This window comes from Miniopterus schreibersii (assembly GCF_964146895.1).
Source record: "Miniopterus schreibersii genome assembly, chromosome: 15".
Classification (NCBI taxonomy): Eukaryota; Metazoa; Chordata; class Mammalia; order Chiroptera; family Miniopteridae; genus Miniopterus; species Miniopterus schreibersii.
Window position 1 is genome coordinate 12,837,411 of NC_138115.1, and position 103,931 is coordinate 12,941,341.

General features: G+C 51.8%; 2 protein-coding genes across 9 annotated transcripts; both read left to right on the forward strand.

Annotated features, from left to right (window-relative positions):
• The first annotated feature begins 5,172 nt into the window (after positions 1-5,172).
• On the forward strand, positions 5,173-35,806 carry FAM3D (FAM3 metabolism regulating signaling molecule D). Of its 2 annotated transcripts, XM_081159608.1 has the most exons (10): positions 5,173-5,468; positions 14,793-14,843; positions 16,645-16,752; positions 19,897-19,917; positions 23,533-23,650; positions 24,896-24,954; positions 27,869-27,919; positions 32,086-32,170; positions 32,949-33,075; positions 35,369-35,806. In XM_081159608.1, exons 2-10 carry the CDS (start codon positions 14,831-14,833, stop codon positions 35,456-35,458), a joined length of 672 nt encoding a protein of 223 aa, XP_081015734.1. In that variant the 5' UTR covers positions 5,173-5,468; positions 14,793-14,830; the 3' UTR covers positions 35,459-35,806. The 2 variants fall into 2 exon arrangements, with proteins under 2 accessions (XP_081015734.1, XP_081015735.1); XM_081159609.1 differs by lacking the exons at positions 5,173-5,468; positions 14,793-14,843; positions 16,645-16,752; positions 19,897-19,917 and adding an exon at positions 23,131-23,183 and having other exon boundaries at positions 35,369-35,783.
• Positions 35,807-42,228: 6,422 nt separating this feature from the next.
• Positions 42,229-93,100, forward strand: FAM107A (family with sequence similarity 107 member A). 7 transcript variants are annotated; one of them, XM_081159889.1, is made up of 5 exons: positions 42,229-42,843; positions 72,064-72,127; positions 88,172-88,346; positions 89,910-90,066; positions 90,572-93,100. In XM_081159889.1, the coding sequence occupies exons 1-5, from the start codon at positions 42,820-42,822 to the stop codon at positions 90,677-90,679; spliced, it is 528 nt and encodes a 175-aa protein (XP_081016015.1). In that variant the 5' UTR covers positions 42,229-42,819; the 3' UTR covers positions 90,680-93,100. The 7 variants fall into 7 exon arrangements, with proteins under 7 accessions (XP_081016015.1, XP_081016016.1, XP_081016017.1 ...); XM_081159894.1 differs by lacking the exons at positions 42,229-42,843; positions 72,064-72,127 and adding exons at positions 85,407-85,604; positions 86,161-86,246; XM_081159890.1 differs by lacking the exons at positions 42,229-42,843; positions 72,064-72,127 and adding an exon at positions 73,913-74,125.
• The last annotated feature ends 10,831 nt before the right edge of the window (positions 93,101-103,931 follow it).

The window sequence follows — 103,931 nt, forward strand, 5'->3', positions numbered from 1 at the left end:
CACAGGATCAGCAGGGGCACTGCGAGGAATGAATGGAGGAATGAATTATTAATGCCCGCGAAAGAAATTCCTAACTCTATTTGTATTCTACCGCCGGCCGCGTCTCTCATGCCAAGGCACTGATTTTATCACATAGCAGACCGAGGCACCAGGCACACGGCCACGTCGGGTTTGATCCGTGAACACAGGCGAGAAGCACCGTAAACTGCGGGTAGTTTATTGATGGGGGTACTCGGCCTAGTGACCTGTGTGCCTTTCTCCCCCACCTTCGGCGCACCCGCACTTCTTTTGTGACCAAGGCCCAGGACTGCTGTGGAAAATGCTGCTGATTTGAAGCCGAGGGTTATACAGAAGAAATCCCTGCGCAGGTCCTGGTCCACTTTCTTCTCGAAGATCAGACCTAGAAAGAGCGATGTGGCGGACATTTATTTCATGAGTAAGCCAGCTCTTCTGTCTTTGGACACCTAGAAGATCAGATCCAGCCTATACACACACACACACACATCTGTGAGCCCCTGTGCGCACACGCGCGCACACCCGGGACCCACACTCGGATGCACGCACGTGCGCGCACACTGCCGCGGCCCTGCCATTCTGTCTCAGACACCTGGGGCGGGTCTGCTCCTCTCGGCTTTTCCCTCTGGGTGAGGACTTCTGCTCCAGAACCTACCCCAGCTCTGGGGCAATAATCGCTAGATTCGTTTGCCTGCCTGCCAGGAAAGTGCTCAGTTTTTAAAAAGCACCTTATTTCAAGAAATGTTGGGGACCTCTGGGTATCCTAAAGTCCCAGGAAAGGTGCTAGGCAGGATTCCGGAGTCCTCCTTGCTGACTGCAGCTCTCAGAGGTGTGTGGGCGTGTAATTTGCAGAAAAATGGCCCTCAAAGATGCCTAAGTCCTAAAACCCAGAGCCTGTGAATATGTAATATTAATCACACTGCTAAAGGGAATTAAGGCTGTAGGTAGAATTAAGGTTGCTAATCTGCTGACTTTAAGACAAGGAGAGTATCTTGGAGCATTTAGAGGACCCACTGCATTCACAGGATTCTCATGACCTGTGAAGAGAGAGGTAGATGTGAAGATAGAAGAAGGCCATAGGCATGCAACATGGCTGGCTGTGGGGGGGGTGTCCCCCCTCAACTTCCTGCTTGCTAGCTGTGTCACCATAGACAAATTACTTAACCTCTCTGTGCCTCAGTTCCCACCTGTAGGAAATAACAGTACTTGCCTTGGAGGCTGTGGGGATGAATTCAGGTGATGCATGTGCCTTGTTTACCAGAGCACCAGGCACATAGTAAATGCTCCATAAATGCCGCCCCTGCTACTGTTCCTCGTCTCGCACTCATCTAATCTCCCACCTGTTTACAAATACACACACACGTGTGCTTGCACACACACACACACACACACACACACACACACACACACACACGGAAACCCCGGCCCAGGAGGGCGAATGAAGTTGGTGTTTGTCGCACGATCCTGTGCGGTCATTAAAACCTCCCACCTCACAGTCTTCCAGGATGCGGCGTGAGCCTCGGCTACGACACTAAGGGAACAAAGGGCACAAGCTGGATACACAGGAAGACTTCCTTACACAAAGGGGGGTGGCAACAGGCCAAAATATTCCCCTCCTTCCCAACGGGAGGCTATACTTGCCTGATTTCTTTTCCTCTATACTGTTCCATGTTTTCCAGAATTTCCACGATGGGACCGTATTGTTTTTATAATTAAATAAGAGAAATAAGCTATCAAGTTAGTTACTCTCCTGAGTGCACGCAGCTGCCTGGCACAGAGCCATGCCCTACGTCTGTCAGCAACGGAAGGGAAGGTGACCATTCCTGAAACCAGACAACAATGGGTCCGGGCTGCCTGTCACCACGGCAGAGACAGGGTTAAATCACATATGAACTTTTATTCTAATATTGCCAGCAAATTGGGAGAGCAGTAATGATCATCCACAAAAATCTACTCTGCCACCCCTCGTAAACCAGCTGCTTATATTGGGTAGAAGGACAAAGATTACAGGGGAAAGTAGGAATTACAGGCATGGGGAGTAGGCAAGGTGGTCTGGGGGTCGCAAAGGGCAGGCGTCTCAGGGACTCCAGGGTGGGTGCCTCGGGGCCAGATTACAAGCAATGTGGGCTGGGGGTTGCAAAGGGCAGGTTCCTCCGGGATTCCATTGTTTCAGGAACAAGGTTGGTAATCTTTCCATGATGATAGGCAGCTCTCAGAAAAGGAGCATTCCAAAGGTAATTCCCATGTCCCGGGTGTACAATTCCCAGGCAGATTAGAAAGTACTTTTTCTAATTAGAACAGAGCAATCACAGTTAATAGAACATGATTAATATTTCTTATAACTATAGCTAACAATCACGGTCAACAGAGCATGATCAACATCTCCCCCCCTCACATTCCCACCACCTACTGGGTGCTGGGCCATCCTTTGGCACCAACACTCCCCAAGGAAATAAATTTACTGTCAGACACCAATAACTGCACTTTCAAGACCTCCTGCCGAACTGGACTTGACACTGATCCCCACTCTTTCAGTGTTACCATCTGAGAGAGAAGAGAAGGCATCCTGGCCCCTTTCACAGGGAGAGTCAAAATCACAGTCATTGAGCATCTACTATGGGTCCCATGTTCTCCACCTGCATAGCAGGCTGGGTGGTAGGGAGCCCCTGGTGCACATAGGAGCCAGCGCCCATGCCAAGACCCATGGGTTCCCGTCTGAGTGAATACTGGGGAGAATGTCCCCTGGGAGGCCTGCTCAGGTTGTGCTTCTGTGAGGGCTTAACCTTATCAAGGAAAACCAAGGGATGATTTCACAATGGTAATTAGCTTCTCCGAGACTGAAGCCTTCAGAGAGACTGCCCTGGGCCTTCCTTTCCCCCCAGGGCTGTTGTGAGGATGCCTGAGACGCAGGTCACACAGCTGCTCAGGGTAGAGTGGGGGTCACAGCTCCTGGCTCTCAGACTAGTGCTGTCTGTATTGACCAATGCAGAAATGAGCCAGCACGCTTTCATTCATTCATTCAGCAAACCATAATTGATTACCTGCTGAGTTAAGTCCCAGGCACTGTTCTAGTGAGCAGCACCATCAAGGCCTCTGCCCTCATGGGATTCACTTTCCAGTAGAGCGAGACAGGTAGCAAATGAACCAATATTCAGGAAATGTCAATTCAGAAAATAAAACAGACACTTCTGAAATGACATTTCAGAAAATAAAACAGAATTGCATTTGTAATTTGCAGAATAATGGCCCTCAAAGATGCCTAAGTCCTAAAACCCAGACCCTGTGAATGTGTAATATTAATTACACTGCTAAAGGGAATTAAGGCTGTAGGTGAAATTAAGGTTGCTAATCTGCTGACTTTAAGACAAGGAGAGTGTCTTGGAGCATTTAGGGGGTTCTCATGACCTGTGAAGAGAGAGGTAGATGTGAAGATAGAAGAAGGCCATAGGCATGCAACATGGCTGGCTTTGAATATGGAGGAGGGGCCATGAGCCAGGGAATGTGGGAGGCCTCCTGAAGCTGAAAAGGCCAGGAAACATCCTCCCCTGGAGCCTCCAGAATGAATGCAGACCTGCCAATACCTGGATTTTAGTCCCCTGAGACCTGTGTCAGACCTTTGACCTACAGAACTGTGAGATAATACACTTGCGTTGTTTAAAGTCACTATTTGTTACCACACAGACAGGAAACCAGCAGAGCCACAGAGCCCCAAAGCTCCCTCCTCTGAATAGGCTTCCCTAGCCCTCTGCTGAAAGGAGGAAGTTCTCCAGCTATTCGCTGTCATGTGTTCCTTCACAGAACTTATCTGGATTTTAATTCAATGATTCAATTGCTTGTTTACTTTAAACAGCAGGGGTGGAGGCCTCCCTGAGGAGGTGACGGTGGAGGTCAGATCTGAACAAGAAGCACCGGCCCAGAGCAGAAAGTCCAGGCTGGGGAGGGGAGGGGAGGGGAGGGGAGGGGAGGGGAGGGGAGGGGAGGGGAGGGGAGGGGAGGGGAGGGGAGGGGAGGGGAGGGGAACATACACAAAACCAGGCCCCAAACCAGTCATGACGCAGGAAAGCATGGCCTGTCCTGGACGTTCCCCCAGGGTGCCCACTTCCCCTCCCCAGGGACCAGCTGGGCAGCCAGAACACAGGCCTGGGGGCCACCTTAGTCCCCAGGACCCTCATCCCCCCTCCAGCTCCCAGGTACTGGTCTTTATTTCCTGAGCAGCTCTTTGACCTCCTGTCCCTGGATGGTCATTTCAAGCAGGCTGCACAGCCTTTCTGGAAGCAGTCAGGGTAGAAATCGCCAAGTACAGAAGCATCCCCTGTCGGCAAACATGCGAGAAAGGCCGCACGAGCCCCTGGGGTACATGGTGCCTCCTGGGAAAGCACTCCTCCTAAGGGGCATAGACCTCAGGAACAAGAATCATGAGTAGGGACAAGCCCTGGGTGGGGGGTTGAATGGGGAGTGGGGGACACTGAGCCCCTCTAAATGCACCTGGAGCCCTAGGGAGAGGGGCATTAAACACTGCACCCACCGGTGCACTGAACTTCCACCCGGCGCTGGTCCTTCTCTGCTTGTCCTCCAGCTGTAACTCCTAACTCCACATGCCCCAAACTGGATGCAGAATCTCCCCCAGACCACTTTCTCTATTTTTCTCACTTCTGATGGGGGGGGTGGGCGGGGGGGCTTTTATCACCCAAGCTCACTCTCACTCTCTCCAGTGGCCCTTGAACCCCCCTCCTTTGCTGCCCCACCCCAACCCACAGTCTGTCCGCAGCCCTGCCCCAGGCTCACCTCCTCCCTGCTTTCTCCAGCAGCCTCCACCCTGACCCAGGGCCTCAGACCAAGTGACAGCACCTTCACGAACCCTAACTCCACCCCCACCCCCACTGTGTCCCCAGGGCCAGGGGAGGTTGTCAGCACGGGTTTGGTTTGGAGGGGGGCGGTGCTTTGTGTGTTTTGTTTCGTGTTTTCAGGCAGCGATAGTGGTAGATGGTTCCTTATTAAGTTGCTCCGATTCCCAGCCTCACCTCCTCCGCCAAGGCCTAGAGAACTCTGGGGAAGGGACGCTCACAGCCTGGACCCCGGCCAGGGCTCCCAGGGGCTCCTCACAGGGCAGGACTTTACACCCATTTCCTGCCTTTGAGCCCTTACACTAACTTCCTCCTTCCTGGTGAGGCTTTTTCACAGGGCAGGGAGAGTTTATGGCAGGCCTCTGGGAAGGAGGGCAGAGTCTGGGCAGGGCCAGGAGCAGTTGGCCAGCCCAGGTGATCCATGAGCCGCTCCGCCTGCTCCGGGCCTGCGGCACCCACAGGGCCCGCCTGGGAGGCCCCAGCCCCTCTGAGACCAGGAGGCCAGACCCTCTTACCAGGGCGGTGGTTGGTTGGCTCGGACCTGAGGCCCCAGCCGGACCCTCTCGCCTTCTCCACCGCAGCGGGGAAGTGGGATCCTTGAGCCCTCAGGTATGTTCCTACCAGGATGCAAAGGGCAGTACCGCTGGGTGCACATTTTTGAGAGAAAAGAAAAGGAAGGTGGGGTGGAGAGAAAATAAGAAGTGAAAGCGCCCGAGAAAGATGGAAGGAAACGGCATGTGAAACAGATTTCTGAGATCAGGCCGAGGAAGGCAGGCAGATTCTATCTGAGGGGCCAATTCTGATCAGTTAAAGGGGGACCATGATAAGGATTCGAGGCCGGCTCTGACTTAGAGCAAAGGTATGCCGTGAGTAATTAGCTGTGCCTGCCAAGGGCACCAGAAAGAGGCGGGGTGTGAAAGCCTGGGGTTTGATAACTCACAGGGCAGGCATTTTTCCTTAACCATAGAGGCCTCTTGATATTTCTTCATTCATTCACTCATCTGGTCATTCATAAAACACGTTTGACAGTCAACTACGAGCCACACAAAAATCTGAAGAATGAATGAAGAGGGAAAGAATGTTGTTCTTTGGCCCCAACTCTCATTTTTCTCAAAAAATAATGGTCTGAAAGGTTACAACATAGGTGCATGGTCTTGAGAGGTTTTCTAGCCATGTAATGTCAGACTGACCGTTCCTTTGATTAAGACTGGATTTTCTCATCCTTAAAATGGGAGTGATCACCTGGATGTCCCCTATTATTCGCTGTAGTTCTCACTGTCTGGCATCTAGATTAATAACCACCAAGACACACGCAACAGCACCGACTGTGTGCCAGGCTCTGTGCTAAGTACTCTCTATATAACAACACATTTAATCTTCACATCACCTCCATGAGGAAGGCACTGTTACTACTCCCATCTTGCAGGTGGGAAACCGAGGCACTGAGAGATTAAACAGCCTGCCCGGGCAGTGTGCTCCCACCACCACGCAGCACTGCCTCCATGATGTAGCTGATTCTACATCCACGGCTGGAAGAGAGCGGCGCAGGAGTATCTTTCCAGATGATTCCTTCAATGAGCAATTTAGCCTGCATGTCAGATAAACAAGGATTCAATGATTAACAAGACAGGATAGCAAAGCAGACATGGTCCTAGCCAGAAAGTAAAAAAGCAACTTGTACAGATATTCGTTTCCAAACAGTTTTGCCATGCGCTGTAAAGGAAGTAGCCCGGGAATCGGGAGAGACTTCTCTGAGATTAAAGTTGCAAAGGAATGCTAGCAGGGGTAGGAGGGCAGGGTGGGTAAGCATTTGGGCACAGCAGAATCTAAGAGAAGCGGGGGGGGGGGGCGCAGGAGGGGCAGTTCTGCACAGAGAAGGCAGGAACTGGTGGTGGGAGGTGAGGTAGCAGGGTGGTCGCCCCCAGGCCGAGTACAGCTGTGGGGAAGAGTTGGGCTTTGCCCAGGGTTTGCTCCAGTCTGTCCATCTGTTAGAAAGACAAGATTCTGAAGCCAGGCTGGTCTCATCCGAGGAGGAGCAGCTGCTACTTGGGTTCTGTCCTATGCTCATCCTTCACAAGCCTCTTTCCGAGCCCAACTCCATGTTTACATACAGAGCCAGCAACTCTGTTCCAATAAAAATTTGGGAGCCTACAGAGTGAAGGGGCCCTTCCTTGGGCCAAGGGGTGGGGGGATGCTTGAAGCCATGGTTTGCCAACATGTTGGGCTGGGCAGGCCTAGCAAGGCTTCCAGTGGGCAGCGGCCAGCCTGTGTAAGGGTCAGTAGGCCCAGGCCAGGCGGAGTCCCACAGGGCAGGCCCCCTGTGACCAAGAGATGGAACCCACTCATCAGGCAGGCCTGGGCCATGTGGCCACCCCTGGAGCCAGAATGGGGCCAGCCCTGCCCAACTGCACAATGGTATGAGGTCAATCATTGGAAGAAGGGAGAGTGGATGCTGGACAGACAACCGAAGTAATCGATACCCACCAGAGCTACTTCATCGCCACTGCACACACCATCCTACTAGTGTGAGTCACTTTCTACTTGGGCAGGTCACCTCTCTAAGCCCCAATTTCCTCATGGATAAAGTGCAGTTAAGAAAATAACCTGCCTCCCAAGACTGCTGGGAAGATTGAATGAAACGACACAGGCTTCAAAATGGGCAGACTAACTACCATAGCACTTGTTAGAATCATTATTATGATTATTAGTAAGATTCTTTCTCCTTCCGAGATCTCTGGATCCCACACCTCCCCGGGGAAGATTTATCTCCCAGCGCCTTCCCAAGGCCCCGCCTGGGTTAGTCAACGCAGCCTCGACCCAGCTGCCTCCGTGGGAAGGCGCAAAATTACCCACTGGGTCCGAGGTGAATGCCTCATGCTCGCCCAGCTGAGGTGCCTCAGGCGGGCCAACAGCGGGCCTGCGGCGGTCAGGGGCGACCCAGATGCTCCAGGCAGCCCTTCCCTGACCCAGTCGGTCCTCTGTGGGGCCCACAGTCAGTCAGGCGCTCAGCAAAGGGGCACAAACCCGAAGATGCCCAGCAGCCCGGGATCATCCCACCCTCGTTCCCCCTCCCCCCCAGTGCTGGAGGGGAACAGGCTGCACGTTTGGCCAGACAACCTGCTGCCCCGTCAGAGCCTGGAGAAGCCCCTCCCCATCCGAGCGCAGCTTCTCTCACCCTGGACAGACAGACCTCTGCCTCCTTGAGAGGGAGAATGGAGGGCACGGGGGACATCCCCAGGGAGAGAGCAAGGGGCTGCTCGCTTAACTGTCAGGAGCACTTCCTCCACGCCGTATTCCTTGGGTACATTCTCTCACTTAATCTTCGCTAAATTCAAGATTGTGATGGCCGTGTACAGACGAGGAAACTGAGGCTGAGAGAGGATTATGTCCGCAGACAGATGGCAGCACCCAGATGGTGCTCTGAAGCTCCCACTCTTAAGAGTCTTAATATTATACGGACTTGCAGTTCCCAAGCCAGAGGAACCTCTGCAAACCCAAAGGTGCAAATATGGCTCGAGCTGCCACTCACTGGGGGCCTCCCGGGGGCTGGGCACTGCAGCACCTGCAGGCGATAATCTAGTCAGGTGCACTGGGAGCAAAGTCGGCCCTGAAAACCCACGTGGACACCGAGAGCAGGACGCTGGGCCCTGCAGAGCGAGCAGGGGCCTGGTGGAGCCTCCCTGCGAGGAGGCAGGGGTGCAGGGAGGGCCGAGGGGCAGAATACTAGGAGCTCTAATCCCTTGGGAGCCTTCCCGCCCGCCCAACCCAGGCAGGCTCAGGCTGAAGCCCGGCAAAGGGAGCAGGGCTCATGTCCACCTTAGGCTAAGAGGGGCCGCACCTGGAGTTGGGGTCCGCAAACTACGGGCCACAACCAAATCCAGCCCTCCACCTGTTTTGATAAAGTTTTATTAGAACACAGCCACATTCTTTCATTTCCATACTGTCCACAGCTGCTTTCCTGTGACAATGGCAGAGCTGAGTAGTCGTGACTGAGAACATACTGCTCACAAAACCCAAAGTATCTCCTCTCTGGTCCTTTCTAGAAAACTTTTGAGCCCTGGTCCAGAGAAGTAGAACAGAGCGTGGTTGAGAACGTGGGCTCCTGGGTTCATCTCTGCCTAGGTTGGTCTCTGAGACCGTTTCTTCCTCTGACTCTGTGCCTCAGTTTCCCCAAACTCCTCACTGAGCTGCTGTAGGATTAAGTTAGTTAAAAGAAGGCAGGGTCTCACCCCAGTGCCTGTTGTCTTAGTCTGGAGAACATTTCAGGAACTTGGTGGGCAGGAGCCCTGAGAATCCTGTCTCTTCACATTTTCCTGCGTCTCCTGCTGTGGGGCCCTGTGTGGCCAAAAATTCTGCTGCTGGCCAGAGCTGGAGAAAACCATGAAAACCAATAAATAAAATTAAAACAGGGCATAATGGAAATAATGGGCTTATTTCCTTCTGAAATAAATGTCACTGGGACAAACTGTTGGAGCCACTAGCCTATTGTTTATAGGTTTATTCAGTTTATCTCCCTCTGTATTGGGGACATGATTAATCACTGCCTATAAATACTGGGAGTTTACATAAAGGACCGGACACAGGCCTGGGCTCCGATGGCTGTAAACTCAGGACAGAAAAAACTCTGCAGTTTCCACCCCCACTCTCCTGTGCAATGACTCCCTGCCATGCACGGAGGAACAGAAAGAAGCCAGTGGGAAACCAGATAGTGCCCCCTGCCTTTGGTGACATTTTAATCCACAGAATTTCCAGGGATGGTGAGAAAAATGGCCTGAGCTGGAATTTCCAGAGGAAGGAGTTGGAGCCTAATGTCTAAACAGATCCTCTGGACAGAGTTCAGCTTTGGAGACAAATGTTAGGCCTGAGGTAAAAAGGAAGTACTATAGCTATTTAGATACCAGAGCAGCTCCTGTTTTGTCAGTTTTTCTTCACTTATTTTCTTTTCCAAGCAGAAAGCCACTCCGTCCTTCTGACAACACTTACTGCACATCTGCTGTGTGCCTTGGTGTCGGCACCAGGGATGTGGGTGAGGAGGGCACTTGAGAGCCGCTGCCTGGAAGGGAGGCCAGCCCCCAAGTCAGGGCTGACCAGGGACCAATGGGGTTCCTTAATGGGAGGATCACTGGAGTGCCAGGGAAGGGCCAGGAGCCAGGGTTCAGAGAAGGCTTCTTGGGGGAAGAGCTGCCTCCACGCTGACCCTGTTTAATTCTTCCTGCGCCCCCTCATCGCCCTCAGAACAAAGCCCAAGGCCATTCCCCCAGTCCTTAAGACCCTAATAATTCACTCTGTACTCTACCATCACAGTACCACATTCTCTCTCTCCTCTGAGCCTCCACACATACTGTTTCCTCTTCCTGGAACACCTTCCAGGAGAACTTCATCTCCCTAGATGTCACTTCCTCCAGGAAGTCTTCTCTGATAGCCCCCAGGCCAGGAGGTCCCCTGAAGGAACCCCTCCTAGAGCACCTATCCTGCTGCACCATGGCCATTTACACTGTGTTTCTAGTAGGGGTGAACCTTGGTTCCCTGCCCCAGCCCTCACCCCAGCATAGTGATTGCTCAGAGGAGATTCTCAGGAAATATTGTAGGATGAATAATTAAGTAGGATTTTTTTTTAAGATGTCACAGAGATCCCCAAATAACTCCTGTCCAAGCAGACTCGAACGGCTCAGTGCTGCTCAGGGTGTGACCCCTGTGACATCTCAGGCTTGTCTGTGGGGAGAGGGAGGCCTCAGCCACATCTACTGTGTTTCCTCTGGTTCATGGAGGCTGCTGCTATGGGGAGGACCCATTTCCAACCCACTGGCCTTGTGCTCCACACAGAGAAGGCCCCACTCCTTGGATCACAAATATCCTGGGAAAGAACCTGCACCCTCTTCTGTTCTCGGCCAAAAAAGTGCTCTGCTTGCTTCGTGGGGTCTGGCATGGCTGGGGCCGCAGAGTGGCCGCACAGATGCCATATTTGCCATCCTGCCCCGAATGTTCAAGTTCTAAATGAAGCAGAACTCAAGCTCTCAGTGGTATTTAATCAGCATCCTTGAGGTCAGGACAGTTTCTCAGTGCAGGCTCATCCTTTGAGCTCCAATTGAAAGACTTTTTTCTAGAGTCAATCAAGCTTTTTCCCGGGCACGCAGAACTCCCTCGTGCCCATCCCCTTCCTTGTTGGGATGTGATGGGCGAGGGCGAGCCTGGGACCTGCTGCCTGCGGTGGATGGTGTGTGCCCCAGCTCTGTCTGCACAGCTGTGAGACCCTGGGCATGTGACTCCCCCTCTTCAGGCCTCAGCCTCCTCCATGGGCGCATGGGGACCAAGACACAGCACGCATGCCATGTGTTTGCCATTTCTTCTCCCAGGTGTATCTAAATGGGCTCTTTCTGCTTTCTGGAATTTGGGCAGTAATTTGAGGTGTGCCTGGGTCAGAGAGGAGGAAAGCTGGCTGCCAGCAGGTGCTGGAAAAACTGAAGGACTAAAGCTAGTGAATGCCCAGCCATAAAGCTGCAGCTGTTGCCACTTGCAACCCTTTCTCTGAACTCTCTGGCCCCTTAGAAATGACCTGGTAACATCAGGTGGAACCTGTGGCTAATGCCCATGTTGGGAAAAGTGCAGAGCTTGTTCACAGAGCTCAGTTTCCATTTTACCTGGGACTTAGGGCTAGTGCTGACCCTGGATCCTCAGGATGAGCTAGGAAACAGCTTTGGAGTGTTGTCTTTCCAACAGCAAAGGCATGCTGGGTAAGGACCAGCAGACAAGGGAGAAATGCCCAAGGGAAGGAGGCAGGGAAGGGCAGTCCAAGTGGAGAGAAGAGCATGTGCCAAGCTGGAGAGGGGGAGAGCCTCCCTCAGGGCAGTTCTGGGTGCTAGAGCAAGTGTGGAGTAGGGGTAGCAGGTAATGAGGTTGGCAAGGTCACCCTCATTCGGGGTCAGATCTTGCAGGGCCTCATAAGCCACGTGAAGTACTTGGGCCTTTATCCTGAGAGCAATGGGATGCACAGACCAGATTTAAGCAGGGAAATACCCACTTATTTCTCCACCAAGGTGGTCCCCTCAACCCTCCCAGCCTAGAGAGAGAGTAACCCTCTCCCCACCCAGCTTGATTCTGGGGCAGGTCATGGTTGACCTGGAAGGCCCCTTTGTACAGGGGGCTCCAGGAAACAGAAGGAAGCTGGTGTCCCAGCTCCTATGGGGTCATTAAGAAATGTCACAAGCAACCAGGTAGCAAGCTACAGTGATGGCATTTTGGTTCTGCAGAGAACAAACATCCGTGTGGGAACCTGCCATGGAGGTGCACTAGCAGAAAGCAGCAGGTGGCGGGGCTGCCAGCAGGGAGGAGCCAGGCGGATGTCAGCAGGCCAGCAAGCCCCATCTAGACAGGTGCCTCCCTGCCGCACGCCCCTTTCAGAACAGGTGAATAGCATCACCCTCATTTTACAAAAGAGGGAGCCAAGGCCCAAAACACACAACTAGTAAGTGGCAAGCTCAGGCCTGTCTGATCACGAAGCCCGTCCTCTTTCCCAGCATCACGGACCTTGTGCTGCCCGATTCTTTTGGAACCAAAGCCACACCCACAGGCCCCACTGCTCAAGCCCTTGCATTTGCATCTTCTGGTGGGACTTGTCTGCAACAGGAGGCGATGTGCTGTAATGGCTGGGAAAGAGGCTTCAGCAGCCCCGGACTTACTGACGTCTAGCTTAGCATCATCAGGGGAAAACAGCCTCTCCCCCAGTTTCCATAAACCCATCCAAGGAAAAACTCTGATTGGCCCATCAAGCAACCACACAGGGAGGGCAGGAGGACGTCTCTCCCTGTGCCCTTGCCCCAGACCTTCCTAACCTGAATAACAGGTTGGGACATCTCAGCAGAAACAAGGAGGAAAGAAACTGTTTGGAGTTTGGGTGGCTGCAGAGATAATTCTTGTCCCACCCGGCCTGCATGCCTGTCCCAGGGGCCATCCTCCCTCCCTCCCCACCCCCAGCAGACCAGTCCTGGGCTTCAACTCCAGAGCTCCTACGGGCTGGCAAGGTGAGCCATTCGGGGGCTCGGGGGAGCAGAGAGCTCTGCAAGTGCTGAGTGGATGGTCGGGGACTCACCAGGAGGGACACTGGGCTGGGAGAGCCCTCACTGCCCCTGTCCCTCCCCTGCCCCTGCTCTGAAGCCAGAGTCCCTGCTTGGCAGGGGCATGGCAGCGAGACACCAGCTCCCTGCCCCGGTATGCGCCCCACCCTCTGTCTCTTCTCTTTCTCTGTCCACAGGTTACATTTCGTTTTCCCTTTGTCCTCCTTGTCCCTGTCTCTTCTGCCTTGTGCTTTCTCTCTTTCTGCCCCTCTCTCACCACCTCCCCCTCCCCCCTCTCCTCATCTGTGTCTCTAGTCTCTGTCCCTGTGCATACCCCCTGGGGATACCCACGTCTGTCCATTCGTCTGTCTACCCCCCTCTCCCTTCTCTCTGAACCTGTCCATGTCCTTCCATCCTGCCCGCCCCCAGCTATCCTAAATAGTCCCCGCACAGGGGACCCCACACAATGTCCTTCAGGCCTCATCCAGTCGCCTGGGCTCCTCAACTTTAGAGGTCACCCCAAGGACATTCAAGAGCATAATATATTTTTATGGAAATAAAAAAGTTGGTCTCTTGAATTTCAGGAAGTTAACTTTTACAAAATCTCCGTGGGTGGGGCCAGGTCACAGCTCAGCTTTCTCACCTAGAAGGCCCTAGACCGGTAGGGCCAGGACAGTGGAGGATTTTCTATAATTCTCAAGAGGGGACATGGATTTGCCTTTGCTACTGCTGTTGTTTAATATCAAGGACAGACCCAGCCCAGCCACCTCAATCCCAAGGCCCCTGGCTCATATCTGGATCCTTGGCGGTTGGGCTTTGGACACTATGTCTGTTGAGATAGATTCTTGGGGTAAAGAAGATTCCAGGATGGGTGGGGGGTGGGAAGAGTAGTGGGAGCAAGTCACTGCCCTCAGAGGCCATCAGAAGCCCTCATCTGGCTGTGGGATCTGAGACCTGGGACAGTTATCTCCAGCCCCCATCTGCTCCCCAGCATCTCCAGAGCCCTGCTGGGGTTTTCAAAGCTGCCCGATCACTGGTAACTGCCTAGCCTCTGGGGCTTGGCACAGGGGAGAGGTGGGCCCAAGGATGATCATCCCCTGCCAGGCATTTCAACTATCCTCTGACACAAAGCAGGGGCAGTGGGACCCTTTGGGGACTGGGCAGCCAGAGACTGGCATCCAGATTCTGACTCTGACACTTGCGAGCTGAGTAACCTTGAGTTTAATGATGGTGAGTGTTAGTTACTCACCCCAAAAATGCGGGGGTGGGGTAAGGAGTAAAGCAGATAATGCATATACGGCACCCAGCACAAACTCACCTGTAACTCGGGTCCTGATTGCTCTTCATTTTGCTACATCAGCAAAGATCTCTTAAGTTCTGGTCCCCGATGGTTTCCATGGGGCTAGCTAGTTCAGTGTCTCTCAGTGACTGGATGGATAGTCGGATGGATGGATGGATGGATGGATGGATGGATGGATGGATGGATGGATGGATGGATGGACAAGTGGGTGGGTGGGTGGATGGATGGATGGATGGATGGATGGATGGATGGATGGATGGATGGATAAGTGGTGAGTGGATGGATGGATGGAGATGGATGCGGAAATCAATTCTCCAAGAGACTGTGGCTGACACACTGCACCTTACTCTACTTTCTAATCTCTACATGTGAAAAAGACATGTTCAATATAAAATTCCAGTGAAGGAGAGGTGGAGGCAGAGAGGGGAAAAAAGAAAACTGCTCCTCTGTTCATATGGCAGATGGTGAGGAACCTCTGAAAGGACGGTGACCTCAGTTAGAGACACCCGTCCCTAATCTTCAGTCTTGTTCACGCTCAGACCCCAGACACCAGTTTCCAATTTGATTTTCTTCTCTCCACAGGCTACTGCTGAGCCCAAGCCACTCCTCACCTGGACAGGATGAGAGTATCAGGTAGGGCTCTAGGATTCTAGGGCTCAAGGTTGAGGTCCGAGATTGGTTTGGGAACCATTTTCTGTCAGCAGTGTCTGCTGTTCTGGACTCGGAGGTCATTTAGCTGTATCTTTCTCAAGTGGTCAGGCCAGAATCACAGGAGGAAGCCAACCCAGGGTGAGCCTGGAGGAGTGGGAGAGGTGACTTTGCCTCTAGGCTGAAGGGCTAGGAAAACTTTGGTGCAGGGACCCCAACCTGGCTGGGAACATGGGGAGTCCTAATCTCAGAAACACCTAACCCTGGTTGGAAATTAGGGGCAAAATATTTGCTTCAAGGAAGGCTCTACTAGGATCCTCATGCCATAGGGCTGAGCATGAGGAAGAAGCCTTTGCCTTCCAGTCTACACCTTCAGGCTGTACCTCCTTTGTACAGATAGAGAAACTGAGGCACCGAATAGGAAATGAGCACAAGTCACTGACATTCCAAAACAGCTGTGAGGGAGTTAAGAGCACAAGTCACAAAGTCAGCTTACAGGCCTGAGTTCAAATACCACGTCTATCATTTATGAGCCAAGTGACCGCCTCTCTGAGCCTCAGTTTTCTAGTCTGTAAAATAGGAATAATCAGTAGGATCCAATACAGGGTTTCTGTGAGGATGAACTGAGATAACGCATGTAAAAGCTGTTGGCACGGTGCCTGGCACGAAACGAGAATGTGTAATATGATCCCCAAGAGAAATCCTGGGTGCCTACCCCACACTGTGTCCTCAAAGATGAGGGCCCCCGCACACCCGCGCTCCACCCCACAGGATCCAGGGGGCCTTCTCGCCCACCCCACGTAGCCTGAGACCAGCACAAGGCCACAGAGCTGAATTCAGGGCTGAGGAGAAGGGAGATGCCGAGAGGGAGGTCAGGCGAGGAGTGAAGGAACTTGCCTGATGGTGAGAGTAGACTCGGAAGGCAGCAGAGCCACCAGAGTCCTTGAGCAGGAAGGTGTGTTGGAGCCCGCTTCTCACCCTCATGGAGAGCAAAGAGCAGGACCAGGAGCTTGGGGTGGTCCATCCCATGTGCGGGGTTTTCCCCACTGATGGGAGGGGGTCCAGCAGCAATCTTTCCGTGAGGCAGGGGAGGCCACCTCAGCAAGTCCAGTGTGTGTCCTGTACAGAGCTATGTATGGCTATTTGATTGGCTATCAAGGGGAGTTGATGGCAAATGTAAGGGGACAAACCCCACTCCCCAAGTCACCCTGGAGGCTGCCTACTGGTGACAACTATCACATTTCTGCCTGTAAGCCATGGGCTCAGTGGCAAGGGTGTTACCACGTCCACTCTGTGGCTGAGGGACTCCAAGTCAGAGAGGACAAGTTCCCATCCAAGGTCACACAGCGGTGGATGGCTGCCCCAAGCACTGGCCGTGGCCTCCCCGACCCCTGTGGCAGGGCTCAGCTCCAGGGCTGTCTGCAGCAGAGCCCACCTCCTGCCCTCCTGCCGCGTGTTCCCAGGCCTCACCCCTAGAGCTTCTCTCTGGAGGGCTCCAGGAAGGTGTGGTCTAACTTTCTCTCCCTGTGGTCCCACTTGGGGGAATGCAGCCCACCATTTTGCTGCGTGATCTCACCATTCTCATGATCATGTGGTTCACACTGCTCTCTCCTCGTGGGCCCATTGGACTGGTCCACAGTATGGACGTGGTGTGGATCTACAACGTGGGGTCTCACGACGTGGTCTCCCTTGGGGATCTGGCAAGGACTCACACGGAGTCTCGCTACATGACCTTGCGATGTGGCCTGGTGCTGTGGGCTCATGTCAGTGTCTCCTTGCTCTGCAGGATTGTTTCGTTTCCTGTCCTTCATCTTTGTCCTGATTATCTCATTGATCTTAATCCACAACTACAGCTACATCAGCAGGAAAGCCATCCGTCTGCCCCGCTGGCTAGGTGAGTGCAGCTCACTGCAAGGGGCAGGGCCTGTGGACCAGGGCTAAGGAAGGGGCTGAGCATCTATCCCTCCCTCCAACCTTGTTCCCTCCTCCTGGGGCCCTCTTCATGCAGATCTCCCTTTGGCCAGCTCCGCTTAGCCTTCAGGCCTCTGTTCAAATGTTACCTCTTCATATGCCATCCCCTACCACCCAGCTATAGCTCCTCCCTCCTCCTCCCACTTTAGCCTCTTTCATGTCAGCCCATTTCCTTTAGAGCATTATCATCAATGTCATTTATTTATTTGTTTACTTGGTTGTTGTCTATCTCCACCCTCTGGAATGTAAACTTCCTGAAGACAGGAAGTTTACCTTGTGTACATCCATCTCTCTAACCCCTGGTGCAGAGCAGATGCTCAGTAAACATTCAATAAATAAAAGAAAAATGGGTGGATCGGTGAGTGATACATGGATGAATGAATGATGGTTGGATGGGTGAATAGATGGATGGATGGAGGGGTAGATGATGGATGGGTGATGGATGGGTAATGGATGAATGATGGATGGGTGATGGATGGGGGTTGGATGAGTGATGGATGCTAGCTGCTTTACACCCATGGTCTCATTTAATCTACACAAATGCCCCGTAGGGTGCTCCATGTTGTGGCTGTGGAGTGGACTCATGCATGACCTCATGTGGTCTGAGAAAAGAGAAGCTTCCAAATTCCCCCTTGTAGATGTCAGAATAGGAATGGGAACCCAAGTCTCCCAGATCCAAATCCTGTCAAAGGAAGGAGATAAAGGGGAGGGATTTATGCCTCTGAACTTGTCCTCTTCAAAGACCAAGAACCACCTCCAGTGACACAGTCAAACATAGTAACATATAGTGGCCCAGGTCAGCTCATAGCTTCACAGCAGTGAGAAGCCAGTCATGCTGTCTTTAACACAAACTCCCCACAGTGGAGTCTCAGATGTCCCTTACCTCATCCACTTGTCAACCAGGGCTCATACCCAGGTCAGGATGGTTTATACAGATGCATGGTGGCCACCATGTCCCCAGGCCCGGGGCACTGCTTTTACAGACGAGAGATTGACTGGGCTGTGCTGATGGCCTTGGAGGAGATGGGCCCAGGTCAGTGATGGAGGCTAAGGGCAAGAGTGAAGACCAGGAGTGTCCTCTAGAGGAGAGAGCCCCAGCCTGAGGTGGGAGAGGAGACAGTGTTTGAAAGGAGACGCCAGAAGTTGTTTGATAAATCAACACCTCCAGCCAAAATCATCAAGCGACTTCTCTGTGTTAGGTCCCAGACCCTGAAGTGAGGAACACATGGCCCCAGCTCATGGTCTGAGCTGGGGAGACAGACTTAATTACAAAATATACAAAAATGAGAGTGCATTAACATGATCCAGAGTCTCTAGAAATGCTTACAACGGCAGGAAATGTACCAATGGGAAAAGTGACCATCAAAACCCACTAGAATTTGGGCCCCGGAAGAGGTAACACTCACTTACTTCAGAGGTTCCTAACCTAGTTGCACAGACCCCACCTTGTAGTTAATGCATAATATAGAAGCAATATTACTAGAGTACACATTTATTTTCTAATATTTTTATTATATATTAATATACAGTTGGTTTCCTTTCTAATCCAATCTATTTTATTTCATGATTTAATAACTTGCAGTCTGTTACAATAGGAGGTACTAAGTGTGTCAAGAGAATTGGGAATTAATTTATTCATAGACTTTCCCAAGCCACCATAGGGGCCTATAGCATAGAAATCAGGAAATTAAGAACTCCTGATTTACCTGGCAAACTGGGCAGAGTTCTTTCAGGTGGGAGGGACCAACCCAATTCTAGTTTAAATATAATGGAATGTCTTGTGTCATAAAATTGGGGAGTCCATAGATATTGGGCTTCAAGTGTGGCTAGATCTAGGGGCCCCCACAAAGCCTCCAGAGTCTCTATGTCCTTGGGCTCTGCTTGCTGCCACTTAACCTCATTCCATGGGTAGCTTTATAAGGTAGGAGTGATGGCTACATCTCTCCAGATGCTCATCTTCTCGCTGAGCTGAAAGAAGCATTTCTCTCTCCCTCAAGGCATAAATCAGCCCAGGGAAGGACTGTCCCAGGGGAATACAATATTATGACTGGTCCAGCAGGGGTCCCATCCTACTCCTGGAGTCCTGGAGGCAGGGGGAAGGGGCACTCCAGGATGAACAGCCCCCTGATGACCAAATAGAAAGTGTTTCAGTGTGAGGGTCCCCCAAAAAAGGAAAGTTCCCACCCCAAGAATTTCTGTGGCCACTGGGGGCCCTGCCCTCTAGGACTCACTGCCAGTATGGTGGGAGACCTAACATGGAACCCCAGAAACAACCAGGATACAGTGCACACGAGACGTCAGGAAGTGACCACGGGCCCTAAGGCCCAGCGCGGACAGTCGGTGCTGGGGGAAGTCAGAAAGGGACACTCCCACATGCTGACCAGCATGAGCCACGCCCTCCGGCCCTTCACTGAAGCTAGGTGCCAGGTGCTGGGCTGGACCCTCACAGCTTGACCCCACTGGATCTTCACAGACTGTGAGAGCGGGCGTGATGGCTCCCCTGTGAAGTCAAAGGGAGCTCACACCCGGTCACACAGCCAGGAGCAGGGCTCAAACTCCGGTGGGTCTCACAACAGAGCCCTGCTTCTCTTTAATCATGAGAGAGTCATCTACGTGTGTTTCTGTGTGTCTGCACGTTCATGTGTACATGAGTGGACACGTGTGCCTTTGTATGTGTTAGTGCATCTGCATGTGTCTATGTACATGTACATGCTTGTGTTTGTGCATGTGTGTGCAGGTATGTGTGTGCATGCATGTTGTGTGTGTGTGTACATGTGTGTTCATATTTATATATGCTTGTATGTGCGTATATTTGTGTATGTGTTTGCGTGTGTGTTTGAAAGGGTATCAGCAGCAAGTGAGGAGGACTCCCAGATGAGATGGGACTTTTAGCTCATTTCAGCACCCGCCATGGGAGGGGGACTCTGCTCGGCCAGGCTGACACCACTCTTCACAGTTCCCACAGTTCCCTTCTTCCCACTCTCTAGCCCCCAGCCCCCAACCTCCATCCTGAAGGGAGGGCCCAAAGCCCCTTCTCTCTAACCAGATTCGGTCTTCTCTCCAACAGGTCAAAGGCCCAAGGAGATCCGTAAGTACCTCCCCTGCACCACTTTGCCTTAGGATGAGATGACCCAGGGTCTCTAGTCCCAGCCCTGCAGGTCCCAGAAAAATCTCCTTTTCCAGAACCTATCTGGCTCTCTCCTCCCATAGCTCAATGTGTCTTCTGAAGCCCCTGAGCCCCGTGGCGATGACCCTTCTCAGGCTGATAAGAACAGCTCAGTTGTCCCCCTCCCTCAGTCCTCCCTCTGCAGTCTGGACTGTGCCTGTCCCTGCCTCACCTGTCTCAACACTTGGCCCAGCACCACTGCCTCCCCCTCTCTAACTCCCCCCACCCACTGGGAGCTATGAAGGTGGGGGGGGGGTGCTTGTTATCACCATGGCAATGACCCTACGATTGGCTCATGGTTCCCACTTCAAAGAACCATACCAGTACCACGCAGGGCACTACAGGGGCCCCAGAGGCAGACAGAAGGGGGTGCTGACTATTTATTGGGGTAGAAGTGCCAACTGTGCCAAGAGTGGTGGGGCAAAGTGTTCTGGGCTCCAGGAGGGCCACCCTTGCCAATGGGATGGGGTCAGGGAAGGCATCAGGGAGGAGGTGACTCTTCAGCTATTCCTTGTGGAAGCAGGAACAGCCTATGCAAAGGCCCAGAGGCAGGAATGCTGGGGCTCCAGTGGAGACCTTGACTGCAGAGTCAGGGATGTAAGGAGTGGAGAGTGGAGAGAGCACTGGGAGGGCAGGAATGCTGACACCTCCAAAGCTGGGCACTGCAGGTGTCTGAACAGCACAGACCCAGCTCCCCAGGTGCGGAGGAGGTGGAAAGGAGAGATAGTAATGATGATGATAATAGTTACAATAACGGAGTGCCTAATGTGTGCCGGACAATGTATTCAGAACTTCACAGGCATCTCATGCAATCCTCACCAATCCTATGTAGGTGCTGTAATTATCCCCATTTCATAGATGAGGAAACTGAGGCTCAGAGAGGTGAACTCTCTTGGCCAAGGTGGAATGGGTCAACCTCCCCATCTAGTCCAAAGCCTTCCAAGAGGCAACACCACCATGCCTCCCCCTCCCCCTGACACACGGTGACCAAGCAGGAATGCAGCTCCAGGAAAGGGATTTCACTTGACCCAAAGGCCTGGGAGGCCCAGTGCACTGTGGAATTACTGTAAAAATGAACACAAACCATTCACCCTACACCCGAACCCCAGCTACCTGAAGCCTCCTGAGTCATCCTCTGAATTGGAAACAGAGTCACAGCATCTTGGTGCTGAACAGACACTCAGATGTCCTCTGCTGGGAAGGTGGCACATGCAGGCACACCTGCTGCCTGCCTCCTTGCCCACTCCCATGGTAGGCATCACCCACCAACCCCAGCACTGCTCCCCTCCAAGCCCACAGGCGGCCTCTAATAGCAGATCATTGACATTAAGAGGCAACCTATTTGACACCCCTGATCTGAACCAACTGCCTCCTTTTACAGTTGCCGAAGGCAGAGAGGGAAATTCCTAGAGAGTTGCACAGCAGATTTCTGAGGAGCAGCCCAAGCTTTCTGGCCACATATCCCCAGCACTCAGTTTCATGCCCTGAACAACAGCACCTGGGCTCCCACAAGGGTTGGGCACTGGTGGGGTGGCACTGAAGCCCAAACTCAGAGAGCAAATCCCCTGCCTCCCAGTGGCTGAGACTCCTGGGCGTCATCTCCTTCATCCCTCAGCTTGACTGTGAAGGCTGTATGGTCAGAAAATCAATTCTGGAAAAGCCTGTTTAAGCCGACCTGTTGACATGGGGTTTATCAGCCTTAGCTGCAGTTGATTAGGCTCCGGGCAAACTCTCGGGTGGTTCCCAAGGCCTGGAACACACCTCCAGCATAGATGAGCCCCTCTGGCCTTGAGAGTAAACAGGCGTCTCCATGATGGGGCACGTGGTCAGAGGTGGGGCTCCGAGGTTCATAAGAGAAGTGGACCCCTCCCCAGCCTCATCTCAGCCAGCCCTGCTGCCAGGGGCTGGGACCCTTGTGGAGGGTCCTGTCCCATCTCCAGCCCTCTCTCTGAGCCATGGGCCTGGACACCCACGCTCTCTGGAACAGCTCCTCAGGGTATCTCTCCTCCCAGCCCTCACTCTCTGGTGACCGTGTCCCTATTGAGCCGTGGATACACTCATTGGTTGGGTGTGCTGGAACTCAGGGTGAAGGGACAGAGAGCCTGGGACAGCCATCCACTCAGATCACCAGGGCTGCCCACTTAGCCAAGGGGACCAAAACCCAACAGAGTGTCCTGGCATGGGCTGCATTCACTCCTAAAAAGGGGCACCTTTTCCCACTTGGAAGTGCCACAGACATGCCAAGCCTTGCACCTGTGGGCACTTTTTCCTGATTCTTATAGGGGCTCCCTATAGACTGGCAAGGGCCCTGGAGACGCCACTCATCCCTAACACATCCTCCCTCCCGCCTCCCGGCCCCGGCCCAACGCTCTGAGTGGTCATCAAATGAATGACTATGTCCTGCGTGCCTACTCTGTGCCAGGCACAGGAGCTATTGAAATGACTTCACAAGATAATAAATATAAAGCACTTGTCCCACGCACAGCACACAGCAGACCCTCTGCCTGTGCCACGTCTCTGAGGCCTGGGGGTTTGCCCCAAGCCCGCGTGGCCCGGCTCAGCTCAGCCGCACGCGCCCAGGGGCTGGAAGGGAGGCTCTGCCCAACTACCACTTTCCCTCTGCAGGTAGATTTTCTCTAATTCATGTTTATCAGTCCTCCCTAATGCTACCTTCTCAACTGTCAGGGGGTGTTGAAAACATCCATTAGTATAAATTAGAACCTGCCAGGCTGAGGGCACAGCTGATGTCCCAGCTTGCAAAGAGCCCACCAAGACCGAATGGTTCAGCAGCTGTGTTTGGGGGTTCATCTTACGTGTCTCCTCTTTCGTGGACCTCCTGGGTCGGCCCTGTGAGGGCCGTGTGGAGAGGACACAGGTCTTAACAGCAGCTGCAATAATCAGAGCTGCCACATACTGTGTCCTCAGTGGGTCCCAAGGACCGTGCTAAGCACTGAGTGGGAGGCCCGACACTGCCTACCTGTTCCCTGTTGTATCCCAGGGTCCAGCCCACAGTAGGTGCTCAACAAATGAGTGATGACTGGGTGATAATAAGAAGAGTAGTCATTAGTAACCTGTGCGCATTTATTCCTCACAAGAGCCCAGTGGGGAAGCTGCCATAGTTATCCCATTTTACAGATAAGGAAGTTGAGGTATGAGGAGGTTGAAGACTTGCCCAAGGGAGCCCACTGGTGAGAGACACTCTTACCCACCATGCTAGGGCCCCAGGAGATTGTCAACAGAGACCTCTCTGGAGGACAGGGAGTTCAAAAAGCTGCTGTAGCCCCAGAGAAAGGTTCTCAAGGGAATCTTTGCATCACGATGACTGACATTACTAACACTCATCACTCCCCATGCACTTACAGGGGCCTGCATTGAGTCGGGCACTGTGCTGGAGCTGGGGCTGGGGCTGGGGCTGGGGCTGGGGCTGGGGCTGGGGCTGGGGCTGGGGCTGGGGCTGGGACTGGAAGCCCAAAAATGAATTCTGGGGTGGCCCAACACACAGCTTCTGCCACCAAGTCTGGCCTGTTCCCTCCCCAGGGGTCATGAAGACCAAGTGTAACCTCAGTAAGTCCTGCCCTGCCAACTTCTTTGCATTTAAAATCGTCAGTGGGGCTGCCAACGTCGTGGGCCCCTCCATATGCTTCGAAGACCACATGTAAGTACCGGAGGAGCTCCTGTGTATTGTTTCATTCATTCATTCATTCATTAACTAATTGAGAGACCTCGAGACCAACCCACACCTTCCACATGCTTCCTTTTGCTCAGGGTGGGTGAGCCACAAATAACAAAAATTCTAACAGCTTCTGTGCCTGCCAGCACCTGGCTAAGTGCTTACAGCACCTTCTCATTCAACCCCCCAGCACTCCCAGAGGTGAGGCTATGCTTATCCCCTCCATAAAGATGAGGAATCGAGGGTCAGGCAGGGTCACTCAGCTCACTGGTGGCAGAAGCAGGATTTGAACTCAGGTCTGTCTGACAGTCAAGCTGCCGGGCTTCCTAGGAAGAGAGATGTCTATGGGGAGGTTTCAAGATCAAGATCCAGGCATCAAAGTCTGAATCCAGGAGGTACCAGGACATCCAGGTGCAAGAGAAAGACCTGGGTAGTTAAGGCCGTGGGACAGCAAGTTTCTCCTACAAAAGCCAGAGACAGGGGCTTTCGTCAGGATCCTGAACCTAACGCCTCCTTTCTTAGGCAGAGCAGGGACCTTAGTGGTTCACGTACCTAAAAGGCCAGAGACAGCGGCTTCAGGACCAGTTGCATCCGCGGGTTCCAGCCATGTCATCAGGGCTCCCTCTCACATGGTCTCAGCTCTACTCTCCTCTACCAAAGACAGGCCTCATGGTGTGGAAAGGAGGGGACCACAGTGGGGTCTGCACATTGGCCTCAGCCAGCACCCCACAGGGGAGAGAGCTTTCCCATCCGAATTGCCCTGTGAAAGTCCTTAGGTGGCCTCTTTGGCTGCCTGGGTCGCATGGCTGTGCCTGGCCTGGCCTGGCACTGTGGCCAGAACAGAAACCCCTGGATTAAGATGGGGAAAGACAGTTTTCCCAAGGACACCAGAAGACAGGAGTGAGGATACTGGGTGGGCAGGCATAGTTGGGCTCCACGCGGGGATCCCAGACCCCACAGGACAGCAGCAGCATCCTGGGTTCTGCCTCCCGGCCTGGGGAGGGGGGCCGTCCTCGCCTCCACACCTCAGAGCCGACTGTTCTGGTCCAAACGAGCCATGAGGCCTCGGAGAATCCAGCCCACGGCCGGTGCCAGGGGGAAACAGATGGCCCAGTCCTGCCGCGGGCTTCCTGGCACCATGTGGGCCTCTCCAAGACCCAGAGTCTCGGAAGCCGAGTGCTCACTCCACGCTCAGGACTGACTGTCGTATTTTGTTTCTCTGTTCTGCAGGATCATGAGTCCTGTGAAGGACAACGTGGGCAGAGGCCTGAACATCGCCCTGGTGAACGGTGAGCTGCTGACCCACCCCTCAGACAGCCCCACTGGGGGGAGAGGAGGAGAGGTGTGCATTCACTCAGCCCGCATCAGTCACCCCCTGCCACGTCCCCTGGGCCACCCATAGCTTCAGGGGGAGGCCTGGCCGGCCTGTGGGAACAGAAGGTAAGAAGGACCCGGTCCTGCCACGGTCCTGGCCAGGCCCCTGCCTTGCGTGCCTGTCCCAGGAGGACACGCTTCTCCGTGAGGTTTAAACCAACACCCATGAGACCACAAGGGACAATCAAGGACAACATGTGACCAGGAGCTGAGTGCACATTTTCACCCATTTATTCAGCCACATTTGACAGCAGCTACAGCGGGCCAGGCCCTGCCCAGAGTGCTGGGGGGTCAGCCGCGAGCTCAGAGAACAGGCCGGGCCTCAGAGCCCCCTTTGGGTAACCATGAAGTCCACAAACAGTTGCAGTGTGGTGAGCGTCTGTGGAGAAAGAAGCACAGCTCTGAGGGCTGGGGCACAGAGCTGGGGCAGGGGCAGTTGGGGGGGCGAGGTGATGGTCAGCTAAGGCCTGAAGGGTGGTGGGAGGGGCCAGGAGAAAAGCGGGGAGGCTGCTTCGGGCAGGGGCAGCACTGGGCAGGGAGCAGGGAAGCGGGAGGGAGGAGAGGGCTGGGGGCCACGCCGGGCCTTTCTGGCTGCCACACGGAAGCAGGCAGGGCGAGAGGCGAGGCTGGAGAGGCCAGCAGGGCCAGAGGACGAGGGGCTATGGGTCCTACCGGAAAGGGTGGGCTTGAGCAGAGGGCAGTGAGGAGCCTCAGAAAGGCTTTGAGCAGGGCATGAGGCCCAGCCCTGCATTCCAGAAACTTCTTTCCTGCTTAAAGCAAGGAGGCTGGAGGCAGGAAGACCCAGGGGAGGCCTCAGCCTCACTGACCCTGCATCTCCAGCAAGCAGTGAATGGGAGGCCAACTGCAGGCCAAGCCTGAAACAGGGATGCATTTCAGGAGGGGCGGGCTTACAGGGTTCGAGTAAAGACCATGTGATCTGGCCCCAGCCAAGACCCTCCGCTCTGCCCTCAGCTCTTAGATGGGGAAGAAAGGCCATTTCCCTGGACCTAAGGGCCACTTCCTGGGACAAAGGTCAGGGCAGATGGGAAAAGGGCACAGTGGATACTCAGGAGAGAAAGGTCAAGCTTGTGTGTGGCACGTGACCACACTCCCGCACTTAGGGAGTGACAGGGTAGGGTTGGAACCTCCGAGAGGAGCATTTCCCAGGAGCCGTGCCAGAGCAGGGTCAGAGGGCAGCCCTGGGCGACTTCCTGGGAGCTCGGGAAGGTGGGGCTGGGAGGGTAGGAGGCAAGAAGGGTGGGCCTTCTCCAAAGCCTTGAGGAGAGGAAGGCCTGATTCGCTCCACTGGTGGCCCCCTCCTGCAGGGAGGGCGTACAGCAGCTCGGGCTGGTCTCAGCACCCCTCGGGCTGCAGAACTCTCTCGGGCCACAGCCGGCCTGGCTGCAACCTGCTGGGGTTCCCTTCCCAAGTGGGCCACTGCCCGAGAAGACCTCTCAAAGAGTCTCTGATGACACGGGCTCAAACCGGGGTCTCCTTCCTCATCCCTCACAAAGCCCAAAAATAAAAACAACCATCAACAATACTAAAAGCAAACATTTATTGAGCATTTACTATGTGCTAGCTGTTTCACTGAACCCCACCACCATGCTAGAATGGCACCATGCTCATTTGGCCAAGGTTACACAGCCAATAGAGTCATCTAGATTTTAACCAGGGTCTGGCTGGCTCCAGGTCTTAATCACTCACCTGAACTACCTCCCTAGGCTAGAAAGGTCTCGGAGCATGAATGCAGCACCTACTGTATGCCAGCTCTGGGGAAGTCCAAGGAATCTCTCCTCGGGGTCAGGGCCCTCATCTGTACAATGAGCCAGAACGACAAAAAGATCGTTGAAGATTGGTGGTTTTTAACCTTCTAGGGAGCAGAGATGACTTTGAGAAACGGTTCAAACTGCATCTCCTCCCTCTAATTCCAGAAAAATCCGCGAGTGCTCATAATCTCAGTTTAACAGGTTCATACTCCCCCTTCCAAGAGGCCCAGGTGAAGTGCCCCGGGGGCTTGGACATTAGTGGCTGGAAGAATCCAGCAGGAGCTGCGATGTGAGCTCCCTGCCCCCCCCCCCACCCAGCGGGAAAGCTTCCACCACCCAGGCCCCAGGGTCTACCCTCTTCAGGAACCCAGACCGACTGGGGGCCGGGTTGTTGGGGGAGAGGGGACCGGTGGTGAGTGTGGGAACTGCCATCCCCTCTGCAACACCCCCATCTAGTGGCAGACAGTGAGAACTGCAATTTTCAATTCTCCTCCAGGACACCTGGTTCTCCGTCGGTCTTGGATGCTTTGCAAAACCCACAAAACACAATTGAAATTACTGAACTCAGGACACCGAGTGCGGTTCACCCCACCGAAAATCCCCTTCCCTTCAAGAGTCAGAGGACTCAAACTGCAGATTTCCGATCTGGGTGGGAATAACGACAGTTGTTATTTTCATCTGTATTTCGCAGCTAAATTGTGCCTTATATTCTATCTACCTTAAAATCTTCTTACTTAGTTCCCACAGCCCATTGATCAGATGCAAAAAATTGAGATCAAAATGCTAAGTCGTGCATTAGGAAGTGGTAAGGCAGAACATAGACCCAGATTGGTGGAATTCTGTTCGATTCCAGAGCCCCTCCTCCATTATGTTGTGCCTCTCAGATCAGGCCAGCAGTTACTGGGCACCTGCTTAGTCCTGCATGCTTTCTACAGGACCTGATCTTATTCCGTCATCATTCTACATTTAGACCTTAGACTAAAAAGTACTCGTTTTCCACAAAATCACAGGCAGAATGACACATTACAGCAAATAACAATTCTGCTCTCTCACTCCTTAGGAACCACGGGGACGGTGCTGAGACAGGACTTTTTCGACATGTACTCTGGAGGTAGGCGCCTCGGCTGGCAATGAGGTCACCAGTGGGCTGAGCTCCTTCCTGTGGCAAAGGAGCTATCGGGGTGCCTGGGGCTTGGCTCTCATTTCCAGACAACCAGAAAGAGGCATGGTGGGGTTCACATCGTCCTGCGGCCTTTGAAACACTTTTCTGCTGTCTGCTGGGCTCTCCCAGATACAGATCCTGAGACAGGATTCAAGTGCCATGTTTTATTTGGAAGAAAGAAGAAGTGAGAGAAGTGAGACAGGGGAGGGAAAGCAGCCAGTGCAGTGTTATCAGGTGTTTGAACACTGCGAGTGACTGGAACTCAGGAGCCAATGTCAAGCACATGCCTCAGAGATATCCCTGAGGGGCAAGGAGCTGGGGGATCCCACCCCTAATTCCGTGGTACTTGCACTCTGGCCTGCCCCAGGGTACAAAGAAGGGTGCGGAGGCCAAAGAAGAGGTTCAGGCAAAGAAATGCTGGTGCCGGCAGTTAGAGGCCAGACGTGTGGAACTGACATGCTAGGGATGAGGTACATGGCCCAGTTTGCTCTGCTAGAAAAGGGTATTTTATTTTAAGGCCACAGGGGTCTTCAGTGGGCCTGAGGCCAGGACAAGCCTCCCCCTGGGCCCAGAAAGGACCATTGTGAGACTCCAAGCTCTGTCTTTCTGCAGTGTCTTTTTCCCTTCTCCCTGCACAGACATGCTTTCTGAGCTTCTCTGGGCACAGGCCACCCCTTAGGAAGTCACAGTCCTTGCCCAGGGCACTGACCCACCTGGGCTAGAGGCCAGGACAACTAAGTTCCCACCAGCAGCTTCCTCACCCACCTGGCAAAGCTGAGGTGGGCAGGACTCTGACCAAGCACTCCCTATATCTTCCAAAATATGGTAGAATTAGTCCCGGGCCCAGGAATGGCTCGGCAAGGAATGAAAAGTGGCAGGGTGGCCCTTTGCAGCCAGGCTGAGGTCTGGGCCCTACAAGGACTGATTTCCATGCGGACAGATGAATTCAGCTCATCCCACTTCTTGGAGCCCAGCTTGACTCAGTTTCTCTCCCATGTCCCTGCCATCACATGTCCAGCTGTGGGTCGGGCATCCCAGTGTGCCGAGCATGTGCCCACTCCACTTGCCCCAGCTCCTCCCACGGTGAAAGGGGCTCTGCTGCTGCCAATCAGCTGGCTTCCTTCTCCCCATCTTTGCCTCCACCTTCAGGGAAAACCTACCTTACTGCACCCACCCAAATACGTGAGCCCAAAAGGGGAGAAAACCACCAGGGAGCAGAGAGCAAGAAGCCTCAGAGGGGCTGAATGGGAACCTGCTGCCCAGAAGCCACAGCTGGGCCTGTTTGGAAGGTGATCTACAGCAGCACTCTTACAGATGGCAGCTGGGACCCTCCTGGGCCCAGGGCTTCATGATGGCCATCCTCCAGCCGCATCCCACCTCACAGGTGGGGCCTTCAGGCCAGGGATATGCCAACCTGCAGCCTGCCTTAGGGCCCACACAGGAGTCTTCAGGTGCGCCCCCCAAGCTTCAGACACATCCCCAGGACCACGGGGTGGCCAGGGGGAAGCTGATGCTGAAGGGGAGGGTGGCATGGATGGAGATCACATGGGAAGACTGGTGTGTCTGCACGACTGCTTCTGGTTCAGGATGGAGCTGAAGACAGGCATGAGAAGAGATGGGGCAGGCCATGGGCTGAGGGCCAGAGGTCTTCATTTGTCCTCTGTGTAGGACCCTGAAGATGTTCCGAGTGGCCTGGGACCAGGCTTATGGAAAAGGTCCAGTCTCTGGAGTCAGAGACTTGAGGCCGCATGACCTGAGGCAGGCGGCCCCTCTTGAACCTCAGTTTCATCATCTATGAATTAGAGGTGGCCACAGTGTCCACTTAATAAGATTGATGTGAGACTGAAATAACTTGCAATGATGGGTGAAAAGGGCCAGCCTGGCTGGTGGAGGGGCCAGGGAAGCTCAGTCTCGTCCCTTGTTTCCCCCCCTCCCTCACTCTATCCACGTGACTCAGAAGCAAAGAAGTCATCTGTCACAATGAGAAGGGAAAAGATAATTTAAAAGATGAAATTAAGTTTTATAATGTCTTATTATGAACTTGGATGTAGCCATGGCTGATGGGGAACCAGAAACAGAATCATGCTGAGAACAAGTGACACCTTCCCACATGAGACAGAGAGGACAGACAGTGACTTCTTAAAGTGGGGGGATAGTGAATAGAAGTCACCCTTCATTTTTTCCAAACATCTACTGTCCACCCCAGACAAGAGCCAGATCTTGATACTAGCTAATGAATGAAGCTACTTTCAGAACTCATTTTCTTATCTCAGGAGCTCAGGGGCCATTTCACTAACAGAGGCACTGTGGCTGTTGACTGGAGGCCTCTGTGTGACTGAACTGTCTGGTGGCACCCCTGCTTGGGGGACGTGATTCTTCCCCTCCATCCAAGACATCCCCACAGAATACTAAGAATCAGGGCAGGTGAGTGGGCGAGTGGCCTCTGGGCAGGCAGTCACCTAGGCCCAGAACTTAGAGGAAACTCATGCTTGATTTGATGTCCTGCCATCACAGTCTTGAAATTCGTAATAATTTTTTAACAAAAGGCCCCATATTCTCATTTTGCACCGGCCAAAAATTGTGTAACCTATCCTGCTAACAATTGTAATCCCATTATAGTGTACTGACTATATGCCCAGAGCCATTGTCACATTTGATCTTTACAAAAATGCTATGAGCAGGGCTATTAATTTTCTTCATTTGGCAGCTGTAGCGCCTGCTTTAACCCACTAGGCCAGTCTTGCCCATATGTCAACCACTCAAGAGCCCCCAGCACAAGTTACACTATATCCAGAGAAACATCTGCATTATTGGAATTGTCTCACTTTTTTAATCTAAATAAGTATATCCTAAAAGGAAATTATATCATTGCCCCAACAAGAAAGCCATTATTGCTTTTTTTGGTCATAAAAATAAGAACAATGGAAACAAATCAGTGTCCTGCAAGGGAACTGATGCCCCTCCCCCGTGCCTAGGCCTGCTCTCTGTAAATGCAGAGATTTCACAGTGCAGGGAGGTGTTAAAGGTGCAAATAGAGCCTTGCCCCTTGACGTAAGCTGGAGAGTTGTAGGAGCCTAAGTTCTCTCCCAGTGACCCCAGTTACTTGCAGCCCAGTGGGCGTGCCCTCAGAAGAAACTGAAAACACTAATTCGAAAAGACATATGCACCCTTAGGTTCATGGCAGCATTATTTACAGCCAAGATATAGAAGCAACTTAGGTGTCCGTTACTAGATGAACAGATAAAGAAGATGTGGCGCATATGTATACTGGAATATTACTCAGCCATAAAAAAGAATGAAATCTTACCATTTGTGACAACATGGACGGACCTACAGGATATTATGCTCAATGAAATAAGTCAGGCAGAGAACAAATACCGTGTGGTTTCACTTATATGTGGAATCTAAAACAAAACAGAAACAGACTCACAGGCACAGTCAAGCTGATGGTTGCCAGGGGGGGGGGGGTGAAGAGGTGCAGGGGAAGAAGACGTACAAACTTCCAGTCGTAAAATAAATAAGTCACAGGCATGCGACGCACAGCACAAGGAATATAGTCAGTGATATTGTAGTAACTTTGTACAGTGACAGATGGTTACTAGACTTATTGTGGTATCACTTCATAAGGTGAAAGAAATGTCAAATCATTGTTTTACATATGAAACTAATATAATATTATATGTTAACTCTGCTTTAATTTTTAAAAATAAATAAAGTCAGCACAGACAAGTTAGGCTCTTAACCAGTGTAGAAAGGGGTGTAGGGGGCCGTGCAAAGAGCCCCGAGCTCCTGAGAGATGGCTGAGCTCCGTGGCCCCTGGGTGAAGGTCCCCAGTGGCCCTGAGACCACTAGCTCTCACCGCGCGCTGCGCGTCAGGATCCCCTGGGGAACTTTCAAATTCCATAGCCTGCCCCAGACACCGAACAGGCATGCCCTGGCCCCTCAGTGCTGAGCTCCACCCCAGGATGCCACCTCCTGCCGGGCCCGGGCCGCAGATGGAGCTTGTCACCAGCCTGCCTGGACCGTTCCCAGATCATCAGGGTGGCAGGAGGGAATGAGAGTGGCCAGCGGTCTTTCCCCGAGTGACTAGCACCTTGCTTTCCTTCCTCCCCCAGATCCTACGCTCCTGGTGAAATTCCTTAAAGAAATTCCAGAGGAAGCGCTGGTGCTAGTGGCCTCCTTCGATGACCCGGGGACCAAGTAAGTGGGAACCTCCCCCTGCTGGCCAGGGGGAGAAGGGAGCCAAATGCTTCCAAACCCTCCATGCCCTTTCTTGCTCCCTGCCAGCCCCATCTTCTGGCAACTTCTCCTCAGGAACTAGCCAGACAAGTGCACAAAGAGATGGTCTAAGAGGGTCGTTGCAGCCTTGGTTACAATAGTGACAAACTGGACACACTTCCCCCGTCCAACATAGCTGACTAGCTACAGAAATCATGGCATATGGTGACATGTGACATATTTCTGTATATACCTAAGAGGATACACTGCATCAAAAACGGTGATGTAGAAAATATTCAAGGACATGGCAGAATACTCATCCTTCAGTGGTTTTTATTTTATTTTTTACTACAGTTTGTGTTCAACACTATTTTGTATTAGTTTCAGGTGGCCATCCTTTAGTATTAAGTAGGGGGGGAAAAGCAGGTTACAAAAGAGTTGGTATGATCCCACCATACATGGGGGGAAAGACATGCAGAAAATGTTCCAATGGTGGTGTCAAGGGGGTGAGGCTCTAAGTCAGTCTTAGTGACTTCGTGATGTTCCATATTTTCTGTATTACATTTGTAAACAGAAGCGAAACCATTCCCACCCCTCTCCAGCTCCCTCCGAGTGGCCTTCGGGGAGGCGTCCGGGCCCCACCACCCTGTTCCTCCTGGTGACTCCGCGGCCTGTGCTGCGTGCGGCGAAGGGGCGGGAGTGCTTCAGGAGCCCGCCGTGGCCCATCCCGCAGCCTGACCGTCCTCTCTGTCCTCTGCAGAATGACTGATGAAATCAGGGAGCTCTTCTCCAACTTGGGCAGTTCCTACGCGAAGAAGCTGGGCTTCCGGGACAGCTGGGTCTTCTTAGGGGCCAGAGACATCAAGAGTAAAAGCCCCTTTGAGCAGGTGGGTTCCCAGAGGCCTCCCCATCCCAGTGAATGGGGGCGGGGGGGATGCCAGGGATGGATGGACAAGGACTGGGGTGGCTTGGGGAGGACACACAAGGTAGTGTGGGGAAGGCCACCTGGCCGTCACCCACCCCGGAGGTCAGGGTGGCCTCACTGGCTAATCCCCCAGCAGGAGTGGCCTTGGCTATTTGGCCAGAATATATATAAATGCACAGATACGTGGGTGAGCACCAGACAGGAGGAACAGGGGGGAAGAAAGGCTAGGGGTGAGGCATGGAAGAGAAATAGCTGTAGAGCTGAAGCCTGCGTGCTGGGGGAGGGGGCCCAGAGCAGGGGTCAGGATGCCTGGCTTTCGGTCCCACCTTAGCCAGATACCCAGAGGTGGGGTTTGAGGAGCGCTCACAGGAGGAAGGGGGGGTCGACAGAGGGTGGGGGCCTCCAGGAAAATGCTTCATCTCTCCTGTCCGAGGCAGCCCCCGTCTGTGCATCCCCAGCTCAGAGCAATTAATTCTAAAACCTGAGGGAACCGGCCAGGCCTTCCCCGGTGGTGATGAGAAGTTTCAGCTCTGCCCAGATCCACAGCAAGGAGCTCAGGTCAATGATTCAGACACGCAGCCCTACTGAGGGACATGGACTCGGTCCTGAAGGCAGCGGGGAGCCATGGGAAGCTTAAGAGGAAGAGTGACCACAGAAGATTGGTAATAAGAATCTGGCATTTGGCAAGTGCTTGCTCTGTGCAGGCACCCGGGGCAAGGTCCCTGCAAGGTCCTGTTTAATACCCACCATGAACTAGGTACGGTAATCATCCCATTTCACAGAGGAGAATCCAGAGCCTTGGAGAGGCTTTAACCTGGTGCTCGGGTCTCAGCGATGCGGGTAGATTCCTCATGCAGGTCTGCTGCCCCCACAAAGATTTCTGTCCTGACTCCTGAAGAACGCTGCCCCGGCTGAGCATGGAGAGCACTGCGGAAGGGGAACCTCCAGAAGGCCGGGGGAGGCGCTGCAGGGGTCAGACACCAGGCCAGCAGCCTGGGGGCAGGGGCTGGGAGGCAGGGCAAGGGCAGGGGCAAGAGGCCAAGTGCTTAAAGGCCAGGGAAGGGGGTCAGGGAGGGCACTGCGGTGGGGCTGCAGGTTTTTGCCTTGTCTGGAAAATGTGGGCCTGGTTTGTACGCATGTGCTTCTAAGAGAACGTATTCGGGTAACTAGAAGTGACTTTTAAGAAATAAGAAATAGTAAAAAAGTAGCTTGTGCTGGAGGTGAAAGGGAGAGAACACAGGGGCGGGGCCAGGGTCTCCCCGACGTCCCTGTGAGAGTCCCCTGTGCTGGGGGGGGGGGGGGAAGGACTTTCTGGGAAGATGCAGGGCAGGCGCTGTTCTTCCCAAAGCACAGCTTCCAGGCCCGTCAAAACTAGGCCAAGACAGCAAGAAGGAAGCGCGTCAGTGGAGGAAAGTCAGCGCCATTCTTTATCTGAAATGTATGATCAGCTGACCGGGACCCATCACCCAAAAATGAACCAGAGACCACGACGCGATGAAAACCATGGTGTCATTTGTTCCCACCCGTGGGAAACTGGGTTTCAGAGAAGCAGCCTCTAGACTCTGTTCTTTCTCCCGAAGGGTTAGCCACAGTTATTCCAGCCGTAGATTTTGCCATTTACACTTTTTCTCCCAAAAACTAAGCCTGGGCCTTTTCAACGCAATCTTAACTGATTTTATCCCCTTTGTGTGTTTATCATTTATATGAATTAATATTGCACAGTGGTTCCACCACATACCAGCTGGGTGGCCATAAGCAGTTACTTTGGCCCCATGTGCCTCAGTTTCCCCATCCGTGTAACAGGGTGATAATAGTATGCACTTCTTAGGGCTACTCTGAAGATTAAATACATAAGGCACCTTGTGCCTGGCACAGAGCAAGCAATCAATAATTGCTAAGATGCTTTTTTATTGTTGTTATTATTATTTTGGATATGCTAGAGGAGCTGCTGGAGAATTTGAGAGAGGGGCTAAGCTCTGCAGCCACAGTCCACTCTTGGTGTCCCCACCACCAACCACCACTCCATGACATGCAGTGGCTAGGCTCTGATCCCATCTCTGAAGCCTTGGGCAAGTTGCATCCCCTCTGAGCCTTAGTTTGCCTCCCTGTGAAACGGGCTAGTAATATCCAGCACCGCCCCCCATGGGGCAGGGGTGGGGAAGCCTTTAGGTTTCAAAGCACAACGCTAACGCAGGGGTGGGCTCCGAACAGCCTCCCCCATTATCTCTCTCTCTCCCCCTCCTCTCGCACCCTAGTTCTTGAAGAACACCCCCAGCAAGAACAAATACGAGGGCTGGCCGGAGCTGCTGGAGCTGGAGGGCTGTGTGCCCCGGAAGGTGTTTTAGGGCTGCTGGGGCTCCCCGTGGGCGGCCGTGAGCTGGGCTGGATGGAGCCGAAGGACGGCGGAGGACGAGGGACCGTTGTGGCAGCACCAAGGGCTGAGGGTCCCCGCGCCCTCTGCGAGCTTCCCCTCTCCGGGAACAAAAGCCCCCGCGGGCTGAGGCAGCTGTCCCGCCTGGAGGGGGCCGGCCTCAGAGGGTCCCCGCGGCCGCTGTCGCCGTCGCGGTGGGTGGCGAGAGCAGGTGCGCTTCCCCTCGGGAACTCTGGCTGTCGCCCCGAGGGAGGGCGCACTGCGCGCACGGGGCAGAATTACACTGTTTGCTCACGTTGAATGAACTTCCTGACCACTCAGTGCGCAGCGCTTCTCCCCGGGATGGCAATGGTCTAGCCAGGGGTTACTTGGGCTGCAAGTTCGGACAGGTCAGTGACTGCAGCCAGAAAGGAGGTCGATTCCTTCGGGGTTTCCGTTTGGGCGTGAAAGAAGCCGTGGGTCCCAGCACCGGGCGGAGGCCCACAGGCACAGAGCCAGGGCTGGGCGCAGTCAGCACCGCACCTGCCCTTCGAGCGAAAGCTGGAGGGGACGGGGCAGTGGGGGCGTCGGGCAGAGGCCGAGAGACTAGCCAAGTGCCCCGGGAGCAGCCCCTGAGATTTACTTGGGGATGATTCTAGAAAACACCAACGAGGGGTGGGGCAGCAAGGCGAGGAAGGGGAGCCGCTAAAGGGTGTGCGGGAGACAGCGGAGCTAACCCCGTGGACGCCCCAGGGATGTCCTAGTCGGTCAGGGAGCTGGGATCCTAATGCACCCCCCCATCAGTCATTGTTGGGGGGCGGCTAGTGTCGGGCCCCTGTGCATTCCTGGACACTCTCCTCTGCCCTTCCCCACATAGGGAAGAGGGGTCATCGTGGCTTCATAAGGAGTCCTTAGCCCAGCGACGTCGACACCAGCCACTGGAGCCCACTGACGTGACGAGGCCCAAGAGATACGGTGCTGAGACCCCACCCGGTGTCTCTGGGAAGGGCCAGGGGACCCTAGACCAAGTCCTGGGAGGAGAAAGCACTGGCACAAGGCTCCTGGGGCTTGTGCCAGGAAGACTGCAAGTTCCTGGAGAAGATGCCCACGCCCCAAGCGCAAACGCCCTGAGCAGTGGAAGGCAGAAGCCGAAGTCCTGCGCACTCCTGCGGTGTGGGCTCCCAGGTCCCCAGCCCTGGGGACAGGCAGGCTTGTGCCGAGGGAGCCTGGGGTAAAGAAAGGCAGAGCATGGGAGGCTTTGACACGGCACGGCGGGCTGGGACGTGGGCTGCAGTTGCAGTGGGGTCAAGACTAATAAGAAAAGCCTGATGGATGGCTTTGAGCAGGCTTGGCCGAGGAAGGAGCCCAGCAGCCACTGGCCAGTTCCATGGTCCCCTCCTCCCCCAACCACTTGGAGATCACACTCAGGGATTAAAGAGGGGTGTTGCTGGCAGCCCCAACTAACCACTTACACAGACACCCACATCGGTATCATGCTTGGCAGCTTCACATAGGCAAACAAATTTGCCCCATTCTTCCCATTTTGTTCCAAGTAACCATACAGGACAAAGGCTCCCACCAAACCCCAACACCCTCCTTCCAGACCCTCAGGACTAACTGAGTAAAACTGCGCGGGGGGCTTCCACAGGCCGAGGACCCTGACCCAGCCGCTCTTTCTCTCAGCTGACTCACTTGCTCTAACCTGTAGTCACCCACCACAGGCGCCGCAGCTGAACAGAGAGGCCAGCCGGCCTGGCTCTGAGCACGGGCCCTGCCACTCGCCAGCCGGGCCAGCAGGTCACGTCACCCCTCTGAGCCATAGTTCCCCCTTTGGTAATTGGGAGATTATATCAGTTCCTCCAGGGCTCATAGGCATGAAATATGATAAAATAGCCACTTCACCAAAAGTTGTCAAAAAAGAGAAATAGATAAATTGAAAACATCTGACCAGATACCCACTCTGGAACGAAGGTGGCAGGGAGCTTCCTTTATTACCATAACTACCTCTGTATGTTTGAATTTTTTTCTTTACAACAAGCAAGAATACCTTATAAAATTAAAAGAGAACCGTAAGGATTGCTAATGTGACTTCATAGCCAGGAACCAGGCAAAGCTCTTGGCGGTGCTGTCACCGGGACCCAGTGTTGTTTCTGAGTTCATCTGCCTGCGCGCACTGTTCAAAGAAGTGCCCGAGCAGGTGTCTGCAAGATAGAAAGAAAAATAGTTTAATTTTTCATTGGCCAATATGGAGATGGGAGCTTATGTTCTAAAGACCTGACAGCACTTTACAGAAGACTGAAAAATGCCAATGGGATGAACCAGAGAATTGGGCAAAGGGTCTCCTGGGGCAAAGGCTCTCTTCGGGAGCTTGGAAAGGCAGCTGTCGCTCAGACCGGTTAGTCTGCGCTCTTCAGAAGACTGCCCTCGGGCTACTGGCACCTCCTTGGTTCACAGGTGCGAAGAGAAAGGCCAGGAAGTGCCAGAGCTTAATTCACCCCAGGGTGGGCCATAGCTGACTGCCAGGCTGGGACTGTGAACACCCAGCTCCCCACTGGAGTGGGACAAACATGAGGTGTGACTTACACTGCGTGGTTCCTCCTGGGATCAGACTGAAGCTGGGACTTGGCCTGAAAGCCCTCCTTTGCTTATTGCTTCCCTTCCCCCATCCTGCAGCCCCACTCCCTTAGCCATGTCCTCCGGGACCAGTCCTTAGTAAATCACCTTCCCAAGAATCCTACCCCCAAAGTCGGCTTCTGGGAGACCCATCCTCTCAGAGGCTGTGGGCATGGCCCTCTGGCTGGGGCTGAGCACAGCCCTGGGCTAGGAGACAAGACCACCAGTCTTGCAGGAATTGTCATTAAAAGGCCAGCTCTCGATAACAAGAAGCTCAGAGTGAAGAAGCTGCACTTGCTATGGAGCCTGTGGGAGAGGCCACTTGCTGCTGCTCGCTGGGGACCATGAGGCTGGGACAGCAGGCCATGCACCTCCCTCTGCCCCCTCCCCGACTGGGGCAGGGCTCAGCAGCTCATCCTCCAGATGGGGCTACGGAAAAGGAGCCTGACAGGCCATCAGCTGTGCCACCAAAACCCACCAGGGAGACAGCGCTCTAGAGCCAGCCGCCCCCACCCCCGCCCCCACCCCGGGCCCCCCTGGGTCGACATGCAAAGTGGCCAGCGTCTGTCAGACTCTCAACATCATTTCCAGGGCACTATAGGGACCCCAAGTTAGCTCAGGAATGGGGCAGGTCAGAGTCCAAGAAAATGGCTGTAGAGAGTTGTCTATATCATTGAGTCTATTACCCACTAAAAGCCAGTTTCCTCACGTGACAGTTGCTACTCACCTGCTCTGTGTTAGCAACTAGGTAGGCCCTGGAGATCCTGCAGCGAAGAAAACCAGGCACAGTGCCTGCTCATAGTCTGGGGTGCAGAGCACAGGTCAAGAAGCAGCATGGCTTAATAAGGGCCATATTGGGAAAAAAGCTGCAGAATCAGGGAAGGCATCCTGGAGGAAGCTTTGGGAATGTATAGGAGTTCGCCAGGCAAAGATGGGAAGGAGTGTGCCAGGCAAGGGAACAGCATGAACAAGGCCTGGAAGGGCAGTGGGCAGGTGATAAGGGCTGAGTGGGCAGGAATGAGAGCCTGAAAGGCCTTGTGGGCTGGGCAAGGGGGCTTAGACTTAGTCCAGGAGCCACAAGGACACACAGAGATTTAAGCTGGGGAACGGCATGATCAGATTTGCAGTTTTAAAAAAATTCCTCCTGGCTGCTGTGTGAAGAAGACAGTAGAGGTAGGAAGGCCAGTGAGGAGGCTGGCCTATCCAGGGAGAGAGGGTGGGGGCAGGGGCCAGGAGATGGCATGAGGACCAGCCCTAGGGATACAGGAAGTGAAATGGACAAGGCTTGGGGACTGATTTTCGCATCATCAGGGAAGACAAGCCTTCAGGAACCTCTGCAAGCTACTCACAGCCTCTGCATGTGGGGCTTGTGTTTCCCTACCCACCCCTGGTCAACATGCCTTTCCTCTCTGCCAGGGGAGTGGGGGTGGGCGATGGGGGTGTATCTATCTGTTCCCTCAGTCACACCAAGCCCCTTCCAGAGGCTGTAATTCTGCTCTTTGCCAGTAGGTGGGAGCCCAAGATAGAAAGGGAAGGGTGGCCAGCTTTCCTGCGCCCACCCAGTTTTCAGGAAAGGTTTTGTGCTTAAAGGATTCGTTACCTTGAGCTTGCCCATGGGCTGCGGATTTACCATCACTGTTATTAACGGCATCATAACTGCAGCACCTGACTTCCATGGAGAATTGCTGTTATCCAAAGACGCTCTGTGCAGAGTTTTACATTAATTACTTCATTTCATCCTCACAGCCCCTTGGGGTAGGGGCCATTGATATCCCCTTTACACAGGAGCAAAATGAGGCTCAGAGAGGTCAAGCAACTTGTCCAAAGTCACACAGCTAAGGAGCCTCAGAAAAAGGATTGGAATCCCAGTCACTCTCCATCTCTACAGGAAACAGACTTTTCAAAAACACTTGCCCTAAAACATTGATCCCTCACCAGCACCGCCTCCTTCCCTCCCTCCCCTCCTCTTCTTCCTCCTGAATGCCTCTGAGGACATTGAAAATTGCTCAGAATCTCTCAGTACCCACCACCCCTGCTTTGGGAGAGGTAGAAAGTACGTGACTTTGAGAGATCTGGAACTCCTCTTCAAACCCCTCCCACATTCTCCAAGCTGGCTTCCTTCTACAAAGCTATGGGTCAAAAAGGAGCAGAGCTTTATCCCCATTTTGCAGATGGAGAAAGAGAGGCCAAGAGCTGTGCTCGGGCCACACAGTGAAACAAGGCAAAGCTGGACCTAGAACACCTGGTCCTTGACCCTTCACCACCAACCCTGTGCCAGGCCCTAGGCCAGCCTCCAAGGCCACCCCACCCCCATTTTTACTGCCCATGGCATGGCGTCAAATGTTGCATTTCAGACTCACATCTTGCCAAGGCCAGGCTTCAAACTTTCAACCAATCGAAGGCCCCAGTCAACCCAGATTTCAGTGCGGCTCATAAGTCATATTTCAGCAAGACTCCAAGCAGGTGGGGGAGGGAATTAATAAATGTGTAAAATTCTTTTTATCTCCTCCCAAGAGCCAAGCTGGTGGATACTTTTGGGATGGCTGCCAAAGAAGCTTGATTTCAGGGTTGACTTGTTGCATTTTTACTGCTCTGGCCGCCTGCCTGTTTAGTCATTGCCCTTCACTATTTGGGGGATGCTTTTCTTACTATAGGAAATCAGGAGCTGTGCCCCAGCCATGACTGGAACAGACAGGAAAGGAACAGGGAACAGCAGCAGCAGGGGCTGGACCCAGGGGAAGAGGCGGAAGGAAGAAGCCACACTTTTGCTCGGCTGGAGGGGCCAAGGGTATTGAGGGAAATACAGCAACAACAATAACAACAGTATTAATAATTGTCATGCAGGGAGCGCTTGCGCTGAGCAGGGGCTGTGTTAAGCACTCCCCATACTTAGACTGCTTTATTTAATCTACCACCATCTTTTCATTCGCTCCACAATATTTACTGAGCGGCTGCACTGTGCCAAGCATTATTCTAGACCCAGGGGCAACCTGATGAACAAGACAGACCAGGGCCAGTCTTTGTGAAACTGCCACTGCTGGTGGGGAAGACAGACAATAAACACAGAAAAGATGTCATTTCAGTTGCCGAAAAATGCTGTGAAAAAAAATAATAAACAGAAAGCCTGGGAAGCTGCTTGGCATAGGGGGTCAGGGAGAGCTTCTCTGAGGAGGTGATAAGGGAGCCTGAAAAACAGAAAGGAAAGAAGTATGCAGCTTTCAAAAAATGGAGTCAAGGGAGAGAGATGGCAGAGAGAACAGCAAGTGCAAAGATCCTGGGGCAGGGGGCAAGATGGTGCGATCCAGGAACTGTGAGGGAGAGAGGTAAGAGCAAAATGAGGCCCGAGGGGCAAGCAAGACTTGACACGTTATGTGTGCACCACGATCATCTCGTGAACCTTGGGGATGTCACTCCACGGGCAAAGCTGGACCTACTGCGCCTGATCCTTGACCCTCTACCACCAACCGCCATTTCACAAGTCATCAGGACTTCCTCCGGGCCAGGCACTGTGCCAGAAGAAAGGGAAGGGTGCCAAGTTTTCCCCCACCTACCCACCCAGCTCTTGGGAAAGCTGTTGTGCTTAATGGATTGGTTACCCGGGACTTGCCCATGGGCAGAGGATTTATCAACAGTGCTATTAACAGCGTCAAAACTGCAGCACCTGACTTCTATGGAGAATTGCTGTGGTCCAAGACTCTCTGTGAAGAGTTTTACATGAATCACCGCATTGCATCCGTTATGCCTCTTTGGTCAAGAGGAAGATTATAAAACAGTGAATGGCACCATCTGATTTATGCTTTAACAAAACAATGGCTGCAGCTACAAACGCCTCCCCTTTCAGGCCTCAGAGCAGCCCTGTGCCATATGATTGTCTGGCCCCACAGATGAAGAAACTGAGGCTCCCAGGTCCAGTCATGCGCCCTGGCTCACAGACTGTGAGAAACAGAGCTGCGACCAATGGGATTCCAGCCTTCATCTCGCCCCATGTTGGCGACAAAGAGAAGGAAGGGGCTGGCGAGTGCGGAGGAGGGGACTGCCAGGGGTACTTTGAGAACTTGGCCCCTGGCCTGGAATCTGGCCTCCAGATATTTTCCTGGCCTGAGCTCAGCCAGCCGCCCTGCAGCCCTCCCCGCGGGGACCGCTGCCCTGAATGGAGTACTCTGCCCTGGGACAGCCCGGCCACAAGTGTCTTCAAAGGTCTATTATTAATGGGCTGTCCAGCCGGGGCTTTACTTCCCCACACAAGCCCGCCGAGCCCCTGCCCCAGCTCCCCACGCAGCCTCCGCTGTCTGGGCCCTGGCTGCTGAGCGGTGCCCGGCCTGCGAGAAGGCCAAGTCCTGCCCGCTGGGCCGCCCAGGTGTCACCCGCTGCTCCGGAGCTGCTGGCTGCACCCTGAGAGGACTGCTTTGCTTCTCCCCGACCCCGGCTGCCTCAGTTTCCTTCCCGAGAGAGAGAGGCAGGGGTCTAGGGGGTGACGAGCCACAGAAACCCCAGGAGGGCTCGTGGGCCACCTGGGGCCACCGGGCCCCCTGTCAAGACCAATCACCCTAAGCCTGGGTGAGGAGCGCCGGGCTCAGGAGCAGCTGTGAAAGCACCTGTGCGCCAGAGGAGCATGAGCCGTGGGAGGCCTGGGGGCCCTGGCCCAGGGAACCCCTGGGGCCTGGGCTCCTAAGATCAGCACCAGCAGGAAGGACCCCAGCCCAGCCCCCGAGGCCCACCCAGGCCTGGTGCCCACTTCATGCCATGGGAGCGACTCAGGGGAAGAAGGTAGGAGCCCCCAAGGGTCCTTTGGGGCCCTGGACACGGGGAGGGAGACTGGGTCGGCCAGGTGGGAGCCCTCACACACCCACCTGCCACCTCCTTGGAGCCTCTGCCAGGCACTGCCCACGGGTCTCCCTCCCTGAGCTCACAGCCAAGATCTGCATCTAGAAACCTGGCTGGGGCTCAGGGCAAGGCCGGTGACTGACCTTTCTATCTCTGGAACAGACCTGGGGACCCCCCGATCTCTCAGCACCTCGCTCTTATACACACGGCTCTGCCTCCCGGCATGCCCCCTGACCCCCCTCCTCATGTCCCAGGGGCATGTCAGTACAGGTGAACGCAGGGGCGAGATAAAAAATAAGGATCATTATGATCAAGTCGGCTAACCGGTTGTTACCAGATATAGGGCTGTGGGCAAGTTATAGAAGCTTTCTCTAACTCATTTCCTCATCTGTAAAATGGGGAAAATAGTAGTCTCCATCTCATGAATTAAAATATGTAAAGTGTTTGAAACCGCTCCCGGCACGTAGTGGGCTGAGTGTAGACCATGCTCTGTTATTATTAGAATGCTCTTCACATTATTATCCAGCACCTTCTAACTCTGATCTCTGGGTTGGGGGTCTGTAGAAAGCACAGCCAGCGCCGTGTTTCTGAGAATGTGGTCTGTAGATGCCCTGCCCCCCAACACTGGAGAGGAGGCGTGGGAGGCGCTGACCTCGGCCTCGGGTACCAGCTCTCCGGGGAACCTCGTTCATGCTCACAGCCCACACGGGCCCGGGGCTGTGACTCCAGCGTGTGGGCAGGCTGCCCAGGTCCCAGCTCCTCCATCTTCCTCTTGTGAGGAACTGAACCCCCTGGATCAGCTCCAGGTCTGTAAGTGGGGCTGGTACCACCTCGTGGGAGACTCAATGAGATGATGCTGGAAAAGGGCTTAGCGAGCTGCCTGACACCCCAAGGGCCCCAATAAACAGGGCTCTAATCTTCAAACAACCCGTGAGGACCTAGTACATTAAAGTTAGGGAACAGCTGGGCGGGGGGGGGGGGGGCCGCTTTTGGCCCTGTTCTTCTTGAGTCCAAGCTTCCTGCCAACCCAAGGCATCCCACATGTTTTAAACTTAAAGTAAAACACATCATGGCCCTGGCTGGTTTGACTCAGTGGTTAGAGCGTCGGCCCAGGGACTGAAGGGTCCCAGGCTCAATTCCGGTCAATGGCACGTACCTCGGCTGCAGGTTCAATCTCCAACCCCAGTTCAGGTGCGTGCGGGAGGCAACCAATCGATGTGTCTCCCTCACATCAATGTTTCTCTCTCTCTCTCCCTTCCACTCTCTCTGAGAAACAATGGAAAAAATATCCTCGGGTGAGCATTAAAAAGAAAACAAAACACATCATGGACCCCCACATGGAAGAAGTTCTCTGGACCTCGGTTTCCCCATTTGCAATATGAGGGTGGTGGGCCAGATAACAGCTAGGGGCCTCCTAGTGCTGGTCTCTGCTCCTGCTCCCTCAGCAGCTCCCAGCTTCACTTTCCTAACAGCTTAACGCCCTGGGGCTGTCACTTCCCCCTCACAGTGCTCACTCCTGCCTACAGGGGCCAGTGTGGGGCACCTGCAGTCAGGCGGGTAGATTATCTGACTCAGCCCCACCGGGAGTCCCAGAGCTGCCTTCCCAGCCAAGTGCCAGCCCTCGCCCCAATCAATCCACTCTTCACGCTCCTCCCCTCTCCCATGGGGGAATGAGCTCAGTCTCTAGATCCTATCTCTGCTGAACATGAATGTGGGGACAGGGTCACCTTGGAGACCAGCTTCCTAGGCCTAGAAAAGACCTGGCAAGGCCTAACCCAGGAATAGCAAAATGTGTCTCATGGACTGCTTCTCCCACTCCCCTCACCTGTGGCAGACATTACAAATCAACCCCTGTACCCTCTCCCACTAAGTCTAGACAGCCTCAGAATCCTTCTCAACACAGCACCCCGAGACTCCCCCACCAGTCAGTCAGAACTCGCCCCAGGTTGAAAGCCATGCCTGTCCTGGGCCGTCCCTCCCCCTGCATTCAGGGAAAAGCCCTCCTGGGAGAAAGCCAGGCACCGTGATTGAGAACATAGGCCCAAGTCAGTACCTCCGCATCCTCTGTGACCTTGGACAAGCTGCCACACCTCTCTGAACCTCAGATGCTGCCTCGATAAGCTAAAGATAATAGTCCTCATCAGAGTGTTGTAAAGGCTAAATGATGCTATGCCTGGGACAAAACAGGCGCTCGATGAATGCTGTCTTTCCCTGAATGTGATCCTCTCACACCTGCATCTTCTTCTGAGCCACAAGGGAGTCCGTATCACCCCCAAAGGCAGATGAAAAGCTAAGGCCCAGCAAACCTGACTTCCCCCAGCGGGTCAGTGGGGGATCCAGCCTGGAGAAGGGCTGTGAGCATGCCCAGGCCTAAGCCCCTGTGAACCACCCCCACCCAACCCCCCACATGCCATCTCTCTCTCAGTTTCTAGAAGCAACGGCCCAACTGGCCTCTGTACGATGCCTGTGGCAGGCCTGGCTATGGGAACAGAATGCCCAACACCCAGCCATGTATTTTCCCACTAGCTTGTCCTGTGAACATCACTCTCCTGTCCTCAGACCCTTTCCCACAGTTACAGCTTAATCAGAGTCATAAAATAAAAGCTCTGGGAAATCCTTGGTGATGTGGTCTAAACTCCTCCCCCATTATATAGCTGGGAAGGCTGAGGCCCAGAAAGGAGAAGGACTTTGCCCAAGGCCATGCAGCCTGGGCCAGGGCATTTCCACAATGCCTGGCAGCTCTGGGCCAAATTGCAGAAGTACACAGGAAGGCAGTGGGTGTCCTTCCTCAGCACCGTGAAAGGCAGAACCAAGCTGTCCCTTGGAGATGACTCCTGACCACTAGGCACTCTCTCCTGGCACATAACTCTGTCCACAGAATCCTCGTTGGCTCCCACGCCAGCCTCCCACAGGAAAAAAAAAAAAATCACTGGGTATGTGCTACTCTGTTCTAGAAAGCAAGGTCCCTGCCCTCACAGCCTTCCCTATTGGTTGGAGAGACTGAATGGAAGCAAATAATGATAGTCACAGTGGAGACAGGGGTGACTGGTCAGATCAGTGTCAGGACCATCTCCAGCTGCAGCGTAGGGACTGGGTGTGAGGACTCCAGGTAGGAGACAGTTGTGGAAATCCCATAACTCTGATGTTTTATTTAGGATGTTGTCCACTACGAAGCATGGAAAGCCCAGCTCCAGCTAGTTGAAACAATAAGAAAATGTACTGGGTTCTCTAAGCAGAAATCCAATGGCTCAGTCATGTCTCTAGGGCTTTTCCCAAAAGCCCCCAGCCAAGGTTCCCTTGAATTTCATCAATTCAAATTAGGTCATGCTCTCATTCCTGACTTGTCCCGTGGGGCATTGGCTTTGCCTAGAACCCTGAGCCTGTCGCTGACAAAGGATGGAAGTGAGACCATAGGACCAAGGTCCCCCTTGAAGCTGGAGATCAATTCTCCAGTGGCAGGGCTACTGCTCAATGGGAGGGGGCAGGATGGACGCTGAACGTTTCATCATAATGCCCCACCCTGGGGAAAGGGGTTAGTATCTGACCATGGTGTGAATGGAGGGAATGGGAAGAACTTGAAAACTTCGAGGGTGTTGCAGAACGAGCCCTAGGCCAGAAGTCGAAACAATCGGAACATAGACATTGTTGCTTCTATTAATCCTTGTGAACTTCCCTTAGACTCAGCATTTTTTAACCTGCAAAGTGGGTACCCTGGCCACTATCAGGATTTTTGCCAGAGTCAAATGAAGATATTTTTAATACATGGAAACAATGTCTCTGTTTGGAATCTTCCAGAAGCTGCAAACATTGGCCAGTTGGGCATATGCTGATACTAGAAAGATGAGTGCAGGAAACATGTCCCAGATAAAGCTTTGTATTAAGTTCTTGGATTACACAACGAGGCCACAGCCCCTTGGGCAGCAATGAGTCAGGGAAAAGCAACTCCTATGGGCCTCAGACACCAGCTGAACATTCAGAAACCACAGGGTCTGGGTGCTCCGTCCCCAACCCCCGTTCAGCAGCCAATGTCTCTCCCCCAGGAAGCGGACAGGTCCACAAGCTTCCATAGGCTGTTGCTACACAACTTCAGCACCCCAGGCCATGATCTTAATGCCAACCTTAAAGAGGCTGATACTAAAAAAAGATACTAAATAATACCCTGATCCTAAAATATATATTACTGATAACAGCTCACATGCATTGCAGCTTTTTCACTAGTTCTCTGATTGAATCTTCCAACAGCTCTTGGGTACTTTTATTACCCAAGCAATCCGAGACAGGGAGAGATTAGTCAAGAGGCTCGGGGCTACCCAGCTAGAAAGTGGCAGAGTTGAGATTTGAGAGCCCGATCTCATCCAGCCAGTGTGGCTAAACGGTTAGCATCTACCCATTTGCCAAGAGGTCACCGGTTCGATTCCTGGTCAGGACACGTGCCTGGGTTTCAGGCTCGATCCCCAGTGGGGGCTTGCAGGAGGCGGCCGATCGATGTTGATGTTTCTCTCTCACTGATGTTTCTAGCTCTCTCTCCCTCTCCCTCTCTCTTTAAAAATCAATTTTAAAAAAACATATTTAAAGAACCCAACCTCTTAGCCGGTGGACTTCAATGCAGGCACTCAGGAAAGTGGGCTCTCGAGCAGGCAGTACAGTTCACATCCCACGTGGGGACCCGCAGTGGGGCAACTTGCTTAACCTCTCTGGGCCTTAGTCTCCCCATCTGTCAAATGGGATAGTGATTTCGCCTTCCACACTAGGATGAGGTGAGGTGCCCGTCACACACAGGTGCTCAGGGAATGGTGGGTGAAGCTATTGTTGCTGCTCTAGAAGCTGAAGGTAGCCCCTCAGCAGAGAGGGGGCCGGCTGTGCCCCCAAATCCACAGTGTAACCTTGAAGGCCTGGACACTCAGCGTTCCCTAAAACATTTCTCCAAACCCAGCACCATCCCAGTGTTTCACTTCCCTGAACGAATCCTGTGTTCCGATTGCTGGTGTTTGCCAAGGCTTCCATCATGTTGCATGTGTCTTCATTAGCAGAAAGTTTCCTTGGCTGAAACAAATGGGAAGAAATATGGGAGATGTGGCTAAATTTGATAAGTGTCCTGGAAAAGAGTGTTTGTCCTTACAAACCCAAAAGGCACAAGTGGTTGTGCCCCTCCAGCTCCCTGAACGATGATCCCCCCATGGTGAATGATGATGGATGGTTCCGAGGGCTGAACCCAGCTCAGCGGGGCATGAGGACCTCGGTAGGAGGCTCTCCCTGCCCGTGCCCCGCTGGGGCCCTCACTCTGCCCACCACCTGAGACTGCTTCTCTAAGGGGAGCTAGGGCCAAGCACCCCGCTCCTCAGCACCATGGGAGTCCACAGCTGGGTTCCCAAAGGGCCCGGAATGGGAGGCTTGGGGACTAGAGGAGAAGGCTGTCAGGAGCCCACAGGGAGTGCGGGAGAGAACACCCCTCCTCACCCCAACAAAAGCAGAGCTCAGGCTCCTCACTGAGCCCTGTCTCCCAGGGTCACTCCAGCCTCTGGTCTTTACTTACACCGGGTGCCCCTGGGCTGCCGTCCCAACTCGTACCCACAATCCAGCCAGCCTCTGAGTCCCAGGCCCGGTGCCCCCACCTGCTCCTGTAAGTGTTCTTGGACCAGGTGTGACCTGAGTTGTGACTGCACACCTGGCAGATATTCTATCACAAGGCGTGAGGGATGGGGGTGACATCAGCCGTTGAGCAACCCCTCCTGGGCAGCCACTATGTTAGGTGTCTTCACCTGCCTTCCCTCCAGCACCCCCAGCGAGGTAGAGGCGGCCACGCCCAGGCCGTGGATGAGCAGCACTCGTGGATGAGCTCCGGTGCCCTTCATGCCTGCTCTGGGCCTGGGGGCAGGTCCTGGGGCCTACGCCCCACCTCATGCTGAGCTCACACTCCACCTGCCTTTCTCATATCATTCTCACAAATGCCCCAGGAGGAAGCTACTGTTCTTAGACCAGGACACTGAGGCTCAGCAGTTGCCAGCAAGGACGTGGCAGAGTCGAGGCTGCCCTGGCATCTGCCCAGCCAGGGGCCGCTAATTCAGTCCAGGCACATTGCAGCCTTATCTCAAACCCTCCCAACCATCCAATATTCCCATTACACAGGTGAGGAAGCTGAGACCCATGTGTCAGGCTCAGGGTTCTTGGAAAGCACACAGGCCAGGGCCAAAGAGGCCTGGTGTCGAGTTGAGGCTCTGGCATTCAGTCACTGGGTGATGTCCCAGCCTCGATTTCTCGTCTGTAAAATGGGGATGAAACCAGTACCAACTTTGGTATTACAGTGTAAGGACTACGTGAGGAAGTGCCTGAAGCACCCTGGGCACATTCCTCTCTCTTTGGGTCTCAGTTTCCCCATATGGGAACTGAGGGGCTGAATTTAATGATTCCCACTGCCCCTCCCAATCATGGCAATTTTTTGGGAAGGGGTGGACACCTTTCCAGACCCTTCAATTGGAGCCCAGAGATGAGGTTCAGGGCACTGACCTCATCCCTTTGTCCTTAGCAGGACCCAGTGCAAAATGAAAATATGAGGCCCCTTGTTCAAAAGTTATTACGAATCTGCCCTGGCCAGTTTGGCTCAGTGGTTAGTGTTAGTCCTTGGCACTGACCAAGGGCACGTACCTTGGTTGCAGGCTGGATCCCTGGCCCCGGTGGGAGCGCATGTGGGAGGCAACCAATCAGTGTGTCTCTCTCACATTGATGTTTCTCTCTCCCCCCACTCTCTCTCTCTCCCTTCCATTCTCTCTGAAAAGCAATGGAAAAATTATTCTCGGGTGAGGATTTAAAAAAAAAATTATTAAAAATCATAAGACAGTGACAACAGAGGATTAACCCAAGCACGAGATCCTACAGGTCACATGCCCAGAAAGCCAGCCCAGCTCCGTCATTGGTGCCAGGCGGGGGGCATGCGTGTGGGGGGCCACATTCTTGGACGTCTGGGATTAGGCACAAGACACATGCTGGCATTGTGAGCATGGCTTTCCAAACCCCAGACTTTGCCACTCAGCCCCAGCCTCCCCTTTTTCTCCATCTGTTCACCCCCTGGATTTGAAAGCTCTGAATGTTTTCTTCCCTGGCCTGAGCAAATCGGTAAACACACTGTCTTCCCTTCACTGTGGCTTGTCCTTCCCACCTCTTCTCCCACCCTCAGAAAGACCTGGCAGGAAACCCTCGGAAAAGCTGGAGCTGACATTTCTTCCCTGGGAAGCCGGGGAGAGGGTGGGGTTGGAGAGCTGCAGGGGGCACTGGCAGCCGCTGAAAGGGCATCTGAAGGCAGGCCGAGTGACCTTTGGAAGCAGAGAAAGGATACAGTGACATCACCTATTGCCCTGCAACCGTCTCTTTCAAGATTAAAACGTTTCCTCTCCATCCTTACGGCTGGAAGCCTGGCTCAGGAGGAAAAGAAATCAAAGGAGGCTGACACCCCTAGAAACCTTCCCCAAGTGGATCTCAAATATCTACATGGGGGAGGGGCTTAGGTAACAGGGGGAGGGGCCAAACTTGTCTCAGAGCTGCAGGTGCATAACTAGGCCTCAGGTTTTACTAAACCTGGAGGATTACCAGGGGTAGCTGGGAAGGGGCCAGAGAGATTAAAAGGGGGTAAGGCTTCCTCAGGGACCCCGTGGCACCACCACTCACCCCGAGTTCCCCAGATAAGAACAAATCCCATTATGATCTCAACAGTCTCCACCACTCTGACCACAGCTGTAATTTCATGCTTAATTTTGTGGTTTCTCCATGAGGAAAGAGAGACTGCATTTGATTTTTGGCTCACCATTGTGTCCCTGGTATCTAGCACATAACAGATGCTCAATAAATTCAGGAAGGAAAGGAAAGAGAGAGGCAGGTGGGATCCCCTGAAGTAACTCAAGGGAGGGGTTGAAGACCAAGCTCATGAAAGGATCCACACAGGACCTCAGGCTGGGAGGAAGGATGTTCTTTATCCCACATGTCCCCTCCTGGCCTTCCAATAGCTTTAAGGCTTTGACCCAAATTCCCGCCTCCCTCACTCTGCCTCCACCTGCCGACCACACACACACACACACACACACACACACACTTTTCACCTGCACAACTTCCTGGCCAAATGCAAAATTCTCATTGATTGTCCATCAATCGTCCCACAAGCACAGGGTGAGCACACTGGGCCCCAGGGTCCCAGGCCCCAGAGACCAACCAGTGAACAGCACCCAGGTCCTGGCCTCAGGGTGCACAGCTTAGCAGTTGAGAAAGAAGTGACTGGGGACGACAGGGCAGGTGCCGGGTGCTCTGATGAGGAAACACAGAAGGCCCGGGCTCAGAGCGGAGCAATCAGGGAAGCTCTCGGAGGCCCAGGCTGCGATCTGAAGAATGGAGGTCAGGGGGCTGGGAGAAGCTCGCAGGGGCGCAGTGAGGTCTGTAGGGCTTGACACCTCCCGGGAACTGAGAGAATCTGTGGGTTCGCCAGCTCCTCTCCCTGGTTCTGGGGCTGGGGCTGCCACGGGGCTGGTCAAGTGGGGCCTTAACTCCCCGCGCCCCCACCTACCCCTCTGCTCGCCCAGCCACAGCACCCCTCCCCCAAAACCTCAGCTGTGCGTCTGCCTCAGACTCCTTGATCAAGAGTCTTAATTTCCTCTCCTTTCTCGATTATTCAAAGTGGAGACGAGAGAAAGAGAGAGACTGAGAGGGAGAAAGAGACAGAGACAGACAAAGACACAAAGAGAAAGCCCCCTGAGAGCCCACCGAGGAAACCCCAAGCCTGTCTTCCCCAACCTCGCCTTACCTGGCCCCCTTTGCATCCCCAGGTGTTCTAACGCCTCCAGGCAAGAAAAGGGGAAAGGAGCCAAGAGGGCAGCCTTTCTCCCACCCTCAGGCCGCAGGGGCAAATCTCCTTTCCTGGATGGTAGAGAGAGGATATTTCTTTCTTTTTTTCTTTACGTCATGCACATCCTCTTAGTCCAGGCTCCTCTGCCCACTGGCATGAAAGTCTCTGCCTCAGAGGTGCTGGGCGACCCCGGGCAACACTTTCTCCCTCCCTGGGCTCCAAGTTTCCCACCCGCCGTCAGATTTGGCAGCTGTGCTACCCATTGGGTTAGAAGTAAATGAGTCAGGGGGAGAGAAATGGGGAACCATCACCCCCAAAGGATGTAGGGCCAGGATCCTAAGCATGCAATGTCGTTAGCCCCTCTCCACTTCATGGCTGTCATGGAGTTGAATGAGATCACTGAGTTAAAGCCAGGAGGCCTTCAGATCCCTCCCACCCACGCCAAGGGCTTGCAGCCTGCACCCAAGAGATGGACCGAAACCACCCAATGGTTCAGAAGCTTAGGTAGTCACAACTCCTCTCAGGCCTCCATCTTTCTCATCTGTAAAATGGGTACTTTCTGAAGATAAAAGTAAGAATGCTTTCCAATAACCCAACTCCCACAGAAACCTCACCACACACCCAGCCACAAAGGCCAGGCGTCCCCATGCACCAATGCAAAAACCCATTCTAGAGAGGTTGAGGCCACCACTCAAGATCACAGTCAGCAAGTACAGAGCTAGGACTTGAACCCAGATACAGCTGGCTCCACGGCCCACATTCTTATTGACTTGTTTTTCAAGGGTCAGGATGAAACTGTGCATTTCAAGCCAGAATAAATCTCCACCTTGCTGGGTAGAGTCACTAGCCTGCGGTGGCTTCAGTCCCACTGGGAGCAGCGCTGAAGAAGGGACTTAAAGTTCAGAAGAATTTAATTTCCATCGTGAAAGGGTTTGGAGGTGGGGCAGGAGGGGCCAAATCAAAAGCCTGCTTTTGAGAAGGCAGAAACCCAAAAACACACCCTCCCTGGGCCCCAGGGATCCGCTTTCAGAACACTCAGTCTCCTAGGCTGACATGAACGAGGGGCTTTGTTTCAGTGAGAGATCGGATCTCAGGGCCTGGGGCAGAGAGAAAGGGCGAGGAGCGGGGACTTTTTTGTGATCTAAAAATCTAAGAGGAAGCCAAAAACAATCAGCGAGGCCTCTCCAGGGAAGCTGGCAAAGCCTGGGTTGGTCTTGGTGACACCTTGGTCCCAGAGAAACACAGGATGAGGCCTGGGATGTCCCACAAGGGGTGTCACACCCAGAGTCTGCAGCACTCAGCCAGAAACTGGGAGGTGACGCTGTTTGGAGGGACCACTCGGGGGTTTTCCCTGTGCACCTGAGCTCTTGGGAACACCTTGGGATTATTTGGGGGTATACAATGTGGCAAAGGTTCACAGCAAATGTTTGATGTAGCTTTATTTTTATTTTATTTTTATTTTTATTTTTTATGTAGCTTTAAAAGTACACCTGGTGGGCTCTTCCCAGTCTCTTCCCAGGACTGGCTCCCTCAGGTCTCAGCTTAGAGAGAGGCCTTCCCTGATCCCTCCAGCTAAAGTAACCCCATCTTGGCTCCCAGTCCTGGGCTTGCTTCTCTGAATTCACCACCATCTGAAATTACCTTCTTTGGTTATGTCTTTAACTGTTTCATATCTGGTTTTCCCAACAAGCATCTGCAAGGGCAGGTACCTTACCGGTCTCTCTCTCTCGGGATGCTCAGGGCCTAGCACAGGTCTGACATGTAATAAGTATGAGTTAACCCACAGCTACCACACAGGGAACTCGCTCCTTCATTCCACAAATATTTCCTGAGCAGCCACTTCAGAGCCAGAGGCTGCCTCAGGCCTGGGGCACAGAGGACAGCCCAGCCCCGGGGCCACTCAGCAGTTAGCGCTCAGGGAGACAGACAGCACAGGCCACCGGGAATGACTGACTGATGGCAACTAGAAAAAGGTGCCTTCCTCTCAGGCCTTCACCATCGGCTCCCAGAAAAGCGTAAAATCAAATTATATTCTCTACCATGACTAGGGCTGGATGCCAACCTGGAGATGTCCCCGAGGACCAGCTACCCCCTTCCTGACGCCTTAGTACTCTCCTCCCCACAGGCCTTCTGCCCTCCACAGCCCTGGATCTCCAACTCACAGAGATGCAGTTTCTGCCAGCCAGCAGGCTGGGGGCTTGAGCTGTCACTTGGCATCCCTGAGAAGAGCGGGTCTGACCCATGGCTCGCCAGTCACAGCCCCCAGGCCTGCTCAGGGCCACACCGTCCTGTGCAGCCTCTGCTGTGGGAAAGCACATGCTGTAAGTCCCAGGGCCTGCGAGTTCTTTCAGGCAGCACTTTCCTGGGAACCCCTGGCTTCAGTCCTGGCCCCTAGGAGGTCACACCTGAGATCAGTTCTTTTCTTTCTTCCAAAATCCCCACTTGGGTCCTTTTACATAATTAGTTTCAGGTTTTCCTGGGGAAAGAGTACAGAATAAACCGGTCCTTGCATAGCATCTGTCGCATTCTTCCTCAAAGGAGATTTCTGGATAGGTAAACAACTTTTGTATTATAATTATTAAATTTTAAAATTATTTTAACTAACTATTAATTACAAAAGACTACTTGGAAAACGTGCATATATAAGGTATAATGAAGCATGGACAGCAAACGCCCAGTATCTGACCACTTAGCTAAAGAAAAAAGCGGCTGACCATTACCTGGGAGGAACCTGGACCCCCATGCTTCCCCTTTCCTCCCTCTCAGAGGCCACCTTCCCACCGGGACCTGCTCACAGAACCCCTAAGTTCTAAATTGTTGAGAGTCCAGCTCTGCATAAATGGGATTGGTGAGTGTCGCCTGCAATTTGCTTTTTTCATTTACTGTGTGTTCCTGAGTTTCAAGCACATTGTTGCGTGTATCTGAAAGGTATGTGCAAGGTCGAATGGTGTTTAATTGTACAAATATGCCACAATCATCTATCCGCACTACTGCTGGGGGCACTCAGGTTGTTCCCAGAGCCTCGTTATGGAAATGCTGCTGTGAGCTCTCTTGTGCATGTCCCGGGGCGTCCGTGTGTCTCCCAGGCGTGGATCAAGAAGGGCTGCTAGGTCTGAGGGCACACGCACTCTCACCTTTGGGGAGGCAAAACCACCTCTACCCTCAGGGTCTCCGCTGGGCCTGGGAATTACATGGATCTAAGACAGATTAACAGGAAAAAGCTTACAGATTTTTCCTGTACATGCGAGTCCCCACAGGAGAATGAGCGCTCCCACAGGGGATAGGCCCCAGTGCTATGTACCAGGCTGAACAAAGAACAGCAACTGAGGAAAGTAAATGAAATAGATGGAGAAACTACCGGAGGATAAGAGATATTTTAACAAGGTCTGTTCACGCCGACTTCTCGGCCTCAGTTCCCTGTGTCTGGTGATAAGGATGTTTCTTTCCTCCTCTTACAGGGGAGTCTTATCTCCTGCTTTCAGGAAGAAAGGGGAGGTCAGAGCACCCTTCTTACACCTGTTGCTTTTCAAGTGTCTTTAGTTCAAAGTAACCCTTACACCAAAGCAGCACATTTGAGGGAGGCATTTTTCTACCATCCTTCACAGCTTTACTAGAAAAAGCCAAACTGGTGATAACAGATCACCCTCCCACCGGCAGGCACTGGGTTCAGCTGCCCCACATTCTTACTAACATTTTCTATTTTTCAAACATCTTCACTGTTGCAAAGCTCATAGATGTATCCTGGTATCTCATTATAGTTTTGCTTTCTTTTTTTAATAACAGAAGACTTGATTTAAAAGATATATTTAAAAGCCCGTAAATTTTTTTCAAGCACTCATGGAGCATTTACAAATACTCCACATTATAGGTTCTAAAATAAACCCAACTACCAAAGAATCGATATCAGACACCTCGTAGTGTGTGTCTACAACATGATTAAAGGTCAAGAACACAAATAAAAAGGAACCAAAATATGCTTGGAAGCCCTACAACACTTGTAAATTGACCAAAGAAGATATCAAAACAATATTTAGACTTGAATGATAATAAAAATACTATATATTGAAATGTGTGGGATGTTTCAAATGATATTTAAAGAAAGTTTATGCAGAAAAGCCTTAATGCAGAGAGAAAAGAAGGCTGAGATTTAATGAGCTAAATGTCAAAGTGAAGAAGTTAGTCAAAGAACAATAGAATCGAGCCAAAGAATGCAGAAGGAAACAATAAGAGAATGGAGCAGAAAACAAATGTATAATAATAAAAATAAATATGGCCAAAAATTGGTTCTTTTTAAAAGATAGTAGAGAATGATATAGCTGACTTTATGCCTGTAAAATTGTAAACTTTCTAGAAATATCTAGAAAATACTGTTGAACAAAATTGGCTTAATGAGAAATAGAAAACCTGAGTAGTTAATAACATTTAAAGAAACTGAATCATGAGTTAATCTTTCCACAAAGAAACCGTAAGACTATCAGGGTTTATATATATTTTTAAATCCTCACCCAAGGACATGCTCATTGATGAGAGAGAGAAACAGACAGACAGACATCGATGTGAGAGAGAAACATCGATCACTTGCCTCCTGTATTATCTCTAACTGGGAATCGAACCCGCAACCTTTTTGGTACATGGGACGACACTCCAACCAACTGAGCCACCCACCGGGCAAGACTATCAGTTTTATAGGTTAATTCTATTAAATTTTAAAGGAATTTGTTAATTTGGTTTTATAAAAAGTCTCCTAGATAATAGAAGAAGAGGGAACACTTCCCACCTCATTTTATATATAATAATATAACTTTGATATCAAAATTAAATGAAGACAGTGAAGGAAAAGTAAATGACAGGCTAATTCACCCATGAACATTGATGCAAAAAAACCCTAAGCAGGGCTCCAAAATCCCACCCAGGATCCGGGGGCACTGGACCTATCTCTAGCCCACGTGCTCCAGACATCTGTCCGAGAGTCTAGTCCAGGCCAGAGCAGCGGAAGGGCTCAGGTCTGAACCAGCCGGCCACGGGTCCCTCTCCTCCGAATCCTGCCATTCCAGAGTCGGGCCAGAGTCAATGGAAAGTTCCAGTCGCAGTTTTTCCAGGGATATCTCAGCCAGGTTCAGCCGGGTGAACACTAGAGAGAGGGAGGACGTCCAGGGTGACTTCGCTGGCCCAGTCTGCAGGCACTCCTCTGGCCCTGGCCTGCTCTGCCCACAGCCAGGAGCCTCCCACTGCAGAGCCTTCGCCTGCCTCCCCGGGAACCAGAGGCTGCAGGAATCATGGCACCTGCAGGAGCTGAGCCAGAAGGCTGTCAAATGTGACATGAAGACCTCGGACTGGCCATGAGGACTGAAGCTTCCTGCCTTCTGCCTCCTGCCTGGCAAAGAATCCACCATCCCAGGGCAAGGACATAGCAGCTGTGGAGGCTGAGCACCTTCGGAGGGATGGGGAGGGACAGAGGCAGGGCCTAGTCCAAGCTCACCTCGCACAGGGAGGTAATGGCCCTGGGGTACCCAACCTTAGGAAGGAGGCATCAGGGAAGGCTTCCCAGAGGAGGTGCCATCTATGCAGAGCCCTGGAGGGGGCCAGGCCAAGAGGAGGGTGACAGCATTCCAGGTGGAGGGAAAAGAGACCTTGTTACCATTCAGGTCACTGTAGGCAACTCTGAACAGGGGTGAATGCTGTAGGACTGAGAACAGCAGGGTCCAGAGGTTGATGGGGCCTGCAGAACCAGGCCAAGGAGCTTGGCATGGGAGGCCTGAGGTCAACAGTTGGACTCAGTTCTAGCCGAGCATTAGGAGCCCGGGCCATGAAGTCAGGAGAACTGTGGTTTGACTCCTGGCTCCCCTACTCCCTAGCTTTGTGACCTTGGCCATCTCCTTGATCTCTATTGGCCTCAGCTTCCTCATCTGTGAAATGGGTTCATAAAAGAACCTATTGAGCATAATACTTGCCCCATAGTAAGAGCTCAACAAATGGCTACTATTTATCTTGTTATTTGATCTGGCCAAAGACTTAGTCGCTCTCTTGGGCTGGAGTTCAGGGACAGTCATGACTGGCGACGTGGACCTGCCAGCCGTCAGCAGTATGTGTCCTTCCAAAAAGACTATAACTGAAGCCCAGGAGTGGAGGGGTAACAAGGGAATGGGGGGAGAGCGATGGAAACAGATCCCTAAACTCCACCCACTGCCAAAGGATGAGAGTGGAGGATCCGGCAGATTCGCTGCCTCGGAGGGAACAGATTCCGTACAGCTGCTACTCAATCAAAACAACCCTGACCCCACCCAGTGCTTAAAGGTGGGCGACAACAGGCAGGAGGGGAAGGATTATAGGCGATTTGGTGTTTTCCTCTTTATTTTCCAGACTTTCTGCAATACTCCATTTTTATCATTTAAAAACGTAAACTTTGGTCCTGTCACTTTTTAAAAAACTTTTTTATTCTTTATTACTTAGATAATACATTTTTGTAGAAAAATCAGACAATACTGATCAGAAAAAAAAGAGGAATAAAATCACCCATCATCGTTCCATCCAGTGTAGCCACAGCTAGCACGCGGTGTGATCCTGGCAGACTTCGCCCAGCCCAGCCACCGCCGTGCTGTTAGCTGTGTGACACTCCGCCAGAGGTAATGTGTATCCTTTCCCATCAGTACTTCTTTCATGGATGCATAGCGTTCCACTAATTTGGACAGGTCACAGTTTGCTTGGCCAATCCTTGATTTGGGGATATTTAGGACTTATTTTATTCTTTCACATCCTAGTAGATATATTTTGGTGCCCATCCTTTGTCCTTTCCTTGGGATAAATCTCACGTTTTGGCTCATGAGTGGGTTTCTACAGAGTTGGATACAAAATGCTGTGTGCACATGAGGTTGTGCAGACTTTCCAAGAAAAGGGAGCATGGCCATGTCAGATCCTTAAGGGAGTTCGTTTCCCGAGTCGAGAACCTCCACTGCAGAAAACGCAATCTGCAGAATGTGACTTGTTACCTCCCTTTCTTCATTCTCATACAGAGCACTTTGGCAACTCAGACCACAAGGCTTCAAACAGCTTCACATTTCAGGGAAATAATAATTTCCCATGTAATTAGTAATTATTATGTGCCAGGCACTGTCAGAGTACTGTACATGTACCATCTCACAAAACTCCAGGAAGTCGGTGCCACTGTTATCCCCATTTCACAGATGGGAAGCTGAGCTCAGAGAGGTTAGGTGCCTTGTCCAAGGTCACACAGCAGGTCAGTGGTGAATCCAGAAGCAGTGCTCCTGCTTCTCCCGACCAAGCTGTCAAGGCCCTGGGCTGAGTTTCCATCAGGGACCTGCGTGTAAACAGATGCTGCAGAAATCAAGAGTATCTACCTATTGGAAGGAGCCATCCAGTGAGCAAACGACACATTGGCCTGGCTGGTCCTGCAGCTACAGTGGCTATACCTCCACCTGCTCAGAACAGCACTCTCTTTGCAAGTACAAGGTTGGCTGTGAAAACCCTGCTGGTCGAGCCTAGGAGGGAGAAGTAGAGTGGATGGAGTGGATTTGGGGGGCTTTGGGGCAGGACCCCTCTGCCCTGCCACCTCCTTTCACATTGGGGCCCATGTCTGCAACGGCCCAGGCCAAGGGCAGCATTATCTGGCACAAAGCAGCCAACTCCAAATACCGGAGAAGGCCAGAGTTTGCTTGAGCTAAACCAGCCCCACTCTGCTCACCACTCAAGTGGAAAGGAAGGTGACCCTTGGAAATTCAATATATCCTCTGGGAATACCAGTGATAGTTATTAAAGGCTGGATTTATTGAGCACTCTCTATGCCCCATACCTATGCTGGGAGCTTTATGTTATCTAATTTCACCCTCTCAGCAACACTTTTCTTATCCCCATTCTCCAGATGCGAAACTGAGGCTTAGAGAAGTTAAGCGATGACAGAACTAGGAGGTGTCAGAGTAGGGATCGAGACAGTCTGACCCCAGAATCCACAGCCTTCTCCCTCCACCACTCAGTAAACTCAGGGAACTTGGAAAAAGTTCCAAATTTGGGCTTCTACCACCAGACAGTGGGCTCCCCGGGGGCAGGGACAAGGCCTGCCTCATGCTGACACGCTGAGCCTCATGGATGAGGGATCCTGCATCGGACAAATCTGGTATAAAGTCCCTGTTTGCCACCTGCCAGCTGTGTGATCTTGGGAGAGTTACTTAACATCTCTGAGCTTCAGTTTCCTCACCTGTGACTGGGGATTCGAGAGGCCTGTGGAGTTTGGCGGCTGCACGCAGCAAGATGATTCAGTACAGCATCCGGCCCCACTGTGGTACCTGCTCAATGGAAGTGGTTACCACGAGCACTGTTATTTCCATCCTGCCAGTGATTCCGCTGCTGTCTCCTCGGGTTCATTACAAATCAGAGTCTCCAAAAGGGAAGGGCCTCAGGCTGTCTGGCTCCCAACTCAGAATGATGATGATGTAATAGTCGTATCTGAGGCTACGTTGTATTAACTGCACTCTATATGCCAAGCTCCAGATCTAAGCGCTTTACACATTAACTGGTCAAGATGTAGCCATGGGAGAGAGCAGCAGCTTCCCCCTGAACCCCCAGGGAGGGGATACGGGGTCAACAAGCCATGCCCAGGCCAGCCTCTCTGTGCACCAGGCCGGCTGGAGGGAAAGGTCACAGGTATCAGGGGACTCCAGGCCCCACCTTTGGCCCCACATCCATGTCTGGGACCTGCAAAATGGCTTTCCTACCTTGGGCCCCCTCAGGTGGCTTTGAGTGGGAACTCAGGGTTAGGGGTTGTCGCCAGAGGGCTGGAGACACAGAAGGAGAATGGGCGAGGGCACTGGGGACCCAGGGCCTAGGACTAGAGCAGTGCTCAGTAAAGGTTTGGAACTGACTCCAAATGCGGGCTCCATTTTTAGAGCACAGTGGCTCATATTGGGCTCTACCAGCCATTTATTTTATACATGCATAGAAAGAAAGACTGAAAGGATATATACCAGATGTTAAGCTTGATTATCTAATTGGGGAGGGGCAATGGGGGCCTGTAGTGGTCATCTCTGTGGGTCATTTCCTTTTTTTTGCACTTTCTAATTTGTCTATAATGAGCAAGTATTAATTTTATGCTCGGATTTTTTGTGAGTTTAGAACTCAACCCATTTTACAGAAGAAGAAATGAAGGCCCAGAGGGGTTAAGCCGTTTGCCCAAGGTCACATGACAAGATGGGGGTGGCTGGGACAGACTCCTGTCTGCCATCCCATTCCCTGCGCCCCCTAGGAACTCAGGCCCTCAGGACTGGGGCCACCTCGTGCTCTTGCCTGGTGGGGCCTCCTTCCTCCTTTTCCCAAGACCGTGCCCTGAAAATGCCCCTGCCACCCCCTCCCCATCTCCTGACCCACTCCTCTGAGAGAGGGATCCCTGCATATCCCAGGAGAGTGGCCAGTGGAAAGAAATACGTGTGACCCCCACACACTCCAGCTCCATGGACCTGAGGCTTATTCATGAATAAAAGAGTGCTCAGGCTATTTTGGGCACCTGTAATTTTCTACTTGAATAACCAGGGAAGTGGCTGCCTGCCCACTTCTCTGCCCTGCCCGCAGCGCCGGAACCGGGGAAACGCGATCTCCCCCAGCGTAATGAGATCCGGGGCCAGGCCTCACTGCTGATTTCCTTGGCTTTGCCCCGTTCCAGAAAACCCAGTATCCCCCAGGCCACCTCCATGGGAGGGAGAATCCAGGCCAGGTTTGGAGGCCATGGACTAGGTGGTTCCTTCCAGGTGCAGGAGGCAAATCCCAGCTCTGCCACTCGTCAGCTGTGCACTGTGAGCAAGTGACTCAACCTCTCTGAGCCTCAGTTTCTTCATGTGTAAAGTGGGGATAATTACACTACCTTGCGTGTTCGGTACAGGGGAGGGGCCTGGAACTTAGGCCTGTTGTTGATGCTGCTGCTATGTCAGGCATGAGGAAGGGGCTGTTCTGGAAAGAGCCCCACATAGGATTCTCAGGCTGTCAACTGGTTCCTCTGCTGCCTAGCTCTGGGGTCTTGCATAAGTCAGTTCTCCCCTTAATTATTTTAAGCAAAATTATTTTTTCTCCTTTTTTCTTTTGTTAACCCTCACCTGACGATGTTTTTTCCATTGATCTTTTAGAGAAAGTGGGAGGGAGGGGGAAGAGACAGAGAGAGAGAAACATCGGGTGAGTGCTCCATCTGGGGCCAGGGATCGAGCCTGCAACTGAGGTGTGTGCCCTTGACCGGAATTGAACCCGTGACCCTTCAATCCGAGGGCCAATGCTCTAACCACTGAGCCAAACTGGCTAGGGCCAAAATTTCTTTTTTTCTATTTACCAAAGTAATCCATGATCACTGTTAAAAATTTAGAAAAATGAAAAAAGTTTAAAATCATGATAATCCTTAACTGCTACTATTTATTGAGCACCTACTCTGTTCCAGGCCACATGCTAGGCGCTTTCCATTCACTAGCTCTAATTCTCTCAAATCTGTACCTGTTTGAGAAAACTGGGCTCAGAGAGGTGATGTGACTCACATAAGGTCACACTGCTGGTAAGCAGGGCAGAAATCAAACCCGGGTATCTCACTCTGCACAGCCCACTGCACTGGTTTTCTATTGTGGTATAACAAATTACCACACTCTGAGGAATCTGTGGGAAGAGGGGGAGCTGCATAGACAATAGGACCCCAGAAGTCTGTGTGGGGGTCCCCAAGACCCACAAGTCCTTGCCCAAAGCCTGGGCTACACATGCATAGGGTGAGGCTATCCAAAGTTTGCCAGAGAGAAGCTGTTAGGGGCTTGAGAGTGAACTCACTATAGGTCAAGCAGTGCTGGAAGTCATGGGAGAGACCTTCATCCCAGGCATCAAGCTGAAACACCAGAAAGACCATGTCTTAGGAGTGAGGATCACACTCTAATGTAAGGGCTGCTCTAGATCTGCACTACTGAAGCCTAAAGCCAAATCCTTCGAGATCCTTAGAGGACAGAGTTTGGAAGTGAGTCCTGCCAAGTTAGGGAGGCTTGGGCAATGGCTTGGACTTTGCAAGAATCCTCCCTAACAAAGTATAAAACTAAGCCCACGGGATTTCAAAGGGATCAGCCAGTAATTGTACTGCCTGCTAAAATAAAATTTAACACTCTTCAGAAGAAAACAGAATCCAGAGTCTCTATAACATACCACACACCATATATAGTATACGACCAAAAGTTTCTAGACCTGCAAAGACACAAGAAAATGTGATCCTTAGTCAAGGAGAAAAAAGGCAGTAGAAACTGACCCAAGATAGTCCAGAGGTCAGATTTAGCAGATGAAGATGCTAAAGCACCTAATGCATGATTTGGCACATAGTAGATGCCCAGTAAATGCCAGCTGTGCATCTCCATTTGAGCAAAGTAATCATCTGTCCCCCAAAAGGCTTTGAAACCCAAAGATGGATAAAGGGAAATGCACCCAGTCCTCATACACTGAGTTCCTACTGTGTCACCATTCAGGACTCAGGGGCAGGGGCAGGTTGGCGGCGGGGCTGCCTTGTGCAGTTATGAGAGAGAGAGATGAATCATGAGGCCACCACTAACTGTGTGAGTCTCTCAACTCCTTGTGCCTCAGTTTCCCCATTTATATAAGGGGGAGGGTGGGCCCTTGGTTCCCAGGGTTCTGAGTGTGTCTAGCATAGGAACTGTTTTCAGCCAGGATATGCTAGGAGTTGGGGCCTTAAAGAAACAGTCAGAGAAGGAATTGGATCTACTTCTAATACCTTGGACGAAACACGTGCTAGGATGTCTCTCTCTCAGGTATAATACATGGGGCTGTGGGCAGAGCCTGAGCTCATTTCCAAAGGAACCTTTCTTGAGAAATATCTCCTAGCAACCAGCTCCACCAACAGACAACCTTCAGGGACCTCTGCAGAAACACAAAGGCTTTTTGTGGCTCCCTTCTTCAAAACCCCAAGTAGAACTGCTTATCAGCCAAGATGCTAATGTGAAACACAGAAAGTAGATGGAGGGGCACTTGATGGGGCACCTGGTGGGACAGGGGATAATGGGAGGATATCCACCCACATCCTCAATCTCCTTACCCTCTGAGAAATTGCCAGCAGTCTAGTTTCAGGGCCCAGAGCAAGGGCTTCAGACCTGCGTTCAAAACCCAGCTCTATCTCTCACTAGCTGGGTAACCTTAGGCAAGTTATTTAGCCTCTCTGAGCCACAGTTTTCCCATCTGTAAAATGGGGCTAATAATATGTAGGAGGTCGTGCTCCACCTGGATCCCCTTTACTGGTCCAGCACACCCATCCCCCAGTTGCTGTGAGCGTTGGCTGCTAATAGCTTTACTCTTCTCTGAACAATTGCCCTTGGCTGATGGGAGGTGCCTCTCAGAGACCTGGGAGGTTGACCCTATCTCCCTGCATATCCCTTCTCATTGTCCTATAGCCAATGACCCGCTGATACGGAGGGATGAAGGCCCAGCCTCTTTGCCTCAAAGTGGAGCAGTGCTGTGGTGGTGGGTACAGTCCAGTGCTCCCCATGGGGTCAGGCTGAGACTAGGCCTCAGCTGAACTCACGTCTTTGCTTAACTCCTCTCCCCTCTCCATCCTTCTTCCCTCCCTGACTCCTTACAGATTTCCCACGAGAGCTCTCCCTCAATACATCACTTGCACCAAGTCCCCATTGCAGGCTCTCCTAGAAAATGCAAAGACATGAAAGCGCCTGTGTCTCAGGCCACTGTGAGGATCCAAAGAAAAAATGCTCATGAAGTCCCAGCCAATGCCTGGCACGCAGGGTGTGCTCAGTGCATGGACATCACTACCCTCCTCCTCCTCATTACTATTGTAATCAAAGACAGTCCGGGTCAGAGGGGCGCCTAATGCGGACGGCAGCTGGGGAGAGTCTTGCATTTAGACTGGCTAACACAGGTGAGACAGAATTATCAGCTTCCTAAACTAAAATGTTAACAAATTATTTTTGCTCTTATAAAAACAATACAAGTTTATTGGCAAAAGGAAAACCTTCAGGAAATTTAAAGAATTACAAAAATGAATTAATGACTAAATGGATGGAAAAAATTCCCCACCACTTGAATATAATCACTGAGGACATTTTCATTCATATCTTTCCATTTTCCACATAAATTCACATAATATACATATATAGACACACATATACACATATCTCTACATGCAAAGATTTACATTATTTACACATGTAACACCATATGTGTGTATATATGTAACACTAAATTTAGAGCAAAGCATTACATATGTAATAATACATATAACCAATTTTGTTTCCAAAAATAGAACCACAAATACTATGCTATAACCTGCTTTTTCCTGCTTGATTTTCATATATAGCAGGTGGGCATCTTACGTGTTAATAAACACAAGTCGACAGCATCCATTTTAGCCACAGGTTGCTATCTTTTACGGCGAAAACAGTTTGTTTAACCAATTCCCTATCTCTAGACATGTACCTATTGCCAACCTTTTTACTATTATGAACATTGCTGGTTAGTGCCCATCTTTGACCACATACCTTGGTGCATTTGTCCATTTATTTCCTTCAAGCCTATTTCAAGAGGTGGAATAGTATAGGCATTAGATTGCCCACGTTTCCTACAGGCTGACGGCACTATCCACTCCCTCCACGAGTGCACCTGCGTGTCCATTTCCCCACACTAGGTATCAACACTCCAACAACAGGTATCGTTTTGTTTTAATTTTTGCCAATCTGATAGGTGAAAAATAATACTCCATTGTTGCTTGAGTTTGCATTTCTTTGGTTTCTGGGGAGGCCAACCATCTTTTCTTACGTTTGTGGGCTGTTTGGATTTCACCTGCTGGGACCAGCCATTGTCCAGTCCTTGGCCAGGCCCTTCTGGGTGTCTCCTCCATTCCCCATTCCCCACCCAGAACCACAGGCTATTATTTCATAAGTAACAAAGTCTCGCTTCCCACAGGATTGGCCTCTGGAAAGGAGAGTGTTGGCCTTCGACCCCAGCAGCCAGCCAGAGCTGGGGTTAGTGGGGATCCAGTTCCTTGACCTCCAGATGCCCCCTGGCCAAATCCCCTCTCCTGGCCCTGTCCACATCCCTATACCCCAGAGACTTTCGAAACCAGAGCTGCTTAAAGAAAAAAAATCTGTTTTCTGAAAAATTCCAAGCCCACCCAACAAATACATTCCAGGGGTGATTGTTACCATGACTTAAGAAGTCTTTTCAGAAGAACATACTAGAACATTCCTGTAAAGTTCAGTGCTCCTGAGAGGTTTTAAATGACATTGTACATATGTGAAGACCTATGACAGTTGAAAATATCCCAACCGCTGACCCAAGGATTCTGCTGGGTGGGTGCTCATTGAAGCACCACTCACAATAGCAGAATAAACGGTTGACAACCTACATGGCCCTCAGTACAGACCTGCAAAATTAGTCATGAATGACCTTCACCAGGAAGCACTGTTTGAACAGGAAAATAGTGCGGTGTATCTGAATGTGCACATGTGGGAAAATGCCCTCGAGATGTCTAAAAGTGACAGCAGGAGTTAAAGAATAACGCTTTTAGGGTGTCCCTTTGTGCTTTTCAGAAGGGTAGATTGGGATTGTTCTAGGTGTTTATGGAAGTGAAGACACATCCTGGGTGGGGGCATAGGAAACTACTTAGAGTGGTTTTATCTGGGAGGGGGTAAAGTATTTGGAAATTTTTAGGTCGCACTTTATACCCATCTGCATTGTTTAAATTATTATCATAAATATGATTTATCATTATGTAATGAAAAACTTAAAAGTTTAAAAGTGAGCCCATAATCCATAATAGTAATTGTGATAATGGAATGACCACAGGACAGTGACCAGACACACACACACCCAGCACCAAAGAGAGTGACAACTCTGGGGAAGGGGGGAGGTGGGCATTGAGAGTGGACAGTGAGCGGAAAGGCCACTTTTAAATTTATATGCAGCTGGGTTGTTCTGAATGTTTAAAGTAGCAATGGATTCATCTATCACTTGTGTGAACTATTTTTACAAGCTTTTAAGGAGAATTAGCCCACCCACCAAGTCCAGGCGAGGAGAGGAAGGCGCCCCCTGTCTCCCGTTGGGGGTGGCCCCCTGCCCAGGGCCTCGGTGGGGGTTCTGGGCCTCCGAGGCCCGCGGGCTGGAAGGAAGGGCACAGTGAGAAGACCCTGAGGCGGGGCCCAGGGAGGCTTCCTTTGATGGAAGACGGTGCCCTCATTCCTGCGCCTCGGCGGAGAACCCAACACCAGTGTGATGTAAGTGGACCCCTGGAAAGGAGCAAGTCCCAGGGTTTGGCGCCTTCTCCAAACAGTGCCTTGTGTTTTAAAGGAAGAATTGGGTTTGAGTCTCTCTGTCCCTGGGGATTAAAGAGGGGGAGGCAGCAGTTGTCCCTCAGACAACACGGTGGCTTTGTGAGAATCAGGAGCTGAGGCAGAGGCTCAAGGAGAGCCCTGTGACACCCGGTGGCCGAGGGCTTAGGAATGGGGAGCAGGAGGAGGTGGCAGCAGCCAGGGTCCATGTTAAAAATACTCTGCCTTTAAAAGTTAGGTTGGTGGGGAGGCTGGCCCAGCTGACCCCATGGAGAAGGGTTCCTTAACCTCTCTGAGCCTCAGTTTCCTTTTCTGTATAAAGAGGTGCAGGCTCTTGCCACTACGTACCTACCCATGCACACACATGTACACCCCCCCATTTGTGAGAGTGGTATTTTTTTTTATTAGTACTTTTCCTCCCACCTTCTAAGTTCTTCTGGCTGGGCTAATAACCAAATTAAAAGAGACAGATTAACAGGAGAAATCCAAAAGATTAACAGGAGAAGTCAAAATTTAATGCATGTGCATGGGGAATTCACAGAGGCATGATAAATCCATAAAAATTCCCAAAGACAGTGAGGCGACATTGGGTATATGAGACATTTTGGACAAAGGAAAATGGGGTGGGGGGGGCCAAGGTATTAGATTTCAGAAGTGAGAGTGGGCGATTTACTTGCCCTGCGGCTCCGAGTGAGACTGCCTCATCTGATTGCAGCGGGCCGCTTGTTAACTGTGTGTCTTACCCTCTCCATGCTCCCTTCCTCATCTGTAAAACAGGAACCCCACTCATCCCTAAGCTCAAAGGACCGTTATGAGGCGTAAGTGAGACCATACGGGGAAAGTCTCATCACAGTGCCCAGCTACAGGGCATGCTCAATAAACATTTGCTAAAATTACTAACTTGGTTTTCCTTTACTAAGCACCTATGTGCCAGCAATTATGCCAGACATTGAAGACATCCCTGAATAAGTCACAGTCCCTGCTCTCACAATGTTTACAATTTAATGGGGAGGGGGGGTAAAAAAAGACACCCAGAGACACATCTCCCTCTGATCCACTCCAGGTTACAAGGGTAAATACTCTAAGATCTTACCTCAGCTCTTCCGAAGTCAGAATTCATGCCCATCTATGTTCATCTAAGCTGTGATTTTGCTAATACCTCCTGCATCTCCGCCATCAGTCCAAAGCACCGTGCACAGAAGTGACCTCAATGTGTCCGGAACAAAAATCTATGTTGTGAAGATACCAAAAGCACAGCACATACGTCGACAGAATCACTGTTGACAGTGTCTACTCTAGCTAAACATCCACGTACCCAAGTCCACGGCTGGGTGTCTGCCCAACAGAAACCACACTGTGTTTACACAAAAATTCATAGAAAGGTGCTCACAGCAGCTTTATTAGTCAGAGCCTCAACTGGAAACCACCCCAATGTCTGTCCATGGGAGGACAGACATCCACGCTGCGATGCAGCCGAAGGATGGGCGCCACTCAGCAATAAAGAGAATGAACTGCTGACACAGGCAACAACAGTGATGAACCTCAGACACGCTTTTGAGTAAAAGAAGCGAGATCCCAGAGAGTAAATGTTATGATTCCGTGTATATGAAGTTCTAGAACAACAGACGGATCTATGATGATAGGAGTCAGAATATTGCTTACTCTGGGAGGTGGGCACCGACTGAGAAGGGGCTCAAGGGAGCTGTGTGGGGTACCGGGGTGCTTTACGTCTTGATCTCGGAGGCGGCTGTGTGGGTGGGCACGTGCGGAAAACTTCACAGAGCTGCGCCCTCGAGACTAGTGCACTTTGTGGATGTGCCCTATACCGCAATTTTTAAAATGTTTACAAACAAGGTCCGTGGTGTTACTTGGTGCATGCGTCCCGTGGGGAAGACTGAGGGCGATGTGTGATGGGTCCACGGTCTCCCTGACATGTCTCAAATAGAGGCATCAGCCTCCAGGGGGGCAGCGGAGCAAAGCGAAGAGGAACGGATAGGCTCCTGGAAGGTCACCAAGGTCCAACCTCAGGAACATGCCCTCAACAACGGGGGCACAGGAAGGAAGCAGGTGGTGGCCACAGGAAGGACAGGAGAAATACAAATGTCTTTGGCTTCATCCAACATTGGGTTGTGTTCAGCCATAGTTGAGTATATTGTATAACATACACTAGCATCTCCTCTGGTATTGTATTGTGTGTGCTAATGCTCACTACTCAAAATTATAATTAAGCCAGCATCTTCCAATCCCTAAATGCTGTAAACAAATGAGAATTGGCTGCATTTCTCAGTACAGTCCTTAGAAAAGACTATCAATTACCTGTAATACGTCAGCAAAGATCCAGGTGGCTTTTCAAATTAGCTTTGCCTTCTCAAGGGGTTGCACGCATGTGAGCGTTTTCTCGCTCACTGAGCTCCAGTCGTGAAAGGGACAGAGGCCTCTGCCTTGGTCACTGAGGTTTTACTGGACATAGGTGGGCCTGATTTTCCAACAAGTCTTTCACACAAAGGGGTTGGCGGCCATGGCAGGGACAATGCTTTGAACTGGAGCTCTGGGAGCTGCTCCTTAAGCAGTTCTGGCTTTGTAATGCTAATGTCGCCCTTGGGACCCAGCCCCACTTCCCAGGTGGGGAGATGTGAGAAGAAGCTTGGAGCTCCTTAGAGCCCTCTGAGCAGGTCCTTTTTCTACATCCTGAAATTTTCTTTCACAGATGGGGTTACTGGTCCTCTTGATACCTTTGTTAAAAACCACAAAAGAGGCTTGGCCAAATTCCCAAAAAACACCTCCCTCTTCTATGGCCTCCTTGGTGGCAGAGCTCAAAATGGGAGCACCCCAGGGGACCGTCAGGGCCTCAGCTCTTTCTATCCACCGTGAACAATCCCTGAGGAGGCCTCCCTCCGATCTTACTCTTTGTGGAATTAGCCACTTTCCCTATATAGCCCAGAGCTCCCCATCAGGGTGCAGTCATTCATTCACTCATTCCATTCATTCTTTCAATAAATTGTCAGTGGGCATCCAATCCAAGCCCAGCTCTGGGCTAGGCCCTGGAGAGAGAGCTGCGAATAGCCAAGTACAGGCTAGTTGAGGAGATAGGGCTCACACAATCATAATTCGGTAGTGAATATTAATATAAGGGAAGTCTGGGGTGCTGCAGGAGCACACGATCAAGGGGACCTCCTTGAGGAAGTGGCATTTCAGCCCAGACTACAGGATACGAAGCCAGGCAGGGCTGGGGAGTGAGTCCTGGGTGGCGGAAACAGCTTGTACATTAGCGGGGACTGAGAGATAGCAGACTTCCAGGAAGGCCAGCGGTTCTTAGGACTGGAGTATGGGAGGTGAGGGAAAGGAACCCCATTTCCTCGCTGGCCTTCCCTCATATGACTGCCCCCCCCCGTCCCCTCCACTCCAGCTGCCTCGGCGACCTTGCTGCTCCCTGAACATTCTGGCGCCAGACTCAGGACCCTCGCTCTTGCTGTTCTCTCTCTCTGTGACACCGTCCCCCAAGACAATCTGTTTGGCCAACTCCCCCACTTCCTTCAAGGCGTGTGCTCACCTCTCGCCTCTCAGTGGGACCCTCTGAGCAGCCATTTACTGCCACATATTGCCCGTTCTCACCACTAACCACCCCACACACTCTAATGTTCCTTCATTCCACAGTGTCACCTTCTAACATACTGTTGACTTCGCTTTTCATGACTGTCTATCTCTCTCCCCCACTAGAACGTCAGCTCCACAAGTTCAAGGACCTTTGTTTTCTTCCCTGAAGCATCCCGAGCCTTGAACATTGGAAAAAACAAATAGATGAGATTTGAGAGGCTGGCGGGGAGGGTCCGGGTTGCAGAGGCCTTGAAGGCCGGGAGAAGGCCTGTGAGTTTGATTCCAAGTGTAAAGGGAAGGCACCAGAGGGTTTTGAGTAGGGCAGGTCAGGGACTGAGTTACATTTTAAAAGCTTGTTCTGGAGTCTGTGTGGACCACAGCTGGAAGGAGAGCAAGCTACTGTAGGCATCCAGGCGTCTGGCGGTGGGAGCTGGGCTAGGGCGGAGGCATCGGGAGGGGTGGATGGATTGAAGAGATCCCAGGAGGTGATCCCACAACGCCTCTGCGACCTGAGGACCATATGGTTTCAGAAAAACAGGGCAAGGCAGCCCCAGGTTCCCGTCTGAGTGGCAGGGCCGGGAGCCACTTGCCAAGATAGAGGTACAGGGGAGGAATGGGTTGGGGGCTGAAGTGGCCAAGAGTTCTGTTTGGGCCACTATGAGTTGGGCCTATTAGACTTTCAAGTGGAGATGGCAAGTGGCCTATTGGACAGTGTTTAAGCTCCAAGTGAAAGCCTGGATTGGAAATACACATTTGGGGATCATTGGCTTAGAGTTGTTTTTGAAGTCGTGGGGAGAGGGGAGGAAAAAAGAAGTCTAAGAACTGATCTTGAGAACCAAAGCCTGGAGCCTCCTGAATTACCCCTTGAAGGATTAGGAGTTTTCCAGAAAGGTGGGGAGAAGGTAGGCCAGGAAGAAGGAACTGTGTGGGTAAGGCCCCAACATAAAATTTAAAAAAAACATGAATCTCAGTACTCTTCAAAATTGTCAAGGTCTTCAAAACCAGAGCCTGAGAAACTGTCAGAGCCAAGAGGAACCTAAGGAGACGTGGCTTTAGTTAATAATAATATATCAGAATTAGTCCATTAATTGTAACAAATGTGCCAAACTCCATACACGCACAACTACATACATGTAAAATATTAATAATATAAAAACTGGGTGTGAGGTATAAGAAATCTGCATTATTTTCTCCTTTTTTCTTTAAACATAAAACTGTTCTAAAAAATAATTTGTTTTTCTAAAAAGAGCATGAGTCTCATAAATGGCCCCCAACACACACACACTCCAAGGACACGGTCATTTGTTTCTCTGGAGAGGATTTTGACCCTGACCAGTCCCTTCTGTAGTCAAAAGACTCGGGGACACTATGAATATTTCTTCACTCCTCCCCTGCCAAGGAACAGAGGGGCCTCACCTTCACCTACTTTCTTTCTGTTCACAGAAAGAATACTCTCCTCAGGCCATATTTCATAATGAAAATGAGAAGCAGAGACTAACTGGCTCAGGTAAGTCAGATCCACCTAGAATTCCTGGGGGGGGGGGGGTGCAACCTGAGTTAATCCTTTTGGAATGCTCTGTAAACATCTTCCTTAGTCACAATTTTCCTGAACCCCCACCTTGTTGAATCCTGGCTTGGTTTCCCCCCTACAGTAAAAGTTTTGGTGCTATCTGGGTCCAAATTCGAGTTCCACAACTAACTAGTTATGGGATCTTGGGCAACCCACTTGAGGTTTATTTTCCTCATTTCTAAAAGGGCCATAACCATACTTGATCCAAGAATGGATTAAATAAGATGAGTGAATAGCAAATGAATACAATTTCATTCTCTGAAGAATGGCTATGAGATAGTGAATGCCAAGTGTCTGGCAATGTGCCTGGCACACATGGTGGAAGGTTGGTGATGAGAGACATGATCAGTCTGGCCAATCAGTGAGGTCTCTAAAGATCAAAGTGTGTCATTTGGGTCCTTAGGACCCAGAGTGGTTGGTGACTGAGGACCAGAGAAGTACAGGGATCTCTGAATCAGAGCAAAAGCAGGGACTGGGCAGTGGCTGGCAGTTGGCCTCGGAGACACCGAGGTGGGAGAGAGCACAGAGGCAGATGAAGGTAATACTCTGTGGTGGAGGCCCCAACAGGCAGCTCAGGGTTCCCTGGCCCACCCAAGTTCAGCCTTAACAGATGCCATCCAGTACCCTGGACAGCTCCAGGGGGTCTGTAGGTTTGAGGGACACCGGTTTTGTGGGTGGAGACTGAATTGGGTCTTGGCGCCTCCAACTAGCTGTGTGAACATGAGCAAGTCACCTCACCCCGAGTCTCCATGATCTCATCTCTAAGCTGGAGATAAAACCTACCTACAGCGCTTTTGTAAAGAATCAGTGAGATAACAGAGGGGCCCGGGTCTGAGGTCAGACCACTTGAGTTTGTATCTCAGCTCCGCACTGTGATCTCAGAGAAACTGCTTAACCTCTGTGAGCCTCAGTTTGCTCATCTGCAAAACTGGAAGACTCACAGCTGCTAATTCACAGGGTTGTGACGATGAAAGAAAATAGGGCATAAAGCACACGGTAAACATCAGTTTTTTTGTTTTAGAAGAGACTTAGCACAGCACCAGACACAGTAGATAAGCAAAATTATGTCATTTTCTTACATCTCCCAAATCCGCCTGGTTGACTTTGCCCCTCCACCTTTAGGTTTTTGGTTGGTTCTCCCATCTCCGCTGTTAAAGGTTCCACAAAGCCAGAGAAATCAGTCTCGTGGAGTCCACGGGCTTCCCACCACAACCTTCTTCCCCCGTGAAGTCCCCTGCTCCTCGGCGGCCCCCACCCCAGGATGCCTGGGAACACTTTTCTTAAAAATACCAGCACATGGCGCTCGTTCTGTGCTAGCCCCAGTCCTCACATACATCAGTTACCCTCACAACCGGTGAGAGAAGTACCCATTTTACAGATAAGAAAACTGAGACTGCGAGGTTAGGTAATTAAATCGTGGGGTCGCACAGCTATTCGTTGGTGGCGCTGGGCTCCGATCCGAAGGATGGCACCCCAGAACCCCACTCCTGCTCGCAACAAGCATTCGACGGGGGCGGTGGCCGGCGAAATGGAGAAGAGTAGGTAGGAGGCCGACGCCGGGAAGCAGGACTCGGGGTTTTCGCCTTGGACCTGGAACCGCGGGGCCAGGAGTCCTCGCGCCAGGCGCTTCCCGGTGTCCTGCGGGTGCCAGGCGGGGCATTCCTACCCGCGCCCAGGCTCGCGTCCCTCCCCCGGCGCCTCCGCGCCCCGCCGCCCGAGCGCGCGGTAACCTGACCCGCGACGGGGTTTTGGCCGCGGGGCCGCGTCACGGCCGCGGAGACGCTCGGGCTCCGGACGACGCTCGGCCGCGGGCTCCCCGCCGCAGTGCCGGCTCCGCAGTCCGGGCGCGAGGGCGCATGGCGCAGAGGCTGGGCGAGCGGGCGCGGGGGGCCGCCGAGGCCACGGGGCTCTACCGGGCGGTGCTGCTCAGGTCGGGTAAGTGCGGCGAGGCCGCCCCGCCTCGGACTCGGAAGAGCGCGAGGGGCCACGGGGGGCGCACGGAGTTCAGCCCCGCGCCGTGGTCCTTCCTGGCTCTTTCCTTCCCTTCCTCCCTCCCTTCTTCCTAGTCACCTTTCTTTTTTCCTTCCTTCTTTCCTCCCTACATTCTCCCTTTGGGGACTTTTGTGCCTGTGTAGAGCGCGCATGCACACTCGCTCGCTCGCTCACGTTCCCCGACTTGTGACAAAAGTCCTGCGAGGTCCCACGTCCTGGCGGGTCTCTTAGCAAAGCCTCGGGCGGGTGCGCGCGGGAGCGCAGCCGGGCAGGGCGCGCCCGGTGGGCGGGAAGGCACCCGGGGCGCCGGAGGCGCGGGGACGAGATGCCGGCTGCGGGGAGCGCGAGTTACTGGGGGGCGAGGAACCGTTTCCCTGCCTGCGCCGTTTAAGGAGAGATTTCGAGGGAAACGACGGTGGTGGCTTTCTGAGGATGGAGTTGGATAGTGTTTCCCCTGTTTGTCTTTTCGTTTATTTGAAGTAAACATATTACGTTACTACTCAGGGCAATGAGAGCTTCTTATTTAGGAAAATGAAACAAACTATCATATATGGTCAGTTTACAAATAATTTAGAAAACACAAAGATGTAAGAAAGAAGCAAAAGAACGTCCGCGCTGAGCGTTTGGGGGCGTTTCCTTCCGGACTCGGCGCTGGGGAGCGACGCGTGGGGCGCGGGGAGGCGGGCCTGCGGTGGGTCCGGGCCGGGTGGGTGCGTGATTAGAAAGCGTGCAGGGACTTGGGCTCGCAGGGCCGCGATCCTCAGCCGCGGGCGGGGGCGCCCCCACCCAGGGGTCCTGCCCGCAGATCCCTGGAGCCCGAAGCGAGAGGCCAGCGGGTGGCTGCGCGGCGGCCGCGGCCCTGCCCGCCCCCCGCGGCCCTGCCAGCCCCCCGCGGCCCTGCCAGCCCCCCGCGAGCCGCCCGCCCCCCGCGGCCCTGCCAGCCCCCCGCGAGCCGCCCGCCCTGGGACTGGCTCCGCCCCGCAGAGGTCCCGCTGGGGAGCTACTGCTTGGGGAACCTCGGAACAAGAGCTCTCTGAGTCCAAAAGCTAGAGCCGGCCGAGGCTGGGGGGCTGGCGGCGCCGTCCTGGGGGAGGGTCTCCAGTCGGGCCGAGCCCCGCGGGCCGAAGGCCAGGCGCCCTCTAAGGAGACGCGTCTCCTTTCGGATCCCAGCCCCAGGGGTTTCCCCACCAAGCTCTCTTCCTGAGTGTCCCCGCCCGGCTCCAACATCTCTCCAAGATGAGGGGAGAGCACCCCTAATCCGAAACGCTGTCAGTGTTCCCCAGCCACGAGCCTCACTCCAAAGGTGGCATTTCTCTCTCACACCCCATCCAAACTAGCAGACCTATTAAGAGCTGTTCGGGGGTCACATATTTGCGTGGTCACCGTACTACACACAGCGACACGGGGGGGGGGCGCAGAGGCCTGGGACTGCGGCCACCTGCTCGGACAGGCACCGCGCTGCCTCACAGCCCTGCAGAGTCCCTGCTAATTGTCATCCCCACTGAGTGAGGGGACCGAGGCTCAGAGAGCTTATGCGGGGCGCCCACGGCCCTGCTAAGGAACCTTTCCTATCCCCCTAAAGAGCAGAAAACACATCCAAACTTGGGTCCCCGTCTATGGTCCGCACACCTTCTGATGATAGGAATAAGAGTGGCACATGCTGTACATCCCATGAACTTCATAATCATTCAGCCAATATTTATTGACGACTGTTGCGCACTAGGCCCTGTGCAAGGCCCAGAGATGCTCTGATAAATAAAACAGGTGTGTCACTCCTCTCAGGGACTAAGTAGTATCTCCCTTACTCCTGAGAAGAATGTCTGCCCCATTTTAGAGATGAGGAAATGGGGAGTTGGAGATCACCTAGCTTCCAGCCTGGAGCCAGGAGTGGTGTCTGCGGTGACACCAGAGCCCAGGCTCTGAACCCACTGAGCTGGAAGGGTCCCCTCTGGGAATCACGCGCGCTTGACCACGCCTGGTGGGCTGTGCAGTGCTGGAGTAAAGGTCCACCTGCGGTTCGTTACTGGCATCCTACCTGGAGCTCAGGCCAGGTTCCTGGCAGGGAGGGAAGCATGTCTTCTGCGGCACAGAGGGACACCTCCGCAGGTGCCTGTGGGCACCGGTGATTGTGCTGCCCCTCTGCGGCCACAGGGGCAGCCAGAGCCTCCACCACCCCGCCCCCCCCCGCCAAGTACGGTTGCCAGGTAAACTACAGGGTGCCCAGTTAGATTTGAATCACGGATGCACAACAAATAATATTTTAGAGCCTAAAAAATGTTTCATTGCTTATGTGAAGTTCACATTTAACTGAGCATGCTGTATTTTTGTTTGCTATGTCGGCAACCCCACTGCCAGGAATCAGGGAACTTTACTTGGCTTGACAAGCTCCGGTGTGCCCAGGTTCCTCCGTACACACACACACACACACACACACACACACACTTGCACTCATACACACTCACCCTCACACACATCCCTCTCCCCATCCCTCGATCCACTGTCCATCTCTTGTCTGGCTACAAGTGAATTAGAATGTGCTGGGGGGGGGCGTCCCGGGGTCCTGCTGCAGCTGAGAGACCAGGGTAACTGCTCCTGATTGCAGCTGGGTTGACAGCCAGCTTTCAGAAACAAGACTCAGTTCTTCACTCCCTCGCACTTTCCTGTTTTCATGCTTGAAATCCCTCCACCGGGTAAATTCTTCCTAGTTCAAACTTGTTGTAAAGGCAACTCTCATTACTTTAATAATCTCTCCGTGGATCCCATGACAAGTTTTTCTGCCAAAGCCGCTTCCCCCACCCCCCATGTCCTTTCAGCCCAGCATGTAGGGGGAGGGGAGTTTGGATTCTAGGGTTGTTGTGTGGGTGGCTCTCAAAACCCTCATTGAGGCTTGAAAGTGGCCTTGGAGATTTAGAATGAATACAGGGCTGGGAAGGAAGTTTTGAGTTGCCATGGAAACTTCTTGTCTGATGTTTGTGGGCCCAGATAAGCTGCTCCAGGCGCCTGTCGGCTTGGACAAAAGGGGCAGAAATGAAAGGAAAGCCGGCTTTGGAGTTTTTTAATGCAAACTGCAGCCACTGTTGATGCGAGAAGATCGCCCAGCTTCACTCACGACTGCCTCTCACCTTCACTGCCCCTTCCTTATGCTCCTGTTGTTCTCCAGAAAACAAACTTCGGGGGACAGGAAGGGAGTGTGGGAGGGGTGTGCTCAGCGCTGGGATCCCCCTTCAGTCCTGCGCGGGTTGAATCTGATCCCCAGGCCCCTGGTATCCGGAGTCCTTCCTTTCAGGAGCATGGGAAGGCCTCAGGGAGAGCCGCACAGACCAGGTAGGAGGCAGCCACTGGGGCTGAATTCGGCCATTACCTGCAGTAAACTGCTAAAGGCTCATTTTCCCGGGAGGCCGCTACTTTCCGATGTTCACAGCGGATATGACTGGACCGGGTGTGAATCATAACTATAGTAAGCTGGGAAAAGTTGCCCTTTTTCATATTTTTAACCTTTATTGCTTTTTCCTGGTAACAAATCTATGCTTGTCTTTTTTTGTTTGTTTGTTAAAATATGTTTTTATTGATTTTAGAGAGAGAGGGAGAGAGAGAAAAGGAAACATCAATGTGAGAGAGAAACATCGATCAGGTGCCTCCCGTAGGCGCCCCGACCTGGGACCAAACCCTCAACCTGGGCACGTTTCCTGACCGGGAATCGAACCAGTAACCTTTGATGCACATGACGATGCTCAGCCAACTGAGCCACACCAGCCAGGCTTGCCTGTCTTTCCTAAGCCAGAAACACTACAAAAATAGAGTGACAAAGGAGAAGAGCCTGTAATTTTGTGCCATAGAATAGTAGTTCTCAAAGTCCGGAATATGAACACATCCCCAGGGGGGATATGTTAAAATCCAGATTCCCAGGCCCCTGTCTCAGAGGTTCTAATACTGCAGTCCAGGAGCATGGCCCAGTAATTCCATTTTAACACTCATCCCAAGTGATGTTTAGTAATGATGTTTGAGGTACATTGATCTAGAACTGACCTCTGTACAGTTTAGTGTATATGCCTCCAGGTTGGTTCTCTATGTACATACAGTTGACCCTTGAACAATATAGGTGCATTTTTTTCAATAAATGCTGTTAATGTATTTTCTCCTCTCTATAATTTTCTTAGTAACACTTTCTTTTCTCTAGCTTACGTTATTGTAAGAATACGTTATATAATACATATAACACCAAAAAAATGTGTTAATCCACAGTTTATGTTATCAGTAAGGCTTCCGGTCAGCAGTAGGCTATTAGTTTGGGGGAGTCAAAAGTTATACGTGGCGCCCTGGCTGGTTTGGCTCAGTTGTTAGAGCATCGACCCATGGACTGAAGGGTCCCGGGTTCGATTCTGGCCACGGGCGCGTAAGTACCTCGGTTGCAGGCTTGTCCTCAGCCCTGATCGGTGCGTGTGCAAGAGGCAACCCATGGATGTGTCTCTCACACATTGGTGTTTCTCTCTCTCTCCCTCTCTCCCTCTTCCACTCTCTCAGAAAAGCAATCGAAAAAAATATCCTCGGGTGAGGATTGAAAAGAAAAAGAAAAGTTATACGTGGATTTTTGACTGCACAGGGGGTCGAGGCCCCTGACCCCTTCATTGTTCGAGGATCAGCTACATAGTTTTTCATCTGGGAAGAAAAGGGGTGGGGAGTTATGAAGCATGTGGTCTTGCAGTTTGATTTTCCACCAAACATGAAGTGGACATCTTTTCAGGTCAGTAAATAGACCTGCTATTGCCTGCATCCTATTACGGGGTGTAGCTAATCTCTTCCTGATGGGGTGTGGCTGGGGAAATGGTTGATCACTGATCTCACAGTTACACGAACACTCGCGAACACACACAGCAAGGTGGTGCTGTAACAAGCTCAGGGATGTTTATGCTTTCGGTGTCTGCAAGTCAACAATTGTTAAGCACCTTGGTACTGGGACAGGAATACTAAGAAGGTTAGGGGAGGCCCGTGCCCTCGGGCTGGCAGTCTAGGCCCACTAGGGTGAGCCTGATGGGTTTGTACACAAGTTCAACCGAAAGAAGAGCTTTAGTGAAAGAAGTTCAGTGAGTCCCAACTGCCTGGGGAAAGTGGCGCCCAACCTCAGGGCGGGGTGGGGGTGTTCATGCCCAACTCTCCCGGCTCTCGGTTGCTCTGGGTTGCTCTACCATTAGAGCCTTCCAATAAAGGGAACACAAAGTTGGCTTGGAGGTCGTGCTAGCGGGGGAACTGTCAGGGTCTGCTCCTCTGGAGTGAGCTGGATTTCGGGATTCTGTCTTCTCCAGGTGGTGAGCAGAAGCTGCCCCAAGATCCTCTGTATTCCTCCAGCTGTCAGCGGGCACTGGGATTGGTTCAGACAAGTCGCTGTGGGCCCCAGGAAGTGCCCAGATAGTCCCTTGTGGGGCAGGACAGCATGTGGGTGGGGCCAGGGGCAGAAGAGTGGTCTGACGAGAATTTACACGTAGTCCTCCATGTCCGAATTTAGTGAAATTAAGCCACAACAGGATGGGACGGGTCAAGCCTCCCTAAAATGTCACCTTCTCAGTGTCCACGCTTCCTAAGCTCCAGCCCCTCCCTGTCCCCTCACGCAGAATTACTTTCATCATAGCATTCCTCGAAGCTCAGCATTTTCTTGTCTCCTTATTTTTTGTCTGACTCCCACCCCCTTGAATGCAGGCAGTTACCTGAGCACAGAAATATCATTGGTCTCATTCACACTGTATCTCCAGCACTTGGAACAGTGCCAGGAACATAGTAGGTGCTCAATAAATGTTGGTTAAATAAATAATAGAGGCCAAAGAGGACAGACAAGACTCTTCATGAGAAAGTAAAGGTGGTAAGAGGGCCAAGTCTAACTAGCAGATGCCAGCTTCCTCACTAGGACGCTAAGGATCATGATAAAAAAGCAAGAAAACACTTCCAAATTTTCAAGTGAACACAATTCTGAAATTAGAAGAATGCCTCCATTATCTGTGAGCACCAGGTCGGCCTCTGGCATCTACACACATTCTTTATTTTCACAACCACACACAGCTCACTCAGAGCCAGGACTATGCATATCCTGCCAGGCCCACTGCTGCGTGCTAGGGCCCTGCCCCCAGGTCACATGGAGTCCACTTCCTCTACAGGAAAAGTCCTGTTTGCTGAGCATTGACTAAATGCTTTCACTAATGTCATCTCATCTATGTTTTCTCCCATCCACCCTGTGATTCTGCCCATTTGACAAACACAGAAACCAAGACTTAAGGGCACTGAGTGGTTGCCAAAGCAGCTAGTGCCCAAGCCAGGGCTGACCAGGGTCCTGGAGCTTCTACTCCCCTACACACTCCCCCGGGGAACGGCCTGTTGGCACCTCTCTGAAGTTCAGATGAAGTTCAGGGTATGGAGTAAATGATGTGTATGGCGTTTTGTGCCGATCACTGGGGGGCCAAGAACTGACCCAGTGCTGTTTCCCACCCTTCACACCCAGAAGCCCCGGGGCACTGCGGCAGGAAGCCTGGCTTCCCCTTGCATCCAGGAGGTGCCTGGCTGCACTCTTGGGGACCCTCCCATTAAAAACAAGGGAAATGCCTCCCCAGAGCCGCCTAGCTCAGAACAAAGCTTGGCATGTTTCTTATTCCGCAACAATCTGACAAAATAGGTATTTATTTGTGTCTCTCAAACGTGTGGCTTGGACACAGTGTTCCGCATCCCATCGTGGAAGTGGCTATGCACCAAGTGAAATACTCGTTACTATAGTAACAGTTCCTTTTTATTGATACCAGAATAAACAGGAATGCAAAGCTGCCTCACTAGCTGGCACATTTAGCCGCCTGCAATCCCCGGGGGTTTGAGAACCGCCCTTTGTAGGCGGCTGGCCCTCCTTGCTAGTCTGGGCTTCTAGGTGGAGTGAGGAGCCCAGCAACACCATCGAGTTCCCTTCCCACAACCCGCGGCGAAGTAAGACCATTTCTCTTCTGTTTCACCTGCTGGGAACTGGGTGCTGTGCCAGGACGCGGTGCAAGGTCAGGAGGGCAGCCCTGGAGCACTGGGGTGGGCTGTCAGGGGAGTGGAGCTATTTGAGCTCAGGTACCCAGGCTGTGCCCATCTGCGAAATGGGTGGGAGGTGCCCCCGGCACCCTGGGCTTGGGGAAAGGATAGGGGACAGAGTGGAGGGAGCTCGCAGATCCAGCCCTCCGATGAATCTGAGTTTATACACAATCTAACTCCACCCCCCACTCCCACGTCCACTATCATACAGCATGGCGGTTTCCTTCTCTTCCTCGCTGATGGACAGAAGGCTGCAGGGTGGCACTGAGAGAACAAGGGTCTAGCATCAGACAGCTCAGCTCAGATTCTAGCATCTTCACTTGCTGGCTGTGTGACCTGGGGAAATCGCATGCCCCCTCAGAGCCTCAGTTTCTTCATCTGTAAAAAGGGATAGCGCTAGAACCCACCTCCTCGGTCTGTTGTAAGAACTTCATGAAGTGTGGCTGTGAGGTGCTTAGCACAGTACCTGGCACATTGCAGCATTAGCATGCCAACCACCTACCCTTCTGGTGAACTTGGCTTTTGCGTTTTATGGAATGAGGCCAAAAGTCTGGGACTGGGCCAGAAATCAGGGCTTATAGGATTGGGCGTGTCACTTTTTGGCTATGAAGCAGAAAACCTGTGTCTCTGGATGGCTTGGATCCTGCCTGAGTGGCTCTTAGCTCTTGGGTGGTAAGTACCAGCCAGGACCTTTCCCCTGAGGTATCTGCCAAGTGGAGTGGCTGGCGTCCTGCCAGTGGTGGGCGAGCGGGCATAGCCGGCCTGCTGACACTGTCTGTTGATCAGTGGCACAGCACTCTCCACCAGCCTTGCTAAGGACCTTCCATGTCCAGCCCTGGGACTGGGAGGTCCCAGGGGCCCCAAGCAAAATGTTCAGGAAGTTTGTCTTGTGTCATTTTCTCATGGGGTCAGGAGGCTGCATCCAGGCCACAGGCTGCTGGGAGACCTGGAGGTGGCTCCCAGATACACAGTTCTTTGGTTGCCAGCCAGTGAAATACAAACAGCACTTTCCCCACAGAGAGGGAAAAAGCAAGAAGCGGGAAATCCAGTGGCCACGCTTGTCACTTTTACTGAATGCCTCTTTCTCCTTTGCCAGTGGTTATTTTAAAAGCCTCTCTTCTCCTCTGCCCCTCCGCCTCATGAAATGGTGAAGCAAGAAGGGCCGGTGGGTGTGTTCTGAGCCCAGCAGCTTGAACAGCAACAAGGAACAAGGGCAAGGGGAGGGAGGGCAGAGGAGTGAAGACTCTGACCAACACCCCAGGAAGGGAAGGCCACCAGCTGGTCCCCTCCCAAGCAAAGACTAGTTGTGGGCAGATAGGCCTGTGGAGTCTGGCTTAAGCCCAGAGCTTCTGGGGCTGGGCTCCCCAGGCCTCCATTTTCGCATCTATAAAATGGGCTCACACTGCCTCTTCATTTGGGGTTTCTGGATTATCAAGAGAGAAAAAAGATGTAGGCCTCCTTTGTTGACTGAAAGATAGTGCTCCTGGTGGACAGTGGAGTGGTAGAAAGAGCACTGAATTTGGAGTCTGAAGGTCTCAGCTTTGCCATTTATTCTGTGTGTCTTGGGACAAGTAGCTTGACCTCTCTGAGCCTCGATTTTCTTATCTACGTAATGGGAAATATAAAACAGTAATGCTGGCTGCCTCCTAGGGTGATTGTGAGATCCAGATGGAAGTGAGTGAGCCTTCATCAAATGTCAAGTGCCCACCACAGGTCCCCTCAGGACAGGAAGACCACAGTTTGCCCTGTGAGCATCACTCTGCCAGGCAATGGGCTAAGCACATCATGCACATTGTATCATTTTACTCTCCAAACAGCCCATCCCCATGGTATTGCTATTATCCCCACTGTACAGGGGCTCAGAGAGGTTAAGCTCTTTGCCTAAAGTCACACAGCTAGGAAGGGGTGGGGCCATGATTCAAACCCAGTCTGTCTCCTCCAAAACATCTGCCTGAACATGTTGCTTTACTGGTCCATGCGCCATTTGTTATCATTGATGTCATCAAAGAGCCAGAATCCCCAGCAGGGGAAGGGTGGATGAAGGGGGCATTTAGACAGCCAAGAGTACTGCAGCTGTGTTCAGGATGAACTGTGACCTGGGTCTCCATCAACACCACTTTCCTTCCATCTCTTCTTCTTGCTCTCCTGTGGGGAGGGGAGGGTACTGCTTCCACCCTAACATTAGCCACGCCCGCCCCAGCAGCCTGGCCAGCTCCCCGTGGGAGCAGCTAGTGATCCCAGCTGAGCCTTGTCTGGAGTGGGGCTGGCATCCTGGAGAGCTTTTGGGGAGGAGCTGTGGGACCTCTTGGGTCATCAGCAAAACCAGGGGAGAACCAAGTGACAATCTCCTGATCTCTCCTCTGACCTATTATTATCCCCACCCAAAATATGAGGTCAGTCCCACAGTCTGCATACTAAGGGTGAATGACTTGCCCATCTTGTAGTCATGCAAAACATTCAATTTAGCTGTCACCTACTGACTGTCACTACCCCCTCCCGGCACTTGAGCTCATCCAGTCTTCACAGCATCTTGATTTTACAGAGGTGAAGGGTTGTATCCAAGGTCACAGAGCTGCTAAGAGCTGTGACTTTAATCAGAGGTGCCCACAATAACCAGGCCATCAAGTCAGCTGAAATCACTCAGGCCAAAGCTAAGAAGTTTGATAGCTTTTTTAACTCCATGGTTTATAAAGTTGGCTGACTATTGGAATCACCTGGGGAACTATTTTTAAATCCTGAAGGCCAGGCTGCCTCCCAGGCCAATTAAACCAGAATCCCTGGGGTGGACTCAGGCATTTTTCAAACTTCCTCTGGTGGTACCAGCGTGCAGCCAGAGTTGAGATCCCTGGTGTAACCAGGGCAGTTTCTAAGGAAGATGAGAACACTCAATCCACAACTAGGAATGGGATGTGTTAGCGGTAACTGCTAACAGCTAACGGGATGGCTGAACTGCAATTCCAGGGGCCCCGCGCACGGTTTAATCTACAGGAGTGAAGGCCTGGGTGGTGCCGTGCACAGCCTGCCTTGCTGTATGTGGCTGCCCCGGTAGCCAGCACTTAGAGAATCCTTGGCTCTGTGCCAGGCACTTGCCAAGCACCTTGCAATATCACTTCATTTATTTTGCAAACTCAGGAGGGGTGCTGATGAAGAGCAGCTTACATACCTACTCAGGTCTGCTGTTTTGATGGAAAGCGGCCATAGGCAATAGTAATGAGTGGGCAGGGCTGTTCCAAAGGGTTGTAGTTCGCCGCCTCCCGCTGCAGAGGGTGGGTAGACTTGCCCAAAGCCAAGACGGGGCAAAGCCGGGTCCGAGCCAGGCTCTAATGGCTCCAACATCCCTACACCCAAGCTTCATTCTGATTTCTTTGACAACCAGTGAAGGATATTCACCAGCCACTTAACTTCCTCCTGGGCTGCCCCCCACTCTCTCCTGCCAGCTCTTCCTTTGGACATCCATCTTTCCTCTTTCAGAGATGACCTAATGCCCACCTCAGCTCACCTCACCTCACCTCTTTGCCCATCGTGGTCACTTCCCCCAGAGTCTCGGATCTCTCAGGACTGAGCGACCTGGCCAGAACAGCCCTGGGACTGGCCCCCACCTCTGCAGCCCCCCGGAGAGCCCAGATTTTATGAGTCACCAGCACTTCCTTGAGCAGCCTCTAGTTCCAGCATCTAGTGAAGCTCTACTACCCCAGGCCCCTTTTCATTAACAGAAGGCAGGAAGGCTGGCCCAGCAGCTCTCTGAGTCCTGCCCCTGCCCCTGCCCCTGCCCCTGCCCCTGCCCCTGCCCCTGCCCCTGCCCCTGCCCCTGCCCCCACCCGTGTGGTCTGCGGGAGTTCGGCACCCTGCAGCTGTGGGCTGAGGAACCCGCACATCCTCCAGGATCCCGGTCCCAGCCACACACCCAGGCCTGCCTCCCAGAGGCTCCACCCCGCACAGCTCACTCGGATTTCATTTAAAAAACAAAAAAAGCCTGGAGCAGATCTTTGAGCCAGAGCTGCCCACCGGCTGGACCTGGGGTGCAGGGCTGCGCGCATGATTTGCAGAGCCCGGTGCAGAGTGAGAAAGCGGGGCCCCGCCCCCGCCGCGGGGGCCTGGCCCCGGGGCAGCAAGCCCATTGGCTGGCCGGTGACCTCAGCCTGGCCAATCAGGTGTTTTTCTCTGGAACGTCCCCGGGCAGAAATCAAAGTCGGATACAAAGTTCCCGCAGCCGCGGACGCGCTGCGGGCGCCCGGGAGAGCGGCCTGTAACGCTCGGACCCGCGCGACCTTCCCCCGCCGTGAACCCGCCGCCCGCGCCGCTCTCCCCGCGCGCTCGCTGTCGCCGCTCCGGGTTCACTGTGCCTTTTAGTTCCCCGCACACACCGAGCTTGTTCCAGGTGCGTGGTTCGCACCCGCGGTCCCCTCCGCCCCACGCAGCCCCCCCCCCCCCAACCGCCAGGTCCTACGGGTCGCCCGCTCAGAGCCCCCCCCGCCCCGCACCCTGCCGAGGGTGGGTCCTGCTGTGGGGTCCCAGCCCCCCCCCCTCCGGTTTGACTGGTCTGTGCGCTAGTTTACTGCCTGCCCCCTAGGAGAAGGTCGGCCCTGCGCGAGCCGGAGCCCTGCGCGCGTAGTTAGCACCCCTGTGTGTGTCCAGGGCCTGCCACGATTCCTGGAACATTGTAGGAACCCAAGCACATTGTAGAATGAATGCTGCGGGTCGTGTGCTTTCTCCGCGGTCGTTCGCGTTGCGCGGGAGCTCGTGGTTTTGGGCTCTTCTTTGCATCTGACCACGGGACTGAACTCCCTTATTAGTGCCAAGCGCTTTTCTGTTAACACATTTGGGGATTCTGGGTAGACAGTGATCTCTTATGTAAATATCAATTCCGCCCTCTCCTTTCCTAAAGTTATACAACTTATTTCTGTTTCCTGCCTTATCGCTTTGGCTACATACAGTTAGTTGTTTTGAAGATGGTGTGTGACTGATGAAAATTATGAAGCGCTGGAAGGCCTGAGGCTCAAAGGGACCAAGAGGCTGCAGAGTTAAGTGTGGTGTGATAATGGCCTGCATGGGATGTAGCTGAGAATTACTCAGAAAAACTATTGGTAGGACTTGATAGTGGAAATAGGCATCATACAGGGGGAAATTCCCGAAACTCCAATCTGAATCAGGGTATTCTAATGCATTGGCTCCCAGACAACTTAATCCCACAGGCTGAGAAAATGTTCACATTTTTAAAGGGGGGCGGGGGAGGGGAGAATTATTATGGCCAACTGTTTATTTTGTCAAGTGTCCATTTTTAACTACTAGACACTACCACAATTATTTTTTAAGGACCAAAAAAATTAGGAAGGATATAACCTGAAAACAAACAGCTTAATGGAAAAAAAGGAAATTAATTAGAATTCTCCTTTTAGAAACAGTTCTGAGAATGCGAATCCAGGAGGAAAAAAAAATTTAGCGAGTATGTCTCTACTCTCTGACACTTAATCTGGCCACATCCAAAATATCTTATAATAATTAACGCTTTTCCAGTTTACACTGCAGTTTCACACACACGGTCCCTCTTAACCCTCCTAAAAGCACCCTGCGATGGATAGCAATAGAAATGCCAAACACGCATCTGCTGTGCCACTGTTCGCAAAGCAGTCTTCCCTGCGACACCTACATTCCCTGGCATGTCACCTTGCAATTTGCAACCTATCAAACTCTCTACTATTTCCAGCCCTACTGAGAAATTGCCCACATCCAGGTTTTTGGGCAGACCCACCGTCCCTGTCTACTTTACTTGGAGAACTCCTATTCATCTATAAAACCCCAGTCAGGCCGGGCATGGCTTTCATACTCCTCCCAGTGCGGGGAGGGACAGAGAAGTGAGGGTCTGTCCAGCATGCCGGCCCTCAAGAGGGGGACTGACCCCTCAGTGCCCCATGGAAACCACATGCCTTAAGGTGGTTGCCCAAGACCAACCTCTGTGAGCCTTGGTTTCCTCATGTGTACAACCTCAAAATTACTATTATCAATTACCAACAAATATTAAGTGTCTACTACGTTCCAGATCGGACACTGCCAGTGCCTGGCATGTACTAGAGACTCAACCTCAGAAAAGCAGGACTCATGAAGGGGGCAGAGCCAATGCCTACATTTTCACTCTAATTACTATAAGCAGCTAATGGGCAGGCTGTTGCACCCCCCGAGACTTTTTCTTAAGAAATCTCTCCCTCTCTCTCTTTCTCTTTCTCTGCTCCTGCTTTTGAGCACTTCAAGGATATGTAGCCAACTTGTAGAAGAGGGAGCCCTTCTGCCTGAATTTCAAGTAAATTAACAAATTTCAAGCTGCTGTGGTGGAAGTGAGGCCATCGAGAAGCCAGACATCTGCTTAAAGATGACAAGCATCCCTTTGTAATTACAGACACAGCAGTCTCAGGATTCCACCCTCTCCTCTTTGATCTGGAGAAAGAGAAAAGCCGGACACTTCCACGGATGAATTTGGAATTATAGATAGGGAAGTTAGACAATAAGGGGTGATATTTTCTTTCAGTTACAGGGTTCATCCAAATTATCTTTAACAAGTACATATTGCTCTTTTAAAATATTTTTTCTTTTTCTGAGCTCATTGAAAAACAGACTCAAGTGTAATCCCTATTATAGGAGGGAAATTGTTTTTTTTTCAAAGTCAGACCAAAAATGTTTGCACGTGTCAACCCCTATTTTGTGGCCCAGTAGCACTTTACCTCTATACCCCACCTTACAAACATCATCTCCAGTCCTTACAACAACCCCGTGCACAGGTTCAATTATTTTCATCTCACAATTGAGGAAACAAAGGCTCAAAGTCAGCTAGTTTGCCCAGGGCTACATAGTAGCAGGTGGCCAAGGTGACCAAAATCCTTGCCCTTCAGCTGTGTCCATGGGGTGGGTAAGCTTGTGACCTGCTCTGACCAGCTCCCATTCCCATCTCTACAGCCTCCATGTACTCGGAGATCCAGAGGGAACGGGCAGAGATTGGTGGCCTGATGGCCCGGCCTGAGTACAGAGAGTGGAACCCGGAGCTCATCAAGCCCAAGAAGCTACTGAACCCTGTGAAGGCCTCCCGGAGCCACCAGGAGCTGCACCGAGAGCTGCTCATGAACCACAGAAGGTGGGAACAGTGCTTGGCTGCCTCAGCCTGGCAAGCACCCCCTCAGGCCTGCTGGGGCTTGAGGAGGTGCCCCTTGTGGAAGGCAGGCCTGGTGGTAATCCCAGGCGCTCCTAGGAGCTTGAAGAGGGCTGAGGGTACCCCCCATGGTTACCAACAGAAACTGTGAAGATCCAAAAGCTGTTCTCCCACCCAGCTACTTACTTTGTGCCTGATCTGCACATTTACTGTGCACCTGCTATGTGCCAGGCACTGTGCCAGACCCTGGGGGTACAAGAAGGAATGTTCCTGCCCTCACAGAGGGGATGGATGCATACCCAGGTGGTATGATGGGTGCTTCCATGGGGTATGTTTCCAGCAGATGGATGAGCATGTGCAAATGGACAGGAAACACCAGTTGCACAGTGGCTGGAGCATAGATTGTGAGGTAGGCCAGAGGAAGGGTCCTGGGAAGGGTCTCAAGCAGGAGTGTCACAACCCTGGAGGGGGCATGAATGGAGCAGGGAGGCTGGGGGATGCAGTGAAAGAGAGAGGCCTGAGGTGGCAGGGCAATTGAATGAAAAGTGGACGAGGGGAGAGGGAAGCTGAGCTCTGTCCACGCAGGGACCTGGAAAACAGTCCCCTTCACCAGTGCCAGAAGGAAGGCAGCCGCGCCTCCGCAGCTCCCTCTCCTGGCCGCTCCTAGTATTGACGCGGGCCTCGACTTCTCATTCTTGTTTTCAGCTGTATGCAAAGCATCTTCCCACAGATAACATTTTGTACCGTTGGTGGTGTTTGTTCGTTTTCTTCTTAGTCTATCATAAGTATTTCTCTGGTTGCCTTTTAGAGTTATCGCTTTTAATATCAAAAACCATCACCACAATTTTTAAAAAGCCTAAAGACAAATCAGGGGAAATATTTGCAATATAAATAACAGACAAAAATTAATATCTACATACCTCTCACAAACCCACAAGGGAAAACTGAGCAAAAGGCAGGTATCATTAGATCACAAGCTGGTCAACATCTCAAAGGCTGCTTGATGTGACTAATAATCAAAGAAACAAGTGAAAACCAGATATTATTTCTTGCCCACCCGATTCGCAGATACGAAGGGATTGGATGGTGACAGTGGGGAGAGATAGGTGCCCTTGTGCACTGTTGACAGAAGTGTAAATTGGATAACCTTTTCTAAGGGGCAGATGAAAATGCGTCCAAAATCTTTTAAGAGAGCCTGCCCTGGCGGCTACACCCCAGGAAACACATCCGGAGAAAATAACCTGAAAGAACATAAGCCTGGTCTCTGCGGTCAGACAGGCCTGAGTGCAAGTCCTCACTCAGCCCCTTTGTAGCTGTGACTCCGGCCAGTATCTGAACTCCTGGGAGCCTCACTTCCCTTCTCTGTATGATGGGACAGTAGGGCCCCCCCACACACACACACACACACAAGCACACACACACACACCCAGACTGCCAGGAGGGCTGCACGAGGTAACGGTGGAGGGTGGAGGTTGGTGTCACCTCAGGGTGCAGCCTTGAAACGGGGGTGGGGGAGTTGGGGTCTCCTGACGGCTTCCCCTGCCCCAGGGGCCTGGGTGTGGACAGCAAGCCCGAGCTGCAGCGTGTCCTGGAGCACCGCAGGCGCAACCAGCTCATCAAGAAGAAGAAGGAGGAGCTGGAGGCCAAGCGGCTGCAGTGTCCTTTTGAGCAGGAGCTGCTAAGACGGCAGCAGAGGCTGAGCCAGGTGAGAGGGGCACCCAGCCCGGCTGTGACTCCGCCAAGCACGTTTCTTGGCCCAAGTAAGAGCTCTGCATGTGGCAGCAGCTGGCAAGTTGAGCAAAATGAGGACTGGACCATTAGTCCACCATTGGCCTGAGTCCTCACTCCGCCACTCGCTTTGCTGTGTGACCCTGGGCCAGTGGCTCCCCCTCTCTGAACCTCCGTTTCTTCATATGCCCAATCTGTCGCATGTTGATTCTGACTTCATTCTCACAACTGCCCGGTGAACCAGATGGCATTCCCATTTTAGAGATGAGAAACCCGAGGCCCAAATGCAGTAATAAGCAATTTGAACTAGGCTTCACAGAGAGAACTTAGTCTCGTGCTCTGTCCCCCCACCTACCAGGCGGGTGGCAAAACTGACCCCTGGTTCTGTTTCCCTAGAGAGGGCCCTTGGTCCAAACTCAGTGGCTTTTGAGTCTCAGAATTCCCCTAACCCCACCCACTCACACCTCTCCCCTCTCTTTCAGCTGGAAAAAATGCCAGAAAAGGAAGAAGACCATGCCCCTGAATTTATTAAAGTCAGGGAAAACCTGCGGAGAATCACCACGCTGTCTAGTGAAGAGCGAGTGCTGTAGAGCTGGCTGGTGGAGCCCCAGCACCCCGCAGCCCAGCCCTGGCCCTACACCCTCCCCCAGCCGTTCTGCATCTGGCAGCCCTGGGCCCCTGGGCTTTGGGATATGTGTTAAATTCATGCTTGCTCCTGTAAAACTGCATTGTCCCAGAGGCCCTCTTCCTCCCCCAAAGCTGGGGGGGGTCCCCTAAGCTCCCAGATTTTTCTTCTGAGCACTCACCCTCCTGCTCCAAGAGGAAGCTACTACTGGGAAAAGTTTCACAGGGTACCTCTCCCTGAAGGGGCTCTGAGCCCCGCTGAGACTTTCCTGGCAGAGCTGGGAAGGAGGGACAGGGGTCTCTCTGGCCTGACAACCCTCCATTCTGCCCAGGCCCCCACAGGGCCCTGATTCTCTGGGCAGCTCAACTCGCAGGCCTCAGAGGACTTCCCTGCCTGTGGTCTTACCTGCAGGCAGGTGTGCGAGCATTTCGGGACACCTGCCTTGAAAGCCAACCAAGGGGAAACCGGTTCAGGCGCAGCTGTCCTTAGTGAGGAGGGCAGGGCAGCCCTCGGTGACCTGGTGGCTCACATCATGGCAGGTGGGAGGGGTACTAACAAAGACAGCTTCTTAGAGTTTGCTAGCCTTTCCCCTCACCCCCTCCTTCCACAGCCCTCCCCGTCCAGGCCTTGTAACCACACCCAGCAGGGCTGCAGCCTTCCCGCTCCCAGAGGTCTGGAACAGCGCTTCTCAAGCTATTGTGCCTACGCATCATGGGGATCTTGTTGAAATATGGCTTCTGAGCCAGTAGATCCGGGTGGGGCTGAGGGTCTGCATTTCTAACAAGCTCTAGGATGACACTAAGCAAGGCTGGAGCACCCTGGGGTGCTATATATTGGAAACATCATCCCTGAAGCCATCTCTGCCCTCCAACTCCCACGAGCCTGTGCCCTGGGGGTTCCCACCTGCCTCTGCAGCCCTCGGGGCTCTTTATTGTCCAGCCCACCCTGGGCCCCAGGCCTGAGAAGACTTTAAAGCATAGCAGATTGGGTCAGGTATGTGGTTGTGGTTCTCAGAGAGATGTATGTAACTGCCAATCTGCATTTCCTACCATGCTGGTGTGATGCAATTCCAGCCAAAAATTAATAATTTTCTTACCTTTTCCTAAAGCCTATGGAGGGCAGATATACAGTGGTTTCCAGTAGGTTTCTGGAAATATAAACAGTGGAAAAGACCCCACTGCCACCCTCATGGACTGGCCCCTTCGAGTCCCCATTTCCAGCCTCTGTACCTGAGACCCAGCCCCACTTGACTTCTACCACCTGGGCCAGCTCCAGTGACTTCATCCACTCTCCCTCAAAAATCCCTCCCACGCGAGACCTTTTGCTCCCATTCTTCAAGAGTTAAAGAATAAACCGGCCCTGTTTCTTTCTTTCCTGAAGTATAGACCCTGCCTCTGGCTTTGTAACCCCCCATTTGTGGAGACTGGGCAGTGCAGGGAAAGCATTTCTTCTCGCCCCAAACTGCAAGAAACAGCTGCTGCTGGGATGCCCTTTGATTCTTGACCAGCAGTGGGGCCTACGGGAGGAAGGGGGCATCCCGGTCTCCCCCCTGACTGCGTGCTTAGGGGGTGATCGAAGACGTCTTTTTTCTGTGAGTGGTGCCAGCGTATGGGTGTGAATAGAGAGATACTGCCTGAGTGTGCATGTGTGAGTGTGCGTGTGTGTGTGTGTAAGTCAAGCTCCAGAAGGCTCTCGGAGGTGACCGTCTCCGTGGGAATGTGGTACCGCTGTTTTAATGTCTGCCAGGTGAGGCGATGCTCAAGATGTATCGTCCCTCATAAAGACGGCGCTTCCCCAGAGAAGCCGCCTCGGGGATCAATATGTTGTTCAGACACGTGAAGAGAAGCATGACAGTGTCTAGGCTGGAGTAGGCCCTTTAGGATTTCACTCGGGTCACCAGGGGTGCTTCAGGGAAGCAGCAAGTCACAGAGACAGAGCCCAGATGTAGAAGGGACCTCAAGTACCACTCATCCAGTGGAGCCACGGCAGACGCCCCTGATCACTCCCCAGTGGTAAATCCCAAGTCCTTTCTAGCCACCTCCTACTGTTGAGGCGGTAAATCCAGATTCTCACTATTCCAGCCTCCTTTGCAGCTTGGGGAGAGCATGTGACCAGGTATGGGCAGTAAAATTTAAGAGGAGGTCTATGGGACTTCTGGGAAAGCTTGTGCTCTTCTGATAAAAGAGACAGACATGGGGAACACACCTCCCTGTCCCTCCCTTCTTCCTGCCCTGATTGAGGATGTGATGCCTGGAGCCACAGCAGCCCTCTTGCTACAATGAGAAAAAGGCCAAGACACTGACCCTATCATTATTTAACCAAGCCAATGCCAGCAGCCATCCTCCTCCAGAATTCTTGTAAATAAAAATAAAGCCCTCTTTGTTTAAGCCATTGTTGGTCGGTCTCTATTATTTGCAGACAAAAATATTCCTGACACACAAAGCCAACCCTGCTGCCCATAATTACCTACAGACCCCTCTTTCCCATAAGAAACCCACTGGATCAAGATTCCCCAGCAGCAGTACCTGGGGTCTGCTTTTCTGCAACTTCTCCATATAGCCTACGTGGCATCAGTCTGAAACCAGCATTTGGAGATCACTAATTCAATAAATATTTGTTGAGTGCCTGCTCTGTGCCAGGAAGCATGTCATGTTTTGGGGGCACAGTGGGAAATGAAACATCTGGAATACTTGAGGGGCCACCTCCCAGCTGGTCTCCTTGCTTCTGCCCGGGCCCCATACAGCCTGTTCTCAACAGGGTGGCCAAGTAATCTTGTTAAAATCTAAGGCAGATCTTGCCATTCCTCTGCAGGGCCCTCCACTGGTTCCCAGCAGAGTCCTTCCTGTGACCTAGAAGGTCCTTTATGTCTAGCTCCCTCTTCACCTCTTACCTCCTGCCCACTGCCCTCCCACCTTGTTTACGCAGCTGTCCAGCCTGGGCTCCTCACACCCACCAAACACACCTGACCTCAGTGCCTTTTCACCTGCTATTGCACAGCCAAGAATGTTCTTCTGCAGGGAGCCACACAGCCTGCTCCCTCACTTTCTCCAGGTCCTTTTCATGCTCTTGCTAAATGAGGTCCCCCTTGGTCACCCCATCTAAAATAACATCTACACATTCCTATCCCCTCCTTCCCTGCCTTATTTTTCCTCCTTACCATTTATCACCATCTAACATATTGTATATTTTACTTACTGACCACATGTCTCTCCTAACGATAATGTCAGCAGCATGAGGGCAGAGATTTTTGTCTGTCTTGTTCCCTGCTGATTCCTAAATGGCCTTCCTCCCTCCTCCTTCCCAGCCAGCAGAGGGCTCAGCCCACATAAATCTGGCAAAGTGGGCCCCAGGGACCAGAAGCACAGATCATCCCACTCCTAGCTTTGAGAAAAAGCAATGGCCAAATAGAGCATAGGGCACATAGCCGGTGCTCGATAAATGTTTGTTGGATGAATGAGAGACCCTCTCTTCCCCATCTCCGGCCTCTTCCCAGATGCAGCCCCTCCCCATCACCCACCTGTCTCCTTCCTCCACAATTTTGACCCTGGCCCAGAGATGTCAGTTTGGTCCAGAGGCTTTCCTTTGGCCACTTGGCGCCACTGGCATTTGTGCCTACAGGGCCCACACTGGAGCTGTGTGGCTCTCACCCAGTCCTGGAGACCTTGGAGAAGGGAGGAGCTGCTGCAGGAGCTCTGACGTGAGACCTGCCCAAATGGAGGCCAAGAGCAGCAAGCCCTGTTCTCAGGGAGGCCACATTCTCTCCCGCCCACCAGACCACAAGCCCTGGTTTGGGTTGGAGAGCACCCTCTTCAGTGGCACACCAGCACTAACTGCAATGTCCTGGAGAGAGGGAAATCCTAGGAGGCAATGGGACTCCCTCCCTGTTCTGCAGTGTGTGCTCTTGGGGAGCCCTCAGATCCCAGGGGCTCTTGCAGCCTCGCCACACTTGATACTATACTAATTCCTGGGCCATGAGGGCAGGGTCCCTGTCTGATTCTGCTCACATTTACCAGTCCCAACCCAGGGCTCTGCACATAGTAGGTGTTCAGAAAGGTTGCGAATGGGTGTCAGTAAAGATCACTGCATTTATGGAAGGCCAGCCATGTCACCACCTATGATAAGTCAGTATCATCATCCCCACTTTGCAGATGAAGAAACCAAGGCTCAGGTAAATTTAAATTAAGGGGCATGACATAAGTCACCAAGCCATGCCTGGGGAGAGATGACATTCACACAGCTGTCTGTCCGCAAAGTCTGCCTTTTTTCTGTGATAGCCGGGCCTTGCTCTTAGAAGCTCATAGGAGGTTCCTGTGCCCTCCTGACCTTTTGCCCTGAGATTGGGAACCTATTTCACCTTCCACTTGTGATTTGTCCATCTGAACTTAAGGGATTTGACCTCCACCTATTAAAAGAGACTCAGGCCAACATAGACCGACATGAATCCTGGGGTTAGGACCTCTGCACACTGCCATGGCCCCACCTCTGATGTCACATCCCCACCCCTAAAGCCACCAGTCTCTGGGTCCAGCCAGCAGGTTAGACTCCACCATCGCGGTGGCATTCCTGCCCCTGCAGGACTGGACCTATGGCCGAGAGGCAGTCTAAATGATTTGATGTTTCAGTGCCTCCAAAGACCCACCAACTCCGCACCACCCTGCTCCCACCAGGGCCTGGCCTGAAGGTGCCTGCTTATCCTGGGCTTCAAAGAACAGAGCCTCACCCTCCCAGCAGTTAACTGCCCTCAGCCTGTGGCAATGATTTGAGTTGAGGATCGCTGGCTCTCACCCAGAGAGGACACAGGGCTAGGCTTGTTTTCTGAAACTGGCCCTCTCACTAAGTGTGCCAATCTGCTAAGCCAGCCGGGGCTCCCCCTCCAAGGAAAGGCTTCCCATGGGACCAGAGCACCTAAACTCACCCTTTTGGGTTCCTGAACTAAAATGCTTATTCTCACCCAGCCGGGCATGGCTCAGCGGTTGAGCATCGACCTAGGATCCAGGCGATCGGGGTTCGATTCCCGGTCAGGGCACATGCCCGGGTTGTGGGCTCGATCAATGACTCTCTCATCATTGATGTTTCTGTCTCTCTCCCTCTCCTTTCCTCTCTCTGAAATCAATAAAGATATATATATTTTTTAAAAAAGCTCATTCTCCCTTCAAGGCCAGTGCCAGGCTTGCCTTGTAAGAGGCCTAATTCTGCGCCGACCCCTGGGGTCAAACCCCAGCTCAGCGGATCAGTATTTGTCACAAGCCTGGACAACTTGCTGGACCACATTTTCCAGATCTATGGCACAGGTAATGATATCTGTATTTATTGAACATTTAGTGTTTTGCCAGGGACTGGGCTAAACATTAATTCTCTCATTTACTCCCTCGAGACTGTCATTACCTCCACTTTACAGGTGAAGAATCCAAAGTTTAGAGACCCAAAGGCGAGCAGTCAGCAGATGGCGGGAGCGAGAAGGGAGCCCATGTCTCCCTGATCGCCCGCGGATTTATCCTGGCAGCATTTGCTGGTGGGGGCTGCAGGAAGATGTTTTGCAAAGCACCCACGCTTAAGCTTTCCCATCTGTCTCCAGAAACATTCTGCAGGCATGCTCAGCCCAACGGCCTTCCTCCTCCCTCCTTCCCAGGCAGCAGGCGGCCGGGCCCACACCAGTCCAGCAGAGGGGGCCCCAGGGACAAGACTCCTAGCTCCATCCCACTCACAGTTTTGAGAAAAGACAGTGGCCAAATGGGACACAGGGATCCACATGCCTGCCCTTTGCCCAAGAAGTTCAGGAAGGAGCAGAAAGGAGAGAAATATGCATCAAGCCCCTTCTATATGTCTGGCAGGTCCTGAAATGTGAGAGAGGAGAGTACCTAGCCCAGGGCCCAGCACATTCCAAGGGATGGAAGTTCCTTCTCCCTCTTTGTCTCCCCTTTAAGGACATCTTGACAGGTGGCACAGGACGTCAGATCTGGGGGTGGGGTAGAGGGTCCAGCTCTGCCACTGGCCAGATGGGTAACCTTGCACAAGTTACTTAACATAGAATTTCTTTTCTTTCTTTTTTTTTTAAATATATCTTTATTGATTTCACAGAGAGGAAGGGAGAGGGAGAGAGAGAGAGAGAAAGAAACATCAATGATGAGTCATTGATCGGCTGCCTCCTGCATGCCCCCGACAACCTGGGCATGTACCCTGACCGGGAATCGAACCACGATCTCCTGCATCCTAGGTCAATGCTTAACCCCTGAGCCACGCCGGCTGGGCTAGAATTTCTTGTTTGTTACATGAGAGCTCCGAAAGTTCCAGCATCAGAACAGCATCCAGTTTCTTGGTTGTTGGGAGCACACAACCAGAATGTTTGGCAAGAACCAGGAGCAGGGCCAGCACTCAATAAGAGTTAATTATCACCTTCCCTTTCCTCAGTAGTTTCACTGTCATATCTGTCACTGGCCTGACCCTCCAAGTCCTATTTCCACTTGGTTATTTCTCTTAGTCCCTAAGCTCGTCCTGACATCCATCCCTTTCTCGTGGCTGGTGACCCAAGACCCTCTGCCCTTCTCTCAGTCTCATTTTTGGGGAGGTGTCACCCCATACTTTCTCCATCCTCATACTATCTACTCCTTTTACTGCCATTTTTTAAAAATGTATCTTTATTGATTTCAGAGAGAGGAAAGGAGAGGGCAAGAGAGAGATAGAATCATCAATGATGAGAGAGTCATTGATCGGCTGCCTCCTGCACGCCCCTGACTGGGGATCGAGCCTGCAACCCGGGCATGTGCCCTGACCGGGAATCAAACCCCGATCACCTGGATCTCAACCGCTGAGCCACACCAGGCCGGGCTACTGCCATTTTAAAATAACTCCTGAGAATTTCTCTTCTGCTTTAATCCACTAAGGACCTCTCCAAGCCAAGGAAGCCAAGAGCATGTGCATGGCAGGCAACCCGATGGCTCCCTGCAACCCGACCCTCCTCTGCTCCCTGGGCAGTTGGAAGACTCTGCTTCCCAACCCCTCACCCTTCGGCAGGGTGCTGCGACTAGTTCTGGTCAATGAAATGAGAGCAGAAGAGCAATGAGGGTCACTGCTGGACTGAGGCAATGAGAAGCCCCAGGGGGACCCTCAGTCTCTCTCTTCCCCCAGCAGCAAGTGCAGACGCTTACTGTTAAGGTGGAGGAGCCACAAAACCCGAGCAGCCTGGCTCGCTCGGGCCCCACGTGGAGGACAGCTGCCCTGGACTGTTGGCAGCAGACCAGGCGTGAGAAAGAGGCAAGCTTGTGTTCAGCCTTTCGGATCTGGGGGCGGTTCAAGGCCGCAGCACAGGCGAGCCCGCGCGGCCTAACACGTGGCGAGAGCCAGAGCCAAACCGCAGAGGTCTGCGGCATGCGCGTCTCGGAGCGCGGGGCTAGAGAAAAGGGCAGTGTTCAAAATAATGTTTTAAACAAGTCAGTGACGTGGATGCTAATTTAACTCAAAACGTAACTTATGCCAATAAAATTAGCAAAACACTAATGGGAATAAAAGACACTACAGGGGGGAAATGGAGATAAATGTGGTCCTGAGTTGGGAAGATGGGTTGATATTGTAAAGTCTGTATCTTAATCTAGGGAGATTGTCATCTTTACTAGATTTTAAGCCCCCAGGAGATACCTGAGGCTTTGACAAATAGTGAAACTGTACTAATCAAGAGTGTGGCAAATAAAAGAAATCCAACTCAAACTGAATTTAAGAAGAAAAGGAAATTTATATTTTAAAAGTGTAAAGTCAAGCCTCAGGTATAGTTGGATCCAGGGACTCAAGGCATCAGCTCTTACTTTCTCTCCCTCTTTCTCTCTCCCCGCCCCCTCTCTCTTTCCCTCTCTCTCTGACGAGCTCTCTCCATGTGGGGGGGTGAGATGACTGATTCTTGGTAGCCCCTCCTCCAACTAAGCAAGCACAGAGCAAAGTGTCCCAACTAGGAATCATTTAGGGGAGTGGGTGGTCAGAGAGGAGGGTTTCTGACTGGCCCAACCTGGATTATATATTCATTCCCAAACCAATCACTTTTGACCAGGGAGATAAGATACTGTGATGGTGACTGGGCCTTATTCCCATCCCTCTGTGCCCAGGGAGGCAGAAGCAACTCCACCCAAAGCATATGGGTTCTTCACAGGAAAGAAGAATTTTCTTACCAAAATAAGGGGAAGGGTTGCTGAGCAGGCAAAAACAATAGATGTTTACTACAGAAATTCATCTCAAAGAATAAACAAATAGGAATGCCACAGGGGGGAAACTGAAGGAGTCACACACACACACACACACACACGCACACGCACACACATACACACAAATATATATGCATATAAATGATGGGCTCAACTCTACCAAATTTTAAAATTTCAAAACATAACAAAAGGGTAATTATAACACCATATGATATCAAATTAAGGCAGAAATAATGAACCACTCATACAGAACTAATATTTCCAAAACAGAATCAAGCAAATATAAGAAATTAATATATGAGGTGCTAAGAGTAACACAATACTCCTCAATATTTATTTATTCATTCAGCAAATAAATCTGTTCTACAAAAAATAACAAACGCCTCTGTAAGAAAATGGTGTAAAAGAAAGAATTTAGACCCATACTGTACACCATACACAGAACATATTGCAAATGAAAGTTAAATATTTTTAAACTGTAAAAATAAAAACACAAAACAGCATGTTAACCCTACATGTGAGGAGTCAAACTTCTGTTGGCAAAACAGGGACCATCTGAATAAACAAAAATAAAAATGTATGTACACGAGGTATGAAAAAGTAAATAAAAGATCATCAAGAGCCTGACCTCCGAACAAATTCAAATAGAAGCCATTCTAAAAAAAAACACCTGACCAGTGCTCTTCAAAGTATCAGGATTACAAAAGACCAGGACTAAGGAACTGGACTAGTTAGAGACAGGACAGTTACATGCAATATGGGATCCTGGACTGGATGCTGACCCAGAAAAAAGACATTACTGGGAAACCAGACAAAACTCAATGTGCAGCACGTGGCTAACTCAGCAGGATTTCAAACCCCACACTTTCTAGAGAAAAGGCTGGCCCTTGACAGCTCCTGGGAGATAAGCTCTAAGCTCGTGGTATATTGAGTCTGAAAAGAGTGTCTCTGTCTGCCTGGGGCCTGGGGCCATGCCAGACAGTTTCCACTAACAGCGTGATTCATGTGGGGCCATGGTCCAAGAGGTATCAGTTTGACCTCTACAGCGGTTGGAGACAGTAACTAAGGTCAGCCACATCAGCAAGCCAGGCCTCTGAGACTGATGCCCAACACCTCTGGACAACAAGGCTGGGGAGAGCTTCTCTGGTTACTAGCACTTTGTGTGCTTGGTCATTCGGAGAATTAAATGCTGTTTGCACAACTCCACTGCGAGAGGACAACTGGAAGCTCATGCCTGGTCTCTCCAGGATACCACCCTACACTTTCCTTTGCTGATTTTAATCTGTATCCTTTCACAGCAAAAAAAACATATCCATGAGAGTAACTTTTCTGAGTTCTATGAGTCCCTTTAGCAAATCATTGAGCTGAGACTGATCCTGGGAACTCTCCAACACATTCAACCCCCAAACCACTCCCATCTGGCAACTGTCAAAATGTTCTCAGTATCTCTGAGTCTGTTTCTATTCTTCTTATTCATTTATTTTGTTTTTTAGAGTCCACATAAAAGTAAACTCCTATGGCATTTGTCTTTCTCTGTCTGACTTATTTCACTCAGCACAAGACCTTCTAGGTCTATCCATGTTGTTGCAAAAGGCAAGATTTCATTCTTTTTTATGGCTGAGTCATATTCCATTGTATATATGTACCACTTCTTTATCCATTCATCTGTTGATGGACACTTAGGTTGCTTCCATATCTTGGCTATTGTAAATAATGGTGCAATGAACATAGGGATACATATGTTTTTTCAATTTAGAGTTTTGGGTTTCTTCAGATAAATACCCAGAAGTAGAATTGCTGGGTCCTTCTTTGTCTCTTGTTATATCTTCTGTTTTAAAGTCTATTTGTCTGGTATAAGTATTACTACCCCAGCTTTTTTGGGTTTTTTTTGTTTCCATTTTCATGAAATATCTTTTCAGTCTGTGTGTCTTTCAATCTGAAGTAGTCTCTTATACACAGCATATGTTGAGGGTCTTATTTTCTTATTCATTCAGCCATCCTATGTCTTTTGATTGGAGCATTTAACCATTTGTATTTAAAGTAATTGTTGATAAAGGTAGACCACACGTTAGGACACAAAAGTGTCTACAAGTTCAAGAAGATTGAAATCATATCAAGCATCTTCTCAGACATTTACACCATGGAATACTATGCAGCTGTAAAAACGAAGGATCCCTTACCCTCTGAGAGAGCACGATGGGACCTGGAGAGTATTATGCTAAGCGAAATAAGCCAGTGAGACACAGACAAGTATCACATGATCTCACTCATATGTGGAATCTAATGAACAAAATAAACCGATAAAGATCCAGAAACATAGAAGCATGGAACAGAATGATGAATCTCAGAGGGAAGACAGGGGTGGGTGGGGAGAGATTAACATAAGAACCTATATGCATAACCCATGGACACAGACAATAGTGTGGTGAAGGCCTGGGAGGAAGGAGTTCAGGAGGGAGGGGATCAATGGAGGGAAAAGGGAGACATCTGTAATACTTTCAACAATAAAGATAAATTTTAAAAAATAAAAATAAAAATAAAATAATTGTTGATAGATACATATTTATTATTCATAATTTTATCTTTTTTTCTCCTACTTAAAGAAGACTCTTTAACATTTCATGTAATACTGGTTTGGTGGTGATGAACTCCTTTAGCCTTTTCTTATGTGGGAAGCTCTTTATTTGTTCTTTGGTTCTAAATGATAGCTTTGCTGGGTAAAGTAATCTTGGTTGTAGGTCCTTGCCTTTCATCAATTTGAATGTTGCATGCCAATCCCTCCAGCCTGCAAAGCTTCTGTTAAGAAATCAGTCTTATGAGAGCTCTCTTATAGGTAACTAACTGCTTTTCTCTTATTGTTTTTAAGATTCTCTCTTTGTCTTTACCCTTTGCCATTTTAATTATGTCTTGGTGTTGGCAAAAGGCCATGAAGACCTTAATCTCAAGACACGCAAGATGCGGAAACTGTGACAGAAAGAAATTCAGTAATGCCCATGGGCAGTGATAGCTCGAGTCCTTGGCAGGGGTCAGGTTGGAAACCAGAACTTTCCTCTCTGAATGGTAGGGTCAAGGCCACCTTCCTGGATGCTGTTCACCACCCCGTGTACAGCCACTGCCAACAGCAACAGGGGATCCAGTGGCCCACAGGACCTGCCAAATGATGTCTCAAAGCAAGAGTCCTGCTTCTTCCTCAAAACACAAGCTGGACACTACCTCGGGGACATGGTGGGGAGCTGTCAGGCCCCTTAGTGAGCAAACACCTCAAATCACAGATGGAGAGGCTGAGACCCAGGAGGGGAGGGCACCTGCCCAGAGTCAATACATCTCAGATGTCCTGCCAAGACAACAGCCACAGGTCCCCTGACTTCTTTCTCAACCTTGCACAAATGAATTAAAAGTCAATCTTTGTCATCAGAAGGCCTGGCTCAAATTGCAGCTCTGTAATCTCCCTACTGTGCAAACCTGGGCAAGTAACACATCTCTCCGAGCTTGCTTCCTCCCATGCAGAACAGGGAGATACACCCTTCTTTCCAGGGTTGTTATGCAGTGGAGGTGAGGAACCTATAAACATCCCACCCCACTCCCCGAAATCTGGTTCCCCTCTGGGTCCCACCCCAAGCAGTGCTCAATGCACTGCAGGCGCTCCCAAAGTATTTGTCCAGGGACTGGTGGGTAGGGCTGTATGAATACTAATGCTAAGCACAAGACAAGCCAACTTTTAGAGCAGAAACACAGGGAGAGAGGAAACTCATTCATCTTACAGAGCAGCCCTTTCACAGAAGAACCACCTAAAGGGAGCCTTTTAAACTCCTGGGGTAGTAGCTTGAATTCCTGAAGGGCACAGGATGGCAGGAGCCATCAGGGAAGATCAGGAGAGGCAGCAGAAAGACCAGGATCACTTTTGAAACACTGTTGGGGACACACCTTTTTGGTACAAGCAGTCCCAAAGGAATCCCAGCTTTGAGACTGAAGGGCTGTGTCTCATGTTGGGGTGTGCTAGGGTGGGCAAAAAGGGCACACACACACACACACACACACACACACACTCCAACCCCTACCTTTTAAAAAAAATTGCCACCCGGCCGGGCATGGCTCAGAGGTTGGGCATCGACCTAGGATCCAGGAGATGGCAGTTCAATTCCCAGTCAGGGCGCAGGCCCAGGTTGCGGGCTCCACTCCCAGTCAGGGGCGTGCAGGAGGCAGCTGATCAATGACTCTCTCATCACTGATGTTTCTATCTCTCTCCCTTTCCCTTCCTCTCTCTGAAATCAATAAAGATATATATATATTTTTTTAATTGCCAAAGCTCCAGAGTTGCCCTTGAGGTTGAGAATCCTGATGGCTCCTGCCCATTGTTCATTCATTCATCCCCCAAATATTTGTTGAGCACCTTCCTTGGGCCAAGCCCTGGACAAGGGTTGGGTCTGCATTGGTGACCAACAGCAATGCAGTCCTTGCTTTCATTTGTGCTTTAGACAAGAAACAATAGTTAAAAAAATAGCTACCACTGTGCTGGGTGTACCAAGGTGGTGGTGTGTCTTTCTAACACCACTTGTGACACCAAATATGTGGTTTTCCATACCAACAACCAATTCTCCAATTCTCAGACACCAAATGGGTGTCAAACAATTCAATTCAACTTGATTCAATTCTGACACTAGCTCGGGACTAATGCAGACCCTACAGGTTTAGGGCTCACTTCCACAAGACTGCCCCCACTTCAGACACCAATTGCAAATCCTGCGGTCACCCATACTTCTGACCCTCTACTTCAGGCTTGGTTTTTCTGGCACCCTCCCCCCTTCCTGAAGGGGTCCCCAGCCATAAATACAAAAGGCAATCTTATCACTTAGGAGCTTTGTGCCAGGAACTAGTATTAAGACCAGATGTATAGGGTGTCTCAAAAATATGTGTACACACTTTGAATAATTATAAAGGCAGTGTCTATTAAAATACATTTCATTTTCATTTAACAGCTATCAGTTACATTTCTTTGGGTCACACTGTATATATATTTTATTATACCACAAG

Bases quoted from the DNA above. Each gene is read 5' to 3' on its own strand.
- FAM107A (XM_081159891.1), top strand. From the start codon at position 77,263: ATGCGAGAAGATCGCCCAGCTTCACTCACGACTGCCTCTCACCTTCAC. The intron at 77,507-88,171 runs GTAGGAGGCAGC...CCATCTCTACAG, and splicing joins GGGAGAGCCGCACAGACCAG to CCTCCATGTACTCGGAGATC. The intron at 90,067-90,571 runs GTGAGAGGGGCA...CCTCTCTTTCAG, and splicing joins GGCAGCAGAGGCTGAGCCAG to CTGGAAAAAATGCCAGAAAA.
- FAM3D (XM_081159608.1), top strand. The intron at 27,920-32,085 runs GTAGGCGCCTCG...TTCCTCCCCCAG, and splicing joins TTTCGACATGTACTCTGGAG to ATCCTACGCTCCTGGTGAAA. The intron at 33,076-35,368 runs GTGGGTTCCCAG...CTCGCACCCTAG, and splicing joins GTAAAAGCCCCTTTGAGCAG to TTCTTGAAGAACACCCCCAG.